The 120,208-nt window shown below is 29.3% G+C and overlaps 3 protein-coding genes across 3 annotated transcripts in view; 1 reads left to right on the forward strand and 2 right to left on the reverse strand.

The window, feature by feature from the left end:
* The window catches only part of LOC129975242 (chondroadherin-like protein), a 44,731-nt gene extending 9,232 nt beyond the window's left edge, over positions 1–35,499 (forward strand). Inside the window, exons 2-7 of the mRNA XM_056088281.1 lie at positions 12,631–12,760; positions 20,973–21,396; positions 25,215–25,414; positions 26,495–26,735; positions 29,396–29,530; positions 34,800–35,499. Of these exons, the coding sequence (XP_055944256.1) occupies positions 12,631–12,760; positions 20,973–21,396; positions 25,215–25,414; positions 26,495–26,735; positions 29,396–29,530; positions 34,800–35,073 (1,404 nt within the window). The 3' untranslated portion in view covers positions 35,074–35,499. The remainder of the gene's footprint in view (positions 1–12,630; positions 12,761–20,972; positions 21,397–25,214; positions 25,415–26,494; positions 26,736–29,395; positions 29,531–34,799) is intronic.
* A 2,923-nt stretch (positions 35,500–38,422) lies between these two features.
* LOC129976732 (nephrin-like) lies at positions 38,423–87,291 on the reverse strand. The gene is made up of 20 exons (XM_056090449.1): positions 87,154–87,291; positions 78,595–78,738; positions 76,655–76,776; positions 75,377–75,434; positions 74,444–74,596; positions 74,185–74,352; positions 72,759–73,049; positions 70,278–70,489; positions 68,583–68,670; positions 63,508–63,644; positions 61,843–61,999; positions 60,036–60,094; positions 59,652–59,907; positions 48,409–48,660; positions 47,562–47,849; positions 45,957–46,256; positions 45,547–45,834; positions 40,863–41,036; positions 40,604–40,746; positions 38,423–38,678 (listed from the first exon to the last, which is right to left on the reverse strand). The coding sequence occupies exons 1-20, from the start codon at positions 87,200–87,202 to the stop codon at positions 38,568–38,570; spliced, it is 3,450 nt and encodes a 1,149-aa protein (XP_055946424.1). The 5' UTR covers positions 87,203–87,291; the 3' UTR covers positions 38,423–38,567.
* Positions 87,292–89,976: 2,685 nt separating this feature from the next.
* Positions 89,977–110,226, reverse strand: LOC129975442 (uncharacterized). Its single transcript, XM_056088505.1, has 5 exons — positions 110,184–110,226; positions 108,702–108,756; positions 101,869–102,074; positions 97,484–97,619; positions 89,977–90,053 (listed from the first exon to the last, which is right to left on the reverse strand). Exons 1-5 carry the CDS (start codon positions 110,187–110,189, stop codon positions 89,977–89,979), a joined length of 480 nt encoding a protein of 159 aa, XP_055944480.1. The 5' UTR covers positions 110,190–110,226.
* Positions 110,227–120,208: the final 9,982 nt, after the last annotated feature.

Below are 120,208 nucleotides of genomic sequence, written 5' to 3' on the forward strand. Positions count from 1 at the left end.
AAATGAAATAGGTATATGATTTTAACACCGAAATCGTAGTTCTCAGTTAGATCTACGATTCTAACCGAAATTTTAGAATAATTCTTGTGATTTTAATTTTTTAGAGGAAAGAATTGCAAAATGTAAATTCGATTTTCTTTAGTAACCTCTGAATTTTTAAAATAAAACGCACTATAGTAATATTAGTATACGAGACAATAGTATATTAGTATATGAGAAAATGGGATGTTAGTATGTGAGACAATAGTACTTTAGTATATGAGAAAATTGAATATTAGTATATGAGAAGATAGTATGTTATGTTAGTATGTGAAAAAATAGTATGTTAGTATACGAGAAAATAGTATGTTAATATACGAGAAGATAGTATGTTAGTATATGAGAAAATGCACTAATCATTTATACATTCTGCATTGTTTTCATCTTTATTTAAGAGATTCATGTGAATTTCTGACGCAATTATGGCTGCACGACGGGAATTGACAGACGTTGAACGCGGAATTGTAGTTGGAGCTAGAAGCGTTGCCTTTCCATTTCGAAAATCATTAGGGAATTTAACATTCCGAGGTACACAGTGTCAAGAGTGTATCGAGAATACCTAATTTCAGACATAACCTCTCATCATGGACAACGCAGTGGCAGATCACCTGCACTTAATGACCGAGACTAACGAAGTGTGCGTCGAAATGTCAGTGTTAACAGACATACAACACTACGTGAAGTAACCGGACGAATCAGTGTGGGATATGACGGACATGTCCATTAGATAGTGCGGCGAAAAATGGGCTGTGGCAGTAGATCGATCCGACATCACCTTTATTGACAGTACGACATCACCTGCAGTGTCTCTCATGTGCTTATGACCAAGTCAGTTGGGCTCTAGAAGACTGGAAAACCGTGGTTTTGTCGGAAGAGCCACAATTTCAGTTGGTAAGAGCTCATGACAGATCTGGAGCGTGGCACTGATCCCACGAAGATATGGATCCAAGTTGTCAACACGACACTGTGCAAGCTGGTCGTGGTTCCATAATAGCGTGGGTTGTTTTTACATGGAATAGTCTAGATCCTCTGGTCCATCTGCACCAATTATTGACCGGAAATGGTTATGTTGAGCTACCTAGAGTCCACTTTCAGCCATTCATGGGCTTAATGTACTCAAACAACGATGGAATTTTTACGGATGGAAATACGAGATGTCATCTGGCCATAACTGTTTGTGATTGGTTTGGAGAAAATTTTGGGTAATTCCACCGAATGATTTGACCACCTGGATCATTCGACATGAATTTCATAGAAAATTTGTGGGGGATAATCAATAACTCAGTTCGTGTACAAAATCCTGCAATGGCAACAATTTGGCAATTATAGATGTCTGTAGAGGCAGAGTGGCTCAATATTTCTACAGGGAGCTTCCAGTGACTAGTTGAGACCATACTACGTAAAATTGCTGCATTTCGCCGGGCAAAAGGAAGTCCGACGCATTATTAAAATGTGTTCCATGACTTTAGTCAGCCTCAGTGTATATTTTCTGGCATCTGCGATGAGTTTATTAATAATTTAGACATAAATGTTTGCAATTTTATTACTTCTGGATTGGAGAAAGTTAACTATTTTTCCATCTTAATTAATTTGACATTGCACGCTTCACAGTCTAACCAATTAACTGTCATTGTTAGATACCACTCCAAAACTGAACCTCCGATGAAAAGATTTCCAAATGTTAAAGAAAACGAGGGGCATACCAAGAATACGATACGAATATCTGAAAGCATATCTAATGTGAGAGTATACAAATTTTGGAATGGATTTATAAAAATTATTTAAATAATTTTTCAAACATACCATACTTTTTAAAACGGACTAAAAATATAAAATAAGTTTTCATATGCCTATGTAAATTTGTAATCCGATACAGGTTTCTAATCAAATACAAACTGTCCTAAAAATTTGTGATTATGCATTTTTAAAAATTTACAATAGCAAAAGCAGGAAGGAATTAGGAAAAATTATTATATACTTTTTAGTCCATTTTAAAAATGTGGCTTATTTATAATTTAAATAAGCCACATTTTCGTTTATTTCATAATTTTCGTTTGCCTTTTAGTCGTGTGTGTGAAATTTTGCTAACAATTTTAAATTAATCTCCCAATGACAATGTTTATACCGAACAGACAGACAAGAAAGCGAATTATTATGGCATTGCCATTCATTCTGAATTAAAATCTCTAGTTCATTGAGAACTTGCATCTTATTAAATTAATTAAAATTCAATTGCAAAATTTGTGCCGAACAGATAAACAAGAAAGCGGGTTAATAAAAGTATGTTAAAATTACAGATGGTATTTATAAGAGAATACATTCAATATGACCGGAAGTTATAGTGGGCTTCCAGGAAGAATTAAATTGTATAATAAGTCAGTCTTTTATAAATAATATATTACTCTTTCTTTAAATTTAATTTTAAAAAATTCAGCAGATATATTTTCCAATTGCCTTGTTAACAGTTGAGTAGAATCCACGAATTGTATTTTCTTTTATTCAAAAGCTATGTAATTTTTTCTGTTTTGTCAAATATATGGAAGATACTATTAAAACAGAACTTACCAATAGAATTTACCAATCAGCTGTGTTTTTCACGCGATATTTTTATAAACTTAAACAATTTAATATTAATTTTTTATTTTTTCTCCTATTCTTTTCTGCATCCTCAGAATTTATAGCGGGAATGGTGTAATGAAGGGAAGAAGATACAAACACTCAAAAGTCACTGCAATCCGTAAACATTTCTCCCTTCACTTCCGCGAGCATTATAGTATTCCTCTTTTACTTATCGTATTTTGGGTTTCTAGGGAACCTTCTTTTCTCCAATTAACTCCAAAGGTTGACATAGATCTGTAATTTTAGTAACAAGACCACATACAAAATTTTATTTATCGATGACACAACGTTTTTAAGTTTATATATAGATTTGTGTGCAAACAAACCATAATCTGCCATACTTTTCACAGTTCCAAGCCCCATTTCAACCTTTTTACGGCCTCATTCACTCTTTTTAATCCAGAATTTAGTATACATTTAAAATGATGATAATACATTTGCACACCAAATTTTATCCACGTAGCTCTTTGTGTGTTTGAGTTATCGTGTTTATATTCAGATAGAAATATGTACCTTCGACTGATTTTAATTAAATTTTGATCGAAATTTACAAAGTTGGTGCTAAGGCTGGCTACGTTTCGCTCACTACGTGCCTATCGTATTTAAAGAGAAAGAGAGAGAGAGACATAATTCCCAAAATATGTTACAGGAACTCTCAAAGATACGAAAGTGAAGGTTTATTAAAACTTCAAGGCCGAACTTTTGATAATTCAATATTATCTCTGTACCTACTTTCTATAAGAAAAAGTATTAATTAAAAAAAATAATCTGCTTTAAAAATTTTAAAATGGTGCAATATTTCCATATTTTTAGAATAATATCGGAGCAGTTTAATTAATGTTTAAAATGCAAAGACTTCTTTTTTAAATGTTTGATCTGATAGCAATTTTTTGGGCCGCAAGTCTGCATTATGATTTGTATGATAGAAGGTCTTTTTATCAAATTTCTAGAGGTATTGATTTCTATTTCTCTTTTACTATTTTCCTGAAATCATCGATTGTGGTGAATTTGAGTTTAGAAATAGCCTTTTCTGACAGATCAAAACACAGTAATCCATGGTGAAGCTTCAGGGGACTTCGCAGAAATATGTTGAAAAGGCATAAATGCAATACCAATATCAGTCATTATAAGAATGCAATGGAATGCAGGAAAGTTTGATTTACAATATTGTTTTGATGAAGTTTCATCCCTTGAGCATCAATGGGGTAAATAAATGAAATTTCTTCTGTAAGTGTAGGAGGTAAAACATTCTCTTGTAGAATGTTGGGTTGATTTCTAAATTTTCCCCACTCTTCTAATTTTTAATTTCTCACTGTAGGAAAACCTTTAAAACTTTCTTTGCGCTGTCGGAGCCAGATTTGCACATTTTTTCCCCTCTTCGTTTCATATTAAATGGACATTTTTGATCCAGTAATTTAAATCCATACTTCCAGTATCAAAGTCCTTCCAGCTTCATCAAAGTTCAAATGTATTTCCATTTATCCCCTGTTAAATAGTTTTTATGCAAGTTTCTAAAAACTGTTCTGCGTTGAGCCACATGCCTCGATAAAAGCAGATGAGCACTACGTTTTTTAGCTTTATAAGTAGAAATTCTTGGTTTATTACTTTATTTACCGTTGTTACAGATATGTTTAGAGACTTTTCAGTTGATTTCTGAATCGGATTGTCAATGGAGTTTCTGTTTTTAACAGCGACTTCATTTTAGAAATATTTGAAACTGTATGTACCTTCTTCGGGTATTTATTTGGAGGCCTCTGTTCACATAGAAGTGAGGATTGACGGTTTTTCCCTTTCCCATTTATGATTTAATAGTTTTAATATCATGCATTTCACAATGGAATACGAATATTTCTCTTCGCAAAGAGCAAAAATATATGCATCAATATACGACTTATTTATGCGACATTTTGATAGAAAAGTAAATTTAAAAGTAGCAGATGATATTTCTCATTTCAAATAATAAGCTGTTGTCAGAAATTTTTATTCCAAAACATGTGCTTTTTTTTAAAATGACTTATTGTAATCACTCCAAAAATAAGTAAATGTACTCTATTTTTACAAGCAAAAATCTCGGGATCACTTCTTAGTTTTGATTAATTAACATGAAGATTCTAAGATTCCCGCCTGTGCACATTCCCATTTTTCAAAGTATATTAGTGCTAAATTTGATAACTCTGAGTTAAACGGTTTGCATTGAAGGCAATCAACACCATTTATATATATGCAAGAAATTTGATATATGATCTTAACCGCAGGATTTGCAGATTTCTATAAGCTTTGAAAAAAAAAAAAAACATCCAGAAAAAATCTGGTTGTCCGGCTGTTCGTACACAAGTGAACAGAATAGAATTATATCTCCCTTAACCAACACTTCTCATAATGAGTGATTCACATAACCCTTGGAATAAAAGGGGAAAAAAAACCCCTTTTAACATGAAATGTTTTGCAGAACGAGTAACAAGGAGACATCGTTACGTTGCATGCAGGATTGACCTGTATTTCGGTTATCAATCAGTAATAAGTGCTTATTTGAAAAAAAAAATTATGATCACATAGAAGAGACGTTGGCCGGATAAAGTTGTCGAATCCGAGGGATTTGAGCAAGTGTTTGTGGAGTCTTCATCGGTGAAATTATATCTCTGACTATGACTATGGGGTTTGAAATCAATAGCGATAACATCGATGAACTGGTGAAAGAACATAGCCAGATCTATTTTAGAGCTTAAGGAGCTGCATTCTGTATCGCAACAAAAAGGTACGGATGAGATTTGGTCGGGAGAAGATGAGATAACAGTCTCAGTGAGTGTTTCGCATTACAAGTAAGATTCGGGACGAATCTTATTCGTAAGTATTCGTAATTATGATTGTTAAGTGAGATTTCACTGCAATTACAAAATGTAAAGAATTAAATACATAAAATTTGGTACAAAAATGAAGTATTTAAAGAATAGATCCTTATCAAATTTTAAATTAAATCATCTGTCAAAAGGTTGGCCTTCTCTGATTTCTGTACTTTGGCATGCACGTGAATGCGATAAATCAAAATACCAACGATTTATATAAGTAAAATTTGGTGTGCTATCTTGGGACTACAATTGTAGATCTGTAGATGAAATTTGGTTTCATGGTTTTCTGAAACTAGAATCGTTTTGTACCAAATGTTTGCCCTCATATATCGAAGAAAAAAAATCGTTCCAAAATACATATTTGCTTTTTTTCTCGGTAGTATGGAGCACAAAACTCTTGTATGCGGGACTCTGAAAATAAAAATCTGAGTATACTCGTGTTCATAGTCTTGATCAAGGTTCACCATTTTATGGGGGAGAGGGAAAACATCTTTATTAGAATGTGAGAGAAAGTTTTGCGGGATCATTCTAACTGGTTTTTATTACGTGAGAACATAATATTCTTTTGGGATTTGTGATATTAAAAAAAAACTGGCCTGATTATTATATTACCATATTAAAAAAGTTAAAGAAGCTTCTACGCTTATTTCCTTATTTTAAAAGTGATTAACTGTATTTGCATCAAAATTTAATAGTTTGGAGAATACTGATCAATTAATAAATAAAGTAACAAATATGTATTTTTCAACGTATTAAAAATAATGGTTGGTTTCAGAAAATTTAGGAAACTACATTGATTTAAATATAAAGTTAAAAAACTGAAAACTATTTGAATTTATTGACACTGTGTAGGAAAAAAAAGGAATCAAGGTGAGAAATTATAAAAACCAAAGAAAAAAAAACGGAATAGAAATCCAAATTTTACCCAGTTAAATATGAGAATGAATTGTCTTTGCAACGGGAACACAGGAAACGAAAAAAATATAGAATCTTAGGATTTCAAACGATCCAATTCATTGAACCATGTGTTAGGACCAATTATGGTTTAAAAAAGTCCTTGTTTTCGCTAGAAAAAGATTGCAGTACAAAATAAAAGTATTGATAGAAATGTCATGAAAATAAAGATTTTGATGGCAGAAAAAAAAAAAAAAGATTTCCCAGCTAAAAAAAGTATAGGTAGTAAAAGATTTTTTTTTTTTTGAGGAATTGGAATTGTAGAAAACGCTGAAAATTGGAAACAAATTTCAAATTCAAAACAATTGCATTTAGACTCTGAATTGCAATAATCTATATTTAACCCTAATTATATTATTAAAAATACCTCTACATAAAAAATATAACATGACGATCAACCTACGTTTCACAAAAGCTTTCGGATGCTTAAATTTTTTAATGTATTTCATGTGACCAACTACGTTTTAAAAAATCCAACTCCTAGCAATCAAAATTATATCACAAAATAAAAATGTTCTCACATTATGATATGAAAGTTACAATTGCAGATTTCATTTATTTTATTTCTTAATGCTCCGATTTAATTTCTTGGTATTCATATAAGTTGAAGAGCAAGAACTCGCTAATAAAGTTCTCCGAAAATAAGTTAGTGTGCTTGTCGTATATGAAAAATAAAATAAGTTTAATCAGTAAAGCATTTTCCTCCTATTTTATTGTTTTGACTTGTAAGGCTAAAAATCTAAATATAATGATTATTATTGATAAAAAGTTACAGATATTTAATATCTTGCTAGGTCATTCATTCTTTTGCGTCATGAAATGCAAAAAATATCTGCTTATCAAACAGAAGATGTAAAGATTCATTCAAACAATTTTTTCTTTGATAATGATTCTACTTGTGCAGAAAAAGTTCTGTTTCAGTACAAGTAGAAAGCGGTTGAAAGAGGAAGTTAACGGAAGAAAGAAGGTGCGTCTTGTTTATTTTAGCTATTGCAAACCTATTCCAATTTCCACATTCCAAAACCGGGTCTTAAATACTTTTTCTTACTGACTCTTTAATAGATAAAATGAATTTTCGCAACACCATTTTTTAAAAATAAATAAATAAAATAAAAACCATCACTAATTCATAATTAGTTAACCGCCTTTGATGTAAATCTCGTTCTCCCAGAATATTGCTCTGCTTGATGTTAAACTATTAATACGGAATGCATTTATTTAAAATTTCACATTTTTTTTTTTTTTTTTTGATAAGGCTAAAAAATATGAATTTCAGAATCACTTTACTACAAGTAGGTACAATTGCAAATTAAAAAACTATGTACCGCAAAATAAAAACTGACATTAAAATCCTATTTCGATTTAATATCCAATGCAAGCTTTTTTTTTTTTTTACCATCACTTTATCACTGAGAAAAGCACGCAAATAATCCGATCGAATAATGAAATAAATTTAAATTTCAACATAACACGGAAAACATGGTTACAGATTATACATCAAAGTAAATTTAAAAAATATATTAAAAAATTAGAAAAAAATTGTACAGATATGAAATCAAAAACACATTTTTAAAAAATTTAAGATTGGGTAAAAATTATTTTTGTTAAATAATATTTTATGAAAATATTGTTGAAAAATACCAAAATTATGCATAATTACTAATTAATTGACATTTTAAATAATTTTTGAATTTTGAAAAGTTGGCAGTAATCATCTTCTTATCTTGAGAATACGTGTCCCGAAATCAGGCAAAAAATTATAAATTTGTATAAAAAAAATTCATACAAACATTCATTTTCATACAATATATAGATAGGTAATCGGAGTATATCTGTGCCTTCCAGACGTTATTCCACCTTTCTTATTTAGTTTCTCAGTTTTAGTCATTCATTCGAATTCTTCAGGTACTCTAATCAGATAAATTCACTTTTAATTCAAGTAATTTGAATTCGAAGGTGCGCAAATTATTTAGCTAATACTAAACAAATGATAACAAATAATGTGCTTTCTAGAAATTTGCTGAAGTATTACAATTCATTGCAAAAATGGCAGGAAACTACACTCGTAATAATTCATTATTATTTTATTCTTTAGATTAAATTTTTAAACATTTGAATAAAATTTGTTTACAGTCAATTTTCATGATTTTTGCATAAGATGATTTAACGAGGTTGGATATTTTTCATGTAACATGAAATGTTTCGATTATTTTTCATTGTTTCACGCTTCGTAATTTGGATTAATATGATTTTGACACAGCAATGCGCAAATTGACTGTGTTATATGAAGACTGACTAAACCATAAAAAAACTCTTTCTATAATAATAACTATGATTTAAAAAAATATCCTGTCATTTATGAAAACACAAAATTAAAAATTTAACGGCTACTTTTATCGTTGCTTTGTCAAGCAAAATATTCAGTTTTGTCAGTCTGTGCCATTTTTTTTTACCTACTTTCTCATACATGAAAAATATAAAGTATTTTAATTAGCAAAAAAATTTGAATCGCGAAATTTTGATAATTTTTCACATTTTAGGCATGCTTGTGCCCGAAAATGCCGCTTTTGGAAACTTCTTTGTCTGTTAAAAAATCCCAACTAATCAGGCATGAACTCATTTGATTTATTATCTTTATACAAAAAGACAGTAAATTTCTTTTACTATTTCTTAATTTAATAGGAATTTACTGTCTTTTATACAAAAAACAGTAAATTCCTTATTAAATTTTGGATGAAATTTTCAAATAGAAGACTGCCCGTATAAATAGGAATATGATTATCTAATAAAAAAGAACTAGGTAAATGAAGTGTGTTTTATAATTTAGAATTAAAATTATAGATCTATTTCAGATTTGGATCGAATCCGTCGAAGGGTTAACTGTCTAATCGTACGTACACAAATATGATAACTCAAAAATGTAATATGCAGATGGAAAAATTTTAGTATCTGATTTTTAAGCACAAATTAGAGACTCGTATCTAATTTTGAGCTTCATCGAATTAGAATTTAAAATCTGGTTATTTCAGATTTTGGCTGAATCAAATTTACTCATCAACTTGTGGATTTTTGCTGTTTGTAGGTTTTTCTGTTCTTGTGTAGATGAATAGGATAACTCAAGATAAATGAAATTTGGTATTGGCCTTGATCTGAAAATTGTAATTATCTTTTAAAATCTGGATCCAATGGATCTATGGAAAATTATCCAAGATGTTCTTTTCAACGTACAGAGCAGCTAAAAGCAGAACGCGTGATATTGTATGAGTATACGAGAAAGTTGAAAAGACAATATTTCTGTTAGTTATATTCCAAAAACACTGAACAGAAAGTTTATATGTGGCGCTTTATAGTTTAAAGAAATAGAGATATTACAGTATCAGTTTTACCAACAGATTTTACATCGAAAGTAAACATTTTACAATGGACATACAAATAAAGCAATATGAATTTTTCTATAATCTATTTTTAATCTTGGGAAATTATTTTACAACGGACAGTTAAGTCTACTAATGGTGGGATAGAATTATATATTTTCTTCTTTTAATCAGCATTCTCGTTAATGAAATGAGAAAAATTCTTACTGATCCGTATACATGAACTTAATAAATGAAATGTAAGAAAAAACTAAATTGCCCCGAAAGCAATCCTCTAAATTCTCGCCCTTTCCCTTTCAAATGTTGCAGGTTTCCTAAGTAAAGGCCTACTTTGCCCTATTAATTTGAAATATAAAATATGGATAATTCTAATTTTATAAGAAATTATCAAAATTAATTTTTAAGTTCTTAAAAGCTCGCTTTTATTAATGTATTAAAATGGGGAAAATAATGTTTTCAGCCCCTCCCCCCTCCCGAATCTCTAGATTAAAGTTAAAGCAACATAGTGTGAATGATAACACTCTAAATATCAGACATTGTGAAAATGTATACCAAGCCAATCTGATGGTCACAATCATCTGCCTGAAACGCTGCGAGATATCATAAAGTTTTCATAATTTTAGCTACATTTTTAATTCAGTTACATCGCTTGCAACATTTTTGAAGAACACTTATCGCAGTTTATCTCTTGGATTGAAAAATAGAATGTTAACCAAAAATGATAATATTGATAGTTTTGCTGAGATTCAAGTTGTTCCAAGTTTGCCGAGTTCAAGTTAAATCCACACTCCTTCTGAATTTACTGTTTTAGAAGATAATATGTCTGAATTGTCTCGTGACAGGCGATTAACCACCTTTGGTAACTAATTTATTCGTTTAAATTATTGACATTTTAAGCTGTTAAACTAATAACGTGGAATGGAATTTTTTGAAAGATTCATCTTATTTTCTGAAATAACTGGAAAACATGAATTTAATTTAATTATTCTACTATAAATTATTGCTCTTTCAAATAAAAAGATTCTATCTTCAAAATATGAAGCGGAAGTGAAAAATCGCACTTCGGAGTTAATATCCAAGAAAAGCAACTTTAAAAAAAATCTTAATTTTAACATTGACAATTACGTAAGTGAGCATTTTGAAAAAAAAATTTCTCCATAAAATTAAAAACACTATTATAGTTTGTGAATCAAATGAAAAATTTTAAGAAATTATTGACAGCAAAAAAATATTTGGAAATAAAATGGATATTATTAAAATGGTAATTTTTTGAGTTTTAAGATATTATTAAAATAATTTTTGTGAGATATTGAAAGATTAAGAAAATGTAGGCATCAATTTTCATCATCAAGTCATAGAGATTATTTATCTGGCGACGGTCAAACATATTTTTGAGCTCGATTATACCTTCTATTTGATGTCAATTCTTATCTTGATTTCTTTTATCTATTCTTTCCTCTGACTGAATGAAGATTTCGGTGACACAGCGAGCCTTCTTAGCATTTCTAATAATAATTTGCGTTCCATTAATTAGCTAAACGAAGGATTGCAATAAGTGGAGCTGTAAAAACATTTAACGGAACAGTCAGAAACGTATTTGCTTACAACTATTTGTTGACATACGACAGTAAGTAGTAAGAACGATTTCTCTGCCATGTATGTTAAATCTTAGATATATACAAATCATGAAACTGTGGCTCTTGTTAATGATTGGTGCCTGAATTTTAATTGTTAATGAAAGATGAACCTGGAATTTTCATCTCCACTAATAATAAAGATGAATGCGTGTCTGCGCGTCTGTGTTGGCTCTTCTATAGGCCTCGACGTTTAACCTACAACTACCAAATTTGATATATATATAATGTAGAAAGTGGGAATGTACATCTGCGAGCAATTTTTTAAATTTTTAAGTAGAATTTAATTAGTTAAAAATTAATTGGCATTTTATCGTGATAAATGTCAAAAATATCATTGCACAAAAATAAATTTCACACAGTTTCAAAATTTAAAAAATATCGTTTTAATGATACGAATTCAACAGTCATAGAAATTGTACCTGAATTTTGGCAACTTCTTAAGCATTTTTTTTTGTACCTAATTTCCAACAATGGATAACATTGTTGCCAAGGAATCTGAGCCACTTTTCCTGTTTCATCACATAATTAATTGTGCGGTTTTCTTTTGTTGGTGAAAATTAAAGAAGATTGATTCTGTTTAATATGTGTATAATTTACGAGACAAATAGAAAAAAAAAGTGAAGTTACTCTATCGTGACATTTATAAGATAGTCGAACGAACATTTACGTTTTAATAGCGCCATGCTGTCATGGGACTGGTCTCCATTAGAAAAGTGCATATATAATAACGAATAGAATATGTGCAAAACAATGAAAGAAATACAGCCTTAATGTCCAATAATGTGAGAGATCATGAAAGAGAGATAATGTGAGACACATGAAATTATATATAATCAATTAAATTGACATTATATATAGTCACCATCCTAGCGAACCAATTGGTCGCCAAAACCGACTAGTACACAATATAATGAAATTATGAATAACAGTATATTCAAAATTAGTATTTACAACTATGTAGACATAAATAAAATTCAAACATAATTTCAACGGCTGTCATTTTTATGATTTTGTTTTGGCCTTCAAATTTTTGATGAATAAAAAAATATTAATTTCCATTTTTTTAATGTACTAACTAATAAAATCCCAAAACATGTTTAAACAAAAATATATAATGGAGATTAGTAAAATATATAACGTCTTCTTACTTATTCGTTTCAGATGGATCCAAGAAGTATTTTCATTCTGCTGTTTCTACCAATCGCTCTTGCTTTCACTCCATCAGTTCATTTCATTGATGAATCTTCAAAAAATCCATTATGCGATCTTGGATGCAAATGCCCGGAACAAGGTAAGAGATTGCAGTCGCACCAAGCTTTGTGAACAGTTAGATTGTTCGAACGAATTGTCCAGTGGTGTGCTCTGATTCTCTGATCTCTAGTCGAACTTTTAATTCACTTAATAAGAACAATACAATTCGCAATTTATTAATGTTATTATTTATAAATAAATAATAATAATAATAATAAATTACATTTAAAAACGCTGAATGCTAGAATAATGATACGAATGTGACACATTAAAATAAAATGCCAAACAAACACAATTCAATTACCATTTGATGCACAGCAGAGTGTAATGCAACTGTTAAATGAGTAATCATAGGAAAAAAAAAAATTCACTTCTTAACCCTATCAGGGCGGATACGGGTGGAAAGAAGTGCTCCCACACGACGGGACTAAGCAAGCGCCATTTGTCCATACAGGGTGGACCATTTTCTCTCACTAAGTCTAACGCTCATTATATTTCGTAAAAAAGTAAATATTAATTTGTAAAAAGTAGACTTTTCATAGAAATGAAACAATTTTGAAATATGTCACGATAGGTATCATACTTTCAATCATGATTAAAGACATTAATTAAAATACTTGCTATTTAATACTAAAAAATGAAAAAATATATATATAGGGGATTTTATTATGATTGATAGTACTTAAAGTAACACCAGATTATTGATACAAAAATATAAACATAAGAAAAATAAATATTTATAATTAATATTTTAAAACACCTCATAAAAATTGTAATAATTAATACTTCAAAACCATATAAAAATCGCAAAACGCAGATACATGTAGAGACAAACATTACACGATTTATATTCAAAAACAATGTTTAGTTTTTTTTTTATTATTATTATTGCTTCAAGGAAACTATGCATCTTTTAAGTTTTAAATCATTATTATAAATAATTTATTATTTTGTTATTGTCATCGGAAAAATTCGTAAGTCACTCATTCATAAATTTACATACCCGCCCCCCCCCCCAAAAAAAAGATAAGCTGTTTTGATGGCTACACAAATGAAACTGAGAAGAGTAAAACCCTTGCTAGAGCAACATCTGATGCCAAATGAGAGTACGTATTACAGCAGCCACTTCAAAATGAGCACGTTTCCTTTTACATTAGCAAATACGTGTTTCTGTTTATATTTACGAAAATCTAATTACTCACACACTTGCCCAACCCCAGTCTGACCTCGGAGAGATAAATAAGGTATGAGACCAAACGTTGGGAGGAGAGGGGGGGGGCTCGAATTAATAATGATATCTAATAGAAATAATTCCTTTCAAAAAACCTGACACACTTGTGTGCCAGTAAGTGTTTTAATGTATTTCTAAGGAATGCAAGGATGCTTCGTTCGGTGAGGAGAATCCAACGCAAACGCGCAAATGCGTCGTTCATCCCGATTGGGTACTTTTTAGTTTTCCTTCTACTCTTTGTATAAATGCGTATGCTTCACATCCTCTTCAAAAAAAAAAAAAAAAATAGTGACAAGTATGAAAAATGACTCACTCATAAAAACAAAGTGCATGATTCGATTTGTGTCGGACACGACACTAGCAACGTATGCCTGCCAAATGGTTATAAAAATGCCAGAAGTATAATGATCGCAATGTAATAGTGTACACGTACCTCCGATTTTCCAAAGACTTCAGAGGGAAAATATCAAGCAAAATTGTTGCTAATAACTTGTCGAACATCGTGGGAGGAATATGTGCATTACCCATATGTTTTCAATGTACTTCTGACCAGTAATCACTCTGTAGTGATTGGATTTTGAAGCGTTAGAAAATAAACGTTCATAGATGGCGCTAGGCAACTAGCGCGAATGTAATTAAAAGAGTGATGTCATTCGAGTGTTGGCTCTTGGAGGAGAAGGAGTTACTGAGCAGAGTAACTCGAACGAATCTGAAATAAATCTGTTAAGTTTTCTATTTGCCTATTTATTGAAAGCACTCACGAACCAGCCACGACATTTGGCGCAGTCGACAGGATTGAGAATCGAGTGCTATTTTTGACGAACTTCAAATCGAACTTTATTTGATAAAGGTGTGCTTTCGGTATCGATATGGCCTTCCTAGGCAGTGCGAAAAAGGAAGATTTGAAGTTGTTGGCGGAAGAGTTGGGTGAAACTGTTTCATTAGAGATGAAAATTGTGGACTTAAAAAAATTAATTACTGGAAGTGAAAATTACGAGGAAGAGTTTGTGAAGAAACAAATGATAGTTATCATAGAGGATAGAAAAGAGAGAGATCAAAAACGAAAGCAAGAAGAACGAGAATTTGAAGAAAGAAAAATTAAAGAACAAAAACGAAAGCAAGAAGAACGAGAATTTGAAGAAAGAAAAATTAAAGAAGAACAAAAACGAAAGCAAGAAGAACGAGAATTTGAAGAAAGAAAAATTAAAGAAGAACAAAAACGAAAGCAAGAAGAACGAGAATTTAAAGAAAGAAAAATTAAAGAAGAGTGGGAATTGCAGGAGAAAAAGGCACAAGAAGAACGAGAATTCGGACTTGAGAAACTGAAGCTGCAATATTCCAATGTACCCGTGGATGTCGAATTACCAACTCCCAAGATAGAACTGAGGCACGTGATGCAAAAATTCGATGAAAAGAACAGTGATATCAGTTTATATTTGCTGTTCGAGAGGCAAGCCGAGTGGGCTCAAATAAAACCAGAAGATTACGTGTCGCATCTATTAGGATTATTGCCAACGGATATAACCCAACTCATCGCTCGAGAGCCAATCGAGAAAGTTAAGGACTATGACCACATCAAGAGTTTATTAGTGAAACGATTTAAACTCAGCCCTGAAAAATTCAGGCAAAAATTTATGACTCATTTTAAAAGACCGGAGACTACCTGGTGCGATTTTACTTACGAACTTAAAAATTATTTTGAGCAATGGATTCAAGGATTGGAAATAACTACTTTTGAAAGTTTGTCGGATTTAATCATAACAGAACAGATAAAGCGAAAAGTACCTACGGATATTAAAGAACATTTTATTGATGTTTGGTCACAATTCACGAATCCAAACGAAACTACAAGCAAATTAGATGATTATGAAAATGTGCGATCAAACAGTGTGAGGAAAAAGAAAGAACTATATCAAGAGAATAACTGTTCTAAACATCAAACCTACGACGAAAGAGAAGAGAGACATTTTTCGGAACGGAAATATGTACCCCCGCATCAACGAGAATTCAGAAACAAAAACTTTCATAAAAACGAAACTACAAATTCAAGAAAAGTAACAAGAGACTGTTACGTTTGTGGATTGTCACATTTTGCTAGAGACTGTCCAAATAGACATAAAAAATCGCAGTTGAGAGAATCTGCGGCAGAAAAGAAACGGGAAGACATTTTAACCGCGGAAATTCAGTCGGAATTAATTAATGGTGAAAAAAGCTTAAATATCAACCCTTTACAATACGTCGATATTTGTGTGGACAATAGAGAACTGAAAACCCTAGTTGACTCAGGTGCTATGATATCAGTTTTAAATTCTAAATATGTGTCAAGTGAACAAAAAGAAAAAGGAAAGATCATTTTAAAAAGTGCATTTGGTGAAAGGATTAACGCTACTCTTTCGAGTTTTCAAATATCATTAAAAGATAAAAACAACGAAGGATTTTACAGGCCTATTGAGATAGTTGCAGCTGTCACGGATAGAATTCAAGAGCAATTCATCATCCCCCCCTCTGTATTAAACTTATTGGGCGAAAGCATAAACCACAGCCGCACCCAAAACTTGTCTGGATTAGAGGCGCCGATGGAAGAGAGCTTTGATGAATTTATGATTTGTTGAGTTAGTCAGAGCGAAGAACAACCGAGCGGAAATGAAAGCGATTCTTTGGATAAGAAAAACAAAATTAATGCGTTGAAAGAAGAACAAAGAAAATGCGATACTTTGCAGCCAGTAAGAAAAAATGTATCGCTTGGAAAAGGAAACTTTTTTATGAATGATGAATTAATATTCCACCGGGATAAAATATTAGGCGGAAAAGTGAATCAGTTGGTTTTGCCCAAAAATAAGACACAGCAAGTTCTTAAATTAGCACATGAATCAATTTTCGGATGCCATATGGGATTAAAAAAGACTAGTGAAAGAATTAAATACAGTTTTTATTGGCCAAATATGACAGATGATATTAAAAACTTTTGTAAATCCTGTAAAGAATGCCAGTTGAGGAGTCCGGAAAAAATGATTGATAAAATTCCTATTACTCCTGTTCTCCGTCCGGAATTGCCATTTGAGATAGTAAATGTAGACCTAATAGGACCCATTGAACCCCCTTTTGCTCGTCGGCTTAAGTATGTATTATGTCTAATGGACCAGCATTCTCGATGGCCAGAGGCTATCCTTCTTCGTTCGTTAACGGCTAAAGCTACGTGTGATGCTTTATTGGAGATATTCATGCGGACTGGAATACCCAATGTTATTGCAAGTGATAATGGAACGAACTTTATTTCTAAGTTAACCCAGGAATTCATGAAAAGATTAGGTTGTGCTCCCAGATTTACGACGCCTAACCATCCAGCTGGGAATGGCCTTATAGAAAGATATAATAGGGTGTTCAAAAATTCACTCCATCACATTATCAGAACTGATCCGAGTAATTGGGATAAATACATTCCATATATGCTTTTTGCGTACAGGAAAGTTCCTAACTGTACGACGGGTGTTTCGCCATTCAAGTTGATGTATGGACGTGAAGCACGAGGACCTCTCAGTGTTCTTAAATCGAGCTGGTGTGGTGATATTGCCATTCCGTTAAACATGGAGAAATCAGTTGTGGATTATTTACAGGAGCAAAAAATAAACTTAGAAAGAGCTGCAGAGGAAGCATCTCTCATCGCTTCTGGTAAACAGCAGGCATATGCAGAATATTTTAACCGCCGAACCACTTCTAAGGAATTTAAGCCAGGTGACCAAGTTTATTTATTAATACCTGATTCATCGAACAAATTGTATGCCCGTTGGACTGGTCCTGGAGAAGTTATCAAGCATTGCCCTCCACATTCATATAAAGTAAAACTGAGCGATGGAAAAATTCGGCATTGACATGCGAATAAAATTCAGAAATACTATCCAAGAATTAATGTTGTAGGCATGATCTTTGAAGATGATGCAGACTTTGGAGAAGTTTATTCATCCCCCAGTTATAAAAATGTATGTTACTGGAAAGAGATATTTGATCAAGTGGATTTGCGACATCTTTCCGAGGAAGTGAAATGTCAAATCTTGAACTTATTGCAGAATCATCATTCAATATTTACCGGACAAGTTAGAGTTGCAAAGGTTGGTCATCACAAGATAAAATTAGAGGACGATAAAGAAAGGAAAAAACCTTACGTGTACAGGATTCCTGAAGCGTTGAAACCTCAAATAGACTCCCAAATCGAAGAACTCCTAAAACTAGATCTAATCGAAGAGAGCTCAGCTGACTTTGCTTATCCTATAGTCTGTGTAAACAAGAAGGATGGATCTATCAGGATGTGCGTGGATTATCGAGCTTTGAATGCAGCGACTAAAACTGACGATTTCCCCATGGAAGACGCAACGGAATTAATATATTCCATTGGACAGGCAAATGTGATTAGTGTGTTAGATCTTTTGAAGGGGTACTATTCGCTTCCCATGGAAGAAGATTCGCGGGATTATACATCCTTTAAGACCCATAGAGCACAATATCGTTTTAAGGTAATGCCTTTTGGGCTGAAAAATGCAGCTGCAACTTTTCAAAGGGAAATGAACAAAGCATTGTCGCCATACAGAGAATTTTGCCGTGCTTATATTGATGACATTGCTATATTCTCCAATGATATTCCCTCTCACTTGAAACATCTTCATTTGGTGCTGGATAGATTGGAAGAGCTGCAATTCACTGTTAATCTTTCAAAGTGTGCTTTCGCGAAATCTGAAATTTCATACCTGGGACATATAATTGGCTCAGGAAAGCATCAAGCTGATCCAGCTAAGTTAGAAACGATCTCTCGTTTGCCCGTACCTGAAACCAAGAAACAACTACGTAGTGCTCTTGGCCTGTTCAACTATTATCGTGATTATATTGCGAATTTCGCCGAGATTGCCTTTCCATTAACGGAACTAACAAAGAAAAGAAGCCCTGATGTGTTGCCGTGGTGTGAAATGCATAGTGTTGCTTTTGAAAAATTAAAATCAGCATTGTTACACACCCCGAATATGAGCAAACCCTTTGTGATTCATTGTGATGCCTCGTCAATCGGGATTGGCTAGTGTTTATCACAGACTGTTGATGGAAAAATGTGCCCTATCGCTTATGCAAGTCAAAAATTAAACAAAAGCCAACAATCTTGGTCGACAATCGAACGGGAAGCATTTGCTATAGTTTGGAGCTTGAAAAATTTTGAAACCCTTGTGTTTGGACCCGAGATCCACATTTTTACCGATCATAACCCCCTTCCTTATCTGACCAAATGCGCTCCTCAGTCATCTCGACTACAAAGGTGGGTATTTGCCTTGCAGAGATTCAACATAACATTAAAACATTGCCTTGGTTCTAAAATGCCGCATGCTGATGCCCTGTCACGTTTATTACCAAAATAGACTGAAAAACATTTTTTAGTACTAATATCATTTTTCTGTTTTATATATCAATATGGGATTAGTGACTATAAAATAATAATAATTTATGCTTGATATTATGTATATTTGTTTTAATGTTTTTTTTATTGATTATCATTTTTTTAATATGTTGAATAATTGGTATTCGCAGGTTTGGTTAAGAGTATAATGTGCAAAACTATTTGAAATAGGATTAGTTACAGGAATATGACTTTTTCTAGTGTTTGTTATAAATTTTCATTCAGCAGTTTTGGTTGTATTTGAAATATCATTTGAGTAATGTTATCAAGTGAAATCCTTTCTTAATTATGTATTAATGTTTACTAAGTGATTATATTCATTATAAATTTGTGTTTATTAGTTGATAAGTGATTATATACATCATTAAGTATATATTAATGTATATTAACTGATAAGTGAATTTCTTATTATCAAGATGGTATTTATATTCAATTGTGCATTTCTTATTTTACCTCATTGCTTTCTTAAATGTTTGTTAGTAATTAGTTATTCATTCGAGTTAACTTTGCATTTGTGTTTATTTTTATTTGGATAATTTGATGTTATTAGATACGTTTTAAAATCGAATTCATAATTTTAATTCAGAGGTATGTTTATGTTTTCATATAAACATTACTCTTACGTTGGGGGTGTAGTGATTGGATTTTGAAGCGTTAGAAAATAAACGTTCATAGATGGCGCTAGGCAACTAGCGCGAGTGTAATTAAAAGAGTGATGTCATTCGAGTGTTGGCTCTTGGAGGAGAAGGAGTTACTGAGCAGAGTAACTCGAACGAATCTGAAATAAATCTGTTAAGTTTTCTATTTGCCTATTTATTGAAAGCACTCACGAACCAGCCACGACACACTCCTCTTACATTTTGTCGCTAATGATTATTCTAATACAAATCGCAAATGTGCAAAGGTTTAAAAGTGCCTCAATTTCCACTTTTTAAAGTTTGAGCGATAATATATATATATATATATATATATATATATATATATATATATATATATATATATATATATATATATATATATATATACATCGAATGTAATACAAATGTTTGTATAGTAAATTTTGCAAAAAATTATAATAAAGCGAATAAGATTTCATTTTAATTAGATAAAAAAATATACATCAACCCAGCCAAAATGAAAATTTGGATTGACGTATATACACGTCGAACGCACTTAACGAATTAAGATAAAAGATAATTTGTCTCTGATAAGCAAAGAGTTGAATTTCCTTTTAGGCCAGATTTAAGTACTTTCGTAAATCATATATTAAGAAGCTAAACAAAAAACATTTTGGTAAAATTTTAAATAGCCAATCATTTGGAAATACCAGAACGGATAAATGGAAGAATTTATGTCCCAACCTTTCTTGTTTTGTTACTTCTGTTTCAATCAAGAATATAAAGCAATTCATTGTTTTATACCTGTTTTCTTATAACGCACACAGTCATCGACCACAGAAATCTCAAAGTTCTACCGCTTGGTCAAACAGTATAACTACAGCCAGACTTTCATTTAAAGCGACTATATAATGCCTCAATAATTTTCTCTAAGAAAATAAAAGTAATCTTATAAATCTTTTTTCTTTGGTAGAACAAAATTTGGAGTTCCTTGACTGCAGTCGAAGAGGCATGTCCAAGTTACCAGATTTCCTTCAATTTGACGCTCCTCTGACGTCCATCAATTTCCAGAACAACCACATCAGCTCACTCGCAATGAGAACTTTCGCCAGAGGGGACAGCATCGAGGAGCTTGACCTGTCCCTTAACAACATCAGCAAAATTGAAAACTTCTCATTTGCGGCCTTCAGAAATTTAGTGAAATTGAGGCTTTCTCATAATTTTCTGTTAGAAGTTGCGCCAGGACTTCTAGACGGTCTCTCCAATTTGAGAGTACTTGAAATAGGACACAATCTTATTCAGCATCTGAATTTCACAGCTTTTCGAGCGACGCCGGAGCTACAAGAACTCAGATTGCAGTATAACCCCCTTTTCAATCTTCCAGAAGAGTTATTCCAGTAAGTACAAGAAAGATATCATTTCAGTCAATTTTTTCTTAGATATGGATTTATAAAAAATGTACGATAATCATATTTAAAATATAGAATGTTCACAAAATTATTATTTTTCCTCTAAATACAAAAAAAACTGTTATTTTAATTACTATAATTTAGTATATGATTGTTTCGATATACTATAAAGACGTTTATGAACTTTTTAAATAAAACATCTCACATAAGTAAATTTTAATGTGAGTATCCTTGGTAGCTCGAAGAATGTAGAAACGATGGTTCAGTTCTCACCAAGTATTATCTAACATATCGGCTGTCACACTAGACAGCAACTGTGATCTTAACTGGTCCACATTTAATATAATACCCAAAGTTTCTCTGCACGCGGCCAAGTGGAATAGAGCGGATGTCCTGTTCTTCTCTTGGCAGTTCATTCCGACGTACCTGCATAAATTCCATCTTGCCAACTCTCAATACCGTAGCTGTGGGGAGATAAGATCTCCAATCCACTATGCCACCGATTGCATGCTAACTCTGTCATGGCACATGCGAAAGCCATAAACAAACCTCGAGAAAAAATAGTATAGGAGAGTTGCATCGAATACCCTTTTTCGCGGCAAGATCCACAGTATAATAAATCAATTTCACAATTACCAAGATCTCTTCAAGACCTTTTAGCAGCTAAAACAAAATGTTACTCATCAAAATCGATTTAGATTCCTCTTAGACTCCCAACTGGCTAGATTACTCAGCGTTATAGATAGCGGGGCGCAAGATGATGTTTGCTAACATTTTGTCTTTTATATAACCATGAAAATTGACGTTGAATAATTTGAACTTTTGACACAACAACAAACACATTGAATTCTTTCCTTCGTTGACACCATTTTGATAACAATCGAATTTAAAACCAATATTTCTGCTTCAGTTGCGCCATTTGTTGGACTAAAACAAATTAAGAACATGTCTTCCATTTCACATTAATAATTTTGTATTCAGATGTTTTTATTCTTTTGTAATAATTTTTTGCAATTAAGGACATTTAATGTATAGTCATCTTGTATTATATAGCCAAGTTTAGTAATTTTTAGCAAGCGTATTATATTATTAGCAAGCTTAGTTCTTTAGATCATTCGATGTAGTTTATTGGCACAGAAATATCATTTAACTTCTATAGCACGACCAGAAATACTTAGATACTGTGTATTGGGTTTTCTGGGTTTTCATTTAACAGATAATGCGATTTTGTTTAAAAGAGACTGGAATCTAAATAACTTAAATTTTTCCTTTGGAATTATTTTCGTTATTTAAAGTAAAACAATTTGATATTATCAGAAAAAGTTAGAGTTTTAAATCTGATGTCTTTATTTTTTACAGAGAACTGCTATGTTCGCCAGTTTCAAGATTCTTCATTATTATTGCAATCATTCTGACCTTTTCTTTCATAGATACTTTCCGTAAAGCACATTACAGTTTGCATCATCTATTGTGCGCATTTCCACATTCATTCCATAGTATTCACGTGTAAATATTTGGCCGAAAACTTTTACTGACTATATTTGAAGCATTATATAAGGTTTCTTAAATACTGCTGAAGATGCAGATGTGCACCTCGAAACGATTTTTTTTTAAACTTTGACTAAAATTTTAAATCTAGAAGTTGGACGAAATTTTAAAGTTTTCTTTTTATAACTTCAGAAAATATAATAGCACAAATTTAATTTTATACCATTTTAAAGAGTAAAAAATTTTCTTTTTAATGATACCAGTTTTATTGGTGTACAATTTTTTTGAATTTTCTAAATTTTTAATTCTTAAAAGTATTTTTTGTAAAATTTTCAACAATAAATTTGATTGTTGCATTGAAATTTAAACCATTTTGATCGTTTTATCAAATATTTTATTGCGATATTTTCTCCCATTGATGAAACCTAAAAAAAATTACTCTAATTATCTAAAGAATTTTTATGAAGAATCAGAAAAAGAAATTACATTTTAGAAAAAGAAAGCGTGGAATTTGAAATAGACTGTCCAAGCACGTAAACGTATAGTGTCACTGTAACGTCATGGGATTCGACATCATTAGAGAAACTCCTCGTTTGTTGACAGAACTATGAATAACAAGCTATGCATACGAGAATTAAATTTAAGCAAGCATAACTAATACTCCTAGTGAATCCGCTGGCCACCAAAGGATGCTAGCTATTGATATTACAGAGAGTTTTCGCGAATTTGATGCTATGAAGGAACGAAACGTAGCTAAATCTGCAAGTTTATTTCCTTACATATCAAAATAGATTCGTTCTGGTATCAGACAATTGTTACGCAACCCAGGCCGACTTGTCAGAATCAGACAATACCCATGTACATATTTTTAATATGAAAATTTTCCGATTCCTTTCCTCATTTAAGACGATGCTTTTTCTATTATTTGAATAGTATTGAAGTATTACGTAGATGAAGGTAGATGTTTTCAAGAACCTAGTTAAATCTATAAAGATAATTCATCGATTCTTTATCATCAACAATGGAAAAAATCCAAGATGAAATATTAATAATAAAAACAAAAACGATTTGAGTTTCATTTATAAAGAAATATGTGCTGTAAAATAAGTCTAAAAACTTCTTTAAAAATTAAATTTAAAAAAAAAAGGCTAAAACAGCATAATTTATTGTACATTTTTAATCTATACCGAAAAGATTTTTTATAATTTTTAATAATTTCAAAAAAAAAAAAAAAAAAAAAAAAAAAAAGAAGAAGAAGAAGAAGAAGAGACAGAAGCAGAAACAGCACTTAGTATTCATCAACATATTTGGCTAGACAGCCCGGGGTGAACCAGTGCCTTCCTCTGAATTTTGTTCCACTGCATTCTGTTTTTGGCACTTGTGAGCCAGTTTCTTTCCTGGATAGCCAAGAAGTCTGTCTCTACTGACTCCATCCATCTCATTTTGGGTCTAACCTTTTTCCTATTTGTTAGAGGTTTATGTAAAAGAATTTTTTTAATATGGAATCATCATCCATTCTAAATATATGAGCTGCCCAGTTCATTACAGTTCAGTTACTTTTATGAACTTTATAATATCTGACTCTCTATAGATTTTATATAGCTAAAAGTTATATCTTCTTCTCCAAACATTGTTGATTTCTATCCCATCAAGAATGGCTCGCAGAATCTTTCTTTCGAAAATTGCTATTTTATTTTCTCCAGCTTTGGTCAGGGTCCAGGTCTCTGAGTCATAGGTAAGAATTGGTCTAACTAAGGTTTTATATAATAAAAATTTTGTACTTCTTGATAGTAGTGAGGATTTAAAAAATCGTTTTAGCCTGTAAAAGGCTTTATTTGCATTCATTAAACGACCTTGAATCTCCTTGATTATGCTATTGTCATCAGTAACTATAGAACCAAGATAAGTAAAACTTTAGACAATCTGAAATTTGTGAGAACCATTTTCTAGAACATTTAGTATTTAATTAATTAAAATTTAAACAAATTGTTCCTAAGTGCAAATTTCCATCGTCCAAAGTGGAAATGTGCAAATTTGGTTGCTCTAAGTCAAATGATCTAATCTGTTGAACACTAACACATAATTTATTAGTTGAGGTAAAAATACGATTGATTATTATTTATGTTGTGCCTGATGTTTTTATATGGGTTTCAGAATAATGGGGATAAATTATTTAGATTTTATAATGTTATAAATTTCTAAATAAAGAATTTCTAATATACACATAGGAAAGATTAATCTAGTACGCTCCTGATTTTGATAATGAAAATAATTTTTAATATAACTCAAAGGCTTGGTGATTTTTCTTTCGAGATCAGGTTTCTGCCGATGTTGGAGAGACTGGACCTTCAGGACACGGGACTGGTAAGATTACCCAGCGAAATCTTCAAACCCACTCCGTATCTTACATGGCTGTCACTGTCTAGCAATGCTTTTGAAACCGTACCAGAAGAAGCTCTGTCTCGAGCAATTCTGCTAGAGAGTCTGGATCTCAGTGGCAATGATTTTACAAGTTTGGGTAAGTTTGTAAATTCAAAGCATGAAACGTCTGGGGAATACGAATCGGAGGGCGAAGATTATGAGCTCTGTCTTCTGGTTGTGACTTTAACCAACATTATTCAAAAAATAATGAATGAATGTGCACTTTAGAAAAATATTGGCTACTAAGGGTGAACTACCCTTTGAATGCTTCACACATTTTCCCTAAGAGAAATTCAAATGTTGGTAAATTTCTCCAAAAAGTTTTTTAAGAAAGTAACCTATCTTCATGTATTGAAGCTATGTTATTCTATCTCAGATGTTACCTAAGTTTTCCAGGTTGTTTTTACCAATAGAACTAGTAAAATATTACTTCATTTTTTCTCTACCTAGACATCTAGGATTTAGTACAACAATCGCTAGGAAATTGCAGACAATGGGAATAGTGATGTGAAACTGAAATATGAGTTAATTTCCTCAGATTCTCTAGGTAACATACACCCATATAGTGTAGTTTCTTTAGATATTACTCAGGTATTTCAGATTAAAAGAAAAGAATTACCTCAAAAGAATTATTGAGTTGTTTAAACATCAGGGATTTAGTAGAACGGAACTGTGTTGAATGGAAATTGGAGATGAAGTCCTAAGGATCATCACTAGGCATGGCCCAATCCATCTCGTCGGAAATATATTCCGACACGGCTCTCCAAATCATTGCTACAACTTCAGAAAAAGCGAAAATCCACCTATTTATTCGATCACTTCTCATCCACGTATTCGTGATGTATCCCTGGTTGGGTGGGGGATTTGACGAACAATTAATGCAACATTTCTCCTTCAATATGACTTTGAACTTATGGATTTAGTTTAAAATAAGTAGAATTAGAGCAACTGCCCACAAAACTGATACGCTAAGAAAACTGTTTAATCTTAAGCATTGAAAAGCATTCTCAATTTTTAATACAAAACTGTCCAAACCAAGGCTCTTCTTGTTATTAATAATGAATATTTTTAACGAAACATATTTAAAGGAATAATAACATTTTCATTTAAATTAAAATTAAATAATAAAATATAAGGATTGTACCAATGAAGGTCTTTTGATCATTTTTCTTTATAGATCGGGGGAACTTCCGCCACCTGACAAGAGTGTCTCTGTTGTATTTGAACAATTTACCTCGACTCACACGGATCGAAAAAGATGCTTTGATTGGCATGCCATCTCTCAAAACTTTCTCCTGCAGCTACAACCCAAACCTGATGTATGTAGATGAAGGTGCTTTTGGAAGTGAAAACTCTACGATTTCAAGAGTGAAAACTACGCCTCATGATAAGCTATATCTGCGACAGAATGCATTGAGGTAATTTTAAGGATGAATTTGCACACGGACTACTTGCTATTTTAGCGATAGTTCTAATATCAATTTAATTAATGTTTTAGGTGACAATAATAATAATAATAAAAAAAAACTTGAAATAACCAAACTACAAAGGATTCAAGACCATTTTTTTTTTGTATATTTTATATATTGTGCATTTAGTTGCGCTTTTTTACACTTGTACTTCGTCTTACTGATCAGTTCTGTTTTTGCAGTCGATTTGAAGCAAGTGAGTGCATACCATTGGCTTTGTACATGGGATTTTTTAAATTAATTAAAATTTAAAATGTTTAATTTATTTTAATTAATTAAAATTGTAATTAATTACATAATTTTATATCTTTTTAACTTCATATGTATATATCGTAAAGTAAGAGGAATATGGAACTGAATTTCATTTTAATTACTCGTAACTCTCTGTGATTAGCGATTCAAAGCATCCAACGTGCTTTGGATTAGGTGGCATAAATAATTGAAAAATTTCGTGATAATATTCAAATGTGTGTATATTCAAAGTTTCGTTTGTTTGTTTTTTAGAAAAAGAGCAAAAACGAAGGATTTTAATTTTATTTTTGCGAAATCAGCCAATGATGCCGGTTTTCAGAAACGCGAAAAGTTGTGCCCTCGCTGTCTGTATCCACCTGTAGCTCCTTAAGGCTGGCCCTATATTCCCAGTTTAAAGAACTGTAGAGTAAAACCTTGACTTACGCGAATTCAAAGCGTTTTAAATTTTCTAATTTTTTCCCTTTTCCACTATAAGCATTTCCCTTCAGTATCAATGCGAATTCAGAATTAAGAAATAAAAAGGAATTTTACCCATTTTTTTTTCTCTCAAAAATGTGTTGGAAACAATCTCTGAAATTAATCAATTCACACATGTAAAAGAAGCTGTCAATTTCACCCATTGGAAATCAATATTAATAATGTCAATGATCAGCTGGCACACATTTCAAACAGTAGATGTCAATGTTCTTACAAAGATGCTTGAGCAAATCAGTAGTATGGAAAAACTACCAGAAAAGAAAATGACAGTTACGAGTTTTATAGAAAGGCAATTTTCAGTTGACATTCTGTAAAGCTTTTGGGGACAAAGATTCTAATGAGGAAAGATTTTAACCATAATGCAAGAAACCAATGCGTAATGCTGCATAATAACCAAAACAATGCATAATGCTAATATTAGTTTGCTGTAAAGAAATTTTAAGTGAGGGGAAAAAAAAAAGAAAAGTCCTCAAATGTGTTTCTTATATTTTATGAAGCCACCGATGTCAAAATAATTTTATTTTATGTAACAGTTTTATTTTAATATGCACCATTTTATATAAAGATGTTTTCAAAATAGAAAATTTCATCACATATTTTTCTTCCAAACAAAGGTTTGCCAAGTTTTTGCATTTATTTGCAAAGTTAGAACCCCGAGATAAGCATTTTCAGTCAGTTTCACCTACTGCGTAACTTTGGAGTATCATTGTATAAGTGTCTCCAAATGTCATAAATTTGTAAGCCATAAATTACTCATATCAAACATATTTATAAATGAATTCATAGAAGTCGGTGTGTAGGAGCATATTAATAAATATATCTTAGAAAATTTACAAATTAAATGATAGTTCATAAAAAGAAAAATGTTAACAGAGCTCTAAATAAATTATTTATTATAATAGTAAAGAGTGAATTTGTGTTATTGTTAAATTCTTTTTTCATAATCGCTTTGCTAGAAATTTTTTATATCAATTATAATTGCTAACTAATAAAAATAAAGCTTCATGTGCTTTAGTAAAATAAATGTTAAAAAATATCCTTGTATACAAAAGATGTAAATATAATTTTTATTTTTATTTTTAAGCAATTCTTTTACAAAAGTTAAACATAAAATTTAAAAAATTAGTAATTGTTGATATTATCTTATTTGAATGTTTTAATTTGTTGGCACTTCAAAATTTTTCTCTGCCATATGAATTTCCAATCAAAATATCGTCTGTAATTCAAATTTATTTTGATTATTTGAAAGAGAAAATTAAAAGAAGTTGAAAATTAGTTTATGGATTATTTTTGTTAGTTAAATATTCCTATGCCTGCCATATTTTTCGAGATATGGTATTCAATTGAAAAAAAAAGGGGGGGGGGAGGCACTAAAAATTTTACATATTAAAAAAACTTTCAGCACTTAGATGTTAATTATGTTGTTCGCTTTGATTTATTCAAATAATTGTATATTGTTTACTTTTACAATTGGTTATTTATTAAATTCATTATCTTTAAAAATTTAATTCAGAATATTATAATTAATATTATTTTCTTGAAATTATTCATTATTTATTTATTTATTAAAGATTAAAAAAAATTTTACTAGCATTTTAGATTAAAAAAGGTGTCATTTACTTCAACTGTACATAATTTGAAATTCCAGTTTTTCTTAATTCGAATATTTCGATAAATCGAATTTTTACTGTTGCTCCTTTAGTTTTGAATTGGATAAATTCCACTGTGATTTTAAAATGTCACAGAAATTCTGAATAAATCAAACTTTGCTTGTTTAGATTGTTAGTAAAACACTAACTTAATAATGCCCAAAAGATAATTAATATTCAAATGATGTTAGAAGTCATTGTTGCTCATAAAGATGCTATTCTTTTTTTCAGAACTTTACAATCCCCTCTTAAGATGGAATCTTGGTCAGCTTTGAGTTTCGTTGATTTAGCAGATAATCCTTGGAGATGTGACTGCATGATTTTATGGATGAAGCAGCTGAGAATCGAGACACAAATGAATATAGTGTAAGATCTCTTAATTAGATCTCTAGATTAGATCGCAAAAATAAATGCAAATTATCGAGTCTCGTATAATTTAACAATTAATTTGTTAGATACAGAATTCAGTAGTTTAATTTTGTATCGAAAGTATGTGAATATAATCTACTCTGAAGCATCAGGTCGAAAATTTAACAGCATTGCTTAAGAGGATCGAAATTCTACAACTTTATTTGCATCCTAAAGTTCCATGCAAAATCTATTTTTCAGCGCATTTATCTCTTTTAGTTACACATGTATGTCGAGGTAAAGTTCAAGATTTTCAATGCCTTTTGCAAAGAATTCCTGTCCAACATCATTCGATCGAGCATCGATTTTGGAATTTGTCATAGTTAGGGATTGCAATACCGGACCGAAATTTCAATACCGGTATTCGGTATTTTTTAAATCTTAATACCGGGATACCGGTTTTAATACCGGTATTAGAAATTTTAGAAAAAGAAAGAAAACACAGGTTTTATTTGCCAGCTTTGTTAGAGAGTGTAAATATCACAAAAAATAATTTGTAACTTATAAATTATAACAGTATATAATCACAAAAAAGTAAAGAAACATCTTATTTATTTAAATCACAAAAAAATATAAATATCAATATTCAGTCTGTGGTACTATTACAAATTTTTGAAATGTGATCTTAAAAAACATAATGTATCCATTGTACTGTCATTAAGCCTGAAAAGTAATTTTGTGTAAAAATTACCAGCTGTCGAAAACGCTCTTTCGGCATCTACGCTAGTTGGTGGTACTGTTAGCAATGCGCGATATACTTTTTCCAAGTATTTACCTCTAAATCCCTCATCTTCAAATAAATCGATTTCTCGTCAGATGGTTTTGGATATAGCTGATTTCTGTATTGTATTTTGGTTCGTTGAAATTTTTTTATTTATCGCTAATTCTAATTTTTGTTTAAGAGACAATTCCTTTTCACTATCGACAGTAGTGACATCATAATCTTCGATAAATGAACCAAATTCTTCTGAATGTAAATAGGTTTGTGGGTAAAAAATTTTAAGAAAATTTACTCTAAACTTAATCAGATTTGAATTGGTTATTTTCTTTTCTTCTTTTTCATTTTTAAAATCATTATAATTATGTAAATGTCATAAGACATTTTCCATTTCGGTATGCCTTTCTTCTGTACGAATCTTCAATGTAATATAGAATTCTTCAGATAGTGATGTGTGCTTTTCTTTCAAGGACTGCAACATGAAATTTATTGTTGCATTAGCTGTAAATAAATTAGAATCTCTCTGACATAATGCCTCAATAGTCAGTTTTATTGGAAGTAGAGCTGATATAGTTCTGGATATTAAGTCGAATTCACTATCTGAAAAATTAATTTACTGGTTTAAGTCGATTATTACTTTTTGGATTGGATTTCTCAGTTTCAAGAATCGTTCTATCATTAGGAGTAAACTGTTCCAACGTGTTTTAGAATCTAATATTAACATATATTCTGTTTTATTTTCAGTTTGTATATATTTTAGTAATATATCCTTTTTATAAAGGAACGTTTAAATATCAACAATTTTTGGAACTTTATAAATTATAGGAAGCAATTCTTGATAGGCTAATATTTCATCCTCATTAGCAATATCTTCTTCAACAATTACTTTGTCATTATCTTCATTGTCAATATCACTCTCAATCTCACTCGCTTCAAAGTCGGAATCCGAAGTTTCTATATCCACATTATTCTTTTGTTCTTTATTTTTTTGGTATAATACATCTATTGCTCCTCATTGAATTCCATGTGCATAACACAATTGCTGATTTGCACCAATCAACTTTCCAACTTTTTTCATAACTGTTGCTCCATCAGTCGTTATGGATACAATATCTTCTTTCAGGGATAATCCATGTTCGCGCATTTTTCGGCTGGCATACTTTCCAAGACATGTATGTGTAAGTCCTATTTTCCAAATTTTCTTTTTTTGAATGAATATTTATATTTAAATAGCGTCTATTTCTTACACTTGTCCATTCATCAAATGTAAGACTAAATTTTTCACCATTTACTTTTAATTGTATTAACTCGTGTTTCAAAGAATTGCGAACACCGTTACTGTGGTTTATAACAGCTCTTCTTATAGTGCAAACAAATATCTTCAACAATTACATTGTCATTATCTTCATTGTCAATATCCCTCTCACTCTTACTCTTTTCATAGTTGGAATCCGAAGTTTCTATATCCACAGTATTTGGATTCTTCTGTTCTTTATTTTTTTGGTATAATACATCTATTACTCCTAATTGAATTCCATGTGAATAGCACAACTGCTGATTTGCACCAATCAACTTTCCAACTTTTTTCATAACTGTTGCTCCATCAGTCGTTATGGATACAATATTTTCTTTCAGGGTTAATCCATATTACGCTAATTTAGATTTTAGCAATTAATTAGCTAATTAATTTCGTCCGTTAGGGAGACATAAAAACAAAAACGTATACTATTTTGCTGTGTTAGCGATCCCTGAACATATAGTGGAGACAATTTTAAAAATTTCTTGTAAATACCGAACAACCGGTATATATACTTGTGAATACCGGTATTACAAAATTGTACAAATGGCTCAAAATACCGGTATTCGGTATCCCGGTATTGCAATCCCTAGTCATAGTTAATGGGGTTCCCCCACTTTCATCAACATCTTCTGCATGTCTACTCTCAAACATGCTGCATCATTTTGGTACGACATCGCATTTTCACCATATATTACATGCAACTGCTTATAAATAACAAGTATAATTACATATCTTTGGCCCACATAAAATGGATCATTACACGCACTTTCAAGTTGGATTATTACACGCACTTCAAAATAAACATTAACCGAAAATGTTTATGAGAAAGTGCAATTAACTTTTTGACTGACCTACATACATAAAATGCAATCCAATTTAATACAACATTAGTTATTTTTTATAGTCTGATGTAATCATTACTAAAGAAAGAAATACACCGCCTTTATCGGAAGCATCTGAAATTTCACCACATTATAATAAGGATTCAAATTATTAATGCTTGAAATAGAATTTTGAATCCGCTGAAACTGTTTCAAAATGTTTATAATAACAGGATTACTAAAGCAGTTGTTGGTTTTTTCAAAGGATATAACTTTAAAACCAATAGTACTATTTAGTTCAACTATTCCCACTGGTTGCTTAAAATTTAGTGTGATGTTGACTGGAATTGAATCGGCGAGAAGAGCAACACCAACTCGAAATTCTCATAAAAGGTAATTAAGTTTTAAGTATTGACAGATATTGCTGTTCTATACTCATTCAAATTTAAAACGTTAAATTCCCAACTACGGAAGACTTGTGCTCTTATACTCAATGTTTAGATCTACATTTATTGATTCGATTCATAAATATGTGAGCATGTGTGCAGTGTTCTTCTCACCGGTTCAATAACATACTGGATATACTCTTTCTCCTGTTAAGCCAGCAACATCGAGACTCTTAATCCAGATCAGCCACATCTTTCGAAGAGTATTCTATGCGTTGGAGATGACAGCTGCAATGATGCATCCCTGAAGATCATTCAAGGTTGGGAGAATTGAGGTACTCAGACATGGTTCCTTATGAACATCCAAAGCAAATAATTATAAATATCCGAGTTTTTTTTCACATACTCATATATTGTGAACAGACACGGATAATCGGCAAGTGTGCTCTTTTATTTGAGGCAAACACATGCTAAAAGGAATGACTTTTAAAAATAAAATTGATTCAAGCTAACTTGGTGCACTTATACAACTTCTGAGGTAGAAGTCAGATTTAGATTCTATATATGAAGGTAGGTTGTTTACAGAAAAAAACTGAGCACCATGTAAACACATGGTACACAGATATTCCTATCGTAGTAAGTAATTCTTTTTAAAACGTACATTGGCCTACCAGTTTTTGAGTAACGCTGGTTAAGAATATATGCGGTTCATATAACCTTCCTTTTTTCAATTTACATTCCTCGCTTATATCATGCCTAGTCTATTTAAGTATTGGTTGAAATGGGAAAAAAAAAAAAAAAAAAAAGGGATGGGGTGGAGGGAGAGATGAAGAAAAATTCATAACTCTAGGTCCCATTTATCTTGTTGGGACAATGAGAATGATCTAATTAAGATCATTCTCAGATCTTCATTAATTTATTTTTACGCCATGTCACTCCGACTATGATATGATATAAAAAATAGTTTTAATAAAAATAATCTTTAAAAACGCGCTTTTAGTAGTACTAAAAAGGCCAATTTTTTCTTTTATTTTAGCATTTTTTTGTACGCAAATCTATATTTCATTGTTATAAATATCATGGAATCTTTACATTAGTTTTTCCCCCTCGTATTTTTGGAAGATGGCGTCACTCGTATCGAATTAAAATTTAAAGGAATTAATTAACTGATAATTAAATTCCGAAAATATTAAAATAATGTAATCCATAAATAATTAAATAATGCATTGTCATTTAACAGTCAAGCTTCTATTAACAGTCAAGTTAAATAGAAGTGTGTGATTAATTATAGCCAAATCTATTTTAATGAAGTCTCATAATTCTATTTAAGAATTTTATTGCAAAGATAATTCATTAAATAGAAATTTGTAAATTTAGTTTAGTTAATAACAAGGCGAGGACAAATATAGCCTGTGACTTACCTACAAATTCTATACTGTAATAAAAAAAAAAGCAATCTTTTTTAACACAGAGCTGTTGATTTTCTCAATTTTGTATCATTTTCTTGAAACTATAATGTGCATTGTATTAGATCAATTAGCATTTTTATATGAAATTTTTTAATAGTTTCTAGTATCATCAATGCCGTGAATCCATTACATTTCGGTTATACTCCATAAGGTAGTGCGAATCGGTAATCAAAACGTCTTCGCCAATGTGGAGAAAATTTGATAGCTCTGATCTTATTCAACAGTTTTTACGTTTTGCAGATTCTGTCATTCCTCATGGCTGCCGATTTAGTTGATTTTGTGTGAATTTTGATAAATAAGAAATCGAAAGATCTTTTCAAAAAAAAAAAAAAATGAAAGTCGGAAAAAATCTCCTTATATTGAAACTTCGTAGCACAAAAAGTTTTTTTCTTTTTTTTTTTTTAATTTTAAAATTAAAAAAAGAATTTTATTAAATGATGAAGAATTTTGTTAAATGATGAAGACTGCTACATTTAAATACTTACGTAGGAGCTGCGAATAAGCATTTAATAACTTTTGAACTTTCCATTCAGGTGTGACAGCCCACTACATTTACGAGGTCGACCTCTCAGTACCATTGACGTAACGGAGTTGAAATGCCAGGGCAGGTGGACTCTCACAGCTTTCATCCTCAGCATCTCCGCGATGGCTGTGTTTGGACTGATCATTATAACCGCTTCGTCTATAGTGTGTTCCAGGACGCGCCTTGGTTTGTATGTTCGAGCCAAGAAACAGTTTTCGTACGCCAAAGTGAAGCCCAAGACAGAAACTGTGGATCTAGAATGGGATCCCTCTGCTGACATATGATTTTTTTTTTTCATTTCACTTTTTTGTATTTCAATTAGTGAATGTATAGTCCTGTAAAATAATATGGCCGCTGTTATTTCGAATTAAGATTATGATGGCTAAAGCAAAGCGGAGAAAAAAAATGAAAAATCCATATTTATTCGTATTATTATCCTCTAAATTTTAAATAAAATTTTTGCTTTCACTTTTAAATTTAAAATTTCATAATATATCTTTTTAAGAAGGCAATATGGACAGTGCAGACAATATGGCAATTTTTACTATTTTTTTTCAATAAATTCATTTCTATTAAATTTTAAAACCCAGTCGAATCCGCCAAATGGTCATATTATCATCATCTACCTTACCTGAGTGTGCGAAGTAAACTGCTGTTATATGCTAATATAGAATAGACTGTTTTAGTGTTTTTATTTGACAAATAAATATATCATATTTAAAAGAAATGGGATCGGAGTCTTTTATAAAATTCATCTGCGTGAGCATAATTTACATGAACAAAAAGAATGATTCTTTGTATAAATATACAATATAATTGTATTCATTGTATAATTATTAATCAATGCATGTTCGATGGAAGAAAATAGAAAATACCTATCAGTCATCACCTGAAGTTTCCATCTTATCTGTCTTCTGACGCGACAGAAGTTGCGCAACCTACCTCTCGATTCATCACGTTTGTGTGTTATCATTTGAAAATGAACTTTCCATCATATCTACGTTTTCTATAAGCATAACAATATTTGTTCTAGTTCATTTTTCGCAGTATTATGACATCTTGTGTTTGTGTAAATTCTTATATCTTGCTTACATAAGAGAAGAAAAATAACAATTTCGATTAGTTTTTAACCTTCCATTGAACGTGCATGCTTGAGGGTGTGGCGAATTGGTATGAGAGAGGACAGAACCTGGGACCTTGTGGTTCGCAGCCCAGTAACATGACCACAATAAAAGAGCAATTGCTCGTGTAACGTAGTTGTTAACTGGCTTATAAGCTTTCACCACAAGGGATACACTAGAAAAGCCTTTGTTTTGTATCATTTTACTGCTGGGCACTATGAAAGATAGCTTTGGTTATTCTTTAGCCCTTTTCAAAGAGCTTTTAGTCAAGTCTCGTTTGGAATTTGAAATGTAAATATAATTCTACGAATCTACTTTTTTGTATTTCAGAGATTTGTGCGACCATTGATTTAATTTTTGCTGTATCTTATATATTAATGAAAATATAATGTAGCAGCAATCAATAGGTACATTACTCAATCGGCAAATAATAAAGAAAACTGCTTCGAAGGAAATATCTACGAAAGCTAACAAACGCTCTAATGAAGAATAGCACGTTACCTTTCTACAAAGAGAGCTAAAACTAAAAGTTTTGAAAAGAAAAGCAGAACAAGGTTTTAAAAAAGTGAATAAAGTGTAATCAGATAAAAAAAAAACCTAATTACAACTTAATTTTTATAATTAACCGTTTAAAATTTCATATATTATTATAATGTATTTTAAGAAATACATGTGACCTTTCATGTTGGTGCAGGTGTGCCAGCTAGAAGGTTAAAATATTAATACATGTTTGTCACAAATATTTTAGTATAACCAGCTGAAGTGGTCTACCCAAAATTTTCTCGCATACTCTCTTATAAATTTGATTTGGCAAAGAACACTTTACACAAGTCATTGGCATACAATAGTTACGGAATATTGACTTTTGGAGTGAATTTAGCATTTTTACTGCATTTCATGTCATCTTTGGCGAGTTATTTAGGCGATTAATCCCCGGAATGCGGTTAAAAGTATCCAAAAATCGAATTTGGGTTTTAGACATATTTTTTCCAACCGACTATAACAAAAATGTAACGCAAAACCATTCTTGCAACCATAAAATCCCATACCAAATTTGATATATTTAATTCAATGCGTTTTTTGAATTATCGCGTTTACATGTTTCTGACTGACATGCCTGTTTTCTGTTTCAATAGACTGATAGATAATCAACCCACAGTTGAATTTGGCTCACAATTTGATAGGTGTCTATAATGTAGATGTTAAATCTGTATACCAAATTTGATCTATCTAGCTCTCTTCATTTTGTAATTATCGTGTTTACTTATATTCGAACAGCCGTACAAACATACTTCCTCTGAACAGATTTATTCAAAATATAATAAAGGCTTGCAAATTTGGTGCAATTTGTTGCAAATTTGGCATATACCAAATTTCAACCGTCTACTTCAAAGCGTTTTTGAGCTATCTTTGTCACAGATAGACGGAAAAATTCCCAAAAATGTGTTTTTTGAAACTGAGGGAGGTCTAAAAGTGAAGATTCGTCCAAATCTCGCGTTCGAATGTTTCTATATTTTGTATAGGAGAAAGTAAAATGTTATGAATTTGTTATGCATACAGTCCAAAATGAGCATACAGATAATTACAAGATCGCGAAATATACTTTTATATGTCATTTAATTGCATATAAATTTACCTTTTTCACACATGTTTAATGTTATTAATATACGAATGCTTCGTTATTATGCCACCATCGGTAAATCAGTTTTTGTCATATATCTGAGTATGTTCAATCAAGCCATAAAGCAGTACCAGATGCATCTTTTAATTTTTTTTTCAGAGATATTTCTCTATTCTTCTAGATGAAACTTGGTAGCATTGACGCAGCGGAACCAGTTTTATGATATCACAAACATTTTACCATTTCACTTTCTATTTACGTTCCCACAATTAATTAATTATCGAAAGAATGCTGAAAAATCTAGAACTATAGTTCCTTCAGATGTGGACTTGAAACTCCACAAAGATTCTATCTATAAATTTAGGATGTAATATTACTAATCAGTTACTAAAGATATAACGCGCAATTGGCTTTCCATAAATTATTTAGTTATGAAATCGCCGAACTAATTAGTGCCCATTTTATCTATTAAACAAGTGGGCACAATTATGAAATCGAGAAATACAAAGGCTATTTTGTAAAGTATTATAGGATAAATTATAATGCTGTATCTTTTCAAATGTGTTGTGAAATGAATTGCATTTGCTTCAATTTAGCAAATTCAAGCAAATTAAACGCTTTCAATAATGAACGGGTATGGATTCATGGAAAAAAAATGAATTTAAGCCAGTAATAAAACGATAGTTCCAGACTGCATGATTGTGCCATATTATAATTACTTCGGAAGGTTTTTTTTTTTTTTTTTTTTTTTTTGTATTTTATTAAATGAATCCAACTCATAGAAAAGATGAAGCGCTTTATTGACCTAAAAAAACTAGTAGAAAAATGCACAAATTACAAGTACAAAAATATATATTTTTTAATTATTGTATCTTAATTTGATTCATGAGTTTTAAAAACGGGACATTCAAACGATAACAGTATTGATTGTAATAGAAAAGACATATCTTTTTTTAAATAAATGAAATGGGAAAAATAAAATTTTAATATCGAAATTGATGAGCAGCCTGGTATGCGGTTTAAAACGTGACATAATTTAAATAAAATCACTATAAACATGTTGTGGTTGATTGTATCTTACTGTAGAGGGCGCGCCTGATGATGTTGAAGTTTCTATTTCATCAGAAGAAGAGTATGAATCGGATTTCTGTAAAAGACAAACATGTTAGGAATGCATTTTAATATTATATTTAAAAATATTTGGTTAAAAATTATTTTAATGTGCCCTTTTACATTGTCTAAGATACAAATAACGCCAAGTCGCCAAAATAGCAGATGTGCAGTTCAACAATGTAAAACAAACAATTTGTTTAGTAAACAAATTAGCAATAAGGTTGGTAGTAAAATCACTCCATTTGTTTGTTTGGGTTACCATATTTGTAGCAAACTGAAGCCATGATTAAAGTAGATTTCAACTGAATATTCTCATCATCATGGTGGATTTTATTTTTAAAAGAAGAGCATATCTTGTGTTTAAACGTAATTCAATTTAAATTTAATATAAAATTATTGTTAACAACGCTTGTTACATTGTTATTGTTAGAACACGACTGTGATTTCACTTGTAATATTTACTTTCATGATAATTTCTTCCTTTTAATTAAAATTCGCGAAAAGAACCTTTTGGGAATTATTTAACGATATAAAAAAATTGTTAAATTATTAGTGGAAGATTCTATATTAGTATCAAAAGTTCTAAATTAATGAAATGGTAATAAGAAAGTTGAAAAAAAAAATGAGTGTACCAGCTTCGATGATCGAGCCAATTGAGGATTATTGAACAAATAGAGAAAGTAATTAATTATGTTTTAGAATCATAAGTTGCAAGCTTTTAATTGACGAAAATTGAATTTCCCCCCATTTTTTTTCTAAGTTTAATATATGGCTTTTAGAATATTAATGATAATGCTTCAATGATAAATCAATAATTGCCAAAATTTCATGAGGGACTGATTAAAATCTTTTAATCAAAGGTGAAAGAATAACACGCTTTCCTATATTGACATGTGTATGTGAATTTGATTCCTAATACAATTGTGCACATTTTTTTAAACTTTGTTTTTTATTTTGGCAATAATGCAGGTTTTGTATAAAAAAATTCAAATTTGCTGTTTTAGACAGTAATAAATTTGAAGTCACAATTTTCAATGCTATGTCTTAATGAGTTATTTGAGGATTTCATTCAATTTGAGAAAGTTCAGGTAAAACTGAAGTATATAATATTGATTTTTCAACATTTGTGGCCAAATCGCGCCAACCATTACAAACTCGAACGACATCCCTTAGGATTTTTCCACTTAAAACTCGTATTTTAGAGTTGCAAATAGAAATCGGTTTTTCCAAAATTGGCGAATTATTGCCATAGAAAAATCCTAATTTAGTGATGATACTGTATACTTAAATCTAATTTCAGTCCATTTTAGGAGAAAGATCAAACAGATTTTTCATTTTATTACTTAGGACACTTAATTGGCCCTGTTTTATTTCGAAAGCATAAAACAAGAGACAGTTGTCAGCTTGTTCTTAAATGATAACTTTAAATTTAAGATAGCAGATTTCAGTTTTTTTTTTTTTTTTGAGTAATCATGTTTCCAAACATACAATTAAGCAGGCAGATTAATATCCAGTTGACGGATTTAGTAGAAAATTTAATGCACATTCATATTTCTAATAATAAAGTTATGCACCAAATCTATCTAACTGCTTGCGTTTTTTGATCTATCGTCTTCACATCCATCGAACAGACAGGCTTCCTTCGATACATTTTGATCCAACATTTGATAGTAATCTAAAAATTTGGAGTTAGGGTTACATACTAAATTTCATCCTCCCAACTAATTTCGTTTTATAGATATATAGAGCAACAGACAAACGGACAGATATAATTCAAAAACGAGTTTACTGGATTCAGATAAATCTAAAATGTGAAGATACAACTCTTTCACAATTAAATTTTTTTATATATATATTTTGTTTCAAAGAGAACCAAAATCATTTTTAGTTTAAAGAATCTGGAGATTTGAATGGTCAAAGAAAATTTAATAAAATAAATAGAAGGGTTAGAACACTTACCGTATCTGAATCATGAACAGATATAGTATCATATGATATAGTATTGCCTTTTAAAGTATCAGATGAATATTCTGTAAACGTTGTTTCTTCAGATTCAGGTTTTGAATAACTGTCTATATCAGATGAGCTTGACATGTATGCATCTAAAAATAAATGGTTTGGCTGAATTCTTTCATTACATATGCTATTCATGTATATAAGATAGAAATGAAAATAAGTGCACTGATTTCAATTTGTAAAACAATATTATCGTTAATACCTGAATATTTTCTTTTCATTTTATGGTCTTTCTTATGATAATACAATGCTAGAAGCACAATATTAAAAATCAGCAATAGAAAAAACACTGTTCCTATACTACCAGCTAATACCTCCATAAAGCTTATATTTAAGTCACGGTCTTGTCTTGAAACATCCTTAAAATCTTTGGAATCTGAAAGACAAAATAATGAATTTTATATATTACTGTAGTATTTACTTTGTTACAATAATTCATTTTAAGAAATAATGTGTAATGATATTAGCCTTCTTTTATACATTTTTTTCCCATTCAGATTTGCAAAAAATTCTCCATTTGACCATGTTATAAAATCCTCAATTTTTTTATGTTTATGCGGAAGTGGATTCCAGAGTAGGTCGCTATATTTGGGGGGGAAATACAAATTCTATTTATTGCAAAAGATAAGGACAATACTAATATTTCATGAAATCTGGGGGGACGGCAATGCCCCCGCCAAGTCGAGCAAAAACAAGCGGCACGGCCGTACCATCCTTTTCTCGAAGTAGTTCAGGTCATTTTCGACTCCCTATAACTTCGTTGTGGATAAAATTAGAAGCTTGTATTTTCAGTAATCAAGCAGGCATTATATAAACACGGTATATTTCAAATTTCATTAAATTTGAACTAGTAGTTTAAGAATTATAACTAGTTAAAGTTTGCGAATTTTGTCACTGACTGACTGACTGACTGACCGATCATCAAAACTCTAAGGCTCTTCTAGCCAAATTGTATTCTGAAGCTTCAAATTCAGAATACAATTAGTGCTTAGTGTATAAATCAAGGAAAAACTAAAATATGCGTGTAATAATGGACGGATCGATAAATTTCTAGAAGTTTCGATTATTATCCATTTTGTCGCCACATTGGTCGCCAAGTTTGTCACCAAGCTCTGGGATCACTGGCTCGGCATCCGACAGCATCCAATACAGATTACTGTTAAACTGTCTTTCTTATGATGACACTATTCGCGCTGGGAAGCAAAATCACAGGTTTTTAACGATATCTAATTTGAAATTAATTCAATTTGAAGTTGTGGAAGCTACAAACGCAATGGGTAACTTTCAGAGAATCAATCTGGTAGAAGAAACTGATATTCAAAGTATGATCGCAAAACTTAATGCCGATCAAAAAAGAGTCTTCGATATGATCACAAATAAAATGGACACAACTGATAATAACGCTGACGTTTTACGCTGTTTTGTGAGTGGAACTGGTGGCACTGGAAAGAACTTTTTAATAAAAACTCTGAAAGTTTGGGTTAAGACATATTTAAACAAAAAAGTGGTAGTTAGTGCTAGTTGCATTGAATGTGAATGGATTGACTATACATAGACTATTGCAGCTGCCTGTAGAACACAAGCAAACACCAAAGTACAAGCCACTTTCTGATGAAACGCTCCAAGTTCTGAGATCAGATTTAAAAGAAGTAGTGTTGTTTATCATAGACGAAATGTCGATGATATCCAATGTTACTTTAACATATATTCATTTACGCTTATCTGAAATATTCGACGCAAGCGACGATCAGAATGGGTGGTTTGGAAAAAAACATCTTGTAGTGTTCGGAGATCTCTTAACAGCTTCTGCCGGTAAGAGAAAAGTCACATTTTGAAAAACTATCAACTGCTGAAATTAACAAGTTGTTAGGTTCTCTCAGTATACCGAATCTGTGGATTGAACTGTTTATATACAATGAACTTACAATTAACATGCGACAGCTCAATGATTCTGACTTTGTTGAAATGCTAAAGGTGTGTTGAAAAATTAGGTGTGACTACGCAAAAAGACCGCGACTTACTCTCGATAGATTAATAATTCTCAAATCCAATTCAAATGAAAACATATTAATTGAAATAACTGAACACTTCTCGAAACTTCCTGATGATACCGTTTGCTTATTACTTACAAAAAACATGTTTCAACAATTAAATACTGTAATGCTTAAATCTCTTCCACATCCCGAAATAAAACTTAAAGCTGTAGATAGCATAGATTGCCCCAGATACCTAACAAAAAGAGCTCGTGAATGCATAAAAAAATATGAAGACGATGCTTCTATGACTGCAGGCCTGAAAGAGAACATAATTAAAAAAATAGGAGCAAAAGTCATGTTAAAGCGAAATATTGATGTGAATCTTGGTTTAGTTAATGGTTCTGTCGGTATAGTGCAAAGTGCAAAGGTTGATCCGGAAAATACAAAAATTAAGAAAATATACATTACATTTAATAAAGAGCATGTTTATGAGCTTAGTCCGGTCAAAACTAAATTTGAAATTATTAATAGAGCTTATGTTCATTGCGAACAGTTTCCCATATGTATAGCCTATGCTATAACTATACACAAATGTCAGGGCCAAAGTCTAAATAATGCACTGATGGATATCGGTTCTGCAGTATTCACATCCAGTCAAGCTTATGTGGCACTTTCGAGAGTTACAAGTCTGGATGGCTTACATCTAATTAATGTCGACTTTGGAAGTATTAATTGAATCGTCAATTTGTGAATACAACAGACTAAGAAGCATTTACCGTCCAGACTTGTCAAAAATTGTAACATTAAAGCTTACGAGAAAAAACCATAGAGACAGGGAGTGGGCTTTGAGAAAAATTGTAGCTGAAGCTCAAGAAGTAGTACCGGAAAAGAAAAAGACGAAGACTACATACAAAAATAAGAAAAGCACTATCTACAAAAAGAAAGAGATGCCATCAAAAACATAACTTTTAAAAAAACCAAGTCTCGCAACTCAGTTCTTCTATCGTAAAAAGTTGTGAGATCCATGTAATACCAAGTCGGTCAATTTATTCAGTCCCTACTTAAGGGTCCTTCTGTCTTAAGTTATTACGTAATTAGCTAACCTAACAACACCTTATAGTGACCATATGAATATTGAAAATCTTTTATGGTTTAAATAAATAGATTGACTTGGCAATCGCACTAAACAATCTAATTTACTATAATATGTTAATGTAATCTAATTTATGTAAATATACATTGTGTTCTCATGCGATGGCCAAGTCAATCTATTTATTTAAACCATAAAAGATTTTCAATATTCATATGGTCACTATAAGGTGTTGTTAGGTTAGCTAATTACGTAATAACTTAAGACAGAAGGACCCTTAAGTAGGGACTGAATAAATTGACCGACTTGGTATTACATGGATCTCATAACTTTTTACGATAGAAGAACTGAGTTGCGAGACTTGGTTTTTTTACAAGTTATGTTTCTGATGGCTATAATTAATCAGGTTCCTTTACGTTCACTTGGTCATTATAGTATTTATAAGCACCAGCTTTAATGATATTTTGAATCAACATAGCTGCTGCCAAGTCTTGCATCAAAATACATAAATATTTTTTAATTATTGCCTATTTGTATAAAACAAATTCATATAAAACCATTTTTTTAAATTAAAATCAATGTTATCTTTTGTACTTTATCAAAAAAGACTTTCTAAATCTTGATTTGCCATATTATTTATTCTTACATATTGCCATTAGTATTTTATAATTCAGTATGTATATAACATTCCTATGCAAATTTCATTACCATTTTAACAAAATTCTTCCCCTTTTCATTAATTTTTAAATTTTAAGATTGACATTCTGCCAGTGTGAACTGAATTGTTCTTGTTTATTTGTACAGATTAGATAAAGGATGTATTTTCTTATAAATCTAATATTTCATTATGAATTTCAAAATATTTTGATTTTTTTTTGGGGGGGGGGAGGGATTTTCAAAATATTTTAAGACAAAGACGTTATTGCAACAGTTTTCTTAGAATTCTAATTTATTAATTACTAGTCACCTCACATGACCAGCTGGTTCTCCAATAATATTGATTACTGTTGATTTCAGATGAATTGTTGAGATATAACTTCATATCCAATATTTTTCCAAATAATCTTACATTAAAAAAAAAAAACATGCATCAAATCATTTTATCCATCTAGCTCTCTTATTTTTTTTTATCATGTTCACATGTACATAAAAGAACAAATATACAAAATTTGACAAAAATTTACAAATTTAAAGAATACATGGTGTAATAAATTTCATCTTTTGAGTTTAATGGATTTTCCTCAACCAGAAATAATTCCAAATATCCATTTCTCTAACTCAGGGATGTCTTGATCAAAATCTCAAGATCTCATTGTTTAGAATTTTTAATGCCTTTTTTTTTTTGCCTTATATACAAAATAAATAAAAATTTTAAAAAAAGTTGAAATAAAAATTTGATGGCAATTCTTCGTATGATGTAAAAGAACTATTTTTTTGTACTGCTCATTCATGGGGACAAAAATGTTGCTTCTCCAGCATATAAATCATTTTGCATTGACCCTTAAGTAAACTTATATAAAATAAGAAACAGAGACAAGAAGCCATGAAAAAGGAAATTTACTCTTATTTTTATATTCGCTAGTTTAATAGAATGACATAAGGTTTTCCCATTACCAAAATCTATTATGAATGCAATTACCAATAACTGTACTTCCATCAGATTATCAAACTCTGGTGAGAAAAAAAATTTAAAAACGTTTCAACAAAAGAAAAAAAACTATTTTTTGAAATAAATTCAGAAAATATCACAACTCTGTAGTTTCCTTCAACAAGCTACAATTGATTTAAATTTTTAAAAAATGTATTTAAAAAAAACCTACCTAAAGTCATTGCTTTAACTATTGCTGTTGTGTAAGGACTTGAACCCTTTACGTTAACAGACTTCATTGCCACTTCATATTCGAGTCCTGATTTGAGTCCAGAAACCCATACAGAATTAGTGGCAGGAGGATGAACATCGATATATGAATAAGCAGGATCTATAACAGATTTAAAACGGATACAATGAGTTTGGTTATGACCTCCATCAAAACCAGGAACCCAAGTCACTAAAAGGCCATTTTTGGAAGTATTCAGAATCCGTACAATGATGGGTGGATCAGGAGTACCTGAAATATTAAAACTTGTTAGAAATGGTGAATAGTTTAAGGAATTTTAAATAATTTGATAGGTTATATTAAATGTATAAGAAATTAAATAATTATTTAAATTAAAATGATAGCTTGCTTACTATCTGGAAGAAAAGAAACTTTAAATGTTTCAAATCCAATTTCATTCCTGGCAACACATATATACTCTCCAAAGTCCTTTGCTTCAACATCCTTTATTGTTAAGATACCTTGCCAGGTAGTATGGTCTAGTTTAACAATATCATTCTTAAATCGTGAATTCTCATCAGATATAACCACTCCTTCATAAGTCCAAGAAAATGTTACATCAGGAATTCCTTCAGCTGTACAATATAATTTGGCAGTTACGCCACGATCACTGAATACAGTACTATTTTCAGCACTCTTGATAACTGGTTCATCTAAAAAAAATTATTGAATAATTTTACAGATACTAGGATAAGCTGATAAAACTGCATAGAAATAAGAAAAAGAATTTGATTTTTAATAATAAAAGAATTAATTAATAAACTATTAATTTTGTCAGATAACACTGTGCTCACAATATTGTGAATATGATCCTTCACAATGTCATTGACAGTGTCTAATTGGGATAATGAAAAATTGTATCATTCTTTTTACATAGACTTTTCAACCAGGTTAATAAGGCTCAAATTAAATATAAGATGCTTCAGTAGTAGAATTGTTTCAAACATAAGAAATATTGCATCTACATAGTAACAAAAAAAAAAACATTTTAAAAAAGTTAAAATATAATTAAAGTAACTTCAGTAACAAGCTGATGATTACATTTTCTAGTATAGATATTTTTAAATTCTACAACTAATTAAAAAGTAAATGAAATTTCAAGCTCTACTAAATAAGATACTTTAAGCCTCCCAGTCTTATAAAATTGCCAATTTTTTATATCTCATTTTATTTTATTAAATACTAAAAAAGAGATCATTATATAAAAATTAAATAATTATTAAAAACAATAATATTTTGTCACGCTTACATGAAAATACTTTTATTCATTATTATTTTCAATTTAAAAAGGAATAAGAAAGAAAAAAATTGGAAAAACTACTTGTCATATTTCAATAAAATAGAAAAAAAATAAAGAGCCTTTTCTGCAAAAATTTATGATATGGTAACGTTTTAAGTTAGAGTCATCTATCATTATTTTTTAAAGTTATTCCTAATAATATAGCATCAATCATGTGCATAAAAACAATATATTGAATTTATGCAGCACATACGAGAATAAATTCACTAATTAGAACAATGAAAATTATTGAAGCAAATGTTTGTAAAAAGTTATCAAAGTTAAAGAAAAAAAATGATACCAGAATAAAAAGATCAAAAAGTATTTTTATCATTAAAAAAATTGATTAAAAAAACCTTTTTTTTATGTAGAATAAAAATGAATTTAGTTCTCATGTATAGAAAAATTGTTTGCAATTATTATTACAACTTTTGATTAATTTTAATTAAAATCTTGAAAAAGCCCTTTCAGATCTACTAATCAAGAAGTAACTGCATGTCAGATTTGATAACTTCAAATTCTATGGCTTAACTTGAAGAGAGTTTTGAATAATTTTTTTCATCACATGTAACAGTTTGCAAATAGTATGCAAAGCTATAAACACTATAAAGTAAAAAATCAAATTATTTTAAAATGTGATACATTCTAATGTCTTAAAATGTACTAGAAAATTACCTACGTTTAACAAGTAAAATTATCTTCCAAGTATCAGCTGATCCTATGCCATTGTCAGCTGTGCAGGTAAAAGAACCAGAAATATCTTGAGTCACATTCTTCACACTCAGAATAGATTTTCCATTACTACTTGCGATTACCTCAGCTCTGTTTGGAATATTTTTCCATTTTATGGTATCTGTTGTCAAAGGATAGCCATCTGCAGAACACTCCAATTTTACATTAGACTCAGGCTCTGCAATGATGATTTTCTCTTCTTTTTCATCTATAAGCTTCAAAATAACTGCAGGATCTGTTGTACAAAGAAATGTTGCAGTGTCATAATTATTTAGCCTTATGATTTCTGTCAATACAATCTGATAGCAGATAGATAAGTGGATAATAGGTTGTCTGTCAACAAACCAGTAAATAAACAAAAGACTCCCAGATAAACAAGAGAGAGAAATTTGCCTAGTTAAAGTTGAATTTTATGAAATTCAAAAATTTTATCAGAAGCAAAATGGGAAAATTTTATAAATTTTAACTTTTATGTTATCTGAAGACAGATGAAATTTTCTTTTAAAATTATCAAGAATATTGCATTTCTTAAGCAATTAGGTTCTTTTATTTAAAAAAAATGGAAATAAATGATTCCCAAAACATTTAGACATATTTAATGATATTTGAATAAATAAATTACATGGAAAAATTGGTTTCAAATTACCTAAATAATGACAGAAAGATTGATCATTTTTGCAAAGTCAATCAAAAGCCTTTTAACATGTAGCATATAAATGTAAGAATTCAAAACATATATGCTTTACAAAAAATTTTATAACAAGTAAAAAAAAAAAAAAAAAAAAAAAACTTACATAATACTTTAAGAATTATAGTAATAGTAGATTCTCCAATATCATTTGAAGCTACACACAAATATGCACCAGAATGAGATCTTTCTGCAGAAGTGATATTAAGCACAGGGCCTTCTTCAATGACTTCATCACCTTTCTTCCATTGATATGTTATTTTATCGGGATTGGCTTTAGCATTCATGTCAACCACTTTTGAATCGTTTTCCTTTACTTCATATGTTACCAAGTCAGAAATAGTAAAAATTGGTTTATCTGGAAGCAAGAAATTCATTTATTAAAAGAAAAGAAAATATAATATAATAAGACAGATTTTTATTTTATTAACTCTTAGACTACTATTTTTTAATAATAATTTGAGGTCATTTCTATCAACAAAAATATGTTAGATAGGCAGCTTATTCTAATACCCATAATTACTCTTACTTGATCATAATTATAATCTATGGGCAAGGGTGGGGAGGCATTCAAAAGTGTAGGGCATATATATCGTGTTGGTATTGTTAGCTGGTATCATCAATCCCACTGGTATTTTAAGCAAAAGAAGAAAAAAAAATATCTCATAAACATTTTTTTAGCACTGTTTATACAGAAAGCCTATAAATTAGTATCATGTATAATAAAATGTATAGCATAGTTTGCAAACTGGAATTTATTACATGATATATAAAGTTTTAATTCTTTTCTCTATTGCTTTTACTGAAGGCTCTGAACTAATTGAACAATATTTGATGAATTTTGAAATTGATAAAATCCCGTTGGTGTTTATATTCTATTTCGTGGGACATGCGTTCTGTTGATAGTCCAAGAGTTAACTGTTATTTTACTTTATTAAAACTTAAACGGCAACTAGTTCAATATTGGTAATGCTTAATTTCATTTAAATATTTTATGCAAAATTTATCCATGACTATCTCTAACCCTACTTCTACCCCTTCTAAGTAAATTCTATTTATAACAAAAAAGTAATATGAATTAAACTTATTTTAGCTTTTAATTTTTACTTTGTGCTTACTTTTTATCAATTCCTACAATATATGCCTATTTCAAATAAATAAAAAAAAAGTTGCAACTTTTTATATAAAAAAAAATTGTTATTATAAAGACATAAAATGACAGTTTTATTCAGTAACTATAGGAGAAAATATTCTTATTTACATTCCTTCAAAACTTTGGTATAAACAGTGTCAACATCCTTTGACCGAAGGATTAAGAGGTATTTTCAATTCACAATGAAGATAATAATATATATATATAATTATCCCTTTTCAGATTTTTTAAAATAATATTTAGAGAAATTTTAAAATAGTTCTTAAAAATGTTATCTAGTTGAAATTCTACAAAACAGATCATTAAAAACATTTTCACCTTTTCTTCTAAAAAGTCCTGTTCTTAAAATGTTATAATATAAATTATAAAAAAAAAAACAAAAAAAAACATTGTGCTCCAAAATAATATAGCAGCGAAAGAATAATATATCTCAAAATGTACTGATATCCTAAATTCAATTTTTCACATATTTTATAATATAGAAAGTAAAATTAAGTTTATATTTTTGGACGGTGATGATAAAAATTATAATGCTAAATAATAACAAGAAATTATATTTTTCTAGGAAGCACAAAAATATATACTAAGTAGTATTAAAATGATAAATGGTAATAAAAGAAACAGACTCCAAAAATAATGAAAATAAAATTTCTACAAAAACAGAAACAAGTATTGAAAGCCATAAAAAATTCAAAATGCCACTTTTCTTGCTTTTAATTTGGAGAATTTGATGATAAGTTTTTCATAGCTCATTTAAATGCGGTTAACTCACGGTATTTCGCAAATAGTTCTTGGCGCGTTTCAAAAACCAAAAATGATCGCTCTCCGCTTGCATTGTAAATTGGCATGATGACTAAAATTCTTTAAATTGTTATCACATTAGGAAATGTTGATTGTAAGCCATCCACAATCAATTTATACATATCAGTTGGGTTTGAAATTTGTTCGTTTTTTACATATTTAATCTTTGAAATAATGTATTTCAATATCATCACCATATTTTGTCATAAGTTCGTTATGCAAACGCCAAAAGCTTTTTCTTCTAAATTGCCGTCAAAAAAGATTTGAAAATAATTTAAAATACTTTTATATATAGTGCTCCTTTGGGAAATTTCTGAAATAAGATTATCACATATTACATTATGAACATTAATTATGTAATATTAATGTTCATAATGTAAAAAATTATTATTTTTGTCGAAGCAAGCTTCTTATCCTTTCTTTTCATCAAAATGGTACTTTCTCTTCCCTTTTCTACTTTCTTTATATTTCCTATTATCAGTAATCTGATTGGCTTCAGTTTCAATATCTTGGAATTTTTCCTAACTTCCAATAGGAAATCTGATAAGGATTTAAGGAGAGATGAACATCACACAACTATCAATTCAAGAAGATTAAAAATAAAATAGAATGTTTAAAATAACCTATCGTTATAATTACCAAAGGAAAATTAATAAAATGCATTAACGTGTTGTTTTGGTAATAGTTTTAACACCGAAAAATTTGTAAATTATAGTTATAAATTTAACAAATGGCAAACATAATTTTAAAAATTCAAATTAGACTGAAAATTTAAGATAAGCTGATAATGCTTTATTTATAAAGTTTTAAAAGAAATAATTTCAAAACACAATATTTCATGCTAATGTAAGTACATTATTGTCATATTAACAATCTGTTCTGCTCCGGTTATTAAACTCATAACTAAAATAATTGTTTTAAAAGATTCACGGAATTTCATTAAAAAGAGAAAGTGTTAATTGAACTGAAGAGTTTTCTGAACATTATCAAAAAGATATTATTCGCCGAGTGCGCACATTTTACTTAGGAGGACAAACACACAAGAGTCAGAACTATATATATTTTTTTCTAGCGTTATATAGCACTGAATTAAAATGAAAAAAATGATTTTATATATGTATAAAAATATATATATGTACAAAAATACTTAGCCTTCCTACTTTTAAAGATGCGGTTTTTCTCAAACATTCGGCATGCTTTCAAAATATTTAACACCGGTAAAAATAAAAGGCATATTTTCAACAACATGAAAAAAAAAGATTTTAAAAAAATCCCAAGCCCCCCCCCCTTTTTTTTTCCTAGGAAAGAAGTGTTAACGTTAAATCATGACAGTTCTTCAATTTCCTGAAACAATCTGTGATTTCCCTATTGTAAATATTAACGCGTCCTAAATAACACAAACTTGTTATACACAATATGCATTTGATTATAACTCATTTAAAGAGACTTCAGCGGCCAAACAGGCGATAAATAACTGTTTGTTTCGCCAACGGGCGATAAGCATCAATCATACCTTTGGAGATGAACTTTGCTCTCCAACGAATACGAGTGACTCACTTCCTGCCTTCGCCAGCTGGCTTAGAACGTCTGTCTCGTGCTGGTCGATGGAATTACGGCCAATGTATCATGATCTATATTTGTTAATTTAATTTGTAATTAAAATTTATTTTTGTTATTTACATGGCTGGCAGTTTTCATTAAGTAAAAATGTTTTAATACTTTAATTTAAAGTAAATTTGGCCATTCGTGTTAAACCACGCACCAAACTGGTGACCCGGTACTTTCGTTTTCACTCTTCTAAAATTTGCGAAGTCCAGCCTCAAAATTTCTAAAATACGCTCAAATCAGATTTTGGTGATTGAGCTTCTCAGTTACTTTTCGTAATACCACCCATTATGGATTATTGTGCCGAGAAGTAATGCATCAAGGATCAGGTATGTGTTCGAATTTTCTTTTCATTTCTCTATGATTGGTCAATATTTCATTTCCCCATTATTTTGGCGAAGAAATCTTATTATTTATATTCAGCATTAATTTTCGTGTTATTTTTTGTATTCAAAGTATTAATTTCTTATTACTTTCGTTTTGGCTACCATGTTTATTATTATGATTCTTAACTCCCAATTTTTTTAAAAAACACGTGTATTTAAATAATCATAAATTTTTCTGATACTCATAATTATTGTAAAAATTATCAGTTTCCCACATCGAGTAACCAAAAATGTCTAATTCTGAAAACGAAACTGTCAATGCTGACGCTCCGACAGAGTCGCAGGTGTCCTATCTTTCGGTGAAAATACCACCGCTGTGGAGGAACAATATAAAATTATGGTTCATCCAAGTGGAAAGCAATTTCGCTCTAGCTAAAATAACCAATGATCTTACAAAATACAATCATTTGATTGCAACTATTGATCCGGAAACTTTATCTGCGGTAGCTGATATTTTACTCACACACCCCGACACCAACAAATATGATGCGTTAAAGACTCGACTTATAGCCGAATTTTCCGCTTCGGAAAATGAACAAATCCGTCGACTGCTTTCTGAACTACATTTAGGCGCCGATAAACCATCGCAGTTACTCCGAAAGATGCGCGAACTCGGTGGTGGCACAGGCATAAAAGACGATTTTCTCAAAACTTTATGGCTGCAAAGACTGCCGTCAGAAATGCAGGCAATTTTATCAATAAGTTCTGAATCCCTGGATAATTTGGCCAACATGGCCGATAAAATTGCCGAGGTCCGTATTTCCTCGGCAGATAACAGCGCCTTTGCCGTTAGTCGATGCGCGGAAAGTACTGCCATGCGGAAAGCGTCCACTCTGGATGAGTTTATTGCACTCCGAAGCGAAATCGCTGCTTTAACTGAGCAGGTACAACGGCTTTCCCGCGACAGAAGCAGAGGCCCTTTCCATCGGAAAAACAGACAGCGCAGTTTTTCGCGTGGGCGTTCCGGTGATCGTGGGAGAAAATTCTGTTATTATCATTCGCGTTTCGGAGAAAAGGCACTGAAGTGCGTATCGCCTTGTTCGTACTCAACTAAAGCGGATCAGGAAAACTCGCAATAGCGGCTGTCGATCAACCTACATCGGCGGCAGCCGCGCAATCGTATCGTTTGCATGTTTTTGATAAGAGATCCCATTTAAAATTTTTAATAGATTCTGGCTCAGATGTTTCGTGCATACCGCTCAACAAAACCCAAAAAAATCTAACAGCATAAAAATCTAACAGCAAAAAAATCTAACAGCAAAAATCTAAAAATCTAACAAAAATCTTGCAGCTAACAACTCCAAAATTTATACTTATGGATCTAAATTATTAAATGTGGACTTAGGTCTCAGGCGAAATTTTCCATGGAAATTTTTAATAGATAATGTGCCTGTTCCCATAATAGGGGCCGATTTTTTTACAAACCTTTGACCTATTAATAGATCTCAAAGGGCACAAACTTATTGATAATGTAACTAAATTTACCCAACCCGGAATAATTTCAAAATCAACAAATTATGCATCTCTAAAACTTATTTCTGGTGAATCAATATATCATAAAATTTTGGAAGAATTCCCAGAATTAACAAAATTAACATTTGGGTTAAAACCTGTTAAACATAATATGGTACATTTTATTGAACAAACCTAGAAGGCTAAATCCAGAAATGTATGACGCCGTCAAAAAAGAATTTCAGTTCATGATGGACCAAGGCATATGCCGACCATCAAAATCACCTTGGCCATCTCCCCTTCATGTCGTTTCCAAAAGCTCAGGCAGCATCCGTCCTGTTGGTGACTATAGGAGATTGAATGCCTGTACAGTACCGGACCATTACCCCATACCCCATATCAAGGATTTTTCCAATGCACTCCACGGAAAAAATATTTTTTCGAAACTTGATATAGTCCGTGCTTATTTTCACATACCAGTCCATCCGGATCATATACAAAAAACAGCAGTTTGTACACCATTTGGACTGTTTGAATTCCCATTCTTAAATTTTGGACTATGTGGGGCAGCACAAACTTTTAAGCGATTCATGAATGAAATCCTGGGAGATATTAAATTTTGCTATGTATATTTGGATGATATTTTAATATTTAGCTCCAGTCAAGAAGAACATAAAGCTCATTTACGAATCGTACTGGAGAGATTAAATACATATGGACTAACCATAAATGTTTCAAAATGCATATTTGGCGTCTCAGAAATTCCTTTCTTAGGTCATTTAATTACTAGTTCGGGAACTAAACCTTTACCCCATAAAGTTGAACCGATTCTCAAATATCCACAACCAAAAACAGTAAAAGATCTTCAAAGATTTTTAGGTTTTTTTAAATTTCTTCCGTAGATTTTTACCAAACATAGCAAAACACCAGGTACATTTAACGTCATATTTAAAAGGCGCGAAAAAGTATGATAAAACGAAATTGGACTGGTCAGATAAAGCGGAAGAAGAATTCCAAAATTGTAAACAATTAATTGCAAATGCTGTTTTATTGGCACATCCAAAACCAGATGCCACATTAATTTTACAAGTCGACGCTTCAGACTTTGCCATCGGAGGGTCATTGTCTCAATTAGTAGATGAAGAATTGCAACCACTCGCATTCTTTTCTCGGAAACTCTCCAAAGCAGAAAGAAACTATAGCGCTTACGACAGAGAGTTATTAGCAGCTTATGCTGCCATCAAACACTTTAGGCATATGCTTGAAGCTAGAAATTTCTCTTTGTTTACAGATCATAAGCCGTTAACTTACGCTTTCCAACAACGCTTTGACAAATGCTCTCCGAGACAGGCTAGACAATTAGATTTTATATCTCAGTTTACCACCGATATTCACCACATAAAAGGCTCTGAGAATATATTAGCAGATGCACTTTCTAGGATAAACGCAATAAACATGCCAAATCCCATAGATTATAACGAAATTGCACAAGCACAACAAATTGATTCTGAATTAAAAAATTTAATCGATAATTCTGCAACATTACAATTTAAAAGAATTGCTTTTCCAAATTGCGAAACTCCCATTCATTGTGATGTATCAACAGGTACAGCTCGACCTTATATTCCTGAATCATTTCGTCAACAAATTTTTGCATCATTACATAATTTATCTCATCCTAGCATTCGCAGCACTTCAAAATTAATTCGATCGCGTTTTATTTGGCCTTCCATTCGAAAAGATTGTAACAATTGGACTAAACATTGCATCCCGTGTCAAAAATCGAAAGTAATTCGCCATACTAAGACCCCAGTAGGAAAATTTGTAGACCAATCACAGAGGTTCGAACATGTGCACCTGGACCTTGTTGTCCTCTACCTCCTTCTCAATGAAACTATTATTGTTTAACAATGATAGATAGGTTCACGAGATGGCCAGAAGCCGTACCAATTCCAGACATGACAGCACAGACAGTAGCACAAAATTTTTTTAAGCACTGGATAGCCAGATTTGGTTGTCCTGTAAGAATTACTACTGACCAGGGCAGACAGTTTGAGAGTGATTTGTTCCGTGCTCTCTCTCAGCTACTAGGAATTAAAAGGATCAGATCTTCTCCTTATCATTCTCAGGCCAATGGTCTGATCGAAGAGTTCCACCGCCCATTAAAGGCAGCTTTGAAAGCCTACAACACAGATCAGTGGTCTGCAGCACTGCATACCTTGTTACTCGGATTCCGGTCCGTCTTCAAAGAGGATCTACAAGCGACAACTGCTGAGCTGGTATACGGCAAGTCTCTGCGACTACCAGGAGAATTTTTCGATCCAACCCCTGGAGACGCATCACCCAAGCAGCTCGTGGATGACTTAAAACGCCATTTTGCAACGATGAGACCAGTTCCAACATCCTGTCATGGCCAAAGAACAATCTTTGTGCATCCTCACCTCAACGAGTGTTCACATGTATTTGTGAGACATGACGGTGTACGCAAACCCCTACAAGCACCATATGATGGACCCTACAAAGTTCTTGTCAGACGACAGAAAACATTCGATCTCGAGATCAAGGGGACATCCCATACTATTTCTATAGACCGTCTGAAACCTGCTTTTATTATTCCTCCTGAGTGTTCCAGTATACCACCAGCCAAGCAAGAAGCAAGTTCCACTACTAAGTGTACTAAAACACTTCCAACTAAGGCATCCATCGTCGTTCCAGCAAGGCAAACAACTCGCACAGGGCGACAAGTTCGATCCCCACGTCGTTATGTCCATTTCCAATGAGACTGCGGAGGGAGTGTGCAGCGGCCAAACAGGCGATAAATGACTGTTTGTTTCGCCAACGGGCGATAAGCATCAATCATACCTTTGGAGATGAACTTTGCTCTCCAACGAATACGAGTGACTCACTTCCTGCCTTCGCCAGCTGGCTTAGAACGTCTGTCTCGTGCTGGTCGATGGAATTACGGCCAATGTATCATGATCTATATTTGTTAATTTAATTTGTATTAAAATTTATTTTTGTTATTTACATGGCTGGCAGTTTTCATTACGTAAAAATGTTTTAATACTTTAATTTAAAGTAAATTCGGCAATGCGTGTTAAACCACGCACCAAAAGACTATAGTGACGTTTTGTGGTTTTCTAAGGAACTGCCCGGTTTTAAATACACTATTTTTAATCTTCACAAACACTTATTACTACAAACACACATAGAAAATTAGGTTAAAGAACAGTATGGTAGAGGGATTCCACGGTTTCCAGCCAAAAGCATTTTGCGTTAGCGCAAGTGTTGCGCTTGAGGAAAAAGTCGATCTCAGGGTGCAGGTCTGTCGTTCAACTGGTTGTCTTCTGCAAAACGCCATAATGGGGGCCCTCTCTGCTCAAGGGGAAAAAGAGGTACTACAAGACAAATATTTCAAAATTTCCAGAATGAATATGTAATTCTCTAGATTGAAATACATGTCAATTCCCCCCCCCCATCTAAATAGTATTTAAGGGGGGAAAAAGGAGGAAGTAAAAAATTCCATAATCTAGTATAAGGGAAAAAAGAAAAAAAAAGAAAAAAAACTAACGAATTTTAAAAAAAAGCACAGTAGAGAAAAGGTTAAATCAGAGACTTTAATTGTCAATTCTTTGGCTTTAATAAATGGTAGCATTCCACCTATGGTAAAATCCACCTTTTAATTAACAGTAATTCCTCTTCTATTGAATAATAAATACCATTTGCGTGATTTTTGTACCAAAATAATAAAATTTTTGCAACTTTTTTTTTTTTGTAATACATATTTTGATGAAATAAATCTATTGCATGAAGCGTATTTTTAATTGCTTTTTTATATTGAAAATAAAAATAATGTCTTAATTTTTTTTTGTTAAGTATGCTTTTAGAAAATTTTAACTGGGAGAATTCAAATAGTTATATATTCCTTCTTTATTATGGAAATTTTCAAATAAGAATTCATAAATGTCTTTTTTTATTTAAAAATATTAAATTAATAAGAAAATGGCAAGCAACAAAATTAAATTATCATTTCACTTTTTTAATTATTTTTTGTTATCAAATACGTTCAATTTTTTTAAAAATTAATACATATAGAAAACTATAGAATGAATTCTTTTAAAATCATTAAACAATGGCACCGAATATATATTTATGATAGCTGAGAAAAACTATATTTTTAATTTAAAAAAAAACAGCTTTTGTTTGTCTCGATACTTGAAAAATGTGTATAGAAGCTGTCATCTTCAAAACCTCCGGAAAAAAATATCTCGTGAGAATAAAGCACTTTAATGGAAATGTAGAAGACAGAAAACGAAAATACACAGAAATATCTACGAAACAATGTCATTCCCTCGGCCTAAGGTCAAGAGTGGGGTCAATGTTATACTTTTGTCGGTGCAGGGAATGGCATTGACATTTCTTGTAAAAAGCCCCCCCCCCTTTATCTTATGTTAACTGAGAATTGTCGACTTGTGAGTCGGTTAGCCAACGAAAGGAAAAATGGATCTGCAAACAAATTTGAAATAAATCATGAGAGAAATATTCTGAAATTTGGCAAAAAGTTCATTTTAATTATAATGCATTTGAGTACACTATCCTTGTAAATCAAATAAATAAAAAACAGTTGCGCATTTGTTCCCGAAAAAAAAGAAAGCATTCAGATCATCCCTCATCCTGGTATGCTATATCTCCCTCAGTTAATAAGAACATCCAAATCATGATTTTGCTAATCATATTGCAATTTATTTGGAACAAATGATTTTAATATTTCGGTGTTTTTTTTTTTTTTCAAGAATTTATAATTTTTTTTATATTTTAGAAATTTTTTGAATATCACTATTTTTGCAATTATTTATCTTCAGTTTTACCAATCATAGTTTTTATCATGTGAAAACATGATGTTGTTTTAGTTAGGAGGTTTTGAAGCTCAAAATCGCGCAGGCAATGAATAAAGCATAAATGGCAATTTTCCTCATCATCCTTTAATCGCATATATTTTTTTACCTGCTTTTACCAGAATTGCATTATTATTATGTATGCTTCTTTGCAAGCAGATGCGTTTTTAAAAGGTTGACCTGCTTTCACCAGTATTGTTTTATTATTAAGTATGCTTCTTTGACAACAGATGCGTTTTAAAAGGCTGATGCAGAATTATGACTGTTATTTCATCGTCATCATTATTATTAGCTGTTATTTCATCTCAAAATCGGTCGAGCTCCAAAACTTTGTTTGCCAGCTAGAAAAATTAAAAATGAAAGTTTAAAAAATTATATATATATATATATATATATATAGAGAGAGAGAGAGAGAGAGAGAGAGAGAAAAGAGGCGTGATTGTTTCAAACCGGTTTAAACTAGTTAATGACTTAAATTAATTAAGACAAATAATGACTTAAAAAATAATAATGTTCTCACATAACATTGCCATTTTCATTACTTTATTAAAATTATTATAAATACCATGATTTGTTTTTTCAGCTCATATTCACCAACTCATTTTTTTCTTATCTTTGAAGTGTACCAGATTGTCACAAGAAAATAGATTGTTGTCTATTTTTGCACATTTCCTAGGTCAGTCTCAAAGCCACAAAATAAAATCATGCAAAGTAACTAAACAACCATTCACTAAGGTTCTAAAGTATAATATTAGTAGAATGTAATAATTAGTCTACTAATTCTATTAGTAGTAATTAGTAGACTGCAATATGATCCATGGTTCCATTACAAACATGTAATTTAATCAAAGAACTAAAAAAAATTAATAAATCCCAGAAGATGATGCCAAATTGAATGATGGGATGAGAATAATTTGAAAAAGGAAGTGATACCTGAAGGAATTTAAAGGAGCAGATAATACATGTAATATATGAGGAAATAAAAAGGATTTAATTAGAAATCTGATCGAAGAATTTTTCAGTTGTTATCTAAAATCTACATACAGTTTTTACTTACAAAATACATTTAAAATGATGGTATCATGCACACTCTGTTGAATCTCTTCATTAGTTGCCTGGCAAGTACACATGGAACCATCATCATCTGGAGTTGCTTCCATAGTAAAAGTGGCCTTTGTAATGAAACCTCCATTTTCTGCAGAAGGGGATACAGAAACAGTTATAGGAGTTAATTGCATATCATTCTTTTTCCCTTTCCACCATGTTATATTAGCAGCTGGATTACTGCTGGAGGATTCACAAATAAGACGGACCTAAAATAGTAAATTACATTTCTTCGTAACATTATAAAAGCACTTGATTAGGAAAATAATTGAATTTGAATTAGATTTATCATCAAACACTTTAGAAAAAAATATTTTAAATGCTTGCAGTAAATTACCTCAGATCCAGTTTTAGGTTTTTTAGGCTTCAGTTTAAGTTGCAAGCTAACTGGAGGAACTAGATAAAAAAAAATTAAATTAAATCAATGTGCCATTTACACTTCTCTGGATATAAGATCAATGATGATGAGTGCAAAAAATCACAGTATCAGTATTCCACAATATATTAATTAAAGACTACATTGAAAATTATGTTGAAAATTTTTAAAAAAATTTAAAGGAGTTTTTTTTTTTTTTTTTTTTTTTTTTACTATTCATATTATTTTTATAGTCAATTACCCAAACAAAAGTTTAATGAACAACATTTAGAACTTACAATGTTTAGAGCATTATTTATATGAATTGTAAATGGAATAATATTAATATAGAATAATTAAATGCAAAATATCCAAATAAAAGAACATACATAATGAATTGGTAGCCTTTGAAAAAAAATACTAATGCACCTTATAATTAATATTAGTGTTAAAACGTCTTTAATAATTTCTATGAAATCAAATTCAAAACATTTAAGGTCACATCTAATCAGCACATAATTTTTAATTCTGTAAATGTTAAGTTTTCTGAAACCATAAGAAAATTAAAACTTCATTCATAAACAAAGGGGGGGGGAAGTGAAGGAGACAGGGAAATGAGTAAAATTTTAAAAAAGAAATCATTTAAATTTAAACAAAATATAATAAATAATTTCATAAAATTTCCTATTCATATAATAAGTTTGAAATAGATATGTGTATTCTGACAATAGCATGATAAAATTATCTTGAATTTTATAAATTTGATGATTTCTGTTTAAATGGGTAGTTTGCTTTCAAAATTAATTATTACAAAAGGTTTCCAAATTCTTTGCAACTTAATATGCATTCTGTTGTTCTCCAATAATATACAATAGTATACAAATCAGCAAGTAAAAAAAAGCATTATTCACACTTAAATATGACCAAAATCAGTAATCAATTGGAAAATATATTTAAAAATTAAATACAGATGAATGGACACAATTTAAAATAAACAAATTTAACAGACCAAATTTCAATATATTATATAGTATACCGATGTTATTTATAAAGAAATAAAATTATACAAAAATAAATTAAATCTTTAAGTATAAATCTAAACATTGCATAGTAAGGGTGTTATAGACTTGCCAAGACATCTTGAACCAACAGAATAACATCTATAGTATTTAAATATAAGATTATAAGAAAAAGAGAGGGAGGAAAAACAAGAGCAAGAAACATATTCATTATTATTTTTCAGATTCTTGTAAGTGTTTGATAGGAACTTTATATCAAATCTAAGAGAGTTACATGCAACATATCTTTTCACAGTTAGCTTTTACTAACCAATAATCACACAGCAAGCACATAAATAAATATATAATATAAAATAAAAATATTCCTGACACACAGTGAGATGTTTTTTACTCAATGGATAAATGTAATTAATATTTACTGTTAGATCAATAACTTTTATAGAAATAAGAGTATGTACAATATAATCAAACATAAGATACTGTAAAAGTGCAGGGGTGATGAAAATCATAATATGTTTGATAAACAACATCATTGAAACATTTCTAATTTAATTATGAGAAAAACCATTTTTTAAAAAAAGGAGAAATATACATATTGTTTGAAGGATGAATCCTGATTTAATAAAAAGTGCAAAAGATAATTATAGTAAATTTACAATAAAAAAGCACATCTCAATTTGTTGGTAACAATTTTTCTTTGAGAAATCTCAAGCAAAAGCATGGCAAGTCAACAAATTTTTTTAAAAAACATTCAAAATCTAAAATCTTACAGTACACAGTGAGAGTGATTGTAACAACCAAAGGCTCTGCTAAAGCTTTGCTGGTTGATTTGCAATGATATTTTGCACCATTATCATTTGCACTAACAATAATGGCTATTTCTCTGGATACAATATTTCCACTCACTGTTTGGTCTGAGCTGCTGACCTAGAAAATAAACAAGGTGTTTGTGTGTTTTTTAAATTTTTTAAAAGTAAAAACTATATAAAGAATAATTTGAGATTTCAAAAAATTGTGGTGTTTAATTTTTATAATTTAAATAATGGTTTATGGTATATAATTGACAATCATAATAAATCAAAATTATATGACTAGAAAATAGTAACATTTCATTGGCTTCTATAGTTAAATCATCATTTATCAGATAATAAAAATCGTTATTATTAAAATGAAGGCTAAAGACTTTCATTTTTTCTAAGTAATTATCTCTGTAAATCAAATATGATTAAAATTTTCTCAAAATTATACACTAATGAGGAGTCAATTCTACCAATAAAGTTCCAATTTTAAGAATAAAAATATTTTCTAAAAAATAATTTTGAGGTATATTAGTTTAGTTATAGTTTATTAGCTTAGTTTGATATTTTGAAAAAATAATTTTGATAATTACTACTATTAAGAAATTCTGCAACCATGTTTTAAATTTCTATGCTATTTAATGTAAGTATTTTCATCACAGAAGGAAAAATGTAGAAGAAATTCAATTCTCAAAAGTTGCATATTTTCTTTAAACAAAAATTTATTAATCAAGTAATCTGTAATTATATTGCTACAGTTAGAGAAGAATCAACAAGATAACATTAAAAATAGATGGATCTGGCAAACAGCTATCAAATAGATAAATAATCAGAATTGTGTTCAACAAAAAATCGATTACTGTCAATATTTTAAAAAATAGAAACCTTAACGAGTTCTTAAATTTGTGATGATAGAATGAACTCTGATTAATGCAATGCATCATGAAAAATTAAAAACTAACGAAACTTGAAAACAATTCCTAAAATGTGCATGAAATTAAAAAAAAGTTAACAAACTAATCAGATTACAATTAACTTCAGACTGACAACTTGGTTATTGAATAGTCTACTAAACAAATTAATATGTCTTCATTTATATGATATGGTACTTGCATGACATGTTAACATAGCAGTAAATATCAAGAATAGCCAGTCAACACTTTTTATTTGAGATATTTTTAATAATTACCACAATTTCCTTTAAAAGTACAAAGTGGTAAAATTTTTCTTAAACTGTCATTATTCTGTCATGTTCATAACTCATGCAAGAAACGATTACATGACAAGATAATCGATCAACCAAATTGACTGTCCATCTAAGTTAAAAGTAACATCTAGACATACATTTACACTAGTAAAAAAGCTTAGAAATGATAAGCTAATTTTTTTTCACTTAAAAATAGATTACTTAAGATAGAAGTCTTATCACTCACAGAATTAATTATGTGTCTACATATTAATTTTTTTTATTATGCATGTTAGGCTACACTAATATATTAATGAAATGAATTATATATTATGTTTTATAATTAAGTTTTTTTTTTCTTTTTTACCTTTACTAAGCAATGAATTGAAATCTGATTTTTCACTTATTTATATCCATAAACATTGCATCAATTTTAAGAATATTTTATTTACCTCTTCATTTTCTTTATACCATTTAAGATCAGGTAATGGATTTCCTCCCTGAGAAATGCATGTAAGACGTTGTAACTTGCCAGCTTGAATTGCATTTCCTTCTGTATATCCAAATATATTGGGAGGATCAGGTGCATCTAAAGCATAATGAATGCATATTTTTACAACCCAAAATAGTAAGAAATAAAAACATACTAATGAAATTGCAATTAATATATATGTTTAACAGACAAATTAAATGGAAACCAAAACTAATATAAAGGAAAAATAAAAATATATTTAGGAATTTCTTCGTAAAAAATGTCATAATATTTTGTACAAAACACACAATTTTATGAAATTTACTTATTTCATTGAAGAAAACATTAGTGCTAAAGTCCTAAAATTCTATGAAACTCACTTTCCAACAAATTTCTATTTTGTTTGGAAATGCATTGTTTAAATTCTTTATAGAAAATAATAAATTTAACATATTGAAAATTTCAATTATAAGACAAGAAAATTATATCAAATTATGCTCAATATGTAAGGAGAAATGTTTAATACTCATCAGGGCATTTACAAATTTTTTGCAATCGTATCAAAAAGTAAAAAGTCAGTGATAGTTAATCTATACTTATAATAAAGCTCAATGTGTGTGTATGTGTGTGTTGGCACTCTACAGGCCAGAACATTCAACCTACAGCTATCAAATTTGGCACATGTATACCTTGGAGGCCGGAAATGCGCACCTCGGGGTTATTTTTTCGAATTTTTAATTAGAATTTTATTTATTTAAAAATTAAGCGAAATTTTGGCGTGTTTTGCTATAACTTCCGAAAATATTACCGCACAAAAATAATTTTTACATGAAGTTAAAGATCAAAAATTTATCTTTTAAATGATACCAATGTTTTAATCTCAAAATTAAATTTCTATTTTTAATGAATTTTTAAATAAATATTTTAACTATATTTTTCAACAATTTTTTTCGTACAAAATAGGAATAAAATTTAAGCTGCACGAGCATGTTTCGCATTCATGGGAAAAAATTAGCTTTTTTCAAAGTGTTGCCATCACATTGATTAAAGCTCCAATTAAGAATAAATCTTTTTGGAAATGAAATCTGCAAAAATATAATTTTCGGCACGTGTCTGTAGGAAATAAAACAAATATGAAATATTATTTTTTCTAAAAAATAAATTCAAGAAAAATTATTTTATGATCTTTTACACTCTCTATATTATTAATCCAATAAATCAGTTTTATTTTAAGGCAAGTTTTGTTTAATTTGAACAGGATATCCATTCAAATCAGGGCCACACAGCTAATTTGTAAACCTTTAGTAAGACACAGATCTGCTAAAATGGTCTAAATGGAAAATGATTATATTTTATGTAACTTGATTCAATAAATGCTCTAATAAATAACGAATTTTTGATTTTACATAAAGCTTCTGCTGTAGGAATCACGAATAACAAAATGTTCTTGAAACACTAATATTTTAAATAAAAAGAGTTAATTTCCAATCAACTAAATCAATCACTTAAACTGACTGATTTATGAAAATTTGAATATCACTATTCAATAAAAAAAGGATAATTTTAGATTTTCCATCGATCGTTTCAAAGAAAATACGCCAATCAGCGTGCAGGTTTCTCAAGTTTAATTGGCCTAAGATTATGAAAATGTTCAGTTTTTCTAAATTTTTAACATTCAAAACTTCATAAATAAGTCTTAGTTGATCCTGGAAAATAGAAACATTCATTCATTTATTTAAAATTTGGTGTGTCCAGAATATTTCTCAGAATCTGATACCCTACTACATTAAATTTAGACTTCATGATTTTTGAAATATATTTATAGGCCGGAACAAAATATTTTTATTGATTTCATTTCAATCCTTTTGAAAGCAAAACTAAAAACTGAATTTTATGCTGAATCTGAGAAATTTTTGTAGAATTATTGTTTGAGATATTACATAAATTATGAAAAATATTTTGTAGTTCACATAAGACTTAAATACCGAGCAATTCTGTTTGCAATACTCATATTCAATAATAATAATAATAAATAAATAACAATAAAGATGATAAATAAAATAAAACGCTTGGTTTTATTAAAAAAATATCTTTATATTAATTGCAATTTCATCATTTCCACTTTAAATTAAAGTTGAAGTTTTACCGGAAATGACAACAAATTAGCAAAATATATATAGTAAATTGAACGAAACGATCTAAACAACAGTATAAGTTTGGTATGACTATCAAAATTTGAAGATTAAAAATGTTTTGTTTGAGAATCTATTAAGAGACCAGTTACTTAAAATATTTAATTGAAAATTGTAGCGAGCGGTGATACTGGCGAACCGGCTGGTCGCCAAAGGCGGCTAGTATATATCTAAAATTGATAAGTACTAAAGTTAAACAAATTTAGAAACATATCAGGTTTGACAATACTTTCATTCTGAAAAATTACATGATAAAAATAAATGACAATATTTCATTGGGTATAATGTAATTTCTAAAAATGTTAGTAACTTATGTTCCATTCAAAAAGTAAAAAACACTGTTTACAATTTATGGCAACATTACAATAACAAATTAAATCAACAAAAATTAAATTAATATCTATTCAAATACATTTTTAGATCATTTACAATTTTGTTTATTTTTTAAGCAAAATAAATAAATAATTACTAAATGCAATTTGATTCAAAATAAAAGATAAAAATATAATGAACTCATACTTTATAATGTTTCAAAAATTGTAATATTGCATATCATATACAATGAGAATTTGTTTCAGATTTAAAAATGTAAATATGTAACAATGTATGCAATTATCATTGGTAAAAAGTGTAAGAATAATATAAGAATAATTCATGAATATCTAGTAGTGACATGCATTCCATTCAAATGAATAAAAATTATATTTTTTAAAATATACATTCAAAAATAAAAAATAAAACATTTAATATGTTATAGTTTACAAATTTATAGTAACATTACTAACGATAAATAAGCCTAAGGTTGTCCAATATTAATGGTGCTTTTAGATATTAATAGAAAAAATTTAATTTATTTACAAAGAGAGTAAATACTAGAATTTTTAGTTTATCTGGATTAAAGAACTTTGCCCTCTTAATAAAGTAAAGAACAATAAAAAAAACTTTAACTTGTAAAACACTATCATAATATAAGAAATAAAAATGAAAAAATCAGCAAAGCTAAAGCTTTGAAACGAATGTATTCATCCTTAACAAAAGCTTAAAAGAAAAGATATATTTTGCAGAGTAGAAGCAATGAAATGTAAAATGTGAACAATAAAAGATGTTTTAATTCAATGAAAAATTAGGAAAATTAAAAAAAAATTGCAAATAATGGATTTATATCTATCAAGAAGAAAATTCAATATTAATGGTTCCTTTTAAAAAATCGACTTTCAAATAATATAAGTTTGAATTATCGAATTCTTAATAAAAATAAAAGATTTGGAAAAAAGCACAGTTCTGATGAATATTTTACTGTACAAGAATCATGAAATTTTTCCTTTTTCCAAAAAAAAAAAAATGTTTTATCAAAATTGCTAGATATAAGTATCAAAGCTAATACATTACATCTAATGGTGAGAGCTATATAAAATGTAGTCTAAAGAAATAATAGTATCATGTCAGAAACAAACATGTTAGAAAATTATGGAACACACTCTGAACAATTTTTTAAACATTGAGTTCAGAATCAATCTATAATCAATAGCATGGAATAATATTATATTCAATTATTTTCATCCCAGTATCACAGATATGACTTTGAAATACTTTGTATTCAATGAATTATACACTGGCCACTAAAAGTTAAGATATAATCTGTTTTCTGGATCATATTATTAAATGAATGTAAATAAAAATAACAAATAAGATTTAAATGGAGAAGGTTGGATAATATTATTAAAATTAAAGCAATATTAAGATATAACTACTACAAACTTTTTTAAAGAAATCAATATAATTTCAGAAAAAAGTATTAATGTCTTGCTTTTGTGATTTTCAAATGATTTCTTTGAATTCTTACTAGTATTCAATTTCATCTACAAAGATATTTTTGGTAACATTTACATATTATTATTATTATTATTATACCCTATCTGTATATTGTTGGGGATATAGCAACAGGTCTAACACAGGCTAACCTATTATAAGGGTTAAAATGACTTATACTATGATCCAAAGGCATTTATAGAAATTCTAAATTCAGTTTTGTGAACATCTGTTTCAGAACTGTCCACATATTTTAATGTATGTAGAAGATTTCTCTAACACTTTTGGCATGTGAATACCAACTTCAGTTTTTCTTGGATCATTTTATAAAAAGGGAGAAAATATTAGTCAGTACAGTGAGAAGATATCATCACAATCAAGGGTTATGTGCATGAAAAATGCTTGTCGCTCTTATTCGAATACAGAAAAGTACCCATAAGGATAAGATAATCCAGAATTATTCAGAAAAGTAATTATTTCATATGCGTATATGGAAAAGGTAATAGATATCAGCAATCTAGAATTGATATGACACAATTATGTAGAATAAAGAATCAAGGTTAATCATTAAATGAGTTTGAACAATCATTGTTCAATGACTGATCTTTGATTCCCATTTAAATATCAATTTAATTGAAAAAAGGAAAATCAATAGTGTCAGTGCCTCTTAACTAAGGAAGATCATCTTCTTTACTAAAACTCATTCATTTATTTTTTTAGTCAGATATTTTTCATTTTTCTCCAACAGTGAGCTTTTCTAAAAAAGATGTAATAATTTAATTATAAACTGTACTTGATGCTAAAATTAGATAAAAATCAATAAATAACCATTTGGTTCATAATTGTTCCAAATCTCATGCTCATTTGTTGGCATATTATATGCAAAAACATATTGTACCTTAACTTTTGGAGCCAATACATAAAAAGATGAAATAATTTTTCAATATTCAAAATCAAGAAAAATGCACTTCATGAATGAAAATTTCAATATTAACCTGACAAGTATACAAAATAATTAAAAAATGAAAAAAAAAAGCATTTACATAATACTTACATAAAATACTAACTGAAAAGGTTTGAGGGATAGTTTCTCCAAGCTCTTGATTCACAGCATAACAAGTAAAAAGTTTTGAATTTCGATCCTACAAAATGAACTAGAATAATTCTGACTCTTGTTATAATTCATTTAGTTTCATTATGTAAATCAGCAAAAATAAAAATTTTCAAAGAACTGCAAAAATAAGGAGATATATTGCTGGAAAAAATAGGACAAATTATTATCTCATTCATCATTAACATCATTTCAAAACTGAAATTAATCAAATAAATCAAAATTAATATCACATAATTTCAAAATTGAAATTAATCAAATTAATGTTACATAATTTCAAAATGAAATATTCCTTTACAAAATAGCAATCCTGTAGGCTAACAAAACAAATTATAAATTTTTAGAAATCAGTTTTTCTAAATTCTTGTTAAAATCCTACAAACAAGCCATTCCATTTGCTGATGTATGTTCTTCTGTTCGTAAATGGCTATTCCGAAACTGGCAGAACCAATGGAACCTTGAGACAGAAAATAAGCTACACACTGTCAAACATTTTATTGAATCTTAGTATTCCTCCCTAAATCGCAGATGCGATGCTATTCTGACACAATTGCGCATTCTCGAATAATGCATAAATATCTACTTTTAAGCAGCCATCATGAATCGCTGTGCTGATAGTTTAACTATCCGACATATATTGATTGAATGTCAGTCACTGGACTCATTGAGTCTTAAATATTTTAATTTTGTTCCATGTCTTCCGCTTTTAATTGGACATAAATCACATTTTAACATTGTCCTTTATTTAAAAGAAATGAGTTTTATCATAGAAATTTGAAATGTTGATTCCTTCTTGTTATTGCTCTCAGTTGGTTATCTTTTTAATATCGGATTATAAACATTTGAAACAAATTTTTAAGACATAGCACTAAAGTTTTTCATCTAGTTGTGGAGCAGTTTATCCAGAAAATGTATCATGCACTAGAATAATACTCACTCACTCTAAATTCTTGTGATATGAATGAAAATAAAGGTTTCTAATCATGGCCTAATAACCAAATTTCATATTCATTAGTTATAGGCATATATACCAATCAGAAAAATACTCTAAATTATACAAATCCATATATTTTAAGCTTTTAGAATTAATAAATGTATTCTTGAAAAAAAATTTCAAAGCTGAAATTTTTATACAATTTTTCAATACTGCTAGTCATTACTAATAAAATATTATCGTCACATTAACATTTTAAATAAATAAAATTTCTACACTTCTGCAACTGAAGTTTACAAAATTAAAAAGATTTAAATAATGTTATTTTATACAATTTTACACATTAATTAGCACAAATTAATGACATTTTAAGTACTTATAGCTCAAATGATTTTGATGGCAGAAAAGTTATACTTTAAAAAAATTTTATTGTTAGTATGCTAAAAATATTTTATTAAATATGCCTAATAGGACAGAGATCCACAAAATTTTTGGCTTCACAATCTTTTTTCGGCAGTATGTTCACTGACTCAAATAACAAAATATAAATATCATTTAGATCATTTTCCCAACTGGAAACATATTTCTATAATAAAAATTAGCTATTGGTTCATGATTAAGCCGAATATCCTATATAAGATCCAATGATAATTCAAAGTGCGTATTAAAAAAAAAAGAAACTTTTAAAACATACAAATTCAAACCTGTTGGGTCACATTAACATTTATTTTAGATACAGTGATCCATCCTCCCTTTTCTTGGGCTTCCACTGTACTCTCCCCTAATAGAGGAATTCCATCTACTACCCATGTTATTTCAGATGCAGGATTGCTACGTTCTGTTTTGCATGTAGCACTGACCACATCTCCAGGCTTAGCTTCTTTTTGAGCTTTAATAGTTACAGATGAAGGAGCATCTATAAAAGAAAAACAAATTATATCTTATAAGTGATCTAAATATAGCAGAACCTTGATTATCTGGGTTTCTATCAACTTAAGATCATTGTTAATTGAGCCAATACCAGCAAATTAAACTATGTTTCACAATTTATTTATTTTTCATTTTGAGATAAGGACACCAATCTCACTGGTGCATATTTTTAGGAAGCAGATGCATGTAAAGGTTGTTGTAGGAAGATGATCTTTTCTATCTCAAAAAACCATTTACATTGGTGGGGAGACAAAAACACAATTCAGTTCATAATAATATAAGAAAATTTCATGTCTTTCAATGGAAAAAAAATGAATGTAAACAAATGTACCAGTAAATTTTAAATTATAGCGCATTGAGGAAAATATTATTTTAGTTTTGTTCAAGATTCCACCTGTAAAGAATTGTAGGAAAAATGCAAAGGAAACAGCAAAAATTAGTAACAGTCGCAAATCTTTTTATAAATTTGATAACTAATAAAATAGTTTTTCAAAATACATAGGAATTGTAGAATTACTTTTATAATTTGAAATAAGCAATTTTAGAAAACATTGTTGGAAGAAAAGAAAATATGACTATTTTAATAATAATGCATTATTATTCACATCAATTTCGATAATCTTTAAAAATAATTATCTTTAAAAATGTACTTCTCTTTCACTATCTACTGAATTCCTAGAAAGTAAAAAATATTCATCTTGAAATTAAAAATCTGTAACATCTATTATTGAATTTGTAGAAGTTTAAAATGTTCCATAATTATATCTATAAAAATAAATCCATAATGGCTTATTTGCTTTATCTTACTAATCTCTTTAAATGAAAACATGAGATAATAAAAAGTAAAGATTACAGAGATTTGATATGAAATTTGAAGTACAGTTATGACATAGGTTTGGAAAACAAACAAAAAAAAAAAAAAAAAAAAGTCGTTCATAAAATAAAGTATTGTGCCAAACATAAGTACTAACAAGTCAAATAACTATAATGAAATTAACAATAAAATTAATAGATTTATGCAAAAGAAGAAGTGCTTGAAATATTTTAGAATTATAACATATTAAAAAAAATTCATTTAATCAATCTCAAGATTGATGAAATTCGATTTCGAGAATGCTAAAATCTGCATTTCTATGAAAAAGGGTCATATCTGGAAATAAGGTCTTAAATCCTGAATACAGCAAAATGTCCATCTATTTTCATAAAATAAAAAAGATGTAAATGCCTTTCCTTTGAAACTTTAAATTGCTTTGATTATTGAGAAAATTGCTTAAATTAAAGAACAACATATTTCAAAGATAATTCTAAAGATCTGAAGGTTAAAGTGTAAATTCAATTTCTATTATAACTGATTATGCACAATATTAAATCTCATCTTACAACCAAATATTTTCATTCAAAAAATATAAATTATATGCTGATATTTATTCATCAAATCTGAAATAATTTTTCTTAACTTTTTAGTCAATGCTATGAGCTTGCTTTCATAAAAAAATTATTACTTAAGACTCATTTTTATTCATATGTATTCGAAATGCATATAATTTGATTTCATCATCATTAATTTAAGTAAGTCAATGTTTTTTACATTTTAAAGTACTGCAATTAGAAAAAGATTTTTTTGTGACTAATAACAGTAAAAATATTTTTGTTATAAAATTTTGAAAAAAAATAAATTCATTTTTATAAATATAAAAAGCACATTTTCAAGGTAACTTCTATATCCTTGAAAATTTGCTTTTGCTCTCTTTTGTAATCTAATTAAAATGAGGTATAGTAGAATGTTTATTTAAAAAAATTGATATTTCTGAAGATATGAATTGTCAAGAATTTAGCTAACTAAAATTAGCTTTGTATCATTAGTTTTAGTTTATCAGATTTCATGTTTAATTAAGGGGAAAAAATACAAAATCGAATTAAGCTTTTCAATCACAGGAATTTTTTTTAAAAAATTGGAACTAGGAAATTAAATAATTTAATTTTAAAGTGACTAAAAATTGTTAAAAAAATACTTTTTTTTAACAATTTTTAGTCACTTTTTTTAACAAGCAAACTTTAAAGTCATAGGACAAATCCTTTTTGAAGAAAATTAAAATTAAACAAATAAAAATAATATTTAAAAATGGAGACAACATTAGAAGATTTTCATATTTAAATAAAGGTTAACTAAATGTTAAGTAAAGGATTTAACTAAGTTTCATCCTTTAAAATCAATAAAGCATTTTTTTTTCAAAAAAAATGTATTAATAACTTACAGAGCACTTTTAATGTAACAGATTTAGTCATGGGTTCTTGAGTCATGATACTTGAAGCAGTGCAAGTATAAAGAGCTCCATCATCATCAGAGCTGGCCACAAAAGATATTTCATTTTCAGCTTCCCAGTCAGATGTTGAATAGGAATGATCAATGAATTCACCATTCTTGGTCCAGACAAGACGAGCCAATGGATTGCCACCTCGAGATATGCATCGTAGATTAATAGTATCACCAGCTCGTGTCTTGTCCCTGGTTCTGTAACCTTCGATAGTTGGTCTTCCAGGAGGAACTAAAATGCATCAAAGTATAAAAGTGCTTTTTAAGTTTAGATACTAATATATTTTTATACATATATTCTCATATAAAAAAAATTTCTACTTTTAAAAATAGCTTTTCTCAACAGTCTTTACTACAAATAAAAATAATTCATTTCATAAATTATACTTTTATGAGACTACTTTCTGCAAGTTTTCTTACAAAGCAAAAAAGTAAAATAACGTTATAATTTTAAAATTAAAATGTTTGCAGATTCCATACTTGAACTATTTACAAGTTATTAAATTCTGCTTTTTAATTCTAATAAATATAATTCTAACTTATTTTTAATTTATATTTAATTAAAATTTATAATTCTAATTTTATAAAACACTTTTTAGGATTCATTTTTAAAAATATATTATATATATATTTTCATTTTAATAATTTTTTGTTTTAATCTTTTATCTGTAATTCATTATTACAAATAATATAGACTCTTGTAATCCTTCCTTTTTTCTCAGATTCGTTACAAACTGGCACAATTTCTTTAGAGCCAAAACTTAATTAAATAATGAAATTATTTATAATTACATTATTATAAATTATTATTTATAATTAAATATGGACTTATAATTAAATTATGGAGATTTTAAAATTGGCTACCATCACTGAGAATGGATAAGTTTAGAAAGTGGATAAAAAATTTGCTACAAAATTCCATTTGTACAAACATGAAGTAAATCAAGTTAAAATATAATTATACAAATTGCATAATGATATATTAATTTTATATCATAAAGATAAGTAACTTGATAATTTTTAGAACTTTTCATCAAATTTATTAATTATTCTAAGTTGAATTTTATAGTTATTGCATTAAGTATTTTCTTATGTTAAAAATTTAAAAATAAAATGAAATGATAGAAGTTATTGTTGTTTTTTAATTCAAAAGTCAGCAAATATCTTAAGTGTAATTGTAAGTGATGATATATATATATATATATATATATATATATATATATATATATATATATATATATATATATATATATATATATATATATATTAATGAAAGTCTTAAAAGAAATAAATTCTTCTTAATGAAATTTTTAAAAGTGTTAGTAACAAAAATAGACAAATATCAAAATAATATTTTCTTTACTTACATAAGACATCCAAACTTACACCAGCTAATAATTTTTCTGACAAAATTGCACTTTGTGCTTCACAGGAATAATATGCATTGTGATCATCAGGTGACGGATTTAAAGTTAAGGTTGATGTAACTGTCTGTCGTCCCTCAGATTCATCTCGAATTGATACACTTATGTCATCTGAAAAATAAAAAAAAAATTCCAGTGAGAATATGAAATTTTTTCTTGTTATAGACTTGCTATTAAAGTAATTTATATGCTTATAGATTACCCTCAGACAATTTGAAAGAATTTCTTGTCCAAATCACAGTAGGAGCTGGTTTACCACCTTTGACTTCACATTCAAGAGATAGTCTTTCAGAAACTTTAACACGAACAGATGAGCCATTGGGTCTATTAATAATTTGTATTGATGTAGGTGGTACTAAAAAAATACAAGAAAATATGAAGCAGTAAAATTGATCTCCTAAAATGAAATGGAAAATTTGGACCATAAAAAAAAATTATTACTTTTTTTTTTTTTTTTTTTTTTTGCCTTTAGCATAAATTTGTTCAGCCTAAAAGTGTGTCTTTCTTAGAAGCATGCTTTATTTAAGAAGTTGCATATAATTCTTTAAAAATAAATAGGTGAGAAAGTGTATGCTAGCAAGTAAATCCTATTTTCAACTAACCACTTATGGATCATGTTAGCAGAAATAGATAAAGATAAAAATTAAAATTTTCCAGTTATTTAAGATAGCTATTATGGTATATCATTTTAATATTAATAATGAAATGGTGACTCAACATTAAAATGTAGAGAAGAATGAAATGGGATTCAGAACATTATCAAAGTCAGGCAAATTACATTTGTACCAAATTCTAAGGATTATCAAAAAGTTACTTCCCAATTTGATAAATTTTTTCATAGTCTTGTTTGAAAAAAATTGCTATACATTAATAACACTTTTCTCAACTGGATTAGGATAGTTTTTCAAAATGAAATATAGACAAGTTCTGTGCTTTCTGAACTGTTAGTGGCAAAATTTCATAATAATTATACTAAAAATATAGATCAATTTAAAAAAGACAAAGAGATACATATATTAAGAGAGATATTAAGTATGAATCAAATTTTTCATATGAAGTCTACAAATATTCGATATATTTAAAAAATAAATACAAAATCCTTTTTGTAAAAATTTATAAAAAAAATTATACTCACATAACACAGTAAGATGTGCTTTCCCTACAAAACCTTCCTGCCCTTCCCCTGGTCCCACCTAAAGAATACAGAAACATCAAAATATGATTACTTGTAAATATTTTAAGGCATAGATGGTAAGTTATTATAAAGAATGACTAATAGTTTAACGTAAAAATTGCATTATTGAAAGATCTTAATTGTAATGCCGTCAATACTTATAATTTTTTAAACTAATGTGAAAACTTTAATGTGATGACTAATAATAGCTATGAGCTAATAAATGAAGCCATTTTGTTCTAATTGAAGATTACATTTGACTCTAAAAATAAGACTGATTCTAAATTATTGAAAAATATTTGTGTAAAATTCAGTACTCCAATTTGTCTAAGAATTTTGTTCATATATATAACTTTAAACAGTTAAAAAATAAATTAAACTTCTCCCAAACCTGGTAAATAAAACACAACCATCAACAATAATCAGACAGAAAACATTTTTGGGAGGAGGAGGCATAAAAATGTCAAAGAAGTTTTAAAATGTACATAATAAAGGTAAAAGATCATAACAAGAAACAAAAATTGAAAAATGTGAAGAAATTTTATGACTAATGCATACATTATTCTATATTTGAAGATTTTGACTTTTGACTTTCGGATACTTTAACTTTTAAATGTAAACACACATTTTAAAGCAAAAATGGACATTTTTCATTCTGATTTTATATTATTCTAAGTAAAAATCAAACAAACAGTTTTGAAATAAGATCACTGAAAAAATAGAGAGCATCTTTCTGCTTCCACTATTCCACTATTTATTTCCAAATTTATTTAATTTGACAATTTGATTTTTAAGGAACTCTGAATGAGAAAAAAATAATTAAATATAGCTCCAACTTGAGTAATGAATAAAAAATAATACAACTTTTATCTCCATATCCAACAAGTCTGTTTAAAGGAAATGAATATAATGTAGTAAAACACTTTTTTTTAATCATTTATCTTTCTAATTTATTGTTACATTTTTAGAATCTCTGCATTACTATGACAATTATACTGGAAGACAGATTTCCTGAAAGCCATCCTAAAACATTCAGTTGATTAATTCATCAGCAAAATATATTTTATGTCACAAAATTTTCAAGAATAATTAGCTATAAAAAAATAAATTAACATGTTCTTATGTAATAAAAGTTTAAGGTAAGCATTAGAAAAATCAAAAAATTAACTTCTAGACATCTCAATATGAATAAATAATAAATGTAACAAGAAAATTATAACATTAATATAAGAAATATACCTGACACTCAAAATCTTCATCATCTTCCAGTGTTGCATTTATTATTTTCAAATCATATATCCCAGTACTTAAATTTCCAATTAATGAATAGCGTGGGAAACCAGGAATATGTGGATCAAAACCTTAAAAAGTTTAGTAAACCAACAATTAATTATAAATGTCTATATAAAGAAAATTATTTCAAAGCTTATACAACATTTCAAAAAAAAAATCAAATGATTATAAAACACTATTTTAAGGAGCAAAATAAAAATCACACAAAGGGGGGGGGGGGGAACCTTCAATATATCAGTGTAATTTTGAAGGAATAATTTTATAATAGCTAGCAAAAAAAAAAAATCAATTGATTTTGATGAATTAGCATTATACGATGATACATCTATTAACCCCATTCAGTTTCTAATAGTGTAGAGACCTTAAAAATGTTTGTAAACCAACAATTAATTAAGGTGACCATTCGTACTGATTTTACCAGTACAGTACTGGTTTTCAGGGCATAAGTCCTGGTTAGTCATTAAACAAAACCAGTACACAAAAAGTATTGGTTTTAGATTAGAAAACATTAAAACAAAAAAAGTAATAAAATAAAAATAATAAAATTAGAACTGGCAACCCTGATAATTCCATGTGATATCGTCAGGTGTCGCATGAGCAGGACCGCCACGACGTCATACAAGCCAGTGGTGGTCTGATGTACTAACTACTGTGATGTACCTACCTTATTATTATCATGGCGGCAAAACGACGAAAGTGCATATTTAATGATGATTTAAAATTAAAATATACATTTATTAAAGAAAGTAATAATATTGATCCTAGTGAAGTATATTGTGAAAAATGTAGAAGTACATTTTCTTACTTAGTTTTTATAAGTTTCTTATTTACTTAGGTATACAGGTTGGCCATTGGGTGAATTTTTGATAAAAATTTATAAAATTTGGGCGTGGCTGGTCAAAATACATGTTGTCCTGGTTTCAAGTTAAAAAAAAATGGTCACCTTACAATTAATTATAAATTTCTATATAAGCATTATTAATTCTTTGCATTAAAATCAAGGCTGTCATCTATTTTGAAATGTTTGCCTTTTGAATTTGTCATCAATTTGGCAGTTTAAATAATCAATTGGAATATTTACATATGCAGTCTTTCAACATTTCCTTCACTATATTTCTACCTTAGACACCATTTTGCAATGATGAACTGGCATCATTGTGGATATGAAAGGAAATATTAAAAATGATTTTAATGTAATAAATAAATTTTGCTAACATATCATACATTGCTGCTAGCTATTACAAATGTCCCAACTCATTTGAATATTTAAATGCTGGAAAAGCAATCACATCATACATATTTATGCAAACTGCATTCATGCTATAATCTATTGATTTATCATACAATATAATCAGGATAATAATGATACTCAAAACAAAATTTAGGTTCATGGCATGAAGTGCTAATAGAAATATTCTAAGAATATTATAATTTTAATCATATTCAAAAATTTATTTTAATTTTTAATTTAAAAAAAAATCTCTCTTAGAATATTTTTTTGTAATTTAACATCCGTATTGTATTATAACAGAACTCCATACTTTTAAATATTTTTTATTTAAACTAAATCCTTGATGAAAATAAGTATTTTCTTTTTAATACACAAACAAAGATATGTTTTAAGAAATTTTATTTCAGTTATTTTCAAATTTATAGTTTTTTATTTATAACTCATTTTTATAAATATTATAAAATTTAATTTTTTTATTAAAACATTATCAATAATTAGTAGTTGTTGTATGAGATCAATTTGATTAAAACTGATAGATAATTAAATTCTAAGATTAATTTTTAAAATATTATCATTGAAAGAATGCAATTCTACAAAATTTCCGAACTTATATACATCAAGAAAAGAAAAGTAAATAAAAACACTCATAACTTACCTAATAGAATGCCATTTTTAGCCCATTGAACTGTTCCAACTGGGTTTGAAACCTGACATGGCAAAATTATACTCTGGCCTTCAACAACTTCTGCATCAACTGGTGCCACCAAAAAAGACTGAAGTTGAGATGCAACATATGATTCTAGATAATAATTAAAAAATATGAGGGTTGAAAAAATGTATTGCTTAAAGAACAAGCTGAACAAATGTATCGCTTAACTCTTTTAAAAGCAATACATTTTAAAGAAAAAAATATATATAAGAAGTACAAAAAAGTACTTTTATTAGTATACTGAAAAAAAAAATGTGCAACTTCAATAAAAGTCCTCAGAGGCAATATTTTGTATTGGCAAATTTTTTCATTTGGTCATCTTGCCAATATTTCCAATAAGGACCTATATCTCAGCTGTTCAAAAAAAAAATTATCAAAAATATGAATTGCTAAACAAAACTATAAAAGCATGAAAAACTAATACAAATAATTTATACAAATTAGAATTTAACACACTTTTAGGAATTTGTTTCATATGATACTTACTGTAACTTAATTTCTGTATAGCAATTTTTTTCCCAGATAAATTAAGTTATAATTTTGTCTTGCCTTCTATATTTTGCTTTATAATATTTCCCATTTATCAAAATGCTAATAAAGCATGTTTTTATTATTTCAAGCATTTTAATTTTTAATATATTTTATAATTGATTTTTATAAATATTAATAAATCTTGAATTCATTTATATTAAGTTAATTAAAATAGAATTAAGTCATGAATTCTTAAAATATTAAAATGCCATACTGTCATCTGGAATATCGAACTATATAAAATTTAAAAAATAACATAACAAAAAATGAGTAAAAAAATCTTCCTAAATTGCAAATTTACAAATACAAAACAATTCATATTAAATAAATGTATGAAATAAAAGAGGAAAGTAATTCTAACAATTCAGGATGATGAATTTATTTGTTATAATTGAATAAATTATACATTTCTTTAGGGCATAAACATTTTAAAAAGTCTGTATATGTATCTTAAATGTATCCCAAAATTCTAGTAGAAATTGTTTTTAAAAAAATATTTAAGTTCCAAAAATAGACAAATTATTGATTTGATTAGGTAGTAAACTATACAGTTAAAGTATAAACAGTTATCACTACAAATACAAGCTTTTGTTATTTAATGTGTATACTGTATAATGAGCTGCTACTGCTTTTATCAAACTAATATTTCTCTTTCTAAAGTAAAATTAAATAACTAATATAATTTTCAATATTTTTGCCATCCTATAGAATGTTTTGAATGAAAATAAAAGCAATTATTACAAACAACTATTGTTGCAAACTTCTGGGATCCACACATTATTCTAATGATGCATGTTTGTACATGTGTGTGAACGGAACTAAACAATTTGAACATGCTAAATTTAAATACTTCAAAAAGTTTCAATAAAACAAATTGAGTAATTTAACTAGCATATATTATAGTAACCACAAATTAAATAAATTTAATAAAAAATAGTCTTTAAAAATATAATTTTAGTAGTGTACTACTAATATTTTTTTTAATCTGCAATTCATAAATCAGTATAAATATTATGAAATTTCAATACTAATTTTTTGTAAAATATTTTTCTAGTCAGTTAGTACCAATGAGAATTGAATCAAAATTGTATTAAATTAATCAGTTACCTGATAGTTAAGATTCGAAAATAATAAAATAATATATTGACATTAGGATTACAAAAGTAACAAAATTTCAATACCTGAATAACTCGAGAATTGAGTGAAATATCAATTACAAATTTCCATCTTTATAAATATGAAACAAATCAAATAAAAGAATCTAAAAATTATCTGTAACTGATTTATCATTCAGATATTTCAAACTTCAATTTAAAAAAAAAAAAAAAAAAAGTATGTGTATAAAAGTGGTGAAAAAGTATAAAGATAATTGAATTTTATTCTAATCTTTAAAACTAGGAAAGGTCATTTGAAATCAAGACAAAAGCTAGAAAAATTGATAAACTTGCAATCAGAATGTAGATTTTAACTTAAATAGAATATATGTGTTCCAATACTTTCAAAGGGAATTCTGAAGGAGGAGGGAAGGTAATATTATATTATTAACCGTTGTTAAATCATATATAAGCAAAGACGTTTTTTTTCTTTCTTTGTTGTTTTCAGATATATTTCCTATGTTAAGATTACAGAGAACTAAATGCAAGAGAAATATCAAAATTCCATGAAGAGGTAAGATGCAAAGATTCAAACCTAAACCAACACTCAACTCTTCAATTTTCCAAGCCCACAAATATAAGAATATTGTTAACAGATATCATCATCACCAAGTGCACTTATATTTTAAATAGAATTGAATCTTAAAACCAATTTTTTTCAGCTCTGCAGTCAAGGCTGATATGACCCCTGAATAAGAGCATTCAATTTTATTTTTATGTTTAGAGAGAAACAGAACAAAATGTGAAACAGTTGTTTTGAAGAATATCATTTATTAGAATATATTCAACATTAGGATCATTTAATAGATCATATTCATCTCAAAACAATTTAAAGAGAAATTTTTAACAACAATGATCTACATGTAAATAAAATCAATAATTCAAGTTAATTATATCACTATTTACTTGGAAACCATACAAATAAAAGCAAAGGAACTATCGTTTTAAGAGTACAATTTTCTGTACAAATTATTTCAAATAAAATTCATGCAAGTTATTCAGTTTAAAATGCCATTGTTAAAAGTTCATGTTCATTCATTTGCTCTCAATTTCCGAAAAATAAGGAATATATACTTATTTTCCTAATAGCATGCTCATTAATGCAATTTACATCAAGAATACTTCTAAATGATATTCATATTTACATCAGCTCCATGCAAATGTATCGCAGAAAAAAAAAAAAGGAAAAAAATTAATCTTCTAATGGCAAAGAGAACAATATAAGAAAAATATCTTATTTTTTCGCTATATTTAACAAAATCATCAACAAAATAGAGATCTACTGTTTGCTACAAATAATTTAAATTGCATAGTTCCGTATAATTTTGTGTTAAAGTGACATGTCAATCTTAGCATGAAATGTTATTTCTTCTCAATAACATGAAATGTTATTGTACAAAGACGTTTTAGGAATATAATTTTCCTAAAGTATATATATTCATGTATTCATATTTAAGAATGAATTTTATTTCAAATTACAAAATTCACCAGTAATTACTCAAAAAAGCTATTGGAAAAAGTGCTTAAGCACATTGTAGAATGAAATGAAAACAAATCGAATTTGCCGCAGCTAATTTTCATTTTTCTGTCACATCGAAATAGCAGTGCTGATTGATTGATTGGATTTAGTAGAACAAATAAAAATAAACATAAATATAATTAACCGTTTAGATCACTTCTAATTAGTTTTTTTTTTTTAAATTCAATTTAAATTCCTATTTTGGAAGATCACATGCATTAATTTGGAAAGAACTTCAATATTTTTGATAATGGCCAGATGAATGAATATAAATTTTTGGCATCTTTTTCTCCAAATTTTCAGTTTCCGCAATAAATAGTAGTTATCATTTACATATTTTTCACAAGATTTATCCTACAAATTCTTATCTTAAATCTTAGAAATAAACTTAATTATAATGATTCTACTGTAATAAAAGTTTCATTTAAATTTTACTTTGAAGTTACACGACACGAGTGCTATTTTTGAACCGGCATCAAAACAGCTGGCATTTCATATTCCAGACTTCATAGTCACATCAATATGAGGGTATTTGGCCAAAGGCAGCAACGTGCTATAAATTCATAAATACATCATATTCATATTCATAGAAATAGCTCATACATGGCGAATCTTCAATGGAGTCGAGTCCGCGCGTCCTTCCTCCCGAAAGAAGATCGTTTGTCAAACCTTTCAAGTTGGAGTAATACAAATCTTTAAAAGGAATCAGCATTCGTCTCGGTGAACCCACAATAAGTGAGCACGGTCTTATAAATCATTTTTAGTTTAGTTTTTAAAATTATTAATTTTGCTACTTGCAATTTCGTTGGTTTTTGCTTTATTTTTCCCCTTTTTTCTTATAGCAAAGGAGTTTCTTTTCACTATTGATATTTTTCAGTTAAGGTTTGTTATTTACAATGAATATGCTTTCATATTACCTTCTATTTAAATTCGAATGAATAGTGTGGTGAATAGCATATAAGCCAGTTAACAACTCTTCTACCCAAACGATCGTTTTGGTACAATGGTTTAGTTACTGGACTGCTAACCACAAGGTCCCAGGTTCTATCCTTCGCGCATCCCCAATCGCTTCAATATCAAGTTTTAGTTCTTCGAATGGTTCGGAAACGGAAGTAAAAGCAAAACGAACATCAAATATTCTACAATGTTATAAATATAGTGCAAAATCACTGTGACCTCGCAATGAAATCTCAATTTGGGGATTGGACGCTTCAGATTTAAGACCGATTGCACGAAAATTCGCTTTTTAATCTGTTCAAAGAAAGTTTGTCTATCTGTTTGGATATTAGTTAACATGATTACTACAAAACGAAGAGAGCTAGATAGATAAGATTTGGTACACAGATTTAAAATTTGTAATGTCACCTATGAAATTTTGACCGAAATCTAACGACAGGTTGATTGTCTATCGGTCTGTACTTTCAGAAGCGTGTAAGAGCGATAATTCGAAAACTCAATGATTTAAATGTATCAAATTTGGTATGAGACTTTGAAACTACAATTGCAATTTTGTGTCAAATCTTTGTTCCAATCAGTTGAGAAAAATGTGTATAAAGCCCAAATTTGATTTTCGGGTACTATTAACTGCATGACAGGGATAAAACTCCAAATTAAAAACGCCAAATTCACGCAAAAAATATTTCGTTAACTATTGTAAGCCAGTGCCATGCAAGGCGTTCCTAGCATGACAAGTTTATTTGAGGGTATACAAGAAAGTTTTTGGGGAAATCATTCCTGCTGGTTTATTACTTTTAAGGAAATAGATGTCTCAAATCAAAAATTAATAACATATCAAATTATATGAAATCTTTTATTTTTCTTTTGCAAGCATACCATAAATCAGCTATTATGGACTGTTTCACGAAGTTAGAATCTGCGAATTCTTACAAATTCCTTATCGAACTTTTTGTATATCATTTGATTTGGGTGACTTCACAATAAATTAATTAAATTCATATATATAACTATAAATAACAATACGAGATATTCCCACCCTGTCTTTGCGTTGGAAATAATTTGAACAACCGAGTCGCCAAGGAAATTAAATAGGAAAGTGTGGTGAAACAATAATAAGAGCTCCCTTTACGGTGCAACTCATACACCAACCTTTCATTCAGAAATACAACTCGTTATCAGGGTGAAAGTAATTCACCCCACACCATTATTATATTCATCAAGAAAGCGAGAAACAGTCACTATACAGGAAATTTCTCATCTCCATATCAGAAATGCTTTCCAGTGTAATTTAATTTTAAATAATAGTAAATTAAATATTAATCATAATTAATTATAATCGAAGCCAATTCAAATTTGATGATTTCAGATTATTCCGAAATTATTTTTTGATATGCATTTAGGTATATTAAATTGCACTATGTAAACACATCCAAAAAATCAGACAAAAAGTATAAATCGAAGATTTAATTTCATTTGTTTAATCTACGTCCCATTTTGAATTTACATGGTAGGATATTGAAGATGAACTTCATAATTTAGAACCTTAACCAAGAGACGATAACTATATCTGAACTTAAAATGCAATTTTCAAAACTTCCATATCATACCCATTTAAAGACATCTGACATATGACATCATGTTTCTCGAGAGTTAGAGCAACATTCAAGATACAGATCTGTTCTGATTGCTGTTCTTCAGAAATTTTCTCAATCCTACAATTTCAGTATCAATTACAACTGAATATACATCTTGTAAATCAAATGTCTTCCCTTTAGTGTGGCTTGGAAGCTTAGAGAATGAAATACTAGTGCAGTTGTTATTTCAGCTTATTTGACCAAAGTTCAAAATAATATGATCATCATCAGTAGTGAGTTTCAAAACCGAGAGGTTTTTGTAATGGATAAAATTGTATTTGACCTTATAGTCTAGTTGAACTGTTTTTAGAAGAAATATATATATATATATATATATATATATATATATATATATATATATATATATATATATATATATATATATATATATATATATATATATATATATATATATATATGACAACAATGTTTTTGGTTTAACTTGCTGCGTTGTATGCTTCCACCTGGATATGCTACTCTATAAGTAAAAGTAGAGGGGAGAGAGCTAGGTAATATAGAATTTTTTTTTTTTCGTTTAAATATAAAGCTATTAAACTGAGGGGTAAAACTTAAATTACAATGTTACAGTAAAAAAAAAATTATATAAAAGTGCTTATAAAATGAGCTGTCAAATGTCATAATAGCTTAATTAGATCAGGAGTAGCTTTTAAAATTTTTTAAAGGGAAAAAAAACTCTTTCTTTCATTCTTTTGTTAATTGGAGCAAAATTCCACTTAAGTATGTGTAATACAGAAAAATAATTCTGCTAAAAATAAAAAAAATATATTAATTTATGCCGACCGATTCACAAAAAAAGTGTTAAATAATAGTGTTCAAAAGCGAAATAAATAAAGGAAAATGAAAACAAGGTTTGATAAATGAGATGAAATGTTAAAATTCAAATTTAATTTTTACTCTTAACCCCCCCCCCTCTACTTTTTGAATGATGATATTTGCATAATGATGCTATTTGAAATCTTAGAGTAACACTTTTACAATATTTTTTTATTTATTTATTTTAGATTAATATTTTTAATATCGATACTAAAAATTGTACCAGATATTACTTTTTATGTAATACATACTTTCATGGAATTCCAAAAATCTTGTTGCAGTCACAATAACGATTTTTAAAATATGCTTTATAAAAATTTACTCCTGATCAAATAAAATTATTATAATTCTCTACGGGTCATTTTAAAGGTACTTTTAATACCTACTTTGTAATTTAAGTTTTTCCTCTCGGTCTATCAGTTTTTATTTAAAACTGAAAATCTGGTGTCTCAACTTCCAGTCTTCCCTCCACTCCTTATTCGATAACATATCCGGATGTATACCTACAAGCCTGTTTTGGAAAGATCAATTTAAAATCGGCGTACGGTAACAAATAATAAGCAAGATGGTATTTGCATTTTTTCAACCAATATCTGGAGTGTACGGACTGGAAAGTACAAATTAAATATAATTAGTTCTGCTACATATAGCTTTGACTGCAAATTGAAAATTTTTATACTTCGAAATAAGAAGTGCAAGTGAAAGTCCTATTCCCCAATTGATGATAAAATAAAGTTTTTTTTTTAAATTTTAATTTGCGCAAAACTATGCGATTGAATGGTTTGATGGAGCACTGAAATTAATATGACTTTCTTCGTCACAACAATAAAAATATTGCTACAAATTATATATAAAATTTAAAAAGCTATGAAAATAAAATTTGTATCATTAAAAATATTTTTGTTTTTAATTTTTAGTCTGAAGATAGTACAAGAATCATTTTTGTCTGATAATATTTTTAGAAGAACCTGCCATAGAAATCCTTAAAGCTCAATTGATTTTAATTTAATCATATTGCAGCTAATTTTGAGTTTTGTAAACTTGACTGTGATTTTTATTGTCTGGAAGAACACGGGAGTCAAATTTCATCAAGATCAGACGAAAACTCTAGATTTGTATAAAAGAATATACAGCAAGCATTAAACTTTATATAGAGAGATTATTCTTAAACAAAAGCTCTACATTCAAGCAATTATCAGGCAGTATATTTAATACAAAATACTTAAGATATCCACGGAGCACACATACAAAATATTTGACAAAACAATTTCATAAAAAGATTGTGGACTCTATATCTTCAGATCAAATTTACATAATCAGTTTCAAAATTTCAAATAAATTTCCTTTTGATCAGAATTTATAACTAATAATCATTCTTATTTCATTTTTGAATAGTTTGGTTACAGTGTATATTTAATTTACCATAAAATTCATATATTATAATTTTAACTATAATCATATATTTAAATATACTAAAAATAATTTAAATTTGATGCATCAAAGACCGAGATGTAATTTATTTTAGCGATATTATATCATAATAGGACAATTCAAAATTGGCAAACATTTTTTCATATGAATTTAAAATGATGCATAAATTGGAATGCATTCATATATTATTTCTATAATTTCATTTTGTTCAACGAAAAAAAGGATCTAAAATATTGTGTAGAATTTTAAATTTTCAAATAAAACATTATTATTGAAAAATATACTTAATTCTTCATCTAAGGCATTACTACATCAATAATTAAAATGTATTTTATTACAGATCGAAACACGTGGAAACAACGTATTTTCTTTTTTCTATTATTTTAGTTTATTAGAACAGTTGCTATTCTTATAAAATTGATAGAAATTTGGAAGATCCACTTACCTTGAAGGATAACGAATACGTAAATAACGTTACGTATTAATCTTGCCATTCGAAAACCAATGAATAATTTTTAAAATGTGTTTCTTCCAATTGCACTTAAATAATTATATTTCCCTATCCGTTAGAAAAAGAATTATTTCAGAACGATCCAAGAAAAGCAGCAGGAATAAAGCATAAGTGCAGCACGTTCTGGAGACAAGCACGGAACGGAACCAACTGTAATTAGATCGTTTGCGTGTTGAATTACACTACGTCCGCGCATGATGACAAATGAACGCTTCCCTAATCCCCTCCTCCTTAATCTTCAGTCTATTTCAAAGCTTCCAAAAAATAGTTTTAAAAATTATTCTACTTAAAAACAATATTTCTTTAGTAATAAATATTAATCAAAAGATTTTTGAAATCTGTTTCGTTTAAGAACAAGAATTGATATTTAAATTTATTGGAAGGTGGTAATTTGGTTTTTAAGTACGATTTTAAATAGTATGCGATTTGTTTTCCATCGTCCAGAGAGTATATTTGTTATTTCTTTATAAAAATTAAACCAAAAATGTGATTTTAAAGAATAAATTTTTTAAATGATGTTAATTAAATCAAGGAGAAAGCACTAGAATCGTCAGAAAAGAAAGAAAGGAAAAATCGATGTTCAGATTTTGATAAATTTTTATTTTTAGACAACTTTGAATTAAAATGTAAGTGTGATATGAGATTCGAAACCACATCTGCGGGCCTTTGACGCCTGTTGGTGTTTTCACTCTTGGGTATGGAAATATAACAGCTAAAAGAAGCGACAAAAAATTTAAATGCAAGAAGAATGAAATTTGATATGTGATCGTGATATAAATTTGTAAATGTATCTGCAAAAGAATGTTGATTTCACTTTATTTGAAAACTTGAGCATGAAACATCCATTGTTTTGTTCCCATATAATAATGTCTAGAAAAAAAAGAAAAAAAAACGAATCCTGTTTCTCTTTTTTTTTCCATTCCCTTTTCTCATTTAGCTGTAAAAATAATAAATAGACTCATTATTATTTCGTGATCACAATGTCTTCTAAACAGACTTAGATGTAATTTCCCTCTCCGTATCTCCATTAATATTCTTAATAAAATAATCATATATAAACAATCGTATTAAATTTAATCCAAACCATTCAATAAAATAAACAAATTTGTAAAAAATATTATTGAAAATGTCTTCAAATGTTCCTATTTTTCAAATAAAAAATTAATTCCTGACTTTTTTGCTTGTGTCATTGATTTTTGACCCATTAAGTAACTTGTCAGCTAAAAACGCTTTATTGTACTTTTTTTTTCTAAAAATATTATTATCATTTTATATTTTAACGTGATAATATTGCTTGATAAATAAATGGACAGAAAGACAGATATTCTTTTTTAAATTTGTGATATGAAAATTGTTATACAACAATAAGATTACTGATACAATTTCAGCTGATGAAAATATGACAGACAAATCAAATCTAAAACGTTATCATAATATGATGTTTCGGATTAGAGATTACTTGATACATTTTTCTTTTTTTTAAATATGGAATTTGGCACAATATTTCCATTAAAATTACTCTTAGTTATTTGTGTTATAATGTTATTAAAAATGTCTTTAAATGTTCCTATTTTTCGAATAAAAAATTAATTCCTGTCCTTTTTCCTGTGTCATTGATTTCTAACCCATTAACTTTGTCAGCTAAAAAAGCTTTATTGTATGTTTTTTTTTTCTAAAAATATTGTTATCATTTTATATTTTAACGTGATAATATTGCTTGACAAATAAATGGACAGAAAGACGAGATATTCTTTTTAAACTCTGTGATATAAAAATTGTTATACACCGATATGATGACTGATACAATTTCAGCTGATGAAAATATGACAGGCAAATCAAATTTAAAACATTAGCATAATATGAGGTTTCGGATTAGAGATTACTTGATACATTTTTCTTTTTTAAATATGGAATTTGGCACAACATTTCCATTAAAATTACTCTTAGTTATTTATGTTAATAAATGGCAAAATTAAAACTTCAGAATAAGGAAATTTATGTGTCCAAAATTAATCACTACTGTGCAATCATTAAAGAATCAGTTTTCTATCAAAGTAAACGAAGTATTATTTTGTTATCGAAAACATCCATGTTGGAATGCTTGTCTTATAATGCTATAAAGTAATTTGCTCTCTTTTAATAAAAAGATGAAATTGTTTATTAAATTTTTTACAATTACCATAAAGAGCTAGTCCCAATTTGCCCAGTCATCTGGAGTAATATAAAAGATCGTCACGACAGTATTGATACGGAAATAGAGAGTGAAGTCCTAAGGGTCATCATTAGCACGGTATAAGCCCTTTCGCAGAAAGGGACCCGTCATTGTAATAGGGGTAACTTGACCTGAAATTATTCCTATGCTCTTTGTGGAGAAATAAGATTCTTCTAACTCTCATAGTATGAAATGACAACGTGTTTCCAGCTCAAAAAGAAAATTCTGATAGACAGAATAATTCAATACTATTAACTTTCTTCTTGTAAATAAATCTTTTTCTTTCTTCCGCTCGCTTTATAGTATGTGTTAAGTGACAAACAGATATAGACACTTTTGTTTCTCATGCACATATAAACCTGTTTGATACTCAACATATAATATAAAACGAGCGGAAAAAAAGAAAGATTTGTTTATAAGATATATTTACAATAAGTTAGCAATGTCGAATTCTGTCTATCAGAATATTCTTTTTGGGCGGGAAATTGGTAATGTCATTCGTCGTGTTATCATTTCCTTCTATAAAAGTTCAGAAAATTTTATTTCTAAACATCTCTAGAAGCAACAAGAACCACCTTGTTTATCGGTGACTTCTCATCCATGTACTCGTAGCGGAGAAATTCTATGCAAAAAGATATAACTTTAAGAATTTGAACAATTTACTTTAATTGAAAAATTGTTACAAGAAGAGAAGTCAGAAGAACATATGAGTAGCCATGACAAATAATTCCTCCATTCTTCATTTCTGGAAATAAACAAAAAGAGATATATAATTAGAATGACTTCATACAAAATAGAGATTGTTGTGCTATTTTTGATGACAAAAGAATACGGAATCAGAAATATTTCTAATAATAATCATGCTAAAATAAAGACGAAAAAATCTTTTTTTAATGTTTATATAATTGAATCTGAGAGGTAGTATTTTCCTATTCAAAATTTATCATTTTTGTTTCAAGTTATTTGTCACTTCGTTAGTACCTGTCTCTACTATTTATTAATAAAGGAAGAATGTGGAATGAACCACCTCACGTAGAACTACTACATTTGGCACACATATACTTTGGAGGGTACGATTGTATATCGCTAAGCGATTTTTTAAAATTCTAATCAAATTTTAATTGATTAGAAATGGAGGAGATTTTGGCGTTTTTTCCGAGATAACTCATGAAAATATTATTGCAGGAAGATGATTTTTGCATTATTTAAAAATTTAAAATGTTAGGATACTACATAATTTAAGTGTCATTGAGTTTTTCTGAAATTTTAATGTTTTAAAAATATCCTTTTTTTTTGCGTAATTTTTCACAGTAGATTGACTTATTGCAATGGAATTTAAACAATTTTCACAATTTCATCAAATATTTCATTGCGAGATTCCCCACCCCCCATTATTGAAAGCTAAAGAAGAAAGTGTCTATTAATTACCTGTGCAGCTTACATGCAGAATCAGAAAGTGAAATTACATTATTTTAAAAGACAGTGTGTATTTTGAAACAGCTTACACAGAAATTTAATTTTTAATAACATTTTAGTATTATGGGACTCGGCTCCAATAGGAAAGTACATACGTACAATAAATTGAACAGATATAATTCTAGAACAATAATACGCCTTTAATATATGTCATAAATTGATGCCTAAATTTGATTTTGCTGTTGTTGTTGTTGTGATGATGAATATCAAGCTAAATGCAAGCGATTTAATTGAAATAAACATAGCCAACATTCTCAGTGAGCCAGTTAGTCGTCTAAGGCAACTAATTCATAATAAAATGAATTCAGTAATTTGTTTTATTAGATTAGTATTCCAATCAGAAGCTATAATATCACTATTAAAGGGGCAGATGACCCCGAAAACAGATTCACTGTGCACCAAGTACATACATACATGATGGATATTCGGTAAATTCGATGAAATTGAAAGTTGGATATGGATTAGATAATGCCTTGATAGTCTGAAATCTCAATGATTCTACGAGTGCCATTTTGACGGCTCAGACTATTACTCGTACTCGGGGACTGATGAACCCCCCTCCCTTTTATTTTTATCACAGAGTAAAAGAAAAGAATGTCGCGTTAGCACGAGGGTTGAATCGTTAATTTCAAAAGACTGCTCTTGAGTCGACTTTTTTGTTCGATTTCATCATAATAAACTCTGGATTTTATTTTTTCTTAATTTTTTTTTCTGTTTGCTAATTTTTTTCGTGTCAAAGAATAAATTTATTGTGTGGGTTTTAAACGTGTAATTTGGTTTCCCCCATGACATTACAATAATGAAAAAACTCTTTCCGTAATACAATGAAAAAAGTGCGAAAATGAATAGAATCTCTAGAGAAACATCGCAAATGTTTTATATTTGACATATATATATCTATATTTTATTTTTTAAATTTGTTCTTAATTGCATAGCAGCTATAACTTGTGTACAGAAAAACAGTATTTACTATCGTCGCAACGCACTTGAATATAAGTTACACTTTCTAAATTTTTATGCGACCTCTCTAGACAAATTTAATAGGGAAGAAAGCTTTCATTTTGAATGCAACAACAAATTACAAAAAAAACCCCACATACTCGTATCTTCGAAATTGAATGGGTAATACTTAATTGAAAATTGGAGGCCATATACTAAAATAGAAATAAAATTTATTACATATTATAAAAAGATACAATATATAATTATATTTATATTAAAACATATAAGCCTATTCGGAGCACCGTCACATACTCTTACAGGTTTTTTTTAATGCTCAGACTATCATTTTTAAATAAATACATTCAGGTAATTTATTGTCAAATTTAAAATAATTTTTCAAAACGACATTCTAACGAATTAACTGAGGTGATTTATTTTCTTTCATGTAATTGTAATTTGACCGTTTCAAATATTTATGTTATAATGTTTATTTAAAGCTGCATAATGAAATGCAGATGACTTCTTTATCAATTCACTTATTTACTCTCAGAATTACTTCTTTCAAGTACAACAAACTTTTCTTGTACATATCAAAATAAATGTTGGAAATCATTTATCAGTGTTTAGTTTCATATAGTCAAATTCAGAAGACAGCAAAACTGGTTGTGTATTATGGTATTTTTAACAAATGACGAGCTATTTTAATTAGCAATAATTTATCCTGTGTGAAATAAAAACAATACAGTCAATTTTAAGGAATTTGGACGGCGATATCCGAATTTGTCTGAAATTTACCTCACATTTGTTAATAAAATGATAAGATGATTAAGAACAATTGGTTCACTTCATTCTTGACCTGGCCCTGAGAAAAATCGATTGTATATAGAAGACGAAGAAACTGACATTATTACATATTTTTCTGTTAACCCCTAGTCAAGGGACAATTATACGTATATTGTATAATAAATATTGAAATGTAATTATTAATTTTTAAACGACAATGTGTTAGAATTACATGAATTTTCTGATAATTTTATTAATTACAATTTTAATTGGAAGTGAAATCCTTATTAATTGTAAATATTAGTATTACGATGAGGCACAACTGGGAGAAAATAAAACCTACATAATAATGTTAACGAGATTTGCAGATTTTCAATTTGTCTTCTGAGATATGTATATAATTTTTATTATTTTACATCATTTTCAGATACAATTTTTGACTAGAAAGTTTCAAATTACTTTTTACACAAGATGCTAAATTCGAAACATATTCCAAGTTCTAAATGCATGTTCTATGTTATTGCCTGTTTACATTTTTATTGTACCAGAAATTAAAAACAATCACAAGATCTTTCTAAAATATATTTTATAAAATGTTTGTCTATTTGTATGCATGGTTATTTTTTTATTAAGTACTCCAAACGCAAGACTACTTAAAATATTACTGAGGGCCGCAAGCGTCTGGATGCTCGCATAGGTAGACCACTTCTTATTTCCATTTATTAACGTTAATAAACGGAATATTGGAACGGAAATGCCGTTAATAACGGTAATAAACGTTATTAACGGCATTTGGGACTTTTTTCGGCATATGTTATTGCATTTTCGATCCAAAAATTTCCAATATCAATTTATATATGGCCCTTATTTTCACCCACGAAACAACGTTTTAAATTATGTGAAAAATGGCATAAGTCATTTTTTTTTTCTGTATCATAATTCGTTTGGTTCTAAAGATCCAGTTAATGCCCGTTTTTCTAATGATCTTGATGGGCGAGAAGGGAAACTTTCTAATTGACCAAATTTCTCTAGAGGGATCGCATAAATATTTTAAAAGTGTAAGTTTGTAAAATGAACGGCAAAATTTTTTTATTGACGTAGTTTTATTTTGTATCTTATTTTAAACTATTTTGCAGTTTACAATGTCCACATAACTCTAATGGGTAAAGAATAAAATTGCGTTTCAATCTTTTTGGGACACCCTGTATATAGTATATATTGTTTTGAATCGATATACATGTGTGTGCGTGTGTTGTTTCGAGTTGTGTCTCATATTTTAAAATTCATTGACTTATAATAAAACACGGATAGCTTCAAGTAGCTCAAATTAAAAAAAAAATAAAAATGTCTGCAATCTATTTCCATTTTAAGAAATAACAACTGGATTAAATCTTTTTGGAACTGAAGCTGTCTTGGTAATTCTAATATAAAACAAAAGGGCGATCTTTATTTTTCAACGATAATTAAAAATAATAGCATAAATTCTGAGATATATACTAGGAATCAAGAGAGGTTACATACAATTGCTGTGATTTCAAGTGATAAATGAGATACAAAAATTCATTACTGCACAGTGAATAATTAAAAATTACAGCACTATTGTTAAGCCCCTAACGATTAAAAGAGTATCCAATAAATCCTTGAAAACTTCTTATCAATCAAATCAAGGATGATTTCCTTACTTTTTAGACGAAGGAAATTTATTCTCAGTTTAATAAATAATGTCTATCGCACTGACAAAAACAGATCTTTTCATAAAGTCGACAGAATAGCAATCAAAATGCCAGACGAAAGCATGATGATCCATCATCTTTACATTCGCAGCAACGTTCCCAAATTCAGGAGAGAAAAAAATATGTTAAATCATTATCTAAAGAATCTTGATTGATTGATTAAGCGACCCCCCCCCTCTTCTTTTTCAGACAAATTATACCAAAAAATTATATGTATTTTCTAGAATAAATTCTGAAAGGAGATGTGTTAATCTGTGCCGAAAAGAAAAATTTAAAAGAGATTCAAATTTCTAGTCTGAAACATCCTATCACGATAATGCTTTAACCTCGATTCGTCTTCCTTCACTCTATTTCTAAAATTCGTTCTTAATAATAATGCAGCCATAACGCGCAAACAAAAAGTGCATTTAATTCTGTGTTTGTATAAACACAGTTACTAAAGCAACAACATTTGATGTTATAAAATTTACTTAAAAATATTTTGAAAAAATTATTCAATTAATTAAATTTTAGGGAAATGAAATTGATGTTTCACAGGAGCTATATTAATTATTTGGATTTTAAAATTTTGCAAAAGTGTTTTTCATCCTATAACATAAAAAAAGTTAACTTTTGAATAACGAAATACGTTACACTTTTGTATTTTTCTTTCGGTACTTTTCCTTAATCTTTTGGTTCATTTTTAATTAAAAATCTAATTAAAAGCAATTCTTTCTTAGACTACAATAGTATACAATATTTTATGGTATCCAACAATATTCGCGATATTGCATAATATTGTACAATATGGTATTATATTGTATAATACTGATCAATATAGTGCAATTACGTATAACGCATTGAGCTTCCTGAGCAAAAATCTATTACCCATGAAATTTTAGCGAGTTTGAATAAACGAAGGATAGAACCTGGGAACTTGTGGTTAGCAGTCCAGTAACTAAACCATTATACCAAAACGATCGTTCGGGTAGAAGAGTTGTTAACTGCCTTATATACTATTCACCACAGTACTCTCCCTCCAGTGAGTCGGAGGTGAGACGAACGATATGGTTGTTGAGTGGTGATGTATTGAGTTATTAGCTGTTGTCTAAATGAGCAGGTACCCAGTTGAATAGCGCCAAGTGTTATGGCTAGCGTGAGTGTGGGTGCTGATGCGCCAAGTGTATCTGACGGCTTTTGGGTTGCTGCATCACATGAGTCTGACGACTTTGGTTGCGGGTAGATGGCGCCACAACAGCTGTACGAAGGTTGAAGGTTCATCGTCCGAGGTCACCAATTTAGCGAGTTGGGATAAGCGAAGGATAGAAACGGGACCTTGTGGTTAGCAGTCCAGTAACTAAACCATATTACAAAACGATCGTTCGGGCAGAAAAGTTGTTAACTGGCTTATATGATTTTCACCACAAAATAATTACAAGCCAAATTTAGTAGCCCTGTTTTAAAACAGTTTGCCTTGTAGAAATATTTAGGACATTTCTTTTTAAATCATATATGTCGCCATTCACTAATAATGTGTCAGTATATATATATATAAATATTACTATATTAAGGTAAACTTGCAAGATAGCTTGAATGATTGATTTCTTCATTCGGGAATGTCGTACCTCACACATTAAACATATTATCATCTACTATAAACATCTTCAAATTGCAATGATTGTTGAACTATCTAAGCATGAACTATCTAGCAACATCCCCTAAGTACTTAGATGATACCGATAGTTAATTACATGTGGAAGCTGAGAGCATCTGCTGAAACTTCAAATTGGAACATTCTTATTGTTCTTTTCTCAGTTTTTTTCAGAATGTCTTTAAATACTCTGCATACTATGACGTAGAGATGGAGAGAAATGGGAGTACATATGCCCCGATTGCCACTTTTAGGAGATAAATTGGATACAAAACAGTAAGCTGGTCATTCGTGATCATTTTGCACCATCTCAATGAAATGATGGCACTCAATCACTTCTCGCAAACTCTCTTCGTTTTACTATGAGTGCATTTCTAAGATGCCCCGGAAGACTGTTCTAAGACCCCGACTACACTCCAAGCCTCTGCCTATCCCCCTTTTCCCGATCTTTAAAAGGCGTTTAATCCACATGGCGCAATAAAAATGAACTTGCAAAATATTAGCATGGATTGGATATCCAACCTTTCATTCCACACCATTTCATTTCAATGCTGATCGGTTTTCCGTATTGGCGATAGATTTTCAAGTGTTACACTATATTGGTATACTGAGCAGTGATCATAAATTTCGGCTTTGATATTTTTGTGTTACATTTTAAAACCAAATCTGATGAGAGGGCAAAAGAATCAAATTATGTCCATGGCATTATTTAAATTTGTTAATTATATTAATTGGAAGCCTTAAAGCAGAGCATGATGTTCGGAACACGAGAATCTTGAGAATCTTTACTTTATCTGCGCCAAATGTACATCACGTAAAACCTTGCTTTCCATGGCTTATGACTTAAATTCGGTTGAGATTGCTCTTGTTCACCTGTATTTTCTTCGGAATCCAATCAGAAACCTGTATGTTTATCTGTCCCTTCGCTGACCTCTGATGCCCGAGGGTTTACCACCACTTCATTGGAAATTAGCACAACCCTGCGTTCAAGAGCCACAACAACGAATCTATGCATACTCACAACGGGAAATATGGTGCATCTAGGTTAAATCTAATCCATCAAGAACTATAGGAACAAAGCTTCAGAAGGTTGTTGCTTGTTATGTCCAATAGAATCAAATGATCTTGCGATAAATTAGTTCGGAAATTTAAAAAGCTTCGTATTATTCTTAATATCTCGAAAATTATTTCTATCCTGAAATGGTCTTCGAGCAGCTTAAAAGCGGTAAGGTAATCTAATTGAATTAAAATAAGCATAATTACTCTGCTTGAAGGATTTATTGATACTGTCGAGCATTACAAGTAAAGGGGGAAATAATGGACTCGAAATAGATAGAATTGCAAGTCATTTTAAACGGAAAATCTTTTGGAGATGTCAAATTAGTTGGAAGATATATTAAAAATGTTTTTCAACAAAAATAATGTGAAAGAATATAACATTACTTTCATATATCAAAGATTATTTAGGAAAAAGATTATATAGCTTACCTCCTACAATCATGTATGCTTCCGCAGTAACCGTATGGAAGCTGGGAGCATCAGCTAAAACTTCACATCGGAACATTCCAGTCGCCCATACCTCGATATCTTTCAAAACGACAGATGTATTGTTTGCACGACGCATCTGAAAAACGTAAAGCAAACAGGGAAAGATTCTAAATGGAAAGTTTAATATATATTTTTTTACTGAGACATTATCTAAGACAGGTAATTTTTTAGAATTTCATTATAATCAAAATTATGGATCAAAATGTGCTTTTTACTCTCTCGCATACAAATTTTAAAAAGAGAAAGTACTGCTATCGTTAAAAAATTCGCTCAACAGATTTTGAAGAATTTTTACTTTTCAGACCGCTTCGAGTTCAAAAAATACACTTTGGGAATTACGTCTGTCTGTTGGTCAGTTTGTAAAACTATATCTCAAAAACGCTTAGATAAAATAAAAATTGGTTATATGGTTTTTACACCAAATTTTGAAAGAAAACAATTCACGGAAAGTTTATGTACCAAAGTGGAAGTCAACAAAAAATTAATTTAAAAACCTAAATATGTAGACAATATTATGCATTTGTAATGTTATTTCCCAACACAGTAAGTTCCATTGCAAGGAAGATAGTTCTTGAGATACAGATAGTTCGTGAGGATGCTGAACGGACGCCGACTCCTTTAATCCCCGCCTTGGCGCCAAATTTAACGACTATTTAGCGACTTTGGTGACAAAATGGAATATTCCAGTACCAACAGGAATTTTGGTGGTAAGACCATTAGAATGCGAATTACATCGACCATTCAAAAAGTTTCTGTGCCTTGCTTCAGAATTTATAAACAGCCGAAAGACCGAGCTCGAGTCAATCAGATCAGCAGCAAACAGTCAGTTTAGCTCAAGTGAATAGTTGTACAAGTTCCCTCTTTCAGAGCTTCGTACTGTTTATTATTGTTTTGCTATTTGCATTCTCTTGTTTTCTGCAAGAATTGTTATTGTGTAAACTTCGGCTTAATTTTGTTGCCTGTGTATTCATGTCTTCCTGTTAAACAAATCCTCGTTATTTTTTATTAAACCAGCCGGACTGTTTCACCGTACATTCATTACACCAAACTCGTTGATTTTGGACTTTGTGAAATTCTTCTGTAACAATAGATAAAATTTGATGCGTAATTTAAGTATTTAAAGTAAAAATTGATATCAAATTTTGAATAAAGACAACAACTCTATAATCTATGTGCTATCAATAAATTCTGGTTTCATGACAAAAAAAAAAAATAAGTTTTTATTTTTTTTTCTGTGCGAATACTGCTTTCCACCTTCATTCATTTTCGATTCTTAATTTTTACAGATTTCTTGGCATTCCATTATATTTTCTATGCATCTGAGCTTTATAAAAAGAACTCCTTCATCTCAACTTCAGTTTTAAATAAGAAATTTTATCACACAATTTATGTGTTTAAAACATGTATTCCATAGAAAGTGCGATCAGACAGTTTACATGTATAGAGTGTCCACTAAAGTCCTTAATTCCTATGTTAACTTGAAAATGGCGAATTAGTTTCTAGGTATAGTACCGTGACTTTGTGCTATTTAGTGAAAACATTTATAGCACCACCTGACTCTAAACACTAGAGTCTGCTTTCCTGTCTCCCAAACAATACAAGATATTGGGAAAAATTCAAATACAAATTGAGAATCTTCGATTTAGAAAAATTATGTAAAACTCGCATTAGGTATCGATGTTTCCAGCACTCTTACGCCGTAAAAGCGTTAGAAATAAAATAGAACAGTTAGCTACTAATAAATCCTTTAATTTCAATATTCAAAATGCTCTACATTATCAGGTTAATATTTATTGTTTAAAAGGTGATTTTTTGTGCAATGGTCTCGAATTGTTATATTCCCTGATTTGCAAAATCGTGATCTAACAGATACACATTTTACACATTTAGTTTCTAACATTATTGAACTCAAAATGTGCCTTCGTACTAAATCGAAAACGCTCTGCAATTTTGCAACTGACTTTTATCCCTTTTCGAGATAGGAATTCGAGTTCCATTGTTTGCCATCAGATGAAGTTACAACCGATCTCATTGTGAACGCATGGTCACTTCATTATAACTTGACACCAAGTTTGTGGCAATTGTCGTCTGTTGGTCATAATGTCACTAAATCGTGCAGCAAGATAGAAATAGGATTTAGAGTGGCGTTCAGTATTGTAGTATTCAGAGTTCTTTCGGTTGTCTTATAAAGAACAAAATAATTACAATATGGTTGAAGAAAATGTTTGGAGGAAACGATAGGTAGAAATGATGTAGTATTATAAGTTCCAATTCCAATGAAGTATAGAGTTTCTATATCTAGTTATTATTTTTTTATTTAGTTGTTTTGATGATATCATGGAGATGTTGGTTGTTAAGAATAAAGACTTTGTTTGTTATCTTCAAGTGTCATTGTTTTAACTATTCAGTTACTGAGTTATTCTGTATTTTAAGAAAAAGCAATATTCTCTCCATTCGCAAGTTAATTTGAGGTAGAAGCACTTTAGTGGATACAATGTATAAGTTACATTTATGCGGAATAAGCCTGATTTACATTATGCATAATATAAATTCACCCCGAGTTAATACTCACTATAATTAAGAATCATGCTGTAGAGTAAAGATTCTCAGTCCATTCTCTAATTTCGTAGTATATTATAATACTTTTAATGGCACTTTTTTTTATCCAAATTTAAAAGAATGAACATAATATATATAAAATAGCATTCTTTAAGGTATATACATTTCTTATTTCTGCTATTATTACACAGCCTCTAAATTTATTTTAATTCGTACTTCTGATGATCAAATACTTTGTGGTAAGATGAGGAAATTTATGGAATAAGACACGCTGAGGTCTTCTTTGATTTATGGGTTTTATTATTGTAACACGGATATTATGGCATAGGGATTCCGTTTTTGATCCCAATTAATATTGTTATATCAGCATTTAGTATCGTTAATAAACTTCATCCAAGATACTGGAACATCAGATTCTTTTATTCCCTAAAATTGATATGGAACTAGGCAATTTCTATGGCACTACTTTTGCTAGGCAACTACTTTTCTTAGGAACTAGGCAACTACTTTTGCTAGGCAAACTTCTCTAATCCAAAATGCTGGAACATCAGATTCTTTTAATCTCTAAAATTGATATGGAACTAGGCAATTTTTCTTGAGTGACAAAATAATGCTCATAGTTGTAAGAAAAGAATTTTAATAAAACTAATATTTACTAGAGATGCATAATCCAGGATTTTTTGAATAACAAATAATATTGCTATTGTTATTTTTATTTTTATATATGCGTTCAAAATATCTGTTATTTCAATCATATTATAAATTCAAAATTATTACTTAATATTAAATATAAAATTTATTAATTGTAATTAATACTTAATTTACTAATTTAAGTAACGTGTGATTGAATTAATTTATCTGTTTCAGCTTACTTCTTAAATTTTATTTTTTTCTCAAAACTATTTATTTAATTTATTTATTAGAGTGAACCATTTTCTGGAAAAGGTGAGTTAAAAATATATGCAATTTCTTTAAAATATTTACTTTTGTACTATATTCTACCAATAGATGGCGCCAGCAGTAAACAGAATACATGTAATCAAAGTCAATCATGTCACGAGCAATTAAAAATGATCTGTATGGAATAGTGCATCATCAAATACGAATATCGGTCACTCCCGTAAAGTGGAGCGGTGACTTCGCACTTTCCAGTGAAGCCTCGCACTTTCCGGTGAAATCACCGCTCCGATAAATTTCAGCTTCCATTGGACAGATCGTATCGATTGTTACTTTCCAGTGAAGTCACCGCTCCGGCAAATTTCAGTGATATCGTATCGATTGTTACTTTCTATCGTGATCCAAAACCTGTAATCGAAATATCACCAGTAAGATCGTATCAAGGATTTGAATCACACCCCTCTTTGAAAAGTATTGATCACTTGTTTTTGTGACCTTTTGATATTGGTTACGTAATAACCGCTCTTAAAATATTTGCCATCCCTAATATTTACAGGGGGAAAAGTTCGAAAAAAATTTCCTTAAATTATCGTTTGCGTTTTTTCTAGAAATTGTTCCGTTGAATTGCTCAGATCAAATTGCGTACGCGACAAATATTAAATTTTGACAAGAAAATGATTTATGTTGTTTCTTATTTTAATAATGCAGTTTTATCTAAAATATTCAGAAGCCACTTTCATTTATGCAAACAGTATTTTTGAATATTTTAAAGCTCATAGCTGTTAATTTTATAAACGTCATTTGAAGTAATTAGCTATAATCCATGCAAATTAGGCGATTAATTCAAAATAGATCTGCAAGAAACTTACATCCACTTTGATTCCACGAACTGGAAAAAACATTGCTTTTGGATCCTCTTCCGGAGAATATCTGTAGAATTCTTCGCCATCATGGAACCATTTGACAGCATACAAAGCTTCTCCTTCCAGATCGAAATCGCAAGTCAGCACGACGTCGTGGCCAGAGGGATAAATGTACGGGATTTTTAGGTATCTCATACGAAGGCCCAGAGCAACTGAGAGGATATAAAAAGCACTACATTTTAGTGGTTTATTTATCAAAATAATGGTTCGTATTAGCAATAAATTGTACTTTTTTTTGTAACTTATTTATTTGCATTTCGTTACACTACTTCACATGAAATGGTTCGTTCCATTGAAATAAATACATGTAAGCTATCAAAAAATGTTTTCTAGAATTGTTTAACGATTAAATGGACATAGAATTTGACCATTCGGTTAAAAAAAATAAAATTCTCAGCTCTTTTTAACAATCAGGTTTCGAAGATATATCGTCCCTCTTATACATTCATTATTAAGTTAATCTCTCGCTCTATATATAAGATAACAGGTTTGTGTGCATATGTTTGCATGTGTGTGTCCATTGCTATATGCAACAGACATTTTGGCATATAGTAGAAGAATTTTAAAATTTGTTTTGTTTTAAATGTGTTTAACGTTAAATGGTAAATAATGGCATTGTGTTTTTGCGCATTTTTCCAATTTTTCACATATATTCTCACTGGAGAGTTATAATTTTTAAATCATTGTAAATTAAAAAATGTTTTTTAAAAAAGAATTTTTTTAAAGAAACATAATTAGGATTCGCTTTATAACATTCCTCATTAAAAATTTTTTTTCAAATTTCCTGAAAATACTCTTTTTCTTCAAACATTTAAAAAGTTTTACCTTTCTTTATACTTGTCGCAATGGACAAAATTGCATTTTATAATGATAACTGAAACATTATTATCAGTTTCTGTAATTTTTTTATATATATATTTATATATTTTATTTTGAATCGTTTTAGGACTACGAGATGTATTTTTGGCAACGTTTTATGCATTCAGCAAGTTTTTTAGTTAAACTAATCAAATCATATAAACAGCCATCGTTTAATTACTGATTTATTGTCATCTGCTCCTTCACCTCCACATATAAGTTCTAACTTATGTCTCAAAAAAAAAAAAAAAAGTGCTGTCCTAAACAAATCGTCAGTTACAAAAAGAATGTAAATCAAAACATTAAAAAAAGTGGAATAAAACTGAAGGAATTTAATAGATACTGAAAAGAAGATTGGTTAAAGATAGTGAGGAACTATCCAAGAGAGAAAATTCAGGCTGTAAAGAAATGGTAGAGAAATGCAGAACGAAAACAGCAAGTAACTGCAGAAGAGCTAGATAGCAAATTTATCGAAAATTCTGAAACAGAAATTGATTTAGGATAGTAAGTAGCTGAGCAACAATATATTCAAAATGATTATATGTACCTGTAAAAAGCATTTGTCGATTTATAACCCCAGTCGAGTATATCGCTCTAGGGTACAAAATAAAAATTCGAATACATTCATTATACAGTATGAACCTAAGAATGAAGTGAAAACCAATAGTTCAGCTCCTACAATTACGGTTGTAGTGACAAATTAATCAATTTTTTTCTCACCCCCCCCCCCCCGCACGCTGAAATATGATTCTCAAAGTATAAAACTCAAAATAGAATTGAAACGATGTTTTTCGCTTAAAAAATGGCAATACTTATTAGAGACGAAGAAAAATGCAAAAACGACTTGTAAATAATAAGCGGTATTAAAGTAAATATCTTTGTTTTTCTCAAATTTTTGAAGTGCTTGATGTCATTTTCCATGCTGCATACTACTGCAGCATATACTGAGATAAGAAGAATTTGTTGAATCACGCATTGGATAGAATCATTCAAATCGGGCAAAGTTTCCAGGCTTGATACGTACTTTTTAAATTTCTGGCCTAATCCAGCCGAACTGAACTTTTTCTTGAAAAATATATATAACAGTAATTTTATTAGTTTAAATTGTTGAGTTGACTATCCAAAATAGGTCTGAAAGTTTGATGGGTATGTTACCTAATAAAAGGTGTTGTAGGGCAGTAAGTTGAGAAATTTGCTTTTCATGCTCTATTTATCTGAAGCTAAATTAATAGCTTATAAAGCTTCAAAAGCTATTCATCTGAGTGGAAAAGTTTAAATTAGAAAGATGTAAGTACTAAAAGGACTTATAAAATGATCTGTCAAGCATTATGATAAGATAATAGATTAGGAGTTAATTTTAAAAACGCACACACACAAATTTAGTTTCATTTGAGGGAATCGAAATTTTCGGAATTTCGAGAAAGTACAGTTTGAAAAATTTCATTTTACATAGAAAAAAAATAATTGGCACAAATTACCGATAGATATCTGCAATTTCTTTAAATGCCTCTAAGTAATTTTCTATTAATCAGAATTCACATATTGAAATAAAAATCTTATTCTAAAATTGTTATTCTGTAATTTTAAATAGTATAACGGTCTCTTTAAAAATGATATAAAGTAAATTTGAAAGAGAAAATGTTAATTTATGGCAATAGATTCATGAAAACCAATAAATAGTAATGTTTGCGACTGAAACGGTAATCGAAAAATGAAATCTTACAAATTGAAATAATTGAGACAAAAATCTTTATTCCAAATTTCATTTTCTTCTCCTTTTTGAAAATCGGCATTACGATAGGATTTGTAATCGTAAAATAACGCTTTTAGAATATGAGGGTTTTTTTTTTTTTTTTTTTTAATCGTCTGGTGAATTCTGAGTGACAAAAAAAGTACTTGTAGGCATTATTTAATCGACGATTCTATTTTTCTTAATAATTTTCATTAAAAAAAAAATGTGGACATCGATCTGAAATTTTTATCAGCTATTCCCTTCTCCATATCTTTGAAAATTTCGTTCTAATCCAAAAGAAATAAAAAATATTTTTCCAAACTTGCATTTTTTTTAAATTTTTCTGATCTAATTAAGCTATTATAGAGTTTTAAAACTCACTTTATAGGATTTTTTTTTAATACCTACAAATTTGTATTTTAAGTTTTCCTTTTCAGCTTATAGCTCTTATTTAAAAGTGTAAAGCAGTTATCTCAATTTCCAGCTCCACTTCTTACACAGTAACATGTCATGATACAAACTCAGAAGTATTAACATATCATGATACAAACTCAGAAGTATGTTTCGAATAACCAAATCAACTCAGCTTCAACCAATAAAATTGCTGTTACATATTTTGTTTTCCTCTTTTTATTTCATGGCGATTCGACAGGAATAACAGTTATAAATCCATTAAAGCGGTATCATGTGACATTAACAGTCATGGAAACATGAGACGGTAAGAGGTAATTTTGTCTTCAAAAACAGAATGATAGTTTATTATGTAAATATATTATTAAACTTTTTACAAAATATCCTACATTTTATGAAATATCCTTTATTTTGACAGAACATTTCGCTGTTAAAAATCGGAAACGATGTGATTGATCAACTTTGATTCATTACAAGCAATCGTTATTAAACACTGCGTCGAACTTGGCCATTAATATCTTCAAAAAAGTCAAAAAAAAGTCATGAATATGTTTATTGTTCAGCAATACACGGTCATTTTTGTTTAGTGTAACAGAAATGCCCTACATCAAGGGAATTTGAATCTACATAGCTTTCACAATTCTTTGAATTAACTTTGCCAGTCAACGAGAAATGTGACTTGTATATTCATAGAATGCGTAAAGGCCATTCTTATCAGTGTTATATTGGAGAAATTTATTAGCGAAGTCCAACTATAGTAATCACCATCCGGTTTTAGCATCTGAGTTTACTGAAACCAATACGGAAACATGTCGAGAACTGAGCGTAGAATTTTGCAAGTCATAAAATTCGGCATCCCAGCATGCGTGAAACTCCATATGCGTTTGCAACATGATCTCAGCCTAGAACCTGATACATTTTTGCGCAATCTCACCAGGAATGAAAGGTAGTACAGGATGATATCAATCAAATCTGCATCCAATATTTTCAACTTTTCGTATAAAATTCCGTATAGCTTTGCATGGAATTTCTTCTATGATGCACTTACTATATCACTGCGTTATTTTGTCTATTCAAATAATCATTTCACGGAGTTGCTTGACTGTAAGAAGCATGTTGCTCAGGTCAAAAGGCAAGAAACGAAATGCGACATTCCAATCACAGTGTCTTTATCTTCGCATACGAAGATGACTCAGCCATGATGGATTTCTACATCAGAACTGAAAACCAAACCTACGTTTGGTTTAGGAGGGAATCCGGCAGACTAAGTAAATTCAGAACAGAAGGCACGATGTGGATTGTGACATCAATGGACAAGCAGTTCGTATTCTTATTTAAGCTAAGGTTCTTTTTCACTTTTTTTAGCATCCACGAAGCGTCGACATATTTAGTGATAAAAATATCGCTCTTACATCTTTGATTTATTATTATTATTATTATGAGGATAATATTTCTATGAAAAAGTAGGTATTATATTTAGAAATTTCGAAAAAATTGTTACTGTAATTTTAATTGTGAGAGCTGGAAATATTGTTTTTCAGATAATTTTTGAGCTCATATCATATAATACATGAATCAAAATTTTATTTCGTTTTTTAGACGATAAAGATCGCAAATATGTTTATTAGTACCCTGCATGAGTGTCAGGGTGAAAAATAAACTCACTGACAGAAAGTCTTGAGCCAGGAATACTACTTAATGTAACGGGGATACTTTTAATTATAATTTTAATAATAATTTTAATTATAATTCTTCTCTTGTTTTTAAATTTTAACTCATTTTGATTGTAGGGTCGATGTCAAGTATTTATATATGAACAAGTTTTAAAGAAAACCATTTGGCAAATATTGCAGTAATGGGACTGCTTCGAGAACATCTGAATTTTACAAAATTCTATATAATAGCAAGATTTAGAAGATTGAATTTAATATGAAGGGATACAAAGGATGCTTCTATTTGTTGAGTAAAATTAATGACACATTTGTAAAGAAAAAAACGCAGAGCATATGGAAGGATTTGGATTCCAAGTAGCGTAAGATTATCAGTTCGTATACCATTAGGATGGTTCATAAGTTTCTTTCATACCACGGAATGACTTTAACTGCTTATGCCTTAAGAAAAAATGCAAACTTGTCTATTAACCATTTTTGCTACCAGTTTCAGTCATCTTAGAGCTCTTTTAAAATATATTTTATTGGTGACACAATCTCTTTTAAATCTTTTTCCTACATTATTCAAGATGGGATTCCCATTCGCCACAGGAAGCATTTCCAGCATATTATATTTCTTTTCTTAAAAAAGGTAAGATGGAAATGATACTGCAGATAAGATTTATATACTTTACGAGGGGGGTGCTATACTATTACGACAATTCAGAATTTTTTGAGATTTAGAGCTGGTAATTTTGATTTAAAGGATGAAGATTGCAGCGCCCCCCCCCCCCCCAGAAACGACGGATATGGATCTTATCATGCCGAAGATCGGTAAAAATCAAGGATATAAAGTACACGACACGATATAATTTACTAGAGAAAAACCAAAACCAAATCATTTAGTTTCCACGCCGTAGTTAGTCTGATTGCAGCTCTAATGCCTCTAAACTAAGAATTTTACTTTCTTCTCCAATTAATCAGTCAGTTGAGTGTACAGTCAGTTTTCATAAACGACTTGTACCCTTTTTTCGCTGAATATCGTACTCTTGCAGTGAAAAAGTAAGTAAAGAGCAACAAACTTTCAAAATGGGAAGGCAAGCAAATTAGACAAAAAAGAAAATAAAAATTCAACTTTAACAAATAATATCAGGTGGGTGCTACAGCTCTGTAGCCCTTATGGACGATCTTCCATTGTATCAGATTAAGTTTTGCTTTGTTTGCTGTCATTTATTTCAAAATAATTAATAGCAGATTCTAGTGTTGAAATCCAGTTTAATATGCGCTTCACTTCGCCAAGGATGCTAACAATGCCAAATCACAAAAAGTAGAAGGTATCCAACTCAGCAAACAAAAACATTAATAATTGAACCAGCAAAATAGTTACCAGAGGAACCATTTCCAATGTCTTATAGTTTACCATATTGCGACAAACTCAGGGGACATATTAAAGTGGATTTCAACGGATTCTTTGATTTTTAAAAATCGGATTTCTAACTTTGGAGAAAAAAAATGGCAAGACTGAAGTATACGATACCGAATTTTGGCCATTATCAACCAAATCATGCAAAGCATTAAAAACTGGCCAAAAGACTAGCTTCACTACAAAACCATACTTAATATATTGGTGAATGGTTACCATATTTGGCTATTATTGCCATAGAAAATTTTTAGTTTGATAACGGTAGAATGTAATTCAGAATCTAGCCAAAATGGCAAAACGGGCAACTAAAATTAGATGGCGGGAGTATTGATAAATCTGAGTCTGATAACAAGATAGATTGATGAGATATAAAGTGAAAGATATTAAATAATTTCAGAACAGTTCTTGAAACTTTAGTTTAAAAATTACCGTATTAATTCTATGTTTATGTTTCAGGAATGGTTTGAAATTATTATAGTAAGCTATGATTGTGTAGTGCACACATATATTAACAGCTCTTTGTTTTGAAAGATATTACTACAAGTGGCCTTTAACATTAAAAAGAATTAAACACCCAATTATAATAAGTGCGTTCCTATTCAAAAAGTTTTTTAACTTTCAAAATGGATATTTTTATATAGCTGTGCTAATGATGGAATTAAAAAATTAATTAAAGGAGTTATTTTTTTAAGTAAATTAAACTTACCATTCGTAAACACAAGCTGCAGAAAACATATATTCACATACCACATTACAATTCTCTGCAAAAGAAAAAATGCATAGTAAAAAATTTGTAGCCATATTTCTGCAGAATGCACAGGTTGCCAAATACCAGAATGCATACTCACTTTCAATCAATTTCAAAGCTTATATTATTTAGAGGATCTTTATTTTAAAAAATGAAATAATTTCTTTGAGCATCAATTTTCAAGGAAACAAAGCATTTGGAAACTTGAAGTTTTGGTCAGAAAATGACGCTTCAAAATATAAAACTTCTACTGCAATTGTAAACTAATTTATCTACAGGTAGCTTACTACTTTGCGTCTCGAATTTATAATCTAATAGTTTATGAAATATGACCAGTAGCGTTGGGAGTATTACTGGTGGTCGGTACATATTTTAATATTCTTTTTTTCTCACATTCGTAAACAGTAGCATTATTATTTAGGCCCTTTACGATATTCCCCTTTAAAAAGTAACAAATATACTAATGTTTTGTTTTAATTACACCGCCAAAGATTGGAGCTCGAAACATTAGTAACTTATCAACTCTGCACGAATAAGGTGTCTGGAAGAAAAGAATAGATTTCAGAAGAAAGGAAAAAATTATTAAGCTGAATCATCATTCTGACTAAATTTATACGCACAAATAAGAAATACTGTTTGACAGCCGCATTCTATTATTTTGTTCACTATCAAAATCTGGTAGGAAAATAAGACATCGCATATACGAATTCTAAGAAAAGGACAAATATGGCATAGTATTTTGGAAATCATTATAAAAACAGCGTTTAAAAGAAGAAATATTTTTTATTCTTTTTCTCGTTGAATATTCTGTTAGATTCTTAAAAAAAAGTATTAAATTAAATAGTTTTACAGAAAATAACATGAATTAGTTTCTAAAAGAAAAATTCGCTTTTTACTGAAATTGATAAGTCCGAAAATTGAACTACCTTTTGGAATTTCGCCATTTCTTTACATTTCAACATAATTTTTTTTAGTTTAATATAATTTTAAATAGTGTATTGTTGTTTTCAATAAGTTAACTCAATGTATTATCTAAATTATTTATTTATTTATTAATATTTGTTCTTTTTTTTTGACACTGAAAAAAAAACTATAAGGCATTAATCTGCTAGATTTCATATCTAATCAGATTTATTGATTAGAAAAACCAAGCGAGCATTTTTAAAAAACGTATCATAATCCCAAAACCATATTATAGTATTTTTTTTATATATAAAATGTATTTTTATTCAAAGATGGCTTTGCTAAATTTTTCATTACTTACAACTGAAATATTGGCTAAAAATAAAATGTTATCCTTTGTGTTCTTTTTCCTATACTTTAATTCCTATAATCGATTTTCTTTAAATGCTTTCTTTAAATCATTATTTAAAGTATTTAGATATCTAAATATAATTCTTTATCATATTTTTTTCATGGCATAGTATAAATTTCACTTACCTCCATGAAATCCCAGCGGTTGCAATCAAAAGTATGTCCTCTCTTCAACTGGCGCTTGAAAAAGTGTCGCGCCGAAGGCTTTCGTGTTCAAAACAATATTCTCGACAAAATCACTCAATTTGTAAGGGAGTAAATCATTGGTCATGAAAAATAAAGTAAGATATGAGTTAGAGGGTGTGGCATGTCCCCTCGCAAAAAGAACGCCCCCTTTTTCCATTAAACTATCACAAGATTGGATCAAAATTCTGCTCTGGACACGAAAATTAAGTATTAGAGGGCCCGGATGGAAATGACAACCGAAGGAATGATTTGATTCGAAAAGTAAGAGGAAAAATGGCGTGAGTCAAATCTTCCGGGAATTGATCATGTTAGAGCTGAGATATTCTTTCTTGTTGATTGAGTAAAGTATTCGGAATAAGTTTGTTTAATAAAACTGAAGATTTTTCAGGATCTATCTGTATAGATTGCATGTCAATACCTTCACGTGCAATTACGTTGACTCGAGAGGGAATTTTTGACGTTGCAAACCTTAATCCGAAAGATAAAAAAAAAAAAAAAATATTTTTAATGAAATAAAGCTGCACAAGATTGTAGACTGATAAAAACATTATAATGAAAGTCACACACACACAAACAAACAAAAAAACTGTGTGAATGATTTTTTCGAAATTTTCTAGCATAGATTCCAATGAAGGTCATCCCCCATCCCCCCGCATAAAATTGTGGTTTGGGGGTAAGCTGCGAATGCCTTGCCATGACATTGGCGAACAGTAGTTACAAAATACAGATCTTTTGTATAGATCTAGCATTTTTATTGAATCTATCGAGTGAATATATATTTTGGACGCCATTTTCTTCGATCCATTGTAGTCAAAATTTGGCATGAATCTACAATTGAAGTCACAAGAACACATACCGAATTCCATTGATCTAAGTCATCGTGTTTTTGAGTTGTCGCATTTACATGCTTGGAAAATACAAACACGAAAGAAGGCAAATATCCGCTAATGGTTTTGGTTCCAAATTTGATACATATTAACACTTAAGATATGTACCAAATTATATACATATAGCTCTCTCCGTTTTGTAGTTTTCATGTTAACATATTCAGGCAGCCGGATAGATATACCTTTCTGAGGGGATTTCGTTCAAAAATTAATAAAAAAATCTATAAATTGGATATGAATTCATAAACCAAATCGCATCCATCTAACTCAAAGCCTTTTTGAATTATCATATTCACAGAACAGACAAAAATTAGACCCAGATAGTCTTCGACCCTTTAAAGGGCCATTTTTTCTAGTCATATTATTTAAAATATTTTTAGGCTTGAAATTAGAATAAGAAAAGGAATTCATTTAGCTTATTAGATAAATTTAATTTGATTAATTAATTAATTTGGTTAATTAATAATTAAGTAACAAATCAAGGCACATCATTTTGTCTGAGATAAAGAACTGAAGCATCTAAGTTTCTGCTTTACTAAAAAAATTTATCAGAACTTATGCCAAACTACATAATTTCATACAAAGATTGATAAATTTGGTGGGAAGCATATTTCCCACGCCCTTAGAAAGGGTTAAGATTCATCAAAATCTCAAATTCGAATTTCTCGATGATAGCAATATTTTTTTTATATTATGTGTACGAGGAAATATCATTAATAATAATAATAATTTCAAATAAAAAATAGAAAAGAAGGAGAAAAAAATTAAGAAAAATTTGTTTAGGAGAATTAGTGGCAAATATTTTTATGTTAATATAAATAAGATGCGTGGAAACACGTTTTAAAAGTTAATCACTAATATTAAGGGTACTTGTGTAATCAAAAAGTAAAGGAGTATCAATATTAGTTTCGAAATGCGATTCAATCGAACACCTCAGTACTTGGATTTGACATAAATATAGCTGGCTTTAGCCATAGGTCTTCATATAAGTGAGAGATGCCAATTCCAGTTTGTTCTTGTCATCTGATCACGGTTCAAAACCAGAACCGGATTAGTTAATAACTCATCTACTGGGTGCCCTACAATTTTTGGAAATGACCCGGAAGTTATGAGGGGTTTTGTTTTCGTGAATTTCGGTATAATTTACCTATTGTTGTGACATTAATTGCATTAATTGCTGCATTAATTAAAGTATAAGCATTTTACATACAGCTTTATATGTTTAGCATTCATAAGGTTGTTATAATGTTTGTGTACACATAAGAGACAGAGGGCTAGAAATTCGAACTTAATCAAATTTTAATGAATTTTCTTTTGCGTTTCGAATGTTATAATTTTTTTTTTTTTTTTTTTTTTTTCATGTTTCCAACTTTTACTTACAGATAAACGAGGTGCATTTTTAATGTTTTTTTTATTTATTACTTATTTATTAATAATTAATTGGCCGACTCACATTTAAGATCACTAGCAAAATTTGTATCAAAATATTTAGACTATATTAAAATATTTTAATTAGTTTGTTTAAAATTGTTTTTAATTAATTTTTTTATATGCAAGATACTGAAACCAGTTCTCTTGAAGGTGATCCACAAATAATATATATATTTTTTTTTCTATTTTAGGTTATAATAATATTTTTTTTGCACAAAAACTGTTTATGTAAAGAATAAATAAAAAGAATTTTTAAATATCTAGTTTTAGAAATTAGAAAATGGAGTCCCAACACTTGCTTTGCCCCACAGGATATAATTTTGCCCTCTCAAAATTATGAAGACACTCCCAAAATATGTCTCGAATAGCAGTCAAAATAACCTTGTGAGTTGGGTTTCAAAAGCGCAATTGCGCCAAACTTATAGTAAATGTTGCCTAGTAAAGAAGTGTTAATGTAACAAATCAAATTTAAACTGGAAATTAATACATTTAAATTAATCAGTTCTTTGTACTCATTTTCTATATTTGAAGAATTGAACAGAAATCATAAATGGCAGAAAAATATAAGTATCTAAAAATAATTCAGTGAACAAAGGAAGTTCGCTGAAATATTATTTAAATAAAGAGTAAAATATCATAAAAGGCTGATTCTTTTAAGCAAAAGAGCTTGGCAATTTTTTTCATTCTAAAAAAATTACCTTCTAATGATATCTCTGCTACAGTAAACCTTTCCTTCAGTACATTAACTTACTTTTTAGAATTTATTATTTATATCTATAAAACAGTACATAAAATAATTTAGAAAGTAAATGGACCCATACTTTAATAATGAAGAAATTTATAAAGTGATATTATTTTATTCTTCGCATCTTATATTATCTTCTTCAAAGAATCCAGGAAATTCACCTATCAGAAAAAGCAACTTAGATTTAATAGTGATAAAATTTTTAAAAATTCCTGTGGCAAAATATTTTTTTTTATTATCTTTCATAGGAGTATTATTTCTTTGGAGATACAGAAGAATTTTTCCTTTTGGTTCCGCTCAATTTTACAAGTCTTGTTAGTCATATTACATTAGCAAATTTTTATCAGAAGTAAAAAGAAATTCTGAGCAAAGTACTACTCTTAGAATTTTTTTTATCCTTTGCCCTATTTCCCATCAAAGTCAAATATATGTATTTAAATTTATTGACAAAAACTGAAAAATAGTGCCCCAGCCTCAATTATTGGATCATTTTCGTCAATTTTTATTTCATTCTTATTTGATTTTTGGCGACCACTTGATTTGCTGCGATTAATAGTTGCTGAAAATTTCAATTAAATATTTTATGCAACTTGACTTAATAGCTTCCTCAACAAATATTTTTAAACTTCAAATTTTCATGGACCTATAATTTATACAAGTTTAGTAGCTTTATAACGCTCCGTTCATTGTGCTAAGAATTTTCCTAATTTTTTTCTATATATAGAGAGAGTAAAAACATTACACGTATATACTTTTCTATATATAGTTTTGTTCTGTTTCTTTCTATATACTGTAGAATGAGTAACAATGTTTAAGAATGATCGTATTTTAAAAACTCCCGCTAAGGCAACAAAATTACAAAAAATTTATTAAAAGCATGTTTATACTGATATTTATTTACTCAATATGGGAAGCTAAGCCGAATTTTCATATCTTGTTCATCAATAATGGAGAAAACGATAGTATGAAATATTAGTTGCAAGAATGAAAAAAAAATTGAGATTCACTTCAATAATATAATATTTTGCTGTAAAATATTTCATTTCTATCATTAAAATATTTTTAATTAATTAAAAATGGTAACAAAGTATATGACAATGGAAATGAGAGGGCCGATTGGCTTGCTAAAGCTGCCACTAAGCGCAAAATCGACATTGACGTTAATATTCCTAAATCCTTTTACAAGAAGATTACGAGAGAAAAATGGTGGAGTCTTGGAATCAAGAATACCTCCTTTCAAATAAAGGGAGCTTAACAAAGAAATTTTTTCCATCCATTAATAAGAGACTGTCATGCCATCATTTTTATACTAATTACAAAATAACCCAATTTCTAACTGGTCATGGTAACTTTAAAAGTTACTTGTACAAATTTAATTTGTTTCCGTCATCTACCTGCGATTGTGATATTGGTGGGGAGGAAAATGTTGAACATGTGCTCCTTCTATGTTCCAAGTTTGTCAAAGAAAGACAGATCCTAAGACTGGCTCTTAAGCACATGAATTTAAATTGGCCTACAGAGTTTCACCAACTTATTTCCACTAGAAGTGCTTTTGAAAATTTCTGTAAATTTATTGTTGACATATGTAATCCTTCATAACGGTTAAATTTTCTTATTTATACTTTGTGGTGCACGGGGGATTCATAAATGTTCAATAAAAAAAAAAAAGTATATGACAAAAAGATTGGAAAAAAAAAACGTTTGCGCTGTAATATTTTCAAAAGTTATTGCGAGAATATGCTGAAATTTCACTTAAATTTTTATTAATTTAAATTGCAAAAAAAAAAAAAAAAAATCTTCCAAGATCTACATTTTTATTTTTTAAAATTCGGTAATTTTGAACGAAATAATCTATCGACAGAGAAATCATCTAACCAATATATGGCACACACATTCATTTTTATAATTAGTACAATTACAAATTCAAACTCAAGACTACTAAACCATTTTCAACCATTTTCGCAATTTTTAAAAGATATCGCAAAATAAAAAAAATAAAAAAATAATAATAATAATAAGCATAGCTAAATAGATTCTACATTTGAAGTTTATTGCGTAAGTTTAAAACAGTATATTAGGTCTATATAACTTAATCATCAAGGCGTCTTAAGAATATTATAAAATACATATTGTAGGAGATGTAAACTGACTATTTAGAACAATATAATACTATGGACTTCATGGACTTGAAAATTTTTAGGCAGAAACATATGAAAAGTTGTACAAAATACTAGAAATCAATGTAATTTATTCAAAAATTGTACAATTGAAGTAAGAGGGGAGGCGCTCAGTTATTCTAGATCTGTTAAATCTCTGAATATTTCGAGAATTTATTTAATGGGATGAAGAGTATATACTAAAACACTGAGTAGAATTTAAAAGCATTAAGATAATTCTTTTTTCAAAAATACTTATGTATTTAGTTTAATAGCTTCAATTTAATTCTATAATCTACATTTTTAATTCAAATAACTAATGACTACTATAATATTATTTTAAACGATATGTAAGAGTTTTATTTTATCAGAACCAAATTATCTTTCAGTTTTCGAACCAACTGTTCGTGATAGCTAGAAGCCCTGTAAATATATCCATTTATAAATCATCAAAAATTCAAAAGTAATTACATTAAAGGAATATACTATGTCTCTTATTTTGAGGGCGGGGGACTAAACCGAGATGAAAATAGCAATCTGATAGTCGGTTTGTTATTTGTGGATTTCGTATCGAATTAATAATTGCTACTCTTTTATAGTTGCTTTTAAATGATGTGGATCATTTAAAAGCAACTATCATCTTTTTCATATAAATTTATATGATACATTCTTTCCCCAAACACTAAATTACCATTCAGTTGTTTTATTTCCCTTGAATTTGAATTCTTCATTCCGTTATTAATTTAGATTCTCGCTTTTCAACCACAACTTTTTAGTTTGACTTCTCGATTACAAAGTAGTTTCGACTGTAATGAGGTCATGGAGTTTCCACACCTCGCCCTCTTCCAATAATAATTTTATCGGGCCTCGAAAAAAAAAAAGTTCGCCTTTTTTTTTTTTTTTTTCCCTGTGTATGTGTTTGTTTTGTTTTGCATTTTTCGTTTACAACACTCACAAGCTATGGGGGTGGAAATAATTCACTAACCAAAGGAGAAGTCGGTGTTCTGGTTTAAATCATGAAGTACCGAAATAGCATGCTCAGGCACCGAACCGAGTCTATATGAACTGTTTCGAATGGATTTTTTGGGTGCAGTAAAATTCCAGAGGTCGTCATTATTTTTAGTAAAATTTCGTCTTTTTTTTTTTTTTTTTTTTTGCATACTCAAAAAATACTCCAGTTCTTAAATATTTGCTAAATATTTTCTTATATTTAACACTTACATGGAATTCCAAAAATTTTACTCAAATTTAAAAAATTAAAATATTGTTCCAAATTTGTTCCTGAATTAAGCTAAGTTCAATACCTCATTTTATACCTATAAAATGAGTTGTGGGCCTGTTCAGAGCGTCATTTAAACAACTTTAAACCAATAAAACTGTTGTTATATATATTTTTTTTTACTTATAAACATAAAATTCAGCTGCACTATATCCGATGATACTAAACAGTAAACGCATCAATGTACATATGCATATCAGAAAATAAGGAGAACGTTTCCGCATATGTTTGTTTGTATTGTGCTTTTTACACCTTTTATAAAGAAATTAATAATAAAGCCTAGAAATCATTTATTGTTTCCTTCCAAGCTTTTAAATGAAGTATGCTTTGCTGATTTAAATGCGTAAGCAACAAGAAATCTTTAAAAAAATGTTGCAAATAAAATATACGTTTACTTAGTTTGAATAGCATCAATGTATTTTTTATCCAAATGGCTTATTTTTACAAAATTACTTTTAAGACAGCCAGTTGGTTATTAATCTACGAAGATCATCTAAAAAAGGGTTATACAAAGTGGAAAACACAATATTTATTGGAAAAAACGATTCTTTCGCCTACTTGAAGCTTCTGTAACTTCTCTACATAAATATCACATTCCTTTACAAATAATTATTTTTATTTTGTGGTAGTCATTTTTATGACCAACTGATTGGCTGGGGGGAGGGGGGGGGATTGCTTATTTACAAATTCATTTAAATTATTTAGATATAACTGCATATCCCTGATACAGTGACATTGCCAAACATTAAGGATGTGCGGTTCATGCATAAGTTTCGCAATATTGTAACTTTTTTTTAAATCTATCTACACAGATATTAAACAGAATTTTTCTTCTCAAACTTTCAACAATTGAATGAAAGCGATTAAGTATTTGATGAAACAATGAAAAAGGTTTGAACTTCAGAATAATGTAATTTATAATTAAAAATTTTGTAAAAAAAATTAAATTTCCATGTTCAGGGAAAATTTCCACGTGTTTAAATTAGAACATAAATGACATTTTTTTTAAATCTTGTAATAATGCAAAATTTATTTTTGTACGATAATATTTTTGGAAATTATGAAGAATTACCAAAAATTCAGCTTAATTTTTAATGACTTAAAATTAAAAAATCATTCCGCAGTGAACATTTCTACCCTCTAAGGCACATACGTGACAAATTTTAGAACCATTTTAAAAAACAATGCTTTATTAAAAATATAATGCCTATATTTTCACGTTATTCATATGACTGGTCACTAAATGTTTATTCAAGCAAATTTATTAACAGTAAATTCTTGAGTACAATTGGTAAAAGGTTGTTACTGTTTCTTAAATTATAATGTATGGAATGGACTTAAAAATAATTACTCAATAGAACTTTCTAAAATTATTTTACTTTGACCCACACCCCTACCCAGCCGGCCTCCAAATCTTCTATATGCTTATCGAGAGAGCAAACTAAATCTCTAATATAATAAAAGTAAATGTGTATCCTTTGATGCTGCTCTATATGATAACTCATTTTATCTACAGCTATCAAATTTCATTTAAAAAAACAATTTTGATAATAAAAAATTTGCAATTCAAAATGAATTTTTTAAAAAATGTGTTTAATTTTAATTAATCAAAAATTAAACGAGATTTAAAAAAATATTTAAATGAGATATTTCTTTTAATTTCAATTTAATTTTTCAAACCCACGGAAAAAAAACTATGTGTCACACTGAAATTGTTTCCTTTTTGAATTGTTTAATACCGTAAGTAATTAATTACTTCTTTTTTGCATTTTTTATTTTGTTTTGCCAATAAATAGATACTTTATAGAAAATCTAAAATAAAAGAATACTACAAATGTTATTATTTTCAGTCATTTGACCATTTAGCTAATCTCAGCTGTCAAGTATTTAAGGAGAGATATTTAAGGGGGATATGGCAGTAGGAAATATATGAAAATAAAAAGAGAATAATTAAAGGGTACAGAAGGAAAAGAAGATTGGAGTCCAAATGGAGAACATTCGTATTCCATGCAATGCAATCGTTATACAATTAAGTTACATTTATTCAATAAAACTAGCCGCGTTTGACGACCAGCCGGTTCGCCAGTATTAATACTCGCTAAAATGTTCAATTAATATTTTATGTAACTTGTACTCATAATAGGTTTTTCAGCAAAATATTTTTAAGTTTTAAATTTTGATAATCATATTATTCACTTAAAATATTATGTAAACCTTAAGCCATTCTGTTCATTCTACTACGCGTCTCTCTCTAATTTTCTATAATACACGTTAAAATTATATTTTAAATTAAAGTGGAAATAATGGAACTATAATTAATATAAAGATGTATTTTAGTGAATACCAGCAATTTTTTTTTCAAATATGAGACCTGAAAGCAGAATCGTTCGGCAATAAATTCGTACGTGCACTACAGAATTTTATAATTTATATCTCAAAGAACTATTTAACAAAAATGTCATGGATTCAACGAAAAATTCAGTTTTTAGTGTTATTTTTAAAAGGATATAAATGCAGTCAATAATATTTTTTTTTCGGTTTATAAATATATTTTTTAAAATTATGAAGTTTAAATTTTAAGCAGCCCTTTGGTCCTAAGGAATCAAATTCTGCAAAGTATTCTTGATTCTCCAACTTTTAAATAAATAAATAAACGTTTCTATTTTCTGCGTTCAAATCTGACCGATTTATTACATTTTGAATATTACAATATTAGAACAATCAACATTTTCATAATCTAGGCCAATCACTCTTGAGAAACTCGGAGGGATGATTAGCGACTTTGAGACGGTCGATGAGGTGATCTACAATCACCCGTTTGTATAGTTTTATGAAATTTTCATAAGTCAATCAGCTTTAGTGATTGATTTATTTGATTTTAGTGCAAATCTTTTTATTTAAAATATTAGCGTCTTAAGAATATTTTGTTAAATATGACTCACAGGACACAGGATATCTGCAAAAATTTAAAATTCGTAATTCATCAACATTTATTGACCCAAATTATAAAAAAAACAATTATTTATTTCATTTATACCATTTGTTAACAGATGTATGTCTGTTACTAAAGGTTTACAAATTAGCTGTTAGGCTCCAATTAGAGTAGATATCTTGTACATATTAAAACCATATTTGCCTTCAATCAAAAGTTTAATTGAATTAGTAATATAGGTATTGTGAAAGATCATAAAAAACGTTTCCTTGCATTTACTTTTCAAAAAATATCATTCTTATTTAATTTCATACAGACATATGCTGCAAATTACATTTTTATATGTTTAACTTGGAATGATAGTTTAATTATTTTTTTAATTTCATCTTTTGTCAATATGATGGCAACACGTTGATAAAAGTTAATTTTTTCTCATTAACGTGCAACGTGATCGTGCAGCTTAAATTTTATTTTGTATGAAATAAATAATTGAAAAATATGATTAAATTATTTTTTAAAAATTCACTAAAAATAG

This window comes from Argiope bruennichi, chromosome 7 (genome assembly GCF_947563725.1).
Source record: "Argiope bruennichi chromosome 7, qqArgBrue1.1, whole genome shotgun sequence".
Taxonomy (NCBI): domain Eukaryota; kingdom Metazoa; phylum Arthropoda; class Arachnida; order Araneae; family Araneidae; genus Argiope; species Argiope bruennichi.

Coding starts and splice junctions, on each gene's coding strand:
- LOC129976732 (XM_056090449.1), bottom strand. CDS start 87,202: ATGGCAAGATTAATACGTAACGTTATTTACGTATTCGTTATCCTTCAA. Junction 68,671..70,277: donor ATGTTAATGTGACCCAACAG/GTTTGAATTTGT, acceptor TTCATTTTGTAG/GATCGAAATTCAAAACTTTT. Junction 45,835..45,956: donor AGTTTCTTTTCTTCCAGATA/GTAAGCAAGCTA, acceptor TTAATATTTCAG/GTACTCCTGATCCACCCATC.
- LOC129975442 (XM_056088505.1), bottom strand. Junction 102,075..108,701: donor GCAGCTTGTGTTTACGAATG/GTAAGTTTAATT, acceptor ATATCCTCTCAG/TTGCTCTGGGCCTTCGTATG. Junction 97,620..101,868: donor TTCGTGGAATCAAAGTGGAT/GTAAGTTTCTTG, acceptor TACGTTTTTCAG/ATGCGTCGTGCAAACAATAC.